Source organism: Amphibalanus amphitrite, unplaced genomic scaffold (genome assembly GCF_019059575.1).
Source record: "Amphibalanus amphitrite isolate SeventyFive unplaced genomic scaffold, NRLGWU_Aamphi_draft 000079F_arrow, whole genome shotgun sequence".
Classification (NCBI taxonomy): Eukaryota; Metazoa; Arthropoda; class Thecostraca; order Balanomorpha; family Balanidae; genus Amphibalanus; species Amphibalanus amphitrite.
The window spans coordinates 744,892-888,294 of NW_024881575.1; the positions used below are offsets into that span (position 1 = coordinate 744,892).

General features: G+C 48.0%; 6 protein-coding genes across 12 annotated transcripts; 3 read left to right on the forward strand and 3 right to left on the reverse strand.

Annotated features, from left to right (window-relative positions):
* The first annotated feature begins 23,175 nt into the window (after nt 1–23,175).
* LOC122379524 (trafficking protein particle complex subunit 13-like) lies at nt 23,176–54,581 on the forward strand. 4 transcript variants are annotated; one of them, XM_043361800.1, is made up of 10 exons: nt 23,185–23,224; nt 37,670–37,757; nt 45,547–45,709; nt 46,849–47,070; nt 47,418–47,535; nt 49,258–49,278; nt 52,436–52,532; nt 52,796–53,028; nt 53,467–53,567; nt 54,020–54,403. In XM_043361800.1, the coding sequence occupies exons 2-10, from the start codon at nt 37,721–37,723 to the stop codon at nt 54,294–54,296; spliced, it is 1,269 nt and encodes a 422-aa protein (XP_043217735.1). In that variant the 5' UTR covers nt 23,185–23,224; nt 37,670–37,720; the 3' UTR covers nt 54,297–54,403. The 4 variants fall into 4 exon arrangements, with proteins under 4 accessions (XP_043217738.1, XP_043217735.1, XP_043217736.1 ...); XM_043361801.1 differs by having other exon boundaries at nt 23,196–23,303; XM_043361803.1 differs by lacking the exon at nt 49,258–49,278 and having other exon boundaries at nt 23,176–23,224; nt 54,020–54,581.
* LOC122379523 (katanin p60 ATPase-containing subunit A-like 2) lies at nt 42,594–44,469 on the reverse strand. Its single transcript, XM_043361799.1, has one exon. The coding sequence runs from the start codon at nt 44,293–44,295 to the stop codon at nt 42,850–42,852; it is 1,446 nt and encodes a 481-aa protein (XP_043217734.1). The 5' UTR covers nt 44,296–44,469; the 3' UTR covers nt 42,594–42,849.
* A 546-nt stretch (nt 54,582–55,127) lies between the features above and the next one.
* LOC122379485 (guanine nucleotide-binding protein subunit gamma-1-like) lies at nt 55,128–75,224 on the reverse strand. Of its 2 annotated transcripts, XM_043361721.1 has the most exons (5): nt 75,174–75,224; nt 58,191–58,221; nt 57,045–57,143; nt 55,849–55,955; nt 55,128–55,480 (listed from the first exon to the last, which is right to left on the reverse strand). In XM_043361721.1, the coding sequence occupies exons 2-4, from the start codon at nt 58,215–58,217 to the stop codon at nt 55,854–55,856; spliced, it is 228 nt and encodes a 75-aa protein (XP_043217656.1). In that variant the 5' UTR covers nt 58,218–58,221; nt 75,174–75,224; the 3' UTR covers nt 55,128–55,480; nt 55,849–55,853. The 2 variants fall into 2 exon arrangements, with proteins under 2 accessions (XP_043217656.1, XP_043217657.1); XM_043361722.1 differs by lacking the exon at nt 75,174–75,224 and having other exon boundaries at nt 55,128–55,428.
* A 4,516-nt stretch (nt 75,225–79,740) lies between these two features.
* On the forward strand, nt 79,741–89,710 carry LOC122379486 (fatty acid-binding protein-like). The gene is made up of 4 exons (XM_043361723.1): nt 79,741–79,999; nt 87,731–87,906; nt 88,374–88,475; nt 88,973–89,710. Exons 1-4 carry the CDS (start codon nt 79,933–79,935, stop codon nt 89,036–89,038), a joined length of 411 nt encoding a protein of 136 aa, XP_043217658.1. The 5' UTR covers nt 79,741–79,932; the 3' UTR covers nt 89,039–89,710.
* Nucleotides 89,711–117,810: 28,100 nt separating this feature from the next.
* On the reverse strand, nt 117,811–123,642 carry LOC122379487 (galactoside alpha-(1,2)-fucosyltransferase 2-like). Of its 3 annotated transcripts, none has more exons than XM_043361725.1 (2): nt 123,583–123,642; nt 117,811–119,338 (listed from the first exon to the last, which is right to left on the reverse strand). In XM_043361725.1, the coding sequence occupies exon 2, from the start codon at nt 119,287–119,289 to the stop codon at nt 118,078–118,080; it is 1,212 nt and encodes a 403-aa protein (XP_043217660.1). In that variant the 5' UTR covers nt 119,290–119,338; nt 123,583–123,642; the 3' UTR covers nt 117,811–118,077. The 3 variants fall into 3 exon arrangements, with proteins under 3 accessions (XP_043217660.1, XP_043217661.1, XP_043217659.1); XM_043361726.1 differs by having other exon boundaries at nt 123,575–123,642; XM_043361724.1 differs by having other exon boundaries at nt 123,458–123,630.
* Nucleotides 123,643–129,033: 5,391 nt separating this feature from the next.
* On the forward strand, nt 129,034–132,691 carry LOC122379504 (lectin BRA-3-like). Its single transcript, XM_043361770.1, has 2 exons — nt 129,034–129,114; nt 132,209–132,691. Exons 1-2 carry the CDS (start codon nt 129,034–129,036, stop codon nt 132,689–132,691), a joined length of 564 nt encoding a protein of 187 aa, XP_043217705.1.
* Nucleotides 132,692–143,403: the final 10,712 nt, after the last annotated feature.

The following is a 143,403-nucleotide window of genomic DNA, read 5'->3' on the forward strand; positions in this document are numbered from 1 at the left end:
TTCGACAATTCCTCTACCATTTTTCACGAAACCCAGCCGATCTTCTACGGCGTACAGGGTAAAGATTTCTCTGCACGCCGGCACCCGCGATCCGCCTCTCCGAACATGGACGCGCGGTCCTCGGTAGCGCAGTCGGTAGCGTATCGGGTTACGGATCCCAGGGTCGTGGGTTCGAATCCCGGGAGCGCTGCGTGATTTTGGCTAGAATTGAATGATGTAGATTCTTGAATGTTTGCATAATCAAACATTTTGCTAATGTTTTGCTAAACAAACACATGTTTGCTAATTGAATGTATCCGCCCACTAATCGGCCCCTAAAACCTGTTATTTAAGAAATTTAAGAAATGAATGTCACGTGCGCGTCATGACTACCAACCATAAGCGCTACCATATTCTAGTTTGAACTAACTTTTTGCTAGTCCCGACCACATATAGAAGGTTTTCTAGTAGTTATACTAGAAATTCCTAGCAAAGTTCGTCCTGCCCTTCACTCAATATACCCTGCTTGAGACAGCCTATAAAACGATGCAACGGATGCAAATATGAGGCTCGAAAGCAGCAAAACCAAGACCAACCAAGCAAACATGATGAAGATGATGTTTATTTGGGGGTTGACTTTGCAGCCATTGACCTATAATAAGTACCTTGTGCACTTGTGCACGGTACCCTGCTAAACGGTCCCTTACGGTGTACCAAATTTGAACGCAATCTGCCTAGCCGTTCTCGAGATGTGGAAGCGACCCCTGCACGTGCCCGTGCGCACGTGCAGCAGCACCCCAACCGTAACACATGGAAAAGCATAATCCTTTGCATGTCCACCCACTTGCCAAGTTTCAGCTCAATCAACCCAGTCGTTAAGATATTGTAGATCGAACAAATCGTCACCACTTATTTGGCACTTGGCGCGTGCCTTGTCCCTCGACCCCTACGACTTTGTGCTATGTTCACGTGCTTAAGCTTGGACGTTTCTACATTGTAGATGTGGTTCTAATTCCTGATGTGGTCTTGTTCCGTTTCGTCGTGTCATTAACGAGAACGAAGTGGATAAACTTTCGCTTTTTCCCATAGACAAAGGATTGTGTCATTAGTTCGTTCCCCTACGCGTACGGTGGCGCTAGTGTCGTTCAGCGGGAACGGCTTCCAGGCGGCTTCCAGTGTAGTCTGTCTATACTTATAGGTCAATGAATGCAACGCTTGGCTAACGCGCTTTCCGCTTTCCAAATGCCGCCCAGGACGCTTGTTTTGAATGTGGAGGGCAAACCGCGCGCCTGTCGGTGGTGTGCGGTTTTGCTATGGAGAGACGGAAACGCAACCATCGTGAAGAAATCCGTGTATCTTGGCTGTCCCCAAGATTCTAACAGATAAGGTTGGGACGCTAGTCACGTGATCCTTTTCCCTGCTTTTCCCAACCCTACTCACGATTTTCATAAGCCTTGATTTATTCTTGAAACACTGCACAGAGGCGTTTGTAGTTAATTCATCTAAAAAAACTAATTCAATGATATTTGAAATTAACAAACACATTTTTACTCGCAATATCAAACAAAAGTTGAATTTATTCGCGTTTCATTAATTTAATCAGCTGGCAGCCATCACCCATCGTCCTTTATGTAGTCGAACTTGACGCACTCCAATAGTGTTCGAAATTTGTGACGTTTACTTGTGGCTATGGCGACCGGGCAGTACCTACGCTTTTCATTCAACAAGTGCCTGCGGAGCTGCCGCTCACACTTTTGAACACAGTCTTTATGCGTCAGTTTCTGTGACGCGTCATATCTGAAACATGTTTCGTGAGGCTCCAGAACCATTCAAATCATCTCCTTCAAATTTCAAAAGGAGTGTTTGGTAGCATTTTCATGTGTCTTTTGGGCTTAATTGCTAGCTCCATTCATCCTATCTTGTGTGAGGATAGCCATCACTCGGGGACCAGTCGTTGAAAGCAAGAAACAACGATGAGGAGAAGGTCATGTAAAAAGTCGCAACGATTGCATTGAGCATTAAATGACGTAAATATTTTAACCCCCCCCCCACCGCCTCAGGCGATCACGTGCCGTCACCCACCTGAACAGATAGCTGTCCCCACGGTTTCCGCGCCTGTGGAATTGAAAGACGTTATCCTATCTGATCAAACAACTAATTCGCCATGCGTCTTCTTACCTGGTGGACCCCAGCCGACCTCTAACCTCCCGGAGACGGTGTCGCTCGCCGGAGAGTGGTGTTGCCCGCCGATCCCGCAGCACAGTGACCCCCGTATCACGGCCCACCGGGCCACTCACACAGCCGGTCCGCCAAAGGTACAGTGACGTCATGTCGCCACTGTTGGTCTTGAACGCCGACGCCCCAGCGCAGATGTGAAAGGAGTCTTGCCATTCCAGGGTCTGACAGGCGGCCGGTGAACGGTAAAACAGCACCTCGGCCGTTTCGATTTCAAAAAGTGGCATGTCCCTGTGCCTGAAAGAATCCAAGGCTATAGAACTCCAAAGTACCACTGTTTCGTAGAGATTGTGACTTGTGAGTCGAGACGTAACCATTGCCTTTCGCGCTCCTAGTAAATCAAAACGTTTCTGTGTGCTAACGCGCAAGGCTGGTTCGATTGTGCCGCACTTTGGAGCTAAAAGGTATCCGGTGTCTGCCCATGTTCCCATAGGACCCCATCCTTAGTCTTAAAGGGACCCTCCCACCTTCAAAAAAGTTAATGAATTGGCATGAAAGTGATGTCGCTCGGTTCAGAAAGAGCAAAAACGAATATCTACCAAATTTCATCGAAAAATATTCACCGGTTTTCAAGATATTAGACTTTTACTTTTGTTTATTTTTTGGGATCTCCGCTGTTCCTAGCGACTTTATTTGAAAGTGCGGCATTTGTTGCGCGCAAAGCAGCATATACCACCGCGTGCTACAAAACGTTTTAGTCAAACATTTAACGGACGTTCGAAAGCCTGATGACGTCATCAGATTCCCGTAATGGTTAAGAGATAGGGACCACGCTGGTCCCACCCTGCAAGTAAAGGGAAGAAATTTCTTGAACACCATAAAGCTGCGGGGGTTGCGACCAGGATAAATGGTGGTTTCTGAGCCTGGCCGCAAACTTGGCTATCTCAACTCAAAACTAATGTTAAGGTGGGAGGGTCCCTTTAACATTACCGACTCAGTAGATCCACAGGCGAGAATGGGTAGAGAATGGCAAGGCCATATATAGGAGAATGGGTACAATCCGACCTCTCCTTGTACCGGGTAGCTATCCTTTTTGTTCATTATCATAGGCAAATCGAGGGCCAAATCAAGGCCCTATATACCAAATTACATCTGCGTCTGGCATTCATCATACTTGTGCAACTGTATGTTCATGTACCTACCCGCTGCGCAGCACACTCACTGCTCTTCCTATGGCCGCTGATTTGACCTGGCGGCTTGTCCAGGGCGCTGAAGAGTCGGCATGCCGTAGATCTATGTCACAGATCAGAAAGGGAGAGTAAAGCGGACGGTGGGGCACTCGACAGTGCCGTCGGTTTTTACCAAGGCTATGTAACAGTTTTTACGCGGCGATTTGCTAACAGCACAGACCAGCGCAGACCAAAACATCTGTCCAGTCTTCAATAGGAAATGCTGCTGCCTGCTGATCGGCGTCTCAGCTTGACGTTTCAGACGGGTGACGGATCGCGGATTTTCTCAGACCGGTGTGTAGCCCCACACGGACTACACACTTACACAGAGGGCCTTATCGGGCCCTGCGGCATCGGTGAGATCGGCAATCCTTTCGTGGGCTATTGTGCTGCTGCAAGCTGGATCGCTTCAGACTGAGAGGGTGTACAAAAAAAAAAAATGCAGGGAGACGACGGCTGCCAACTATACATACTACACTGCCTACTATACAGTTTATTTGCAGTATATACTATGGATACACGCATGGTATTGGTTACGCCGGTGACGTTCACTGCCAGCTGAGCTGGCTGTGTTCCCATGGACAGTCGGGGGCCAGGGGTGCCTTATCCCGGCCCGTCGCTCACGTCCCTTGGCCAGTCGCTCTGCGAGTGTGCCGTATCGTCATCGGCCAGTCGGTGCCGCGTGCTATCACGAACCAATTGACCACGGCCATCCTCCGGGCAAAGGGAGATGACGCAACTAAATCGGACCATCAATCTGATGCGTACTGTGCGGCTCTTCGGCCGTTGAAAGTTACATGCATGCTTGGCAAAATGTGTGAATAAAGACATTCATTTCATAATATTATTTTTTTTCTCTTCGCGAGGACTGGAAAGGTTAAAGAGAGATTGAAATGTGAAAAGTTTGTTTTTGCAACGTGAGTCCACAACTTTTTGACTAGAAGAAAACGTTAGTTCATGACTATTAACCCGCGCCCCAGTGGCGGTCTCAGCCAACCTCGCCCTAGTGGGGGGGGGGGGGGGGGCATATGTTACCACCCACCTCTAACTAAAAAACTAAGAGGGCTAGAAAGACGCGGTAAAATGCAGTCAATAGCTCTTAATGCGTACGTTTGAAAGTATTTCGGTTATTTTTCATCTTAGAGCAATATTGGGGTCACTGGGGGTCATCAAAGGTCAAAATTTGCCAAATGTCATTTTATTTCTCAGAAAACATGCATTTATCTCAGGAACTATGATAGCTAGAAAAACGCATGGAAAAGCAATCAATAGCTTTTGAACTCTTCTTTTGATAAGGTTATAATCAAAATTGACCTTAGGTCAACGGTTAAGCCTCCAGAGGGCAAAAACTCCAAAAATAGCTGTTTTTACGAAATGTGTTTTTTGACAATAACTTTTGACTAAAAAGTGTTTTTTGACAATAACTTTTGACTAAAAAAAGCCACAACATTTATATTGCCAGAATCGTGTTCCTCTCGCCGAGACGCGTCGAATGAACTATAATTTGACTTTGAAAAGTCAACTTGAAAATTTGACCTCAGGTCAAGGTCATGACCTGACCGGAAAAGGTCATGTTGCATATCATACGATGCGTCGCAACAAGACAAACACAATGAGACCATCCCCAGCGTCCTATCTCTTTCCAATCGAGAGTTATTGGCAAAAATCCGTTTGTAGCCTCAAATGACCTCGGATGACCTTTCTAGAGGCTATCAGAAAAAAGACACCTCAGTCGTTACGGGTGGTCCAAATCATTGTGATTCTGAAATACTTGGACTGTTCCTATGCGTACACACGGATCTAGAAGCATTTTCGTTTTTCTCCATTGACTTATAAAGATAAGGTCACGCCACTGTCCTGACCTTAGGTCACGGATATAAAAAATCCGAGATATACAAATTGTAGGCGCCCATAACATCATGCAATCCACCAAGTTTAAAACCTTTCTGACAAACATTGCAGGCTAGACATGATTGCAAACTTTTTTAGGCTTGGTCAGTTAACTTGACCTGGTGACCTGACCTGACATGACCTGGGGTCAAAAATTTCACAAATTGTCCAAAATTGATGTACAAAAAGTTACCTTAAGCAGCGCGGCGCTACGCGCCGCGGTTTTTTATTCACACGCAAAAAACGCGACAGGGTGGTAACACATGCCCCCCACTGCACTGGGGCGAAGGTTAACCCGCGCGGGGCTGGGGGGGGGGTAAATTTTACCCCCCCTCGCGAATTTTTGCGATATCTCAAAAACGGCGGCGCGCAGCGCCGCCAAACTTTCAGTACCTTTTCTTACATCAATTTGACACGTTCCCTGAAAATTTGAGCGAAATCCGTCGGCAAATTTTTGAGAAATTGACGTTTTAGTGACGTCATGTTCGCCATTTTCGCCTCAAAAACGGCAAAAGTTCAAACGCCGCTAACATCTTCATTTTTAAAGGAATCAAGACGTAACAAAAAAGGTTATACGTAATTTTACTTTGTCTATCAAATGGCTATCTCGGTTTTTTGAAAATTTTGGATTTTGGCCTAAATTTTTTCAAAAAACTAACTTTTTTGGGAAAATCATTATAAAATCCAAAATTTTGAGTCTATCGAAAAAACCGGAATATATGTCATAGAAGTGGTCTATGTGCACCTACATACCAAATTTTAGAAGAATCGGTTCAAAAATGTGGGAGTTATTCAAAATTTTATGACGTCACGACACACAAAATTTTTGAAAATGACTTTTTTGGAAGTTCTAGACCTCATACGGAAACAAAAATAGCACCATTCGATTCGCTGTGAAAAACAGCATCAGATAGACACCTTTTTAGGCCTTAAAAACCAACTTCAAAATTTGACCTCACTTGACCTGACCTTGACCTGACCTCGACCTGAAATTCATCCAGAGGTGGTCCATATCACTTATTGAGTGTGCCTATTGAATTCTATGAGTAAAATGACCCATAAAACATGTGTCGCACATGCCCTTTTCTATATTTTGTTTTTTGGTGACCTGACCTGACCTGACCTGACCTTGACCTTGACCTCTGAATGATATTGTATGCAACGAATATTGTCTTGGTAGCCTAAGAACACGTTTTGGGCGATCAGTCTCAGTCCATGACTCCATTCTTCGGTAACTACGGTGCAAGGCCGATACCGTAGAAACTTGCAATTTGTACCCTTGACCTGACCTTGACCTTGACCTCAAACTTTAAATTAAGTACATGTTTTTAGTAGTTCGTGATGAGAGCTTTCGATTGGCGTTTGAATTTTCCAAATCGGACCATTAGTTCGGGAGATAACAGGGGGGGTAAAATTTACCCCCCCCCCCCCAGCCCCGCGCGTTCGGCTGGAGACCCCAGCCCCGCGCGGGTTAAGATAGCGTGATGGTGATTCGAATACCGTTTAGGATAGTTACGAATGTCAGCATTACCGTGCTGAACATACTTTTGTTAATATAGTCTTAAATTTTCATGTGCCGGGGCCCAACCAAAATTTGCAATTAAGCTCACAATTAACCTTCGCCCCGTTCGGGGGGGGGGGGAGAGTATTCTGGCCCCCTTGTGGTTTTTCCTGAATAGCAAGAAAACGGTGGCGCGCAGCCTCGCCAAATTTTCGTTACCTCCCTGGGCATCAGTTTGACACCTTTACACTAAATTTCAAGTCTTAGCTCACCTTATGTCAGGAGTTATTGAGGTCAAACTGAGGTCATGTTCCAGCGAAAATGAGCAAAAAACATTAAGTCTTGAAACGCTTACAAAAGCTACAGTTGGCAAGCAATTTCAAAGTTTTTTTGTGTGTGGTCGTGTAGAGAAAAGACGGCGCTACAAAACTGCTATCCCAGATTTTCCAATGTTGTGATTTGAACCTCCAAATTAAAAAATGATTTTTTTATATGAAAAAGGAAAAAATTCTCAAGTTTTTTTTTTAAAATATCAAAACCCGTACTATATAAGATATTCCCTGTGCTCTTCTATCTACATGTCAAATTTTAGATCGATACCTCCTTGTTTGGCGAAGTTGTAGCAAAAAAAAAAAAAAAACAACTCGAAATGATGACATCAAATTTTTAACTCAATTTTAAGATAGCAATTCTAGACCACGTAGCGCAAAACAAAGACCAACATTAGCCTCCCCGTGACGAGCTGCATCGAATCGATACTCATTTTATGAAAAATATCAAGTTTGAAATTTGACCTAATTTGACCTGACCTTCACCTGACCTTCACCGGAACATAATCTGAACTGACCCCAAAGGCTATCAGACCCACATAATCGTATTTGGCACATAAAATGGACCATAAAACATGCATCACATGATATTTTCATATTGTGACCCTCAGTCCCAGCCAGCAATTTTGCTCCGGGCCCAAGCAGGCTCAAGTGCGGATTGCCCGAGATTTTTAGTCGGGCTAAAGTCGGCTAGGGCTTGGGCTAAAGTCGGCGTATGACACAAATACGCCGACTAAAGCCCATGCTCTGCCGGAGGTATGCCCGCTCTGCGAGCTCCGGACAGCCGTAGTTTAGCCCTAGTTGAGCGACGATTGGCGTTAGCCCGATTTAAGCCCGAGCAGTGAATCCATTTATATAATGGAGATTACTCTGGGCCCGAGCGGGCTGAACTCCGGCAAGCCCACTCTGTGTGCCCTGTCTATCCCGACTTAAGCCATAGAAGTGAATGGGGTTTATACATTGCAAACTGCTGTGGCTTTGCTCGGGTTCGGTTCGAGTGATGGCTCCTGTTTTCTCTAGTCTCGACTTGACTTCATCTTGCTTTTGCTTCACACTGGATCAAGTAGCAAGGAGCAACCAATGCACTTTCAGCAGGTTGTGCGGTTTCAATGCATATTTAAAATTGTTACGGTCACTCATATGCTCTGTTAACCGGTCATCGAGGCTCGAGCATTGCAAAAGGAAAGTAGTGGTTGACTTTGATTGAATGTATATTTCAAACGACTACAGGCACGTCAAATGAAACACAAATACATGAAACAGTGGACTGCAAACTGCAGCAGTAATATGGCATGAGTCATGAAAAAACGCCATCAAAACTATAAAACAATCACAAGGCCCGCTAGCCTCCCTCCCCGTTCATAATACTTGGTTAAACACTCAACTGAAAGCATAAAGTAAGGACAGCAAGTAATCGCTCATAAGACATAAAGCAATAAGCAAACAATCGTTTATAAGGAACTTCACTCTGGTGAATGGGAGCTTTGGAGGCGTCTGGCTCCTCCACACACACACACATCTGCAGTAGGTGATCGGCCAGCTTTCGGCGCAGTTTCCGTATATGTAGGTATACCTACTTAATTATAAGCAGGCAGTTTCCGCTAAACCACTTGGCGAGGGCGACTGCGGCGTCCACCCGGTCCTGGTTTGTATAATTATTCCATTTTTTGGAACCATTTGCTCTAATGGTACGTACCTGAAAAAGAAATTAATTGGTTTAATTTACATTGCATGTTTGCTTGAAAAATAGCTTATTGATGCATTAATACTGTAAAAACACTTCTCATTGATCCGTATAAAATGTTCATTTTATTTTAAATGCGGACAGAGAATGAGCGTGCTCGGTGATAAGTAGATAAATACTTGTGTTTTGTATTCCATTTTCCTTGGTCAGAAGTACTGGTATTTTATAAAGATATAAAGGCACGGAATGCAGCTTTTCTGAGCGAGGGTATAAGTCGCCAGGCTGAACAGATATTCAGCTTCATGTTTGATGGCGTCAAACTCAGTCAAAATCATGACGTTTACATACGATCAAGCGCACCATTCAATACACTTACCTACCGTAAAACTCCATGCCAGTCCACTTGATAAGAGCAGTGAGCACTATCCCTTCTTCGCGCTGTCACACGCGCCCAAACATCAACCACCAAATGCCCCAACACCGGTGTGTCGTTTCGTCGCACAGCGCACAGACTGTCACAAACGCTGCACATGATTGGCGCAGAACTGCGCATGCGCGAACAGCCGAACAAGTATGGCTAAGCTCCGGCTTTACTCCAGTTAGCCGAAGGACACAGCCAGCTTGATCAGCCCGCGCTGCGGGCAGATGTCGGGCTGAGCTACTGCTATCCGCACGTGGGCATAGCTGAGGCATGCCCCAGCTCAGCCCTAGTAAAAAATGCATTGGTTTTGATCAAAGTGGGCAAACCCAAGCTAAGCCCAAGCTGCCCGACGCTTGCCACAGGTCAGCCCAAGCGAATTGCTGGCTGGGGTGACCTGACCTATGTGACCTGACCTGGTATCAGTGACCTCAAATGGCAAAATATGTGTTTGACGAACATTTACCCATCAATGATTTTCAATGAAATGCATTTTACTCGATTTTACAACGCATTTCTTGAAATGCCTGTAAACGGTGAAAATTCGACATTTGACCTGACCTGTGACGTCATCGGTTTGACCTAGGTCAACGAAATTGGGTCACAAGGTAGTTCCCTGATGGGGCTATCCAACACCGCTTGCCACTTGTAGCTATGTTGCGTGGTTCTCGAGATCTTAGGTGGGGGGGCAAATTGCCCCCCCCCCCAGCAGGGCGCGCTGCTCGGCAGACCCCAGCGGGGCGCGGGTCCCTTAAATAAAACATCGGATAAATGACCCATCTGCATTTTAAGACGTCTTTCATTTGCGACCATTTGCAACGCCGTGCTATGCACCGTTTTTCCGAAAAAAAAAATACACTGTGAATTTTGAGGGTTTTTGATTTTTTAAAGGGACAAGGGTCCCTTAAATAAAAAATCGAAAAATGACCCACCAGCATTTTAAGGCGTTCTTTCATTTGGGACCATTTGCAACGCCGTGCAATGCACCGTTTTTCCGGAGAAAGGTAGGTACACTGTCATTTTTTAGTTTTTTTTTAATTTTTGGGGTTTCCGTTCCTTTGATGGAATTTTAAGAGTCGTGACCAGCGTGGTCGAGTTGACCTATAACCCAGTTTTTATGGCTATAGCTCAACGTTGCAAATTCTGTTGTGTTGGATGTCGGCTAACTTCACGGACATACCGAATCGAAAGATCCATTGACCAAAACACTAGGATAAATCGTAGTAAACCGTTCGTGGCAAGAACAGCTGATCTTTTCCCGGCCGAGAAAAGATCACTTGATCTTTTCCCGACCGGGACAAGATCAACCGTTTTTGAATATATGGAAGTAAAGAATTAAAGAATTTATGGCAACTAATAGTGTCCATGGTGTGTCAAAAGTGGAAATTAGCCGGTGCTCCGTCTGGCAATCCGGCAGCCCGCCGCCATAGGGAAATTCATGTTTTTTGTCGCTTTTTCGCTCCCTATGAGTCACTTGATTAATTAGAGCTTAACTAGGAACGAGGCGGGTCACTTGGACGTATTCGGGAGCCGAATACGGTGTTTTGGAGCCAATGCATGGGAAACCCTACCCGCCCAGTGCGAGTTTTAAAGAGTCTGCATGCCCAAATTAACACGCTCACTGCGGGTTAATTTGCGGGGGGTTGTTTTCAACCCCCCTCTGGTTTTTTCGCTATAACTCAAAAACCAGTGAAGCTACGACTTTGAAACTTGGTATAGCTGTTCATCAAACAATTTTACATCACCTCTTAAAAAAATTAGTGTTAGGTCATGCAAGGTCAGGTCACCAGGTCACGATAAGTGACCTCACCTCATAAAAAGTTTGACGCTGTGCTACATCCACACCATTTGACTGAATGCTATGAAACTTACAGAAACATATTAGGCGACCATAAGGAACATTTTGTTTATTTCGAAATTTGTATTTCTGTAACCTTAGGTCAGGTCACTTTTTGGGACCCGGTATGCAATTCAACGGTCACCAACGGTTTTTCTTCAATAACTTTTAATTGAATAGAGATAAAGACTCCGTTCGACGTTTATCGTGTTTGTCTCGTCAATGCGGATCGAATGATATGCAACATGACCTATTTCGGTCAGGTCATGACCTTGACCTGAGGTCAACTTTTGAACTTGACCTTTCGAGGTCATATTATATACCATTCGATGCGCCTTGACGAGCTAAGAACGATGGTGTGTGAATTATTTCTCTATCTCTTTGGGAAGAAAAGTTATTGCAGAAAAAAAAAACATTTCCGGAAAATTTGCAATATTGATCTGACATTACATGACCTCAGGCTGAACAGTTGACCTCAGGTCAAATCTGAGGACAGCTTAGCGAAAGAGCGTTTCAACAGCTATCGAATGCTTTTTTCGCAACTTTCTAGCTCATCTAGTTCCCGAGATAAAGCGGGAAATATGGAGGGATGTCGAGATCGCTAAAAATTGCAACATTTTGAGTTTGGTGACCTCTGCTGACCTCGTTTTTGACCTGACCCAAAAATGATCTTTGGATTTCTTGTAGATCTCATCTCAACCTATCCAACACCGTTTACCGCTTGTCGCTACGTTGCGCCGTTTTCGAGATCTCAGGGGGGGGGGGGTATTTTCACCCCCCCCCCCCTCCTGCAGTTCGTGTTCGGCTCAGACCCGCTGCAGTGCGCGTGTTAACGTTGAGCGCGGCCGTTTTCGGTCGGTTTTCCCCGACCTTGTGGCGAAATCGCCTTATTTATTCAACCAGGGTGGGCTAATTCGCTTAACCCTTTTAGTGGCAGGCTCCTGGCTACCCCTATTAGTGGCAGGGGGGGGGGGCTGTTTACGACCCCCTTGATATCTCGAGATCTAACGGGCCGATTTTCAAAATTCAAACGTCATTCGATTTCGCTCAACGTGATCTACATTTCTAAAAAATAAAAATTAAAAAATGTCAATAGGGGGTAGAGGGGGGTAAAAACGGGCAAAGTGCAGATACATTTTAGACTGTTTATCACGGCCAGGTTCCTGAACCAATCTTAACCCGCGCGGGGCTGGGGTCTCCAGCCGAACGCGCGGGGCTGGGGGGGGGGGGGGGTAAATTTTACCCCCCTGTTATCTCCCGAACTAATGGTCCGATTTGGAAAATTCAAACGCCAATCGAAAGCTCTCATCACGAACTACTAAAAACATGTACTTAATTTAAAGTTTGAGGTCAAGGTCAAGGTCAGGTCAAGGGTACAAATTGCAAGTTTCTACAGTATCGGCCTTGCACCGTAGTTGCCGAAGAATGGAGTCATGGACTGAGACTGATCGCCCAAAACGTGTTCTTAGGCTATCAAGACAATATTCGTTGCATACAATATCATTCAGAGGTCAAGGTCAAGGTCAGGTCAGGTCAGGTCAGGTCACCAAAAAACAAAATATAGAAAAGGGCATGTGCGACACATGTTTTATGGGTCATTTTACTCATAGAATTCAATAGGCACACTCAATAAGTGATATGGACCACCTCTGGATGAATTTCAGGTCAAGGTCAGGTCAAGGTCAGGTCAAGTGAGGTCAAATTTTGAAGTTGGTTGTTAAGGCCTAAAAAGGTGTCTATCTGATGCAGTTTTTCACGGCAAATCGAATGGTGCTATTTTTGTTTCCGTACGAGGTCTAGAACTTCCAAAAAAGTCATTTTTCAAAAAATTTGTGTGTCGTGACGTCATAAAATTTTGAATAACTCCCACATTTTTGAACCGATTCTTCTAAAATTTGGTATGTAGGTGCACAAAGACCACTACTCTGACATATATTCCGGTTTTTTCGATAGACTCAAAATTTTGGATTTTATAATGATTTTCCCAAAAAAGTCAGTTTTTTGAAAAAATTTAGGCCAAAATCCAAAATTTTCAAAAAACCGAGATAGCCATTTGATAGACAAAGTAAAATAACGTATAACCTTTTTTGTTACGTCTTGATTCCTTTAAAAATGAAGATGTTAGCGGCGTTTGAACTTTTGCCGTTTTTGAGGCGAAAATGGCGAACATGACGTCACTAAAACGTCAATTTCTCAAAAATTTTCCGACGGATTTCGCTCAAATTTTCAGGGAACGTGTCAAATTGATGTAAGAAAAGGTACTGAAAGTTTGGCGGCGCTGCGCGCCGCCGTTTTTGAGATATCGCAAAAATTCGCGAGGGGGGGTAAAATTTACCCCCCCAGCCCCGCGCGGGTTAACGCAACTCTTGCCGATCGATAGAGAATGAACCAGGAATTCACATGGATCCTAAAAATATGCATTTTCAAAAATCATAGGCGGATACAGATCATTGAGATTGGGGGTACACAAAAAGTGTAGTAAATAAGGTTTTTGTTGGTACTGTTTCTAAAAAGGGTGGTAATGGTCTTGTTATGTTACAATTTTCTTATGAGAGAACGACTAAAATTGTATTGGTCATGCATAGGCGGTGTCAGGGCACCTATGTTGGGAGGTAAAACATAACCCCCTTTTTGGACGCCTGGATCCGCCTACCTATTATAGCAAAAACGTGTCAAAAGAGGATGCACAATAACTTTGTATATGTTATCACATGATACATTTCATTCACTGTTCGTAAAACTGGTACATACAGTTATAATAAATCAGCATCGTGATCTTCGCCCAAATGACTCGCTTCACGAATATAGGACCCCCCAATTCCCAGTGCTCTGGAGCCGCCCCTGGTAAAGTTATGAACTTGAAATTTTCAGGGAATGTGCCCAATTTAGTTTTAGGAAAAGTCAGAAAATTTCAGCATCGTAGCTTCAGCGGTTTCGGAGATATTCCCGAAAAACCTGAGGGGTGGATGAAAACTGCCACTAATAGGGTTAACTAGGAATGAGGCGTTGAAGAGAATTATTCAAGGAATAGAGCTGTGCAAAAATATTTTTTGTATTGTTAAAACTGTATCCGCCCTCGAACGATAAATATTGTTGACCCATCAGAAACGCATCACCTGGAATGCGTTTGGACTTGGCTGGATCTAATATTAGCGAGTATCTGCTAATGCAGTTTCTTGGCTTACATAATACGCACACAAGCATACATACTTCCTGCCCTTGGTTATTCCTCACTTGAATGAAAATTTTGCTATAATAACTATTCCAAGCAGTTAACAGGTTTTAGTGCAGTGCCAATTCGGAACCGTTCAGCGCCGCCAGTCTCCCAGGCGGCGCGTAACCAGGGTATATTGAGTGAATTGAGTGAAGGGTAGGACGAACTTTGGTAGGAATTTCTAGTATAACTACTAGAAAACCTACTATATGTGGTCGGGACTAGCAAACAGTTAGTTCAAACTAGAATATGGTAGCGCTTATGGTTCGCAGTCGTGACGCGCACGTGACATTTATTTCTTAAATTTCTTAAATAACAGGTTTTAGGGGCCGATTAGTGCGCAGATACTTTCAATTAGCTATCAATAATTGATTACGCAAACATTCAAGATTCTACATCATTCAATTCTCGCCGAAATCACACGGCGCTCCCAGGATTCGAACTCACGACCCTCGGATCCGTAGCCCGATACGCTACCGACTGCGCTACCGAGGACCGCGCGCTGACGATCGGAGAGGCGGATCGCGGGTGCTGGCTAGTGGTGTCAATCGGAACTTGAATCTTCGGAATTCCGATTTTGTCCAATGTCCGATTCGGAATTCGGTTGGACAATGGCAGCAGGCTTTGGACAACTTTGGACAATCGCTTGCTACACCTCAACATTTTTAAAAAGTAGTCGTGTTTAACATTGATTGGCTATGAGAAAGCTCAGCTTTCGATATGATTAACACTTTTGAGCTTGTAACGGTACATGAAAAGCAAATTAAATAACAGTGTTGAGTGTAAACTATTGCGTAGGTGTCGGACATCTTTGGACAAATGGCTGGCTTGGACATTTTTGGACGGACAATCGACGTAAGCATTGGACATTGGACGGACTTTGGACAAACGTTTTCTGAAATTGACACCTCTAGTGCTGGCGTGCAGAGAAATCTTTACCCTGTACGCCGTAGAAGATCGGCTGGGTTTCGTGAAAAATGGTAGAGGAATTGTCGAAAGAAAATTCATCAATCTATCATTTGAGACTAAGAACCATTGATTCCTTCGAAGGTTGACCGAGATATCGCTCGCCGAAAACAGGCCATTTAACATGTAAACCCTATGGGCTGGTAGGAAATGTACGCCGTGGAGCAGCAGTGCTACCAACTAACTTCGGCGGGGGCCGAGCGCGTAACGGCTGCCGCCGGCCGCCGCGCCGCCGCTCTGGCACGGTGTTTGACTTCATATCTCTGTTGCTAGAAAAGTTGTGGACCGATTTACTTGATTCTTGCATGAAAAGATCCGCCATTCAATTCTTAGCAGATAACGAAAATTTGACGTCAATTGCGCAATCCGCTGCCCATATTGTGGTACTGCCATCTATTGACAAGGCTGGCGAACTAAAGCCGGGCGGCTATTTCCACTTTTGATACAATACACCATGCCAAGAAATATGCATGGGTCTGCCGGGAAGATGAAAATTATCAGCACTCGTGCCATCTTTTCACTCGGGTCAACGGTCATCCATTTCGCCGTTGAAAATTAGCTCCCAATCTAATAACGGATTGCAAAACTCGATAAAGGGTAGGTACGGTAATTTCTTGCCGCCGATGGGATTCGAACCCGCGATCTCAATCTTGTTAGAGAGGTCAAAAGTCATGTTCACGTGCGATCTTCCCGCTTTGCAAATCAAAGTTCTCATATCGATAGAAAACCCTGCATCGATAGTACCAGGGCACTAAAGATATGTAGTACATTTAGATCGAGCGGTTTAGGGGAAAGTGGGTGTATTGCGCCCTCCTAACCAATTGCGCCCACCCACATTCCCACGAATTCAATGGCATGTTCAGCATTTTGTTTTCGAAAACATTATTTTCACCACTGGATAGTTCCTTTTATGGCCCAAGCTTCCCGATAAAGCCAATCAGCAAGGTTCATTACGCCATCGAAGATATTAGCGCGTTTTCTTAACTTTTTTGCATCATTTTGAACCGTTGGCTATAAAAATAGGCGATACATGTGTGATTTTGAGAGTGATATTTGGAAAGAAAAATCCTTTTTTCATTATATTTCACTGAAACAGTAAACATCCTTTAGCATCTTTATGGTAACTTCTACGCTTTTATTAAAAAGTACCTCAATTTTAATTGCGCCCATGGCAATTGCGCCAGGGGGGCGCAAATAGAATAATGGTGTAGCTATTGTATCACGACAGTATGAATGCATCATTAACTGATTGCAATAAAGAAGGAGTTTGATGTCAGGCAGGGGAGCAACCCGCCATCGTCAGTCCAAAAATTATTTCTCTCATCGAACTTATAATGTAGCTGCCATTTGGGCTATGAACTTGCGGTGTAATTGACAAAATACGGCATTTTTAACATGGACACAGGCGTGAGAGGTGACAGCTATGATACAAAGTAAAAACTGATGTCAAAAAAGTTGTAAAAGCAATAAAAAATATTAATTTTGAGAGAAACGATTGAAAATATAACCGTCTAGGCGCATACGTTCATATATATCTAGTCGGTTACATCAAACGTTTTCGTTCCACTTCACAAGCATACCGGACACAAGTAAAGTTATTTACCTGCGCAAAAAAACATCGCAATTTATATCTACATTTATTATGTATCGAGTTTGATTCACATAATACATGTTCAAGTAAGCCACAATGACATAGAATGCCGGAGTGTATGCATTCCGTCTCCTTTGCTTAGCCATGTTAAAGGATAGGGCACAATTGGATTCTAATTGCGCCATCCCCCTGGCGCAATTTACAGCAGTTGTTGGCAAATGCGCCCTTTTGCATGTTTCTGAAAAAGCAGCTGTCAGAAGCAAACGAAACATTCTTAATTGATCGGGAGGCCCTTAAATCGTAGCCAATGAGTTCCTCTCTAAAATGGTTACCAGTGCATGCTTACATCTCCAGTGGTTTTCTTACAATTAGCGTTTTTCCTTAAGGTGGCGCAATTCACCCTCCTTCCCCTACATAGCCTTGGATCGAGCATATCAAATATTTAAGCCACCAGTGACGTCATCAACGTGTCCGAGCATTGTGGGTAATCTCACGTAAATGTTATATGCATTCGGGCCCTAATAATGCATGAACCTTGTTTGTTTACAACAGAAAGCGACAGAAAGCAACGGCTCCATGACTGGGACACGCCTAAGAGCTGGACTTTTTGATGACGTCTTCGGGTGACGTCATGTCGTGTGTGACGTTTCGTGAGCAGGTAAGGAAAAGTCACCACCGCTGGCGAACATTGGTGCGGTAAATGGCAAACACAAATGCTGCGCAGAAAAGACAAATGTGTAACTTCAGACAACGTCCGAGGAGAATCATAAAAAAAATTATATGTTTTCTCTGTATTATTAACATATTCATCATATATACCATATAAGGGCCACATGTTGTTTACAGGGAGACATGTCAGACAGCCCAGTAGGATGAGGCTTCGTCAAGCGTCATTTTTAGCAAAGCTTTTCTTGCTTAAAAGTTAAAATGACAACACTCACTGGGAAAATGGTGATATGATATTATTTTAATGGCCATTGAAAATTCTGTATGTCAGATTTGATATTCCGAACAGCTGTTTGGCAAGATATTTTCAGTACCTAAGTAATCCACTTTGCTAGAGTACTTTTGTGCGCTTTTACGTGAATGCATCCATTTCCCCCTGATATAAACTTTTATAGTGATATCAAGCACCTTTTTTCTTTGTGTTCAAACTTTGAATTTCAGCGCCAAATGCTGGCTCTGTTCAACTTTGGACCCCCATTTACAACAGCCAGAATCAAGATTCTTTGTCTTCTTTTAAGAACTGCCGGAATAACTTTCCTATCTTACTTCCCGTAACCTGAAACTTGTGTTTTCTCCACCAGGGTGCAAAATTGGTATAATGGTGGTCAAATTTGATTACCATGACATCATCACCGTAGTCATAGCTAGCAAAGCTGTAGTCGAAAACAGTATTGCTAAAAATGACCACTCTTGACCAACCAAACCTCACCCCACTGAGTTCAAACACCATTGTCAAAAGTCCTTACGCTTGACTCCCAGCTGTTGTGTCTTTGCTATGCGATGTTAAACATATAAAACATCTTACTATTCATGTATGCGCCATGACTCATGTAGTCTTTTCACAGCCAAGACGCTCCTAAGGTGCTGGGAATGTGGGGAGTGCAGCAGCATCAGTGCAGCACCGATGGTCGGATGCGACGGCTGCGATAAATGGTACCACTTCCGTTGTGCGGGACTGACTAAGGAGCCAGGTAAGCGCAAATGTTTTCTGTCTCAGTATTTTTGTTGCAGCTATGGTGATCAAAGAAATATTTTCCGCACTGTTCAGCCAAACATGTATTTCAAACAATCAGAATCTGCTTCCCAACCAAGGGCGTCACCACAGGGGGGGGGGGGACGGAGGGGATCTCGTCCCATCCACTTTTTAAAATTTTAATATTACGCCTATGGCGTTGCATGGAAAGAATCGACTTGAAATGGTCCTCGTCCCCTCCAAAATGGTCAATGTCCCCTCCAGTCGTCGCACCGTGGCGTCGCCCCTGTTCCCAACTACACAAATTTAGTCAAACAATGTTCCAATATGGAATTTTCAGGTTCAGTTGAATGAAATAGGAACAATGATAATTGTAGATTACGTATACCTGCAAGAGAGGAAAACAGAATACATTGTATTGCTTGTCCTTCACCGATACTGTTATTTTTCCATTTCTAGAAACACCGACATGGCGATGCAGGTGGCGCTGCCTGGTGAGGCCGCGGTCTCCGGAATCGCCTGCAGACGAAGTCACCTGGCGTCCATCTGCACATCACTTGCAGCAGTGAGGCCTGCTGACAGCGTCTGGCAGTGTCGGCAACGTGCCAGACAGCTATCTGGAGTCCTGCTCACCGCAGGTCGCCGACAGGAGGGGCGACGCATCGTCTCCGAGGTCGCCTCAGCAGCAGTGAGACCCCACTGGCCGTCTTCTTAGGCTTCAACTAGATTGCGAACAACCTATGCTGAGACAACGCCCATGACGTGTGATCCGGTACCGCTACCGCACTGCGTGCCTGTGCCCGCCGTGAGCCGCTAGTGCATGGGTTCGACCATGAGAATATGTGTTTATGTTGCTTTTACTATTGTTTATACGTTGAAGTGACGAGTTGTTTATTTTTCGCAAGCCTCCGCTGTCCGGTTGCCTGCAGCTCCATGCAACGCCAGCTGTACTGTTGTTTTAATGTTGTCTCTCCGCTCAGCTGTGCTGTTGCCTCTCCGCTCATAACAACCTATGCTGAGACAACGCCCATGACGTGTGATCCGGTACCGCTACCGCACTGCGCGCCTGTGCCCGCCGTGAGCCGCTAGTGCATGGGTTCGACCATGAGAATATGTGTTTATGTTGCTTTTACTATTGTTTATACGTTGAAGTGACGAATTGTTTATTTTTCGCAAGCTTCCGCTGTCCGGTTGCCTGCAGCTCCATGCAACGCCAGTTGTACTGTTGTTTTAATGTTGTCTCCGCTCAGCTGTACTGTTGCCTCTCCGCTCATATACGACACCCTCTATATGAATGGCACCACTGATTGTCACACCCACTGTCCGTATTGTCCGTAGTGGTGTCTGAGCAGTAATCGCCACGCACTTTCAGAATGTGGATCGCTCATGATTGTTCAATACAATACAATACAATACACCCATGTTCATACAGCGTGCAGAATCCAGATTCTATTGAGGAGAGTTGAACCAAGTCACCATAGGCTCGGGAAGAGAGCAACGTGGAGGCCCACTGCCCCTTCCCCGGCCCCCACTGGGGGCGCCAGCCACTAACTTTTGACTGGATGTCAAGAGCGTCGCCACGAGGGGAACGAGTCGCCGGCCAGCCAAGGTAGCCAACGGCGTGTGAAGGTAACCTGACCTCGAGGAAACTGAGATGGCACCAACGGAGGTTTTGTTAAGTAGGCGACCAAAATTCGAGCGGCAGCAGCCTGGGCACCTTCACAGATAGCAGTGCCGCGTATCAGGGCGCCTTCGACGTTGAGCTGGGCGCCGATCATCAGGACGCCGGGGGAATATGACCCAATATCCCTCGTAAATATGTGCCTCGGAAGGGAGACCCAACCATAAAACTGAAAGCTCGCCGTATTTTATCCACTATTTTTCGAGCAGGTCCATAGATTTCCGTCCTCAAAAGTGCGGGGATATTCCCCAGTGTTTGAGTTGGATGGGACTATAGTAGCGTTTACACCGACAGGAGATTCCCATTGCCGGCTGTGGGAAACTACTGTCGGTGTAAACGCCATTCATATTTCCTGCGTCACCCCTGTGGGGACGCCCTTACTCCATGGTGCCGAGCTTATCAATTTGGATATCAATGGAATCAAAATCTCTTATCGATCGATGAAGAACTAAATTACCCCGACCCGGAGAGCGTCTTTGGAATCAAAGCAGTAGCACATGACGCAAGACTTCAGGCAAATAAATCCTTCTTGTCTGAAATAAAACATTTGTGTATTGATAAGCACGTTTTATAAGCAATGGTAGCAAGATTCTCCATGTATTTAGTTAAAGTGATAATTTAGTAGCAGATACTTACCGTCGCATTTCGTTTTTTTATCTAATAATTTATATTGTCAGAACTAGCAACATGTCTCTTCACTCAACAATAATTACAAAAGTGAAAAGGAAATGATAAATTGCTTATATTTTGGTGAAACTAAAAATTAATTCAGCACACATTTTTTTTTACAGCGTTGAAGTCCAGCTCCAAAGGACAGCTGACGATCGTAGCCGAGCAGGCTGTTTGGTACTTCTTCACTATTTCTTAGAAGTACCCGTTAGTACCGATCATGTCTCACATAATAAGCTATTGGAACAAAAATATGCATGTTCTTCTAATTATTCTCCTTCCACACTTTAAATAAATACTTTTGAAATGCATTTACTAATTAATTTCACAAAAACGGCTTGAAATTTTACAACGTCAAAATACTTATTCCAATTTCCATCATGAAACCACCACTATAGTACTTGCTTACAGAGCCGTGCGCACAGCGCGCGGCGTATTTACAAATTGCAACCGAGCTCCGCCGTGGGGTAAGGTGGGCAGGGGTTTTCGCACTACGGCTGCGGTTGAACTACCGTCTGTGGTAGAAACTTCAGGACGATGGCGCGTTTCATACGAAATCTGGCGCAATGTTTGTTTGCTTCTGAACTTGTACTGAGCGCTGTTCGGCAGCCGGCTATTTTGTGTGCAGGGTATGACGTATTTCGCGAGCTGACGTCACAGGCGGTGACGTCGGCTCGCGCGCGAGCCGAGCGCCAACGACAAACTAACGGGAACCCTCGGACACCCTCGGGGCATAAACCGCGGAGTAGCATATTGAGCGAGTCTTATAAGGAAAATTCATATATTTTCGTTTCACAAATGATAATCAGGGCGTCTCTTACCTTTTTACATATCATTTATGCTTACCTAACACTTCAGTTGCCAAATATCTGCAATTTATTCAAGCGAAGGTATTTTCAGTAAATATCAATGGTATAGACCGAAATCTTTTGAATAACAACTCCAACCAACAGAAATAAAAATAACTTAATTTATTCCAACCATTTCCTCCAAATAAACAACCCAAAAACTCACTTTTACACACATCATTCATAATAAAGCATACTAACACGCCGCTTTTGACAATTGCGGCGTCGAGTGGCGCGCTGCTAGCGCTCTTTTTCGATCGCAGAGACCCTGCACGCGCGCGAGCACACTACGTCACGTCCGGGGGGCACAGGTACATACATGAAAAATCGCAGTGACGTAACACTTTTCTCGCTTCTCATTGGTCAATAGCCCGTTGCCGGGGTAACGTGCACGTATGTGAGCGCGGGCAAGAGTACTAGCCGGCCGCCGATCAGGGCTCAGGTGATGCCGATAGAACCTTCAATCATTCTGGGCTGACGCTTATGACTTGGAAAAAGTCCGAAAACCTGTCGGCTCTTGTTCAGCAGGAGGTGTATGAAGGGCCACCCGCCATAAGCACTGCTCAACCGCAGGCACAGGTTTAGACGATGTTGGTCCGCATCAAAGCCAGTGTGCTGGAGAATCCATTGGCTGAAATGCTCCAGAACATTCATCACTGTGTTTTTATGAAAGGTGGCTACAAGCTCAGTTAAAAGAAAAAGTACCAATACCAGATTGTTTTGCTTTTTAATTATGCAGCGGGAAGAAAGGTGTCCGGATAATTTCGTTACACCCCCTGTAATGTTCAAATGGTTGCTAAATTCGAAATCAGCTCCAAAAACTAGCCTAGAAACATGTAAAACTCGAAAAAGGAACCGAGGTCATCAAAGGTCATTGAGCTGACCTGACCTTCAGGTGACCTTGACACCCACCCTAATGCATGGGACCAGCATCATATCACATGTTTCAACGCTTGAAACCACGTGAAAACTGCAACCGCGCGGCTAATGCGAGCCGACATACGCCGAATCGCGATTCGGGCCAAACATGGTCTCGAAAAATAGGTCACATGTCAAAAGTCAATTGGGTCAGGGTCATGAAATTTTCAGGGTAGGTGTAAAATTGATAAAATCGGGGGCATTGAAAGTTTCGTCGCGATCGGACCGTTTTTACGCGAGTTACTCACGAAAAACCGATAAAGCGCACCCAAAAAGGCAGAAATATGCACATGCGATATCCCATACTGCGAAAAAAGGTGCATCATTTTTTAACGTCGCCGACAAATTGTAATTACCCTAAGCTCAGGCAGATGTATGGTAGAAAATCCCCCAAGTGAAATACAGTACGGCGGAAATAAAATACCCTACGGCGGAGCTCGGTTGCAATTTGTAAATACGCCAGTGCGCGCAGTTTTATCGTGACGTCAGAGGGTGCTTCCTCAGTGGCGCCCCCTGGCGGGGAACGCGTGCAAAAAGTCCAGCTCTTAGGCATGTCCCATGACTGTTGCCGCTTGAGTTTCCTGAAAATTGGCATAGTAGGTACCTTGTAAATGTGGCGCCAAGGATTTTTTCCCAACAGGTTCTTCATTTTATTCAGTATTCCGTTTCTCGATGGTGAGGGTGTGAAGGGACATCTATATTCCAAGAAATGGTCATCCAATGCCCACTGGACACTGACACCCCACAATCCAATCACCAATGTTGATGTGGATGGGGTGTTAAAGGGCACACAATCTATTTTTTGAAATGTTTTGCATATTCTGTCACAAAATATGTGAGGTTCATTCACCATTAATGGCCTTTTTAGCCAGTTATATGAAGTCAGGTTCCCGCTTCCTTGCCGATCGGTTGTCCTCCCTCTGGTCCTCCAAACTTGGGTGATTTTGTGCATAATCTGCAAGATTTTTGCTGTTGTTTGCTTTGGAAAGTAACAGAGCATTGGATATTCATGCCTGAAGCAAAAGCGGGAGATAAAGTGCCAGGTAAACTCAAACTGGCCCCTTCCAAGACTGCGCCAGGTTCGTCAAAGAAGGTAACCTTCATGTTGCGTGGAAGTAAACAAGGTGGAGATGGAGCCAGAAGTGATCAGGGAGGTAGAGATGGACAGATGGGGGAGGAGGAGGATGAATATATTTGCCGTGGTAGTTCAGGGAAGGCTTGCAATAAGGAGATTAAGGAGGACACATGCATATGTTGTGATGTCTGCAACAGGTGGTACCACATGATGTGTCAGCTTCAGTCAGCCGAGGAGTTTGATGCTCTCCGCAGGTTCAAGATATTTTGGGTCTGTTCATTCTGCCAGGCGCTCATCCCATCCCTTGTTACACGGGCAGGACTGGACCTCTCAGAGCAGGTTGGGAGATCCCTGACCGAGTTCAAGGAGCTGCTGGTGGACCAGGCACGAGCAGTTGCGGGTGTAGCAAGTAGCAGCAGGGACCTATGTAGAGTGCAGGAAGAAATGTATAATGATCTCAAGACGCAGTTTGAAGAACAGGCAAGCGTGATCAAAGCATGCCACCTGTCTTGTGAGGAGCAGACAAAGCAAGTATCAGACACTGTGCTCCGCATTGAGGAAAAGATCAAGTGCCAGGAAGATCAAGCTGAAGTAGTTGTTTCTACAGAACAAGAGCAGAGGAGAACCTATGCAGAGGCAATCAAGTCACTGGGAGCCAAGATAGAGGCCATATCAGCAAGAGAAGTGAGAACTACTGCAGAGTCTGGATCAGGCGAGACTCTGGTCAAATCTGTTGGTGACTTCTTTGACAAGGAAAGGCGGAAGCAAAATATTGTGGTGCATAACCTTCCAGAGAGTGTGGACGAGGACCCAAAAAGAAGAACTGAGAAGGACATTGAGGCATTTAAGAATATGATCCGGGAAGAGCTGCACATCTCAACCAACATCAAGCAGGTCTTCAGGGCAGGGAAAAGGCAGCAGGATCGACCACGACCACTGATAGTTTCACTGGTCGAAGAAGGGACAAAGTGGGACATACTGAGGATGGCTCCACAGCTGCGAGACAGTGAGAGGTACCGAGGGGTGTTCCTCTCTCCAGACAGGACCCCTGAGGAGAGGGAGAAGGACCGCAAGCTGCGACTTGAGGCGAAGAGGCTCCGAGAGGAAGGAAAAACTGTCCGTATACAGAGAGGAAGGGTCGTTATTCTGCAGCCAAACCCTGAGGCAGGACAGAGTGATCGAGCTGATCACGGGAGTACAGTCTGACTAAATGAGAGAGTAAAAGACATATTGCTAGGATATCTTCGCATGAAAGGTGTGGATGGGGCCCAGCTTGCCCATGCTGCCTGCAAATCGCTTTTACAAACTGCATGCTGGAGTGATAATGTGAATGTGACCTGTCCCATGCTGCATGACAACAATTTCACAGCACCTATGCAGAATGTGTGTGCAAATGGCACGAACCTGGGTGACGTGTTGCATGCTGAGGTACCTAAGGTTTTAAAAGTTATGTACACTAACATTGATGGGCTCCCAAACAAGATGGATGAACTGTTGGTGAGAATTGAAGATGATAAGCCGGATATAGTGGTCCTCACTGAGTGTGTACCTAAAGCGCAACGAAGACCACTGTCACTGTCATTCTTTTCAGTTGGAGAAGACTACACAACATATCTCAACTTTGATCCGGAACTAGAGAATTTGGGACTGCTAAGCATAAGAGGTGTCGGAATCATGGTACGGTGTGAGCTAAGGCCAGCAGAGGTCAAGTTTGGCAGTCTCTTTCAAGAAGCTGTGTTTGTTAAGCTTAAGTTGAGGAACAGCGACATGTTAGTGCTTGGTGCTGTGTACAGGAGCCCCAGCGGCGACGGCCATAGATCCACAGAGGCCCTGTGTACCCTGTTGGAGGAGGTGTGTGACAGTCAGCCAAGTCACCTTGTACTAGTTGGCGATTTCAACTACAGAGAAATTGACTGGAGTCTGGGAATGTTGACTGCAGGAGACCAGCACTACACGCACAAGTTCATCCAAACCATCCAGCACTGCTTCTTGAGTCAACATGTGTGTTCACCAACCCACTTCATGCCCAACCAAACACCAAGTCTCTTGGACCTGGTCTTGACGTCAGAAGAGAGCATGATACAGGACCTGAACCACCGGCCACCTATTGGAAACAGCCACCATGACTGCTTGATTTTCAAGATAAGATGTTATGCTGATGTATGTCCGAAGCGTGCTCTTGTGAAGGATATGAGAAATGCGGATTTTGAAAGCATGGCCCATGATATTGAAACATCAGATATAAGTCACAGGGTGCAGAACCTAGGAGTTGAAGAGGGTTGGAACTGTCTAAAGGAATTGATAAAGTGTCTCGAAGCAAGGTACATACCAATGAAGACTGTAAGGAACAAGCGACAACCATACAGTAACAACAAGCTGATACGAGCCAAGAGGAAGAAGGACCATCTGTATGGACTCTACCGCCGCTCTGGAGATGGAAGATCGTTGGCGGATTTCAAACGGGCAAAGAATGACTTAAGGAAGCTGTCAAGAAAACTTAGAAGACAACATGAGAACAACCTGGCGAAGAATGTCACAAGGAACCCTAAATGCTTTTGGAAGTATGTCAGGGCTAAACTCAAGACGAAGGCAAGAGTAGAAGAGTTGAAGAGAGAGGACAACTCAAGAGCCCACAGCGGTAGAGAGAAGGCAGAGACACTCAGTCACTTCTTCAGTGGTGTGTTTACTGTTGAAGATCAACATACTCCACAGGCTACTTCCAGGTTCAACGGTACCAGACTAACTGAGGTTGAGATATCTGCACGAGAAGTGAAGAAGAGATTAGAGGCACTGAACATAAACAAGTCCCCAGGACCAGACGAGCTCCACCCACGGATCTTGAAGGAACTGGCGAGCCCACTAAGCCACCTCCTGAAGACAATCTTCCAGAAATCGCTGGACTCCGCAGAGCTCCCGGCGGATTGGAGAGCTGCAAATATCGCGCCCATCTTTAAGGCTGGTGACCGGAGTCTGCCTGGAAACTACCGCCCAGTGAGCTTGACCTCCATCTGCTGCAAGGTGCTGGAGTCTTTTGTAAGGGACGCTCTGCTGGATCACCTGATAACGGAGAACGTACTGTCTGAGCACCAGTTTGGGTTTCTACCTGGACGATCCTGTGCACTGCAGCTGCTGGTGGTAATTGAAGACTGGCTGAGAACTGTTGACGAGCGCAGTGCTGTGGATGTCATTTATCTTGATTTTCGCAAAGCCTTCGACAGCGTGCCGCACAGGAGGCTCCTGCTGAAGCTGAAGGCTTGCGGAGTTGATGGGCCCTTGTTACACTGGTTTCAGGCCTTTCTCGGTAACAGGAGACAGCGTGTTGCTGTTGAGGGACACTTCTCAGAGTGGACTGATGTCATCAGCGGGATCCCGCAGGGGTCTGTCCTGGGACCTGTCTTATTCCTGTTATTTATCAATGACCTACCGGACGCCATCAGCAGCACCGTCAAGCTGTTCGCAGATGACGCCAAGGTGTACAGGAGGGTGTCCAGTGACATTGACAGAGGTCTTCTCCAGGACGACATATCAGCACTGGAGGCTTGGTCAGCTGTGTGGCAGCTCCCCTTTAATAGGAGTAAGTGCAAAGTCATGCACTTGGGGAGCACAAACCCTGGTTTCGAGTACCGGATGGCCGAGACTGAGCTGACCGTTGTCAAGAAGGAGAAGGACCTCGGGGTGCTCGTTGATGATACCCTCAAGTTCCATGAGCAGACAGCAGCAGCAGTGGGACGCGCCAACAGGATTCTTGGACTCATCAAGCGCACATTCCTGTCACTGGACAAGACTACACTGCCCATCCTCTTCAAGACCATGGTGAGGCCCCATCTAGAATACGCCAACTCAGTCTGGGGACCGACGTCCAGAGGTGATCAAGACGCCGTGGAGAGGGTGCAGAGGAGAGCGACAAGGTTCGTCCACTCCGTGCGACATCTCGAGTACCAGGACAGGCTCAGGGAACTGAAGCTCCCCAGCATGTACTACAGGAGGCTGAGGGGTGATGTCATCACAGTGTATCTGATGTTGACGGGACGCCTGAAGGTGACAGCTGGTGACCTGCTGGAACGAGAACCGTCCCAGAGAACGAGGAACCACGGTCTGAAACTGAGACAGCCCAGAGTCAACACCCAGCTGCGTCAGGTCTCCTTCTGTTCGCGCGTCATCTCGGCCTGGAATGGACTCCCAGCGGACGTTGTATCTGCCCCAAGCGTCAACGCCTTCAAGAATCGACTTGACAAGTTCTGGGCGCACCGAGTCTACGAACTGAGACCAAGGCAGTGAAGAAGACGCCTGACGAGTAGGAAACGAAGTCACCGAGAACAAGACGGAACTAAGAAGACATTGAAATGCCACTGATCGGAAATCACCCAGGTCCCTCAGGACCTTTCTTTTCCGTATATACCTAACCTAACCTAAATACTGATACAGTCTACGCTTCTGGAAAATGTGCTAATTTGAATTATGGTATTTCATTTGTCTTGAATTGTCAAGATAAGGGACACTGGTGAAAACAGGGCGCTGGAGGGCATATTAGTCACGTGACATTTGGAGCTTCTCCTCCTTCGGGGGCCTTCTACAATCTACATGATAAACGTCACGTGTAAATTTCACGAACCTTGATCAAATCGCCCCAGGCGCCCTGTTTTCACCGTTATCTTGAGTTAAAAAATTTGACATCAATTTTGAACAGTTTTTTCGCTATACCTTGGCCAAAAAAAGAGGTATCGATCTGAAAATATGTATGTAGATAGAATAGCGCAGGGCCTACCTATCATATATATTCTGGTTTTTCCGAAATTTAAAAACCTTTGGGATGTTTTTGCGTTTTTCTTAAAAAATTAACATTTTTAATTTTTAGGAGTCAAAATCAAAAAAAAAAAAATGAAAATCTGAGATAACAGTTTTGTAGTGCCGTCTTTTCTCTACATGGCCATACAAAGAACTTTGACATTGCTCAGTAATTGTAGCTTAAGTGAGCGTTTCAAGGTTTCATGTTTTTTGCTCATTTTTGCTCGAACATGACCTCAGTTTGACCTCAATAGCTCCTGACCTAAGGTGACCTAAGACTTGAAATTTTCTGTGCAGGTGTCAAATTGATGCCCGGTAAGGTACTGAAAATTTGTCGGCGCTGCCTCCGCCGTTTTCTTGCTATTCAGGAAAAACCACAGGGGGGGGGGGGCAAATTGGCTTCCCAGCGGGGGCGAGGGTTAACCCGCGCCCCACTGGGGTCTGCGTATAACACGCCCTACGGGGGGCTCTCCACAGCCCCCCCCCCCTCCTAACTCCGAAACTACTGGGCCGATCGTCAAAATGCAAACGGCGTCTGATAGCCCCGGAAAAACTGTCGAGCGAAACCTAATTTCATTGACCTCGAGGTCACCGATGACGTCACAGGTCAGGTTAAAGTAAAAATTATTAGCATTTTGGCTTGTTCACATTTTGGGCTCTGGCCGCCGTCTTACAAGTCAGATCAGGCTCATTTTTGGTTTACACACTCATTTTTGGTAACAGATGCTCTAGATACCTTGAGGGTACAGGGACCCGCAGTTGCTACTGTACACATATATTACCAATTTAGAATTGCGCTATTATTTGCTAAGTGCTGGCCATTGGAGAAAGGAAATGTAGCGCAAAGTATGGAGGAATAACACATGTTTGCTCCTAGCACGTATGTTTTGTATAATTCCTCTTACCGCAACAGATATTCTTCCAAAACTACAATTGTGCTATTTTTCCGCGCCGGTTGCCTCCCCAGAGCCCGTCCTTGGTATCGCCTATAGCTTCCGTTCCCGCTACGTGAATGAAAGTCACGTGACTACTACAGGTTTGCGCTCAGTACTAACACACCTAGCCCGAGGGCCGGTCCGTAGCGGGGAGGGGTAGAACGCCTGAGCTCCAGCGCAGTGGAGGTGGTGGTGGCCCGTATCATAAAGAGGCAACCGTAAGCAGAACTACAATTGCCGCAGTATAAGATTATGGTCAAGTTTTCTTTAAATGTATTGATTGACAAGAAAGTGCAATGTTTATCGGATATAATAAAACGGTGTCCAAGGCCTTGGAAGAACTATAAAACATATTCAGCAACGTATAAATTTCTGATACAGGCCATGACCTTTCACCTTGCCTCCGGGGAGGACCGCTCAGGAAGCCACATACCGAACGAATCGAGGCCTCGCAGCGCGGCGGCAGAGGAGCTGGATAAACCATCGCCAGATCTTTCGATTACTTATGTTTCCAGAAGAAGGAGGGGGTGGGGGGGGGGGGGTGGAGGGGGGGCTATTTTCAACCCACTCACCAATCCTTTCCTTATTAACTTATAGCTTACCGAAAAATGCGACACAATGGTGGCCGTCACGAGATGTAGCGAAGAGTGCCTCAGCCACACCCGTTTTGAGTAAACTTTAAGCATTCGAATTCAGGCCAGGATCCTGAAGCATTATTTTATTTTTGTCGTGCATAAGCTGGGATGACGTGGTCCAAGTTAATTGCCAAGAAACGGTTTTAGTTTCAGAACATTTATGAGGCTAGTCGCGCCAAATAGTATACGTTTGTTGTAAAATGTCAAATAGAATGTTGACGTGCTATCCAGATGATGGAATTTATTTGACACAAGAAGTCAAAAAGTGGCATCGTTAGTCATCCTGCATACCTATAAATCGATTCGTCACCTTGGTTCGAGCTCAATAGTTCTTTTCGCGGATGATCGGTTTCGTTTTCTTTTATTTGGGGGGGGGGACAGTGTATGAGCCAGTAACCACCCTCCCCAGCCCCCCAAACAACAATTGTTGACAAATACTGTGATGGTCTAAAAAATGCCCTCAATTGTGTAACGTAGGGATGAATGAGGTAAGTTGAGCCGCTTTTGTTTTTCGTAAGCTACAGGCTACCTTACTGATCATTTTTCTGCGTTTACGGGTTGGACGGACAGAGTGGTCATTGCGCATGTAATGGTGGCCAGAAATGTTTCATACCGCTTATTTTTGTACTGAAAGGCTACGTCAAAAATCATCTTGCACGTTGCTCATCTTACCCCATGGGCGGGGTAAGTTGAGACACGTCGTGGGGAAAGTTGAGCATGGATGGAAAAAGCGAATCTCTTCTTTTCCCGGGCGCGGCGAAGAGTGGGCTCTTTTATTTACTCCATGGCATACATACTTATGGCAAAGTTTTTTTCCTCCATCAAAAAGTAACTGTTTTAAGCCTTCCAATAACTCGTCAAGTTTTCTATCACGGAAGAAATCATTTTATCCTTCAGATAATCTGCAAATCACTTACAACTTGTGTAATCAACAAAGAAAAACAATTTCCTACCATTTTTATTCAGCAGAAACAAGCGCAGCTCAGTTTGGTTTTCGACAGCGGAGACATCAATGGCTTATCCGGCTCATCTTCCCCCAGGTGAAAATGGCTCATCTTGCCCCACCCGTGGCCATTTTCGATTAATGACACCCGCTAAGGAAAATAACCATGCACCGCAGATAACAACAATCTCATGTTAAAGCCAAACATGTCTTAGTTATCAGGGGCGATACCACATGTTACCGGGTGCTGAGCGTGAGAACGTTGCCGTCTCACGTGAAAGACTGCAGCATCGTAAGCGAACGGCATATGGAAGCTCAAGTCAATCAGCGCCATAGGACCGGTAGGAGCTGAGAAACATGGGGTGGCTAAACTTGCGCCTTGGCTCATCTATACCTCACTCTCCCCTATTTGGGGCTCGCAACCTTGATTCGTTAAAGTTATTTGTCTGTTCATTATAAAAGCTGTCAAATTTGCCGTATCATTAAACTTTTATTGAGTTTGTATTTCACACTTATCTAAAATGAACAATTTTGTCACTGGCTTCTTTTATGAATGGAATTGGATGGTCGCATGAATGAACGAATGAATAGCTCCATTTGAGCATCAGCTGAAATCAATCCTAAAATTTGATCTACCAGTCTGCAACGAAAAGGTTTAAAAACCAGTGCAAGTTAGGTGCAGTTTCTAATCTATGCCGTTTTTTATTAAGTGTCTCATAGTTCCTTAATCTTGAGCCGCTTCTCTCACGATTCATTTTATGTGGTGCTTACATTGTTCAAGAAGTTATATTATTCGAGCTCGTTGGTCTTAAAAACTGCTATCGAAGTAAATTAAAGTGTTTCGGGCTTCGGCACTTAAAAAGCAATCGATATTTAAACCTCACCTATTTAGGCATTTCTTTTCAGCGTCTTACATGTAGCGGAGGGGCGTAGAAACCCTCAGCCATTCGGCCCTTGATAAAAAGAGCCAGAGCTTCGCTGAAAAATAAAAAAGAGCGTGTTGCTCGTGACGAGAGAAATCCGATGATTTGAGGGTCCTGGTCATCGCTGACGAGAAGAAGCCAATTATTTTTATGTACTGGTCAATGCTGAGATCCTAGGTCACTGGTTGACCTCCCAGATCAGGTTAATAACCCAAAAGCACGGAAAATTGGGTCCTGCTAGAATTTCTACAAGTGAAGTTTGCTGGGACTTGGCTTGCTTCTGACTCCGAATTTGCACTTGCTTTGATCAAAGATGATGTATCAAAGCATTTGGGGTAGGACGGGTCACGCCAGATCACCCATTAGGCGTTCTGCCGGCTATATAGAATGTTAACCAGCATTTACAGCCTTGCATCATATTGCATAGGCATTATAACTGATACCTAAGTATGCCTAGTTTTCAAATGCTAAAATGGGTGCTAAATTTCAAACCAACACTTCCTAAAAACCACAGTAAAAAGGTGTAAATTTAAGGAAGTTAACCAAGATCATTTCAAGTAAATGACCTTAACCTGAGTTTCACGTGACCTTGGCACCCACAACAATTAATGAGACAAACATTAGATAATATATTTCACATGTTGTGACGTTGCTAATCACGAAACGACTATGGAAACACACAGAAGATGTGCGCTGACTTTCAATTGCTATTCTGGCCTGACATGATCTTGAGAAAAATAATCACAGGTTAAAGGTTATTTGGTTCAGGGATTTAAAATTCTCAGACAAGACGCAAAAATGATAAGGGCTATTTAATTTTCCGGGAAGTTGTAAAATTGATTAACTCCAGGGCACCAAAGAATCGTCGCAATCCTTCGCTTTGCCGCGATTTATTGGTGTAAAACAGCGGGCGCGGTCTACTTACCTCTAACTTATATGTGTGGTGAGGGCTAATATTCATTTTATCTGTGTTGATGAATGTGCAACAATTTCTATATGAACTGAGACCAGTCCATATGAGTATGTTTTTCTCACGGACAATGACAATATAAAAACAATGCGAATAAAACCAAACGTTTCGGACAACAACGTGCCTTCGTCAGTGGAGAAAAATGAGTGTATAGGTTTAACATCGATGAGAACTAAATGCGGCACCGTCTCGGTCTGGCCAGCCGGGTTGCCGATAAAATACATAAATGTTTATAAGCTTCCATGATGTGCTTAAAAAACTGTTGAAAATATATCTTTAAAAAAATAAAGATAACTACTTGATCGATGTTATCGAAAGAAAACATGTATGCCTAATTACTTATTTCTTGCCACTGACGGAGGCACTTTTTTGTGCGAAACGTCTGGTTTTATTCGTATTGTTATTGTATTGTCATTCCCTGTGAGAAAAAAGGATAACTAGATTCAGTTAGTAACCATAACAGCGAAACGGCTTATTGTAACACAATTCACTGTGTATACGAAACCTATAAGTCCCTAAAATAATTATATTTACAACTTTTAAAAAGATACAGCTTATACAGCTTGGGCATACAATTTTTTCTGCATTAAGATAATATTAATTTATCTCCACAGAATATGGTAAATTAGTGCTGCTGAAGTTCGCTTTCGAAGCGTCTCCTCCAGGCATTCCACAGCTCTCGTGCCATTTTGGATCACGGAACATGGCTGGGCGCAGGACAGGTCAGGTCGTCTGCGAGCTTGGACGGACCACGTGACCACCTCCTCCACTCCCCCTCACTCCCGTCCCCTTCCCCAGCAGGGCGTCCGATCTAACCGCGCCCCAGGCAGTCGGCTCGGTCCGACCCTCCCCATGGTCGAGCCACGGCCCGGTGCCGCCTGAGTTTGTGCCGGGTGCAAAACTGGAGCAGTAACTAGTGCCGGAACTAGTAGTCAGCACGACCATCGTCAGATGGCAGGAGTAAATGGAATAAGCGGTTCCAGGTTTCAGAAGGAATGGGGCAGGAAAAACCGCTGGAAACATTGTTTTGCTGATATAGCCATACAAAGTTCACTGAATTAGGAGAGCAGCACATCAGTTTAAAGCCCTTCAGATGGTGGTTTTAATAAGCACACAATCATTTCCCAATTCGCCTCCAACGGTGTCACAGGCAAAGAATACGCTGAAATACTAGTGTGTACAGAAGCAACTGCGGGTCCCTGTACCAAACTTGTACTTTGATTTTCAGGTCAGGGTCAGGTCATCACAGGTCACGGAAATATTATATCATGCGTTGGTCACGTGTCACATGTTTTATGGTCCATTTAGGCCATAGATTTCGAATTTGATGTCGTCTGTGTCGTTCGAGGTCATTTTGAGTCGAATTTAGCTTTAGTCAGGTCACTTTCAGGTCAAAAAAGGTCAAATTTTGAACTTTAAAAAGGTGTCTATTGGATGCAGTTTGAGCTCAGGAACACGATGGTGCTATTTATATTGGTGTACGATGTCAAATACGTACTGAAAAATTGATTTGAAAAAATAGTAATGGTGAAATTTTGCAATAATGCGTATAACTTGGCCATTTTTGAAGATATTTAGCTAACACTTGCTAGAGTTAGTCATAAGCATGCGTTCCGTCACATGAATTCCGTTTTTTTTTCGAAAAATCATTTTTTTTTTTTGAAAAAATATAAAAATATACCTAAATTTTGAATATTATTATATTTTTTTCGAAATTTTCAAAATTTTGAAAATCCGAGATAGCAGTTTGATGGCGCAGTCAAATCTGAGTCCTTTCATGTAAAGAAATTGGATCTAGCTTAAAAACTGAGCTCTTGGGAGCGATTGCCGTGGTTCAATGTTTTGCGTCGAAATCGGCCGAACATGACGTCACTCTGACGTCATTTCCGGCCGACCTATGGTAGCTACGAAGTTCAAATTTTGACACAAGGTGTCAAATTGATGCAGCCAAAGGTACTCAAAGTTTGGCGTCGATACGTCAAGTGGTTTGGAAGTTATTGCAGAAAAACGGGAGGGGGCTACGAATAGCCCCCCCCCCCCCAGTGCACACTGGGCCGATCGCCAGGTCTAGCACGACATGGGTAAAAAAATCGAACTTTGTGGATGTGCAATGAAACCTATACTAATTTGTTCAAAAATGATCATACTACATTGCTGTGGTCTTTGTTTTCCAACACAATTGCTATTTCATGGCGAAAACTCAGCTTAAACACGAACTTCGGAATCGTTTGGACCGAACTCGTCCCCCGCACTCTTCGACAACGTATTTGATCCACGAAAACAATCACAATTTGAGGAGGAATTCCACATTTATATACATCAAACGATAGCTCCGGGTCTGTAAAACACACTTAACCACATGAAAATGGCGAACTCTTACTTGGTTATGATGTATTGGCACCGGAAAGATTTAAAGACGAAAATATAATTTCACATGATTGATGTCACACACAAATAGACCTTAAAAAAAGTACCGCAGAGTACCGCTTCGAAAATCTCGCTACATGTCAATGATTCATTGCACTACAAGATCCAACAGTCATTTTTTGCGACTTTTTGCGACTTTGGATGTAGCAGCCAAACATCAACCCGCGCCGGACCGGTGCTCGGCGTCAAACGCGCCGGGCCGGGAGGTGTTGATTGAACACTCCCCTTCTAACTCGGCTCTTGGGCCACATAGCGACACGTAGTAAGTGGCATTCGAAAGAGCGCCCGAAATTCCAGATGGAGTAATTAGTCATTTCTAGGTCAGGTCAAAGGTCACGTCACCAGAGGTCATCAAAGGTAAAATGTTGCATATATCAACATTTCTCGAAAACCGGCCCTTACCTCGGGGACCAATAGAGCTACATCGTCGCGGAAAAGTGCATTCACTTGCTCTTTTAGCGGTCTTTCTGAAATAAGCCCTCAGATTTGGCTTAACCCTCGCCCCTAGTGGTGTTTTTCCAGCCGCGAACGTATAGAAGGGGTCCGTTGGACCCCCCCGCTGTTTCGCCCCTAATCGAGCTAGAGCTTCGCGGAAAAGACGAGCGTGTTGCCCGTGACAAGAGGAAGCCGATGATACCCAATTGTAAGGTCCTAGGTCATCGGTTGACCTTCCAGGTCAGGTCAATGACCCAAAAGTCGGGAAAATCAGGACCTGTTAGAACGTCGTAAAGGGTGGCTGCTATGTTTTTTTTTTTTTTGGGTGCTGATCACGAATATAATGTTATTTACGATCATAGATGATGTCTTCATACATTTAGGCCAGGTCGGGTCAGGTCAGGTCAGGTTAACCAGTAAGGGTTTTGCCGGGTATTTGCAGTAGGTGGCAACCGCCTCTGACAGCTTTGTAACATGTTACGAAGGCACCAAAGCTACATAGTAAATGTTCAAATGGTTGCTAGATTCGAATTCAGCTCCAAAAACTAGCCTAGAAACATGTGAAACTCGAAAAAGTGAACCAAGGTCATCAAAGGACAATGACCTTACCTGACCTTCTGGTGACCTTGACACCCACCCGTATGCATGGGAGCAACATAATATTCCATGTTTGAACGCTCCAAACCAAGAAAGACTGCAAACCCGCGGCTAATGCGAGGCGACATATGCTGAATCGCGATTCCGGCCAAACATGGTCTCGAAAGAAGGTCACAGGTCAAAGATCATTAAGGTCAGGGTCATGAAATTTTTAGGTTAGCTGTAAAAGTAGTTATCGCGAGGGTACTGAAAGTTTCGTTGCGATCGGCCGCTTTTTACGCGAATTACTCGCGAAAAACCAAGGGTTCCGTTCGAAGATTCAGGCCCTGTCGCGCTAGAATGGCATATCGGCCCACTGTGCAGTGTGGCGCGGGTTAAGGGAGTTTTGAGATGTTTTGTTATATAACTTTAGATGTGTTAGAGATAAAAGCATGAGCTTGCCAACATTTTATGTTGAATTTAGTGCTTTCCATGCCTACGGAAAGAAAACTTAATAAATTATATTTAGATATTATTTTCTATTTTTTCTTCTCTGTCACTAAGACACCACTTCTACCCCAAAATATGCATGTAGGTATCTGGTAAAAAAGAAAGAGGATTATGAATTAATTGTCTGATATTTATAACATTTTCAGGAAATATGTGCGTTACATGTGACATTACACCGCCTCTTTAGTGCCCTCACTGCCCTCATTACACCTATGCATTTATTTTCCCTGGACACCTATTAGTTTGTCACAATGTTTTGGAGATGTTTCAATTGTGTGAAAATGTAGCATGATTTTCAAAACCATTTTTCAACAAAATCACTTGCATGAAAAGCTGTGCCATTTTGTCCTGTAGCCAAGAACAAAACAGTGTCAAGCACCACATTCAAGTTTTTATTTAACCTCAAATTAGGAATTTAATTTGACTCAAAGTTTTTCCAATGCAACTGTCCCACTCCCTTCCCCTTGTCACCCCGCTGTCCCTTAACATTTCGTTTTACCATCAATCATCATATCTTCATGCACTTCTCTATACCAATACATTTCATCTAGATGTTAGCATTTAGGCATGGATGTAGATGTTTGTATGCATGTGTGTTTGAATGGGCATGTGATTGTGTTTGTGTTTGCATGGGAACTATTGACTCTTGCGGTTAGTGGGCCCTGCCCTGTCCTTGTTTTCTGATGAATCAATAAATAAGCAATTGCTGACTGTCATTCGAATAATAAGTTGTAAATAGGTTAAAAGCAATGTCCTTGAGTTTTGTCACTTGCTGGTCACTGTCAAAAAACCTGAAATTATATGACTATTCTCCTGTCTGCCTCCAGATTAATGAGTCAAAGCTTCCAGAATTGTGACTCAACCTGACAGAGCAGAAGATGGACAACAAGGAAGAACATATTGTTGCTTTAAAAGGTAGGAATGCATTTCATTATATGCCATTTCTGTTGGGTATCTGTGACAGTTATTTTCCAATGCATAATTTTTCACATGTTACCCATTGTATTTTTTTTCTTCAAAATTTACCCATTCATATTATTTTAATCCTTCTCGGCTGAGGGCCTGCCTCCCCATGTATTGGTAAACCCCTTGGTACTATTAGTCTCAAGATAAGGGCCCAGGCGACCTGTAGTTTTGATGCGGTGAATACCCTTACCCTCGCCCCAGGTCGGGCCGAGTGCACCCCTCCTCCCACCCAGTGCCACTTCCACTCGAGTGGTGGCGAGGGTAAGGGTATTCACCGCATCCGAACTACAGGTCGCCTGGGCCCTTATATCGAGACCAATAGTACCATCCAATCTGTTCATTTTTAGATTTGTCCATTCTTTTTTAAACTTGTCACAGTTGTTGATGAGCTATGGTGAAGATTACACAGGCAGTCCAAATGGCAGCGCTGAAGCAGACTGGTCACAGCTTCCGAGGCGATTACGAACAGCTCGGCGTTGCCGTGAAAACTGTTTACAATGTAATTCACCCTTGCCCGTACTGAGCGCTGTTCGGCAGCCGGCTATTTTGTGTGCAGGGTATGACGTATTTCGCGAGCCGACGTCACAGGCGGTGACGTCGGCTCGCGCGCGAGCCGAGCGCCAACGACAAACTAACGGGAACCCTCGGGGCATAAACCGCGGAGTAGCATATGGAGCGAGTCTTATAGGGAAAATTCATATATTTTCGTTTCTCAAATGATAATCAGGGTGTCTCTTACCTTTTTACATATCATTTAGGCTTACCTAACACTTCAGTTGCCAAATATCTGCAATTTATTCAAGCGAAGGTATTTTCAGTAAATATCAATGGTATAGACCGAAATCTTTTGAATAAAAACTCCAACCAACAGAAATAAAAATAACTTAATTTATTCCAACCATTTCTTCCAAATAAACAACATTAAAACTCACTTTTACACACATCATTCATAATAAAGCATACTAACACGCCGCTTTTGACAATTGCGGCGTGGAGTGGCGCGCTGCTAGCGCTCTTTTTCGATCGCAGAGACCCTGCACGCGCGCGAGCACACTACGTCACGTCCGGGGGGCACAGGTATATGAAAAATCGCAGTGACGTAACACTTTTCTCGCTTCTCATTGGTCAATAGCCCGTTGCCGGGGTAACGTGCACGTATGTGAGCGCCGGCAAGAGTACTAGCCGGCCGCCGATCAGGGCTCTGGTGTTTTGCTACCCGCGAACGTATGGGGGGGGGGGGGAGGGGCAGGTCCGTTTGACCCCCACCTTGCCGCTCGGCCCGTGATCGAGCTAGAGCTTCGCGGAAAAAAAAACGAGCGTGTTGCCCGTGACGAGAGATACAGGGTGGACCAAAAAGGATGGAAACATTTTGAACTCGCATAAAATATGTGTTATTGCCTGCAGGTAACTGAAAATGATACCAAACGAGAGTACATTTCGTGGAAATTCATAATGACGTCTCTCTCAGCTGCTTTCTCTCGTTTTCAGTCTCCCACAGCAAATGTTCGAAGAGGCCACTTTTGCGAGACAGGCAAAGAGCGGCCCGCCTGCCGGCTGACGCGATAGCCCGACGACACATGTCCGCTGATTTGACTCACACAGCCTTGGTGATCGCTCTCTTCAGATAAAAGAGGCCTACATAACCTTCCTTGTAGACCTGGCCCTGAGATAACTCCACAGGAAAGGAATCCATAGGTCAGATGAGAAGACAGACAGGCCAGTTCCACTTCGGTTCGAGGATGGGAGCGACAACACCGTGGCTGACGACCAAAAGCGCTACCAAGCGACGCTAAAGAAGTTGTTGAAGTAGCCCAAACGAAGTATGGCAGTCTCATGGACCTCATGTGATTCCACCCAGACGGTGCGCCTCCTCACATCGCGAAACAACGCTCAAGTGGATCGAGAACCACTTTGGTGACCGGCTGATATCCCGCAGTGCCTGTCGGAACTGGCCTGTCTGCTCACCTGACCTGACCCCGATGGATTTTTTCCTGTGGGGTCGCCTCAGGCCAGGTCTACAAGGAAGGTTCTAAAGGCATCTGTTACCTGAAGAGAGTGATCACCAAGGCTGTGCGAGCCAAACCAACGGACATGTGTTATCAGGCTATCGCGTCAGCAGCCAGGCTGGTCGCTCTGTGCCTGTCTCGCAAAAGTGGCCTCTTCGAACATTTGCTGTGGGAGACTGAAAGCGAGAGAAAGCAGATGAGAGAGATGTCATTATGAATTTCCACGAAATGTGCTCTCGCTTGGTATCATTTTCAGTTACCTGCATGCAATAACACATATTTTATGCGAGTTCAAAATGTTTCCATCCTTTTTGGTCCACCCTGTAGCTGCTGATGCCTAATTTTAAGGTCCTAGGTTCATTGGTTGACCTTCCAGGTCAGGTCAATGATCCAAAAGTCGGGAAAATCGGGACCTGTCAGAATTTCGTAAAGTGAGACTGTTATGTTTTTCGGAGTGCTGATCACGAATTTCATGTTAGTGTTGATCACAGATGATGTTTTAATGCATTTAAGCCAGATTGGGTAAGGTCATTTCAGGTCAACCAGTAGAGGTCCTACCGGATATTCATTCATAGTAGGTGTCAACCACCACTGATAGCTCCTTGCCATCTTACGAAGTCACCTGTTCAGTTGTCACTTTGATCTGAGATGATTCGGTTAGCAAGACTCATTTAGTTAGTTCATTGTCTACCAAAAACAGTGCGAAATGACTGTTCCGTGTTTGCTGGATTCATCAGATATGTCGCCACACAGAGGCATTGTAAAATTCGCAAAACGCATCGGCTCCTGGTTTCCAAAACGCCCATACCACTTTCACACGAAAAATGTCCTACATTCCAAAAGTGGCGATGCATTGTTGCTGTCGGGTAAAGAGGTGACAAAAATATTGGAAAGTGATTTTTTTTGCAATTGGTCAGTTTATTGAGCGAGATAACTTTGCTTGCAAATGCTGAAGCATCGTTTGTTTTCGAAACGGTACTTCATCTAACTCTGTTCTCCGAAGGCCATGCTACTGACTTTAATACGCTTTTACTTACCGAAACATTAGATTAGAAGAATAGTTCGGTTGAAAACGAAATATTAAATGCAGTATTTAGGTATGCAAACAAAACTCATCAACAGGTGACAACCAAAGTGGGAAGTTTTACAACACCCGTAATGTAAAACGCCCCGTTTGCAGAGGTCTTGCAAAAGCTCATTCTTGCTAAATGCATCATCCAAGTGCCTTGCGTATTATTTTCTTCAATTGTCGGAAGATAAGACTTAAACAAAATATCTAATGACGCATGGTGAAATAACCAGTTTAGCGGTGACACACCGTTTTTCCTAAGGGGGGGGGGGGCGGCGTTTTGGACGGTGCTTCCCTACCTACATGTTACTGAATATAGGAACCAAAAATCAATTCCATATCTTCGCTCAGGACCGAAATATTAAAAAAAAGAGGTAAATCTTTCTACGCCCCATCTGTAGCTTATAGAGTAGCTTCGAGAGGAAACTGATGACCCAGAGTCAAGTGCAGAGCTGGGCAAGTGCGTTCCTTTAGTGCGTTCCTGCGTTCTTCCGTACGTACGCACCGCCCTTTTTAGGAACGCAAGAACGCAGGAACGCAAAGTTTTTCAAAGGAACGCAAGTAAGAGGAACGCACCACCCGAAATTTTAAAGCGTTCCTGCGTTCTTGTGGAACCACCCGAAAAATTATATTGCTGCCAATGAACTCGGTGTCAAATGTTTGAATCTCGAGTACGTGTGTTTGCCGGGAGGCGCCACTTGTCGGTCGAATCGAGGAAGGCTTGCTTAGATTTAGTGGTGATGTTTACTATTCGATTCGGTTTCAGGCATTAAATGTGTAAATATTTTTAGTGGTGATGTTTACTATTCGATTCAGTTTCAGGCATTAAATGTGTAAAGTAAATATGATAACTTTTACTATGATACATCTTTTAACTTAACTATTGTTTTTAAGCAGGTCGTATTTTTGTTGAAAACCCTATGGATGATATTGGTAAAAGATATTCGATTCGGAAAAGAGATGTCGAGTTGCTTTTCGGCCCCACGTCGCCATTCTGGGTATTCTGTGATCGATTCGCCCCGTGTTTGGTTGGGCCCGCGCCGCGTGGTTCGGCGGTATTTTTGAGGGAGGAACGCAGGAACGCAGGAACGCTAACGCACCGAACGAAAAAAAATTGAGGAACGCTATTCCAGGAACGCACTAACCGCGGCCGGAGGAACGCAGGAACGCTAACGCACTACCGAAAATCGAGGAACGCGCCCAGCTCTGGTCAAGTGCCAAATTAAACGATATGCAGCATGACTCAATCGGCCAACTTTTTGACCTGAGGCCAGTTTTATCAACAGAAAAATAGCCGCCTGCCCGAATTTTTTGCCTTAAGACCGCTTCACATGGGGAGCGTAAGCGCGCTGGGCACGTAAGCGGATAGGGCTTTACCGTTTACGCTCCGTATGTAAAGCAGTCTGTAGGCAAAAAAAAAAAAAAAAAAAATCCGGCAATAGGCTACTTTTCTGTTGGTGAAACTGGCCTCTGAAGTAACGGCTGCCCGTTTTGAGATACTTCACATGTTTTGGAAGGCTGTGCCTGTGCCGGTTTAGAGAGTGCGTAATTAGTATTCACTGTGAAATCGGTGCATGTGTCTTGATTTTGTGAATGGCGTTTTTGAATTGGCTAGAAGTTTGGCGGAGATGAACTAAAACTTAACCTTTTTTAAAAGGCATTTGGCAAAATGTGATACCACTTAAGCATTACCGGTCACATGAACAATCCTTTGTTGCGTTTCTTTGTATCAGCACAATTATAGCTGAACAATGCACTCGTTATTGCAGTCGTGGCACTGCGATGGATACATTGCAGTTGTGTTGTGTAACATCCACACATTCCACAGTCTAATGCGGCCCGTCGTGAAGCTGGCAGTGAACGGCGATCGCTGTGTGGGTCGCTCAGCCAGGTCTGAGGAGCGTCGCACAGGGCTGGTCGGGTGTGCCTCCGCAGGTCGGCGCTGCTCGCGGGCCGGCTCACGGTGTCACTCGGCGCCGAACGTCTCTCTCCAGTGGAGGTGGCGCTGCCAGTGGGCGGCGCCGGCCGGCCGGCACCGGCTCACCGCCGTCAGCAGGTCCTGCTCGGTGAGCAGCTCTGAGCGGGCCAGCTGGGCGCCGTCGGCCGCGCCGGCCGGACCCGCGCGCCCCTCCAGCCGCCGCAGCAGGGCGCGCAGCGACGCCATGGCTGCCTCGCGACACACCAGACGAATGTCTGCCGCCGAGTAGCCGTCGGTGGCGGCGGCCGCGCCCGTAAACGACAGGCCTGGCGCCAGCGGCCAGTCGGCCAGGCAGCGCTCGAACACGGCCGCCCGCTCGCGCTCCGACGGCAGCCCGACCAGGACGCGCTTTTCGAGCCGGCGCAGCAGCGCCTGGTCCAGCTGCCAGGGCAGGTTGGAGGCGGCCAGCACGAACACGGCCGGCGGCGCGGCGCCGTGGCTGCCGGCCGACAGACCGTCCAGCTGCACCAGCAGCTCCGACTTGAGCCGACGCGACGCCTCGTGCTCGGTGGCCGCGCCGCGCTGACCCATCAATGCGTCCAGCTCGTCCAGAAAGATGGTGGACGGTGCGTGGGCGCGCGCCAGCTCGAACAGCACCCGGACCATTTTCTCAGAGTCGCCGTGCCACTTGCTGACCAGCGTGGCCGCCGACACGTTGAAGAAGGTGGTGCGGCACTCGGAAGCCACCGCCTTGGCCAGCAGCGTTTTGCCGTTACCGGGCGGGCCGAACAGAAGCAGGGCGCGCCACGGGGCCACCAGCGGGCCGGCGAACAGGCGCGGGTAGCGCAGCGGGTACACTACCGCCTCGCGCACCACTCGCTTGGCCGACTCGAGGCCGACGATGTGCTCCCAGCGCACGCCCGGCTCGTCGAGGAACAGGTCGCGCGACACCATAGCGGCCATGGCCTGCAGCTCGGGCCCTGCCGGCGGCGGCAGCTGTAGCGTTCGTCGCCGGCCCGGCAGGGCGGCTGTGTCCGTCTCGTCACGCTCCTCGCCCTCCCCGCGGCCGGCTGCGTGCCCGTGCAGTGCGAACTCTGCAGGCGCCGGTGCCGGGGTCGGGTCGCCGGCACGCCCCAGCGCGGCGGCGCGAGGCCGGGTGCGCGGCTTCACTCGGCGCGGCTCGCCGGACGCGCCGTTCGGCTCGCCGCCGCCATCGCGCCTGGTCACTTTTGGTAGCCGACCGTAGCGCAGCTGGTAGTACGCCTCATAATCCTGAAACACTACGTCGAGGTCGGTGTTGTCGCAGACGCGGTGTTCTCTTATGCCAGGCGGGGCCTCGGTGACTAGTGCGTCGGCTGCCTCGGCGTAGCCTTCGCTGCGCAGGTAGTCCAAAACTAGCACCAGAAGGGCGCGACGCCGCTGCTGCAGCCGCTTCTCGGCTGTTTCCCGTGACAGCGTATCACAGCGGATGGAGCTGAGTGTTAGCTCTGACATGATCAATCGCTCCTCACTCACTCCTCACTCCTCACTATGTAATGCAATGCACCAGAGCCCGTACGGATCTTGAGAATCAAAATGGCTTGGTAATCCTTAGGAGAATCCTTGTATCCGGACTACGTGACGTGCGTCCGTTACGTCGCCAAACTCGTTCAATACTGCCCCACTGTACCCAACGTTTACTCATTTAGGCATGGAATCCACAATCCACCCCAACCTGCCTTGTGTTGCCATAGCAACCAGCCGTATTAATTCGATAGGGTGCTGCGCATTCCTGATCCTTCCGTTTATGGGTGACACGCCAAGGTATACAGAATTGGAGTGGAATGAGCAGATTGGCAATCAATGTGCATTGCCTAAGTTAACTTGCAATCATCACTCATGAATATATTAAAATGGCACTCACATCGTACCGTGCTATTATTTGCTATAGTATCTTAGCAAGGACTGGCTCCGTCATTTGAAAATAATTTTTATTCTGCGTTTTGTTATGCTTTCACCCATGAGCTGTTCTTTGCTTGAACATGTCATCCAGTATTACTCCCAAAGTCAAATTTAGCCACCCCTGGCACATAATTGAAATGGTTTATGACAACCCGTGTTTTAGTGTCAAATTAAGTGCACTTAGAAAGCAAACATGAAAATGGGGGGACATGAAAATGGATAAGAGAAAATGGATCTGGGATCTGATCCCACGGATCCTGATCTCGGATCCAACGGGATCATATATCCAACTCATAAATTTATCGAGAAATCCGTAGGGATCATGGATCAGAGTCTAATTTTTGGGTTGAGATCCAGTGAGATCAAAGATCCTCGTTTACTTTTTCAACACAAATAAAAAAAATCACTGCCACTCAAAACGTTCTGTGTTAATTATTTTATGTGCTTGCACGTCCCAATCCATAGTTTTATGGCAGTTAGACATAGAAACACTTGGAAGCCTTGTTTCAAATGTTTTGCATGGTGGGATCCACTCAGATCAAAGATCCATTTTCTTGGTTTATCGTCAGATCCTTCGAGAACAAAGATTCAGGATAAATTTTTCACGTCGGATCCGGTGGGATCATAGATCCTAACTTGCAGTTTGCTTCGGGATCCATTGAGATCATGGATCCATCACTCGGATCCATGCACATGTCTGTTAAGAAGTGATGTCACCCAATAATATTAGTGACCGCTGTCTGTCAGCTGTGTTGCTGTGATCGCTGTGCGCCCGCTGACGTGTTTGTCCCCCGGTGGTTGCAGTGATGCGGCTGACGCGTCCGACGCTCTACAGTAACCCGGTGGTGTCGTGCGACCCGCGCGACCTGCCAGGCACCACGCTGTCGGCGGCGCCGGACGTGACGCGCCTGCCGCACCTGCCGCACCTGCAGCTCGGCGAGATGCTCCTCCTGCCGCAGAGCTTCGGGTGAGCGCCGCCTGCCAATCGGCGCAGACACCTCCCTCCACCAAACACAAGACTAGCGAACCATTACGGAAAAGTTGCCTAAACGTCAGCTCCTCTGTGTCGACACCCGTCTTGCCGGCGGCGTGCTGGGCCTTTCCGGCTCTGCCCGGTTTCCGCCTCCGGCAGGAAGCTGGTCTAATGGACGCCGGTCAGCGGGGGCAGGGCTCGCCACCCCGGAAATCCTGCAGATACGCGGCCTGGCTCGCGTGCTCGGGGAGGCGGCGGGCTGGGGCGATTCACGTGGTGGTGACGTCTTTGGCCTGGGCAGGGAAAACCTCTGGGGTCGGGCACTGGGTGGGACGTGTGAAAAGAATATGCTGAGTGAACTCTGAATGGGCTCCCTTCAGTCTAATTTTGTATATTTTGTTTCATTGAAAATATCGAATGGTTGAGGGTGCAGAGGTTGACATTGGCTGCAAACTCAGATTGGACCGCGCGAATATGGCAGTGCACTGGAGCCTTTCGGCACTGTATCTGTACACAATGCGTGCAGTCACCCCGCGCTTTGTGTCGAGGAGGGGAGTCCGAGAGCCGCGCATTAGCGGTTTCCTGCCCGTGCCGGTCGATAGGGGTGCCGTGGCCGGGGGCGCTCCGCCCGCTCCGCCCACCCCGCGCGCCGCCGCTCCTCGTTCCGGCGGCCCGCTGGCTGCTCCTGCCGGCCACCCCGCTGGTCTCACCCCACCCCCTGAGGGTCGGCGCGGCTCGGAGCGAGCGGCCGACAGATTACCACAGAGACATTATTGTACTTTTTTTCAATCTGTGCGGCGCTCTAACTACTCTATACGGAATGCTCACGCACATACAAATGCGTCATTGCTAGAGCATATTACATATGATAACGCAAAAGCACCAAATTGGTTTATAACGCACAATTACTTAATAGTTAATCATATTATCTGTTTTGTTTTTATGTTTTGTCCTATAATATATTTTATATTTTTATGTTTTGTTTTATGTTTTGTCCTATAACTATTTTATAGTTATTCCTTTCACATATGTTCCCTTTGTTTTATTCCATTACTTTTTTCCGATGATCTACAGCGGCTTATCACGCGGACAAATCTCGTCTGACGCCTGTCGCTCCACGTTTTCTCCCGCAGGAGTATCTACCTGGGCGAGACGTTCTCGTGCTACCTGTCGGTGCACAACCACAGCACGGGCGCCACGGCGTGCGAGCTGACGGTGCGCGCCGAACTGCAGACGGGCTCCCAGCGGCTGACTCTGACACCCACGGCCGGCGCCGACCGGCCGGCCAGCCTGGCGCCGGCCGCCAGCCGCGACCACCTCATCCAACATGAGGTCAAGGACACCGGCGCACACATGTGAGTCACCCGAGCTCAGCGGAGCGCGCCGTTCAAGAATGACGCCTGGTATGGATTGCGCGCGGTGTACGAAGGATTGATCTTTTACAGAGCCCGCTGAGGTTGTTCTGACGTTCTGTTGGGCTACATCATGATCCCTATTTGTTTTTGTTTCGTTAAGTCGGCAGGGTAGCTAAACCGCCTATCTTAAAGGGTTGTTGACATGATATTCCGACTTGCCGTTACCTAACACCAAGTCAATGTTGACCGCGACCGGCAGACTCTCCAACAGAGGACGGTAACCTGTGTCCCTGTGCAGTCACCACTAGCACGACCTGACCCTCACTGCTGCCAAAAACCGTCCCCAGACTCGTGTGCGCCATCAACTACACCACCGAGGCGGGTGTCAACATGTTCTTCCGCAAGTTCTTCAAGTTCGAGGTCCTCAAGCCCCTCGACGTCAAGACAAAGTTATACAACGGGGAGGTGAGCTGTTAACCCTCGCCCGCACATGGGGGGGGGGGGGTGCCACCCCTTCCCCGGAAGTTTTTTCTGCTCTGCACTAAGCATTTTTAAAGCTAGAAGCCTGGTTTTTTCGTATACCCTTATCAGCGTCCACTGAGAATTTCAAGTTTCTGTGGTTGATGGTTTCGGAGATATGACCCTGTTCTTCAGGTCATGTCATGACCCAAATAATGACCAGGAGGTACCCAATATCTTGCGTTGGCTTTGGGTCTTGTGAGCTTTTGACACCTTGATTTCGGTTTTTTGCCAGTCTTACCTCCCAGTTCCCACCTATCATGGAATATGTTGTTCGACGATGTACGGATGTCAAGGTCAGGGTCAAGGTGAACCTGGGTCATCTAAAAACATTGCGTTTTTGGCCAGCTGAATTAACTTTTCGTGAAGTTTCTTTGACTGCATTTTTTTTTTTGTAAAAGCTTCTCAGTTCATGATATCATGTAATAGGGACACACAACCTATCGGTGTACACATCAGTATACACACAGACACAAACATACAAACACATATCAGTGACCTTGACCTAACTTGACCTGAAATGACCACAGTCAGCAAAAAAATCAATCGGATAGTGTAACAAAGAGCTGTTCTAGCTGGCTTGGCACCACAAACGGCAGCGCCATCGGTATATGATAGGCACCGCACGTGATATTCCAACGGTGACCCCAAACAGCAATTTTTTTTAGTTTGACCTGACCTGGAAGGTCACTGACTGACATAATGAGGAAAAATTGGGCACCATTGGATTCTTCTCTTCTTAAAGAATCTGTTCGCGGAAAGAGCTTCGCGGTCTTTACCGCGAAGCTCTATCTGCAGCAGGAACGAAATGACTCGGGATGTGGCAACCCCCCCCCCCCCCGCCATGTGCGTTCTAGGATGGGAAAATGGCATGTGCGAGCGAGGTATAAGCTTCGTTTTTTTACCTCCTATGTATATTGTTGTTTATATTTCTGCTGGAATTAGGCCTTCCTTTCCCTCTTATCTTAACGAAATATAAGTCTAATGAGCTCACGAAAATAGCCATTACACGAGGCGTGGATAAACGCGTCCCTACGTCGACTGTGCGACTTTTCAATCATGAATCACAAATGTTATTAGTCTCAGCTCTGCAGTCGGACATCATTGATTGTCGTCATTTGCCTCAGTCGGCACAGTCAATGTCCTGTCTCATATCTAAGTCATGTCCCTCTTCTGTGCGCACGTGCACGCACCTGGGTCCGTTCCCGACCAGCTGTAAGCGCACCGACCCCCCCCCCCCCCCCCGGAGCTCGATCGCCCGATCATTTAGGTCGCATGGTGGGCGCACCTGTTCATATGGATCATAGGGAGCAGTGGGGGTGCGCGTAATGTCAAATAGACAGCATGCTTAGGAAGGGCAAAGTTAGGCGGTATGCATATAAGCGGTGGGATATGAGCCCGTTTTTCTATTACAAGTTTCGTGCGCTTAAGAATCGGGCCTGATACAGCAGAAGAGGCACTCGAGCACGTAATGGTGTGCTCAAAGCCTCGACCATGTGCCCACTTAACCACGTTCGGTTGGTGTGAGTGCGGTGGCGCCTTGGCAGTCCTGCCCGAGCCCGGTGGAACCGTGCGACTGCAAATCACGCTGTTCTCTTTGGAGGCTCTACCCTGTACAATGGCTTTCTCTTCAAGGCCACTGATTGACCACATTGATCTCTATTTCAGTATGATGAAAACGCTGTCTTTGTAAGTGATGCACGTGTTTGACTGCATTACTGGGACGTTGGGTATGGATATGTTAGCTTCTGTACTCCAACGTGGAGGCTCGGGTGCCGGTATGCGATTGTTGTATGTGTGGCTATTCAAAACGGTGCGAGCACTGCTTTTTCTGCCTTATTTCAGCATCAGTTACTACACCTTGGCGGTGCATGAACGGGACAGGACCGATTGCTGGGTGTAATTATTACGGAGCGAGCGAAGCGAACGTAGTCTCTCAGATTAACCCGCGCCGGGCCGGGGTTAATATGCCGGGGGGCCGGGGGGGGGGGTGTTTGAACACCCCCCCCCCTGCGGTTTTTCGCACGCCGCCGTTTTTGGCACACCTGTTCGTGCATCTTTTCCGCACAAGTTGTGAAAATTTCAGACCCATGTCACCTTAGGTCAGGTCACCAGGTCACGCCAAGTGACCTCACCTCAGAAAAAATAAGAATGCTCGTCATAGCTACACCGATTGATCGATTGCCTTGAAACTTTCAGCGATTAATAAGAGCAACATTATCTATAAAATGTTTATCTCGGAATTTTGATGTCGGTGACCTAAGGTCAGGTCAATTTTGCGACCTCTCCATTATAAGTCAATGGGAGAAAATTGAAAAGCGTCTGTTTTGCACGAACGCTATTCTAGACACTCTCAAACATCGAGATGTAGGTAAAATGGACACACTGAACCGGAAAATGGCAACTGTGACCCCTCGTTATGTCCCCGAGGTCATCTCAGGTCACGAACAGAATCTAACAGTTTTTCGCTAATAACTTCTGATAGAGACGTGCTAGAGCGCTGAAAACGCCTTAGATGTGTTCGGCTCGACGTTGCGGATCGACTGATATGCAACATGACCTTTTCCGGTCAGGTCATGACCTTGACCTGAGGTCAAATTTTGAAGTTGACCTTTCAAGGTCAAATTATAGTTCATTCGACGCGTCTTGACGAGAGGAACACGATGGTGACAAAAGTAATGTCATGGCTCTTTTGTGTCAAAAGTTATTGCCGAAAAACGTCTTTCGTAAAAACGGCTATTTTTTGAGTTTTTGCCCTCTGGAGGCTAAACCGTTGACCTGAGGTCAAATCTGAGAACATTACTCAGAAAGGTCTGTAAAAGGGCTATCGAATGCGCTTTTCTGCGGCGCTGTAGCTCTATCGGTTCCCGAGATAGCCGTTGGCAGTTTCCAAATTGTTGAAATAGTGAACATTTGACCTTTGGTGACCTCTGGTGACCTGACCTTTGACCTGACCCAAAAATTGACCGAAGTGTTTTCGTCCTTATTTTGGACGTTCTTTCGATTGCCGCTTACCGCGTGTCGCTACGTGGCCCAGGAGCCGAGTTAGAAGGGGGGGGGGTGTTCAGACACCCCCCCCGGCCCGGCGCGGAATCTCAGAGCATCGGCCCGGCGCGGGTTAACGGAAATTTCTGAGTATGAGCGGCCGGCCGGCCGTGGTCACGATTCTGCGACGCTTATATCTCAGCAACCACTTGACTGATTTACACGCGGTAATTTTTGTAGGGTAGCTTCATTCCTTCTACCATGTATTGGACTATTGCCGATGCATGTGGGTGACCCCTTATGCACGTGCCACGTGCAAAACGAAGAGGTGTCACTTTTGTAATTGTTGCAATATCTCGGGTAACTACTTGGCCGATTGCGCTGAAAGTTGGCATGTAGGTAGGCACCCACTAGGCAATGCATATCCATGTGCCAGAATTGGGGTGCTGCTGCACGTGCGCACGTGCAGGGGTCGATTCCAGATCTCGAGAACGGCTGGACCGATGGCGCTCAAATTTGGCACATGGTTAGGGACCGGTTAGTAGGGTGCCGTGCAAAACTCAGTTGGGACCCATTTTGCACGTGCGCACGTGCAGGGTGCCGCTTCCAGATCTCGAGAATGACTGGGCCGATTGTGCTCAAATTTGGCACATCGCTAGAGACCGGTTAGTAGGGTGCCGTGCACAAGTCAGCTGGAGGTACCTCGTCGAAATTTCGCACGTGCAAGGTTCACCCTCTCGCTCGCTCCGTTAGTCGCCCCAAAAGGCGTTATACTGGTAGTTATTTCGGCCTCCGAGACGTGACTTGTTTGATATGAGCTTTCCTGGGAGATAGAGCCATGGCCCGTATTTCAGCAGAATCAGCTGCGCTTTCGCTCGCGGCTGATGTGCCTAGTATGGCTTCGCTGCTGCTGTGGTGTGGTTGAGACGTGTCTGACTGCCATAGTCCAACTCTGTTGGTACAACTGAACTCGCGGCTGTTCGATCCACAGTCGGACGATGTGTGCTAGTGGGACTGAGTCGCGGCTGTCCGTTCCATCTGGTGTGACTGAGCCGCGGCTGTCCGTTCCATCTGGTGCGACTGAGCCGCGGCTGTCCGTTCCATCTGGTGTGACTGAGCCGCGGCTGTCCGTTCCATCTGGTGTGACTGAGCCGCGGCTGTCCGTTCCATCTAGTGTGACTGAGCCGCGGCTGTCCGTTCCTACTAGTGCGACTGAGCCGCGGATGTCCGTTCCATCTGGTGCGACTGAGCCGCGGCTGTCCGTTCCATCTGGTGCGACTGAGCCGCGGCTGTCCGTTCCTACTAGTGTGACTGAGCCGCGGCTGTCCGTTCCATCTGGTGTGACTGAGCCGCGGCTGTCCGTTCCATCTGGTGCGACTGAGCCGCGGCTGTCCGTTCCATCTGGTGTGACTGAGCCGCGGCTGTCCGTTCCTACTAGTGTGACTGAGCCGCGGCTGTCCGTTTCATCTGGTGTAACTGAGCCGCGGCTGTCCGTTCCATCTGGTGTGACTGAGCCGCGGCTGTCCGTTCCTACTAGTGTGACTGAGCCGCGGCTGTGCGTTCTATCTGGTGTAACTGAGCCGCGGCTGTCCGTTCTTCTAGTGTGACTGAGCCGCGGCTGTCCGTTCCGTCTGGTGTGACTGAGCCGCGGCTGTCCGTTCCATCTAGTGTGACTGAGCCGCGGCTGTCCGTTCCGTCTGGTGTGACTGAGCCGCGGCTGTCCGTTCCATCTAGTGTGACTGAGCCGCGGCTGTCCGTTCCATCTGTGTGACTGAGCCGCGGCTGTCCGTTCCATCTGGTGTGACTGAGCCGCGGCTGTCCGTTCCTACTAGTGAGACTGAGCTGCTGCTGTCTTTTCCAGTCGGACGAGGTGTGTCTGGAGGCGCAGATTCAGAACGTCACGCCATCCGCCATCTGTATGGAGACAGTCACTCTGGAGCCGTCGCCGCTCTTTGACGGTGAGATGCCGCCGACAGTAGGATCACTTTCTTGGCACTGTGGAACGAATTCAGTCAAGGGAGAAAAGTAATAGCGTTAGAACCAAATTCACTTCGAATGTGTTGTTTTTCCTTGCGTTTATGTAGTCAGTATAACTTTTTGCCCTATCCCCTATAACAATTTTGCCGCCTTACTCTTTGTTTACATACGTAGTTACTTTTTAAGAAATAAGTTTTCAAGTAACTGATTGTCCGTTTATCTATTTCTATCGTTGCACCGGCAGCTGTGGACCTGAACACGAGCGCGGAGGGCGACGGCTCTGTGTTCGGCGCCAGCGGCTGGCTGGGACCCCAGGACAGCCGGCAGTACCTGTTCTGTCTGCGGCCGCGGCCCGAGCTGCGACTCGCCTCCGCCAAACAGCTCAAGGGCGTCACCAACATGGGCAAACTGGACATCACGTGGCGCACCAACCTGGGCGAGCGCGGCCGGCTGCAGACGAGTCAGCTGCAGCGCATGGTACGCCTCCTCTGCGGGGAGCGGCGGGGATGCTTGCGCCTTGCAGTGGCTGATATGAGAGAGAAGGGAGAGTTTTGAGCTTTGAATGAGGGGATGCGTTGACAGTTGTAATGTGCAGGAACTAAGTTTGAATGAGCCATGAGGAGTCATGGACCGAGGTTCTCTCCATTAGTCAGGTCACATAGTTACCCTTACGGGAATGCCACGATGTCGAGCGTGTTTGAGACGAAGCCACTGTGGTTGGACGCCTTCCGTTAGCTGCATTTAGTGGGTAGCAGTGACGAATATTGTCGCTGTTATGCTAAGAAAAATTCCAGTTGCAAACCCCGCAATAATTAGGGTGTTTAGTTCAGCTGCTGAAGACTGCAGGTGCGTGTGAGGCGTGAACTGTGATTGAGACCGCTGCCCAGTGCCCACTCTAGTCGTGCTGTGTTCCAGGCGCCGACCTACGGGGACCTGCGTCTCACCATTGAAGACATCCCCAGTGTGGTGGCTCTCGACCAGACGTTCACGTTCACGTGCCGCGTGCACAACGCCAGGTCAGTCAGCGGCGCACTACCCTCCCACTGATTGCCGTATCGCTGCCAGAGGAGAGCATGTTATGTAGCGAAATAGGAAACACTGCGACTCGTGCACTGTGGGATGGTGAATGTGATGGGCATTTTCCGAGCAACCGGACAATTTGCCCAGGTCTCAGGTTAAAAGTACGATGCTTGCGTGCTTAATAGCCGATCCATCATACCACGTCACGATGATTGATTTGACATGAATTTGGGAGACGTTGGGTGGTCATCGGCTGGGTCGTTAGCGGTCGGTGTGTCGGTCTGACAGGCCGGGCCGTGACTGCGCCCGGCAGTACCGGTCGGTCAGTCCGCCGTTCGGCCCGGTACGTCTGACCGCGACCGATGTCCGCCTGTAGTGACCGTGTGCTTGCCGATAGTGATTGACTGTATCCGGCGGCCGCGACTGACAGTACGGTCTCCGCCGGCAGTGACCGCACGCTGGCACTGGCGCTGCGTCTGGAGACTCCGTCGGCCGGTCTCGTATGGCGCGGGGTCAGCGGCCGGCCGCTGGGTCGGCTGGCGGCCGGCGCCAGCGCCACAGTACCTCTCACGCTCACGGCGCGCCGGCTCGGTCTGCAGCCGGTCACCGGCGTGCGGCTGCTGGACGCCGCGCTCAACCGGCCCTACGACTACGACAACCTGGCACAGGTGTTTGTGGCGGCTCCGGCGCCGGCCGAGCGGCAGCCGGAGACCGCCGCCTGCTGAGGGAGCGTGTCCGGCAGCCGGAGACCGCCGCCTGCTGAGGGAGCGTGTCCGGCAGCCGGGGACCGCGGCCCGCTGAGGGAGCGTGTCCGGCAGCCGGAGACCGGAGTTTGCTGGGGGGGGGGGGGGGGGGGCAGCCTTAGTCTGCTGAGGGAGAGTGCCCTGGCAGCTGTAGACCGTGGTCTGCTGAGGGGAGCGTGCTGCCCGCACCGGTGCGTGGTCAAAGATCTATATCCGATATCTATATATGTTGATGGAAGATGAATACATTCCCTATATACTGTGTGATTAGCAGCGTTTGCGTATCCCATCAGCATTAGCTGATTCCAGTCCAACTAGCGAATCATTGATCTTTTGAACCCAGAGGGGTGTTCACGGGCACCGCACACTGCTGCGTGCGGTGTGTGCGGTGCGTCCAGCAGGCGTGGGGGTAGGGGATGGGTAGGCGGCTCTGACGTCACGGCTGCGTGCGGTGGACGGTCCGCTGTGGCCAGTCCCGACCGGCCACAGCGATCGCTGTGTGCGGTGACGGAAGGCTGACGTAGGGACGCAGTGGGCGGAGCTTGGAGGCTGTGTGCGGTCCTACCGCACACAGGGCCCGTGAACAGCCCTCAGCATTCACTGTGGGGGAAGAGGCGTGGATGTCGGTTTTCAACGATTTGCCATCGGTCGAATCCGATGAAAAATCGTTCCTTGGGCTTTAAATAAATAAATGTTTTGAATGTTAAACTGACATTTGGTGCTGTTAAAATTGTCGTACTGAAAGTTTCCCTTTCAATTACCACGGTTTACAGAAAGGTGTCCAATTCCTCTGCTACTGACAAAGGCTCTGGCTGGTTTGTAATTCGTGTTGACCAATAACACCATCATCATCGTTACACGTCTACAGTTTTCGGTTTATTCGTCAACGATCGTTTTTGTGCCGGTGGGCAGAGTCAATCACGTCCTAAAACAGTTCAGCGCCGGCGTTGACACGACAAAAGCGTGCGGGGCGCTCCGACGTCCGGCGGACACCAACACGTACAGAGAGGAGACACGGGCGCGCGGCGGGACGGCCAGCAGTGGGTGGCCGGCCAGTCGGCCTCCCCCGCCGGCCCGGCTCCTGGAGAAGCGAAGCATAGCGCGCGGCAGTCGGCTGTGCCACAATGAAAGCGCCAATAGGCGCGAAAATCAGTAGAAAGTAATACCTGGAAACAGAACAGCAGTATCCAATTAGTTACGGATCCATGAAAATCACAACGGGCAAAACATGGAAAGGGTTCTTCGGCCGATGCTGCATTTAGAGACAATGCATTTCGTCAACGAATAACAAATTCGTCTGATAGTAAGCAAAAAGTGATATTCGACAACCAGCTGCAACCAAAATTCACCAGTCAAAATTACATAATTAGCGTCTACTGATTTTCCTGTGTCTTTTTGACAACGATCAAAGTATCAATAAAACCGAGGAAACAGCAGTCAAAACAAATCGCGATGGAATAGAAACTGACTGCCTACATTTCCAATTGGCCTGTTCGGGTTGAATTACACTCGTTAGGCAGGTAGAGATAGATACCTTTGTTAAAGCACACTGCATGACGACTTTTCGCGGAAGGGGTTGGCCTTCTGAGACGAGAAGCCCACCAGTAGGTAGTCATCCTGCTCGTGGTCGGTGATGTATTTCTGAAAACAGACCGACGTCGGGGTTGAAGAATGGCCAGTTTATCACCAACTTTTCGACGGCGTCAGCCAATCACCGACTATTAACAGTTCCTTAAGTCGCATTTCTGATGGAAGATGGCATTCTTCTGCATAAACCATCATTTTGCAGCCTCAAATGAAGTTACGAAGCGACGAGCTTATGAACCTTTGATCTAGACTGAAAAAGCATTCTAGCAGGAGGCGATAACAATAAACAATTAACTTAGCTTTGCAGATGCACTTCAAACGGAATCGTTCCAAACAAGTTTCGAGCTTGACAATTATTTGTTCATAGCATGAAACAAGTCCAATTTCAAGCCAAATAGTCATTGTCTTGTAGGAAGTATCATTAGAATATATGACCTTCTCCTCGGAAAATGACCAAATGAGTGAAAATGATTATTTATTGATGAATTGATGATGCCAGCAAGCATGTATTTAGATGAATATGCTTTTGCCAATCTGGTTGTACCAAACTTCTGCTCATGTGTAAGTACCTTTTAGGGTGTAGCTATATTTTTGCTTTTTAATGTGCATGCTTTTTAAGTGCATAGGGTGTATGATCAGATGTTTTGTTGATGTTTTGTTGTTCGATATTGTTGTATACGATTTGATACGTTTATACGATTGAAAGCGATGCGAACCTCGAAATGTGATGTTAGCCCTGCATGACGACCACGAGACAAACGAATTTTGAATTTTTCACTTTCTACAGGCAGTCGACAATTGTTGCGCATTTCACTCACTACTTTTGCCTTGTACGATTTAACGAATTCGATTTAGACGAAGGTCTGAGACCGAAATATCATCAATTCATCATTAAATAATCATTTTCACTCATTTGGTCATTTTCCGAGGAGAAGGTCATATATTCTAATGATACTTCCTACATTTATCATGCTCCTCGCAGCAGCTCTCAACCGTCAACGATATAGTCATTGTCTTATGACTCTTATCTAATGCTAGCGCGAGGCGGAAAGGAAGGCATCTCCCAGACCAACGGCATCACGGGCCGCGGGGGATTTGCGCCCGGCGGCGCCGTTCGGCCCGAGCGGCTGGCGCCGTACAGACCTTGATGTCCTCCACGGCGATGGAGACGTTGATGCGCCGAATGTTGGCCTCGCGACGCAGCTGGTCCACCAGGATACGCTGCTGCTGTACGTTCGACATCTGCCACCAAACAGGACGGTAAGCGGGCGGGTGCAACACGGACAGACGGGGCAACGCACAATGCATCGGGTTCCCGGCAGCTACCAATGCTCAGAGTCGTAACTTTCCCGGACACTCACACCTACACACGGCGAAAACGAACACTTTTTTGAAGGGACATGATTAATCGCCTTTGCAATTTGGGCAGTGATGTTGGGACATCGCACGTCTTTAAACGAAATTTGTTAACATAATTTCAGTGATGAGAGAGAACTTTGTCGATTAAGCTACTCATGATTAGTAGTTTCAAGGGAAGATCAGCCCTCCGTTGTGGAATTCAGACATAAAACAGAAAACTGAGCTTCGTTAAACAACTGACTCCACCGATACTACCTAGGACCAGGAACGGTGTCAGCGGCGAGGCGTTGGCCACCGCCATTCGCCGTCAGAACCTGAGGGACGCTGCCTGTGCAACACACCAACACACGCAGGTGGGCCCACACCGGTGCCTCTTTGTCCCGGCGACCCGTCCAGGTCCCCAAGGTGGCTGTGAAGAGTGTCCCGGCTGTGGCGGTGTGCGCACTTCGTCCCGGTAGCGGCGCACGGTGCGTGGGGAGGCGTGGGTGCCGAGCAAAGTGGCCAAGAAAGCCGCAGCTCGGCTGGTGTAACTGTGCTCGGAGGCGCGGCGACCACATCCACGTCCCACCGACCACCACTGGCACAAATCACACGGGAGATAAAAATCCAGCGCCGTGTGCATTGTGTGCTATACTAGTGTCACTAAAAGCAGATATAATGATACAACACGGCTGAAGACCGGAGACGCCAGACAAAGCATTTTCTGTACCTATTACTGGTTGACAAATGCCTTAATGTTCGCGCATCAGCATCGCGTAATAATTGGTGGGAAAAGCGGTGTCATTCGCCTGATCTTGCAATATGTGACTCGTGTTCGATGAAATACGCTGAACGTTCCTTAGGTGCTTTTACGAGAGAGAGGGAGGCAGTGCGACCGTGCCAATTCAGCCATGCTTGTGGCGATATGGTGCATTTCGGCAAACTGTTTACCTGCATACTTGGGAGTACTACAGCCATGATCCTGGAATAGTCCTATAACATCAACACATGATAGACAGAAAGATAGTGAAGCTGTTGTAAAGTGACACATGTATGCACATAAAAGGGTAAGTCACAACAGTAACTACCTCTCTTGCTTGCAGGGGATACAACAGTGAGAAAGAAACACATAAAGCTAACAGTAGATAACAATCAATTACATGAATAACCACAAGACAAAAGCCCACAAATACAACATTATGACACTATTGTCAAGTATTCCATCAATATGAGAAGATCATGCAATAGCTGACACCCCACACTGGTAAGTGGTACAGCTACACATTGGCACACCTTTCAGTGATTAGTGCTCCAGTTTAAGTCCTTGGACATACAATAATGCATACACAGCCTACTCTTGGCTATGGTATGAGTGGGGATATAATGTGTGTGTGTGGGGGGGGGAGGGGGTACTGGGTAGCAATGTTTAATGGCAAATGTGACATACCAAACTTCACCGATAGACAATGCAATGTACCTATCTGTTTTTGTCACTTCTAATTCCTATGGAAGAAATAAATGGGGAGGAGCTTGGATGAGTATTGACTATTGAGTACTGTTTTCAGACCTCAAGAACATTTCTGAGAGAACATTTCTAAGGTCGAAAAAGCGCATGAATTATTAAAAGTTATCTTGAGACAAAATAGTGGATTCCAAATGCTCAATACCAAGCACACTTTACAGGCGAAAGGCTATTCCACGTGTACAGAGGGGAAAACCAGGCCTAGCCACTGCCCACTGGAAGAAAATTGCCTTTTCACAAAACTGGCCCATACCTCCCGGGTCTCCCCTATCAAAAAAGGGAAGAATTTTAACTTGGGGAATTTGTTAAAGGTCCAGCCTCTTGAGCCATTTCACAGCAATCTTCTAGTGGTTACTAATTTGTAAAGTGTCAATGGAAGCCTCAACAAACTGCATTGCTTGCTATGAAATTTGCTGATGATTCCTTGGACACCAAAAGTGCTCATAGCCACTTTTAGCAGCCAGTAGTGTGGTATGAAACAGTATTTCAGGGGGAATATATATAACATAAGTAAGGCAAAAGTTTGAGCTAAGGGAAGCTGAGGAAAGCTGAGGAAGGAATGAAGTCCAAAGGAAGCTGAAAAAAGCAATGAGAACAGCATTTTCATGGGGAAGGTCATGGCTAGAAGGGCTTATAAAGGTTTTGAGAAACAACAGAACAAACTAGCCTGCTTTCATGGAAAGTACCTCAGCATTTTGAGGTCAGTTGGGCAAACTAGACCTTTGGAATCAAAATATGGAGGCATCAAAAGATTGATTCCTTATGACCATATTTGGGCATAAATGCAGACCATTTGTAACTTACCAATCACATAAAAATAAGAGAGTGTTTCAAGAAGGAGCATGCCTGATCTTGAACAGAAATGCTGGAACTATCTCCTAAGCAAAATAATATTGCTCCTATCATAACAATTTGAATTCTATAGGTAGTGAAAGACAATCAAGGAATTGATTCACTTTAAACAGATAATCATAATATTGATTCCCCATCAGCTGGCTAATCATTATTTTGATTCACAGGTAATGTTAACAGATAGGCAACAATGACTTGCAAGAATACAGCATTTATCTTGCTATTATTCTCATTTAGTGGTATCCTCAGCACCACAACAGATACCTATAGCATTGTTGTACTTTACCTTCACTACATTTGATAACAATTCACAATTTTTAAATGTCAAGAATACAAAAACTGAAGCAACAGGTAAAAACCATATAAATAATATAAAAGCACTACAACAATGATAATTAGGGGTTTAAAAATTTCATTTTGCCATTTTTCACAAATACTGATTGTGTAGTATGTGATTCATGATACAAAAATAACATACAGCGTGATTTCCTCATAACAGCTTTTACGTGATGGACAGTGGCTCTGTCTTTTTCCCATTCACAAGGCCAAAGGGACAATTTCTTAGCTTTGAGGTAACACTTTTTGCAAACCTACCACATTTTTCTACCTTTTTAAAGAAAAATCTCACCGTCATGGGCCTTTTTTCAACCGTAACAGTACATTTGAAGTCAAAAGTGTACCCAAATGAATCAAAAAATTGATTCCATGCCCATATTTGGTCATGGCTCCTCCCACCAGAATCAAATTATTGATGCCTCCATATTTTGATTCCAAAAGTCTAGTTTGCCCAACTGAGGTGAGAGGTGGGATAAGAGCTGTTTTCATATTGCTCATACTAAAAGCCGTTTTCCTATCGCCATTTTCAAATCAATTCACCAAATTTAATCAAATCACGCTAATTCCTAGTGGATCATTCTCATTGGATTGGTAGAGCATTGGAGCGCTAATCCAAAGGCCAGGGGTTCGAATCCCATCCCCGTACAGCCCAAATCTTTAACGAGCTTGCAAAAGATGACTGATGTCATCACTGTCAACCGTGGAAGCCGTATGGCTACCCATCTACGGCCTACGCTGGAGTACGAAAAACATCATCTCATAGTTCCTAGTGGAAAATGGAACTTTTTTCTCTCCGATAAGTGAACGTGATACCACAAAAGAACCGGCTTGTTATACCGTTTTTCACCCTTAGTAGCGGGAGCTGCATTTATGCCCATACATGGTCATCAAAAGTCCATTTATTGACCAATCAATTTTTGGACCTTCGCCTCATAGTTTCCCAAACTGAAATGAGAAAACAGGCAGTGCGCCGATGTACAATACGACAATGCCGCAGCCCCCATTACACAGCAAAGAATGAGGGTGTGATGTTGCTTGACAAAATTGAGCATTTTGGCATTCAAAACTGCTTCCATCCAACAATAAACATTCAAAGTCCTCCTATATCCCATCACCCACACATCAAAATAATCCATCATTCCATAATCCATCTTTGACCACGCCCTGACCCAAAACAAACTTCCTCCAGCAAAAGAGCTTGGAGCATCGGCACTGGTGATCAAATACACACATGTGACTGAGGAAAAATTACATGGAATTTATCAAAAAACATTCCTACCTTTGACGGCCTCTCCTTTTTCTCAATTGACCGAATTGAGTTTTTTTTATTTCCTTCAGTAAACAAGCCAAAGCGATGCGACGAACTGCGCCAATTTCGTCCTATTTTACAGGGCGCAAGGTTTCAATAATTACAAGCAAACTTTTGATTAAAATGCAGCGATTTCGGTGGGCGTCTAAAAAACAGACAGCCACAAGGCTAACAAACGAGAACATACCGATACCCGGCAACTGTAAGGCCATTTTCAACATTTCACGGGCCATTCGACAGGAGAGGATAAGCCAAGGGATAAGCCACCATGAAAGCGTTTTTTGCCATTGCTTTCCTCTAAGTAGACCAATCGGGCCAAGTCAACCCAAAACCATCGGATCCCGATCCCTGCGTCCTTCCTTACTTGAATTGAAGACGGGCTCTATCCCACCCACGGCCATGTAAACAGTAGGCGTATAAAGGGCCCATAGTCCATACAGCCAATCTTAAAAATTTATAAGTATTCGAAGCAGGCACGTACCCAGGATTTCGCCCAGGAGGGGGCCACCTGCTTCCGAAGGGGCCCTTAGGTCACCCGGGGGCCTCCCGCCCAGGCGACCAGGGGCCCCCAGGCAACCAGGGGTCCCAGGCAACCAGGGGCCCCATGCGACCAGGCCCCGCTACCAGGGGCCCCCTTGGCGACTAGGGGCCCCAGGCGATCAGGGGCCCTATGCGACCAGAGGCCCCCATGCGACCAGGCCCCCCGGCTACCAGGGCCCCTAGGCGACTAGGGACTCCAGGCAATCAGGAGGGCCCCATGTGACCAGGCCTCGGCTACCAGGGGCCCCCTAGGCGACCAGGGGCCCAGGAAACCGGGGGCCCTCGGATGGTAAACCTGCGCTCCGTTGGGCTATTGCCGGACCCCGACACCCGTTGAGGGCGGATGAGTGTTTTGGGCCCCTAACGTCTCGGAAAGTTACCGACCGATTTTCTAAATATTCAAACGGCATTCGAAATTGGTGAAAGCCCCACCAAGGAACTACTAGGTAACCAAATTTTATTGACCTAGGTGCAACTGAGGACGTCACAGATCAGGCCGATCAGGCCAAAGCTCGCACTTTCCACCGTTTACAGGACCTTCTAAGGAATGCGTTCCTATAACCTGTAAGAATCTTGCCTACAACATCGAGTCTAAGACATTTTATCAAAAGGCATCGATAGATAGGGCGTTAATTACCTAATAAGTATTTAAATGAGGTGAATGATAGGTAGGGGAGAGAGGTCATATTGCGCCACCTTAAGGATATCGGCCTATTGCGGCTAAAGTTGACCAGCTGTCATGCTTGATGATATCTCAAATTGTAGCTCAGTTATTTTGGCATCAAATTACAACTCCTAATTTGTATCACACCCATAAAAATTAACAAGAGAAAAGTTTTCCGACACACCTGCAAAGGGCGCATTTACGGACTACCCCATCAAAAAGCGCCCATGTCTCTCATGTAAAAGCGCCCTATTAAAAACAACGGTTTGCCACCTAACTAAGTAGCCTATTTGAACGTGTCAGCCCATTAACCATTTATGCTGTGAAGGCTAAGGTAATGGTAAGGTGAGCGCTCTAATAATCAAAGTATTCAATGAAATGTGTCCCAACCACCAGATGCTGTTTCTCTGGGTTGAAGAATAGGGCGCAAATAGGGTGGGCGCAATTACGAATGGAACACATTTTTCATGAGCTTCAAATATGGCGACGACAGCGAAGCCACGGTGGTGATAAACTTTCAAAACTACCATTAAACGAGCAAATAACAATGATTATTAGTTGAATCACTATCTCTAAGATAAACCATGACACTAGCAAGGGTCGAAATAGACTGTTTCGCGTAAGAAAATAGAGGAAATCACAAAAAATAGTCTGCGAGAAAGCTGAGACACCTCACCTGCCCCCGTGGACCGGAATAAGAGCGAGTTATTGGTGGTGAAGTAAATGCACACATTCGAGCATTCATTCGAATCGAATTTTGGACAGGAGGAAGGTGTGGCGCATTTAAGAACATGGCGCAATATGACCTCTCTCCCCTACCTATCAGGTCAAGTCACAGAGGTCAAGTCTCTAACCCTCGCCGGCACAGGCCATTTTGAGTCCTTCGACGGCACAAGGGGGGGGGGGGGGGTACGACCCCCCCCTCGCGTTTGGCCCCTGATGGAGCTAGAGCTTCGCGGAAAAAACGAGCGTGTTGCCCGTCGCGAGAGGAAGCCAATGATCGGTACCCCATTTTAAGGTCCTAGGTCATCGGTTGACCTTCCAGGTTAGGTCAATGACCCAAAAATCGGGAATATCGGGACCTGTTAGAAAGTCGTAAAGTGTGGCTGCTAAGGGGTTTTCCGGGGTGCTGATCAGTTGATCACGAATATCGTGTTAGTTTTGATCACAGATGATGTTGTGAAGCGTTTACACCAGGTCGGGTCAGGTCAGGTCAGGTCAACCGGTAGGGGCAGTGGCGCAGCCAGAACTCTGGCGACGGGGGTGAGAGACGTTCGCGATGGGCCCCCCAGCAAAGTGGGCCCCCCTCAACCTAATGGGGGCCCCTTACCAACAACGAAAGGTCAGGTCATTGTCCTGATCATTACCAGCCAAATCGGGAAAAAGGACAAATATCTCTTGATCTGAAGAGGCACGTAAAAAACAACAGCATACTCGTATTTATAGAAACACGACCATTCTGCCCATATTTGATGGACAGCGTGCAATTGATGGCCAGCGGTCACTCAAATGGTCGGGCTGGGTCAAAAAGCTTTTAAAAAAGCTCAACATCAGTTTTTCGACTATTACTTTTGATATAGGAGACGAGGTAGAGTAATGAAATTGTCTTGAATGTGTTGATCATCCATACGGATCAGTTGATGACCATCATGAACTTCTCAAGTAAGGGCATGACCTTGATCTGCGGTCACATTTGAAGTTGAACTTGTTATGTGAACTTATAGGTGTTAACGTAAAATGCGACTATTTAGATGGTTTTGCCCTCTGCTGTTGCCAAACCATTGACATGAGGCATTGAGGTCAAATCTTAAAAGCGAAAGCGTTTTGAAAGGTCTATCGAATGAGTTGTTCCGCGAAGCTCTAGCTCTTTGGTTCACGAGTTATACGGTTATTTGTGAAAATATAAAAACAAGAATTTTTTCGTCGTAATCTTGTCTTTGTGTTTATCATAATTTTATCATACCTAATTTCAGCTTCAATGACCTCAGCGATGACCTAATCGAAAAATGACCTCTACGATTCTGAAGCATCCTACAGCTATCTGTTGCTTTTCTCGTCTTTCTAGCCTTCTTAAATTATGATCGGGTTTGGCCGATACGCCCCCCCCCCCCCCCATGGCTGATTGCACTCGTTAGAGAGCTATCGAACCCACTTTCAGCGCACTATAGCTTTATATGTCCTCGAGTGTCGAAATAGGCGAAACTTTTCCTTCGATGAACATGATGACGTGGGCTTTGGTCTCAAGTGCAACATGACTGAAGTAATTTCTCCATGATTTTCGACGCTCTTTAGAAAGCCGCCTACCGCCCATCTTGTCGCTACGTGACCCTGGAGTCAGGTTAGAAGGGAATATTCAAACACCCCTCAGGGGCGTAAAACTGGAAAGCCTGGGGCCCTGCTCTGCGGGGCGCGGTCGAGCTAGGCTAGAGCCAGTTCGGGATGTTTACAAGCCCACGTAAAGCACTCAAGAATCTGCATAGAGCACAGGCCTTCCAAGACAAGGGGGTTTAGATATCAACAATCGACATGGTCTTTTGAGACCTGCGTGGTGGCTATCAGAGGTCGGTGGGCCCCTCAAAAGCCGGTGCAGGAGCCTCAGGTGTCAGTTTGGAGCCATCATGGACCGGTGCGGAGTCCTGATGAATACCTAGGCGTCAAACTCCTAGACGTCAGGGCGGGGCCGGGCGGTGAGGCAGGCACAGGCCTGAAGAGAAGAGGAATTTTCAGATGTCGGCTTGGCATCTTAGGGCCCTGCATGGCTTTCTCAGAGGCTGACATATCGTACTGCGGGACCTCCATGAGCCTCAAAAACCTCTATGGGCCCCCTCGGCCCTCACGCTTGGGGTAGGCTTCCTGAAGCATAAAATCTCTGAGTCTTGAGATGGGCCCATTAGACATGAACTGGGCCATCAATATACATGTGGTGAGTTGACCTATATCAAACATGATATCGGCTCAATCAGGATTGGGATAGGCCCTCTCAGACCCAGAACAGGCACGGAGTACGGACCCTCCCACACATAGGATGATCCTTTCATTCCTGGGATGAGTCTTCTCAGGCCTGAACTGGGCCCTCTCAGACCTGAAATGGGCCCCTCTCAGGCCTCAAATAGGTCCTCTAGGGCCTGAAATGGGCCCTCTCAGGCCTCAAATAGGACCTCAAGGGCCTGAAATGGGCCCTCCCAGTCCTGACATTAGCCCTCTCAGACCTGAAATGGGCCCTCTTAGACCTGAAATGGGCCCCTCAGCCCGGAAATGGTCCCTATCATGTCGAAAAGGGGCCCCCCTCATACCGTAACTGGCACCTCTCAGGTCTAAAATGGTGCCTCTTATGCCTGAAATGGGCCCCTCTCAGGCCTCAAACGGGCCCTCTCTGGCCTCAAACAGGCCCTCTAGGGCATGAAATATGGGCCCTCTCAAGCTTGAAATGGGCCCCCTCAGGCCTGAAATGGGCCCTATCAGGCCTCAAACATACCCTCTAGGGCCTGAAATGGACCCTCTCAAGCTTCAACTGGGCCCCTTCAGGCCTGAAATGGGCCCTCACAGACCTGAAATGGGCCCTCTCAGGCCTGAAATGGGCCCTCTCAGGCCTGAAATGGCCCTCTCATGCCATGGAACGGGCCCTCCTAGGCCTTGGATTAGTTCAATCGGGCCTTGGATGTACCCTCTTAAATCATAAAAAGGGACTATAAATCCTAAAGGGGGGCTATCAAGACTGAAAACTGTTTTTCAGTCCAATGACGGACCTTGACATTAGTGATAAAAAATTGTCAGGCTGCATAACGTTACAGTTCGAATCGACGGTGGGCCCCTAGGATAAGAGACGGGGTGAGATCTCACCCCTTTCACCCCCCCTGGCTGCGCCACTGGGTAGGGGTCGTGACGGGTATTCGTAGTACCTGTCATTCGCCTCTGACAGCTTCGTTACATGTTTGAAGGCACCAAAACTGCTTCGTAAATGTTCAAATTGCTGCTAAATTCGAATTCAGCTCCAAAAACTAGCCTTGAAACATGTAAAACTCGAAAAAGTGAACCGAGGTCACCAAAGGTCAATGACCTGACCTGACCTTCAGGTGACCTTGACACCCACCCTAACCCTCGCGGGCCCGGGGGGCGTTTTTCGCCCCCCCTGGCGAATATTTGCGATAGCTCCCGAACGCTTAGGGATAGGAAAGCGAAACTTTCAGTACCTTTTCTTCCATCAATTTGACATCTTCTGAAGTAAAAAATTTGGACCTAGCCCCCTTGATGACGTCACAAGGTCCATTTTTCTAGACCCCTGCACGGCAAACTTCGGCGTCACAGACGCAAACTTCAAATAGCTGCTAAAAATAGAGTTTTAGAGATAAAGACAAATTACGAGCACGGTTGTGTAGCGTTTGACCTAGAGAAAAATAGAAAAATAGTTTTGGTGACCTGAGGTCAGAGGTCAGGTCAACGACCCCGAAATGTCGTTTTAGTTTTTCGCAAATAACTTCGACAAAAATGGTCCTAGAGCTACGGCAGTGGTACCATCGCATTCGCCTTGTCAAGCCGCGTCGAATGGTATATATTTTGTTCGGAAAAGGTCAAGTTTTATGTTGACCTCATGTGACCTCGAATGACCTCTGGTTGACCTTGACACATGAAAGGTCGTTTATGATGGCTTTGTACCCGCTGATCACGAATCTGGCATCTATTTTCCTCTAAGCCTTCATTTAGAGCTTCCGGATGGCAAAATTGTCTTATTTATTATTACTAACTTGAATTAGTGAAATAGCCTCTAGCAGGGATACTCTTCAGTGACCTTGACCTTTGAGCAGCCTTGTATCGTAAGATGAACCACATATAGGGAACTCATAAGCCTCAAAACATTTCAAAACATCTTGGAAGTTAGCACGCAAGATGTGCGAAAAAGTGCCAAGTTTGAGGTCAATTTTGAGCGTGACCTTGACCTTGACCTTTCACTTTGAGCACATTTTCAGAATCCTCAGATTCTCTTCTTTCGTTTGACACCCAATTTCGCCGGTTTGATGCCGCCTGCCGTCTTCTAGAAGGCTTACTTTGAGATCACTACACATGTGCCGGTTTTTGCCTTTGACCTTGATCTCTGACCTTGAAAATTGACCTGAGGTCAAAAATTTTAGGTGCTTTAGAATCGTCTCGTAAGGACCTTTCGTTTGGTATCGCTTTTGTTTCCGTAGCTCCCTTATTTACGGAGTTAGACGGGGGGGGGGGCGAAAAACGCCCCCCCCCCCCGGGCTGCGGTGGTTGGGATTACCCCCCGGGCCCGGCCGGGCTAATGCATGGGAGCAACATCAAATCACATGTTTGAACGATTGAAACCACGAAAAGCTTGCAAACGCGTGGCTAATGCGAGCCGACATACGCCGAATCGCGATTCCGGCTAAACATGGTCTCGGAAAAGAGGCAGTGGCGCAGCCAGGGGGGGTCAGAGGGTCAGCTGACCCCCCCGAAATTTCTGTCAGGGGCCCGCTCGAGAGAGAGAGAGAGAGAGAGAGAGAGAGAGAGAGAGAGAGAGAGAGAGAGAGAGAGAGAGAGAGAGAGAGAGAGAGAGAGAGAGAGAGAGAGAGAGAGAGAGAGAGAGAGAGAGAGAGAGAGGAGAGAGGTCCTAATCTAACCGGACGAGAGAACTGGCCCGGGCCCCCTGGGTGGATGGGGCCCGGGCCCCCCGTGGATGGGTCCGGCCCCCGGGAGAACGGGCCCCGGGTGGCGGGTGGACGGGGCCCGGACCCCCGGTTGGATGGGGCCCAGTCTCCCGGGAGAAAGGGCCCGGGCCTCCCGGAGAACGGGTCCGGGCCCCCGGGAGAACTGGCCCGGGTCCCTGGGAGAACGGGCCCGGGCCCCCGTGGATGGGTCCGGGACCCCGGGAGAACGCGCCCCGGATGGACGGGGCCCGGACCCCCCGTTGGATGGGGCCCGGGTCCCCGGGAGAACTGGCTCGGGCCCCTGGGAGAATGGGCCCGGGCCCCCTGGGTGGATGGGGCCCGGGCCCCGTGGATGGGTCCGGGCCCCCGGAAGAACAGGCCCGGGCCCCTGGGAGAAGAGGCCCGGGCCCCCTTTGTGGATAGGGCCCGGCCCCCGTGGATGGGTCCGGGGCCCGGGAGAACAGGGCCCGGAACCCCGGTTGGATGGGGCCCGGGCCCCCGGGAGAACGGGCCCGGGCCTCCCGGAGAACGGGCAAGGGCTCCCGGGAGAACGGGCCCCGGGCCCCGGGTGGACGGGGCCCGGACCCCCGGGTGGCCCCCGGGAGAACGGGGCCCGGGCCCCCGGATTGATGGACCCGGGTCCCCTGGTAGACGGGGCCCGGAGCCCCGGGTGGACGGGACCCGGAGCCCAAGGTGAACGTGGCCCGGGCCCCCATATGGATAGGGCCCGCGCCCCCTTGTGGATAGGGCCCGGGTCCGCGGTTGAATGGGGCCCGCTAGGGTGACCCGCTTGCTCCGCAACGCGAATAAGGTGTATTTTCGATCGGTGGGCGTTTGGTTGGTCTTGTGTCCGTGGGCTATGTATCCATTTCGGTCGATTGCTTTTTGACGGCTATGCATTTTGGTTTGGGAAAAAATATCCATCGCATCGAGGTGCTGGTGTCTGATGAGCATGCGTTCTACTATAGAACATGTCATATTGTCATGTGTAGTTTATAACAAAGGCTGACGAAGGTTATTGAAAAATGAAAGCCATCGATGAGTTACTATGTAGAGGTTTGAAACATTTATATTTTTAAGAATACTGCTGCTCGTCATGCAAAAGCGATGGTTGGATTTTGGACAAAATTGAATGCTCTTTCCAACTATGCCATTTTCATTTGTCAAACGTACCAGGTTATGCAGTAAAACCCGTGTAATTAAGAAAGTCATTAACAAATACCATTTTCTCCAGCGATTTGTTCCACCTTGTTTTTGATCAATAAGCTTTTCACAATTTTTCCATGCGAGGCTGTGCATTTCTTTTGCCAACAGGCGTTGTTAGAACCCGCTCCGTCAAACAGTCACCCGAAAATAGCATTAAGTCCCAAATCTGTCCGAAACGTCAATTTTCCAGCATAAGTGCCCTCACGGGTGCACGTGGCGCGTGCCATCCCTGCACCGCACACCATTCGATAGCCCGTTCGATTCTCTACACGATACGTGTTCCCCGTGCCGATCGGACCCAGGCCACGGTTACCGAGATACTGCACGGGGACCGGACCAGTGTCGGGCAAATTTAGCCATTTTCGCACGATTTTGCAAGCCGATTTATACATGTACTGTAAAGTCTATGACGCGAATTTGCACTTTTTAAGCACGCGCCATGTGCTCGCTATCGATCCGATCGAGCTGAGACCCTCAAAGGCACGTTGCCCATCCTTGATCTATAAATCGTGAAAATTTCAGCGCACTAGGCGCAACGGTCTGGCCTGTACCCCGCGCTAAGTAACACCATGCCGGGACCTTGATAGCAGACAGAATCTACGTCACCACATCACCACACCACAACAAACCCGGCCCAAGGCAATACATGTCCCATATGAGCGCGTTAATCCTCGTCGGCACAGACCATTCCAGCCATTTTGCGTCCTTCGACGGCACAAGGGGGAGGTTGGTACGACCCCCGCGTTTGGCCCATGATCGAGCTAGAGCTTCGCGGAAAAAACGAACGTGTTGCCCGTGACGAGAGTAAGCCGATGATACTCAATTTTAAGGTTCTTGGTCATTGGTTGACCTTCCAGGTCAGGTCAATGACCCAAAAATCGGGAAAATCGGGACCTGTTAGAACGTCGTAAAGTGTGGCTGCTATAGGGTTTTTCGGGGTGCTGATCACGAATAGTTATCATGTTAGTTTTGATCACAGATGATGTCTTTATGCATTTAGGTCAGGTCGGGTCAGGTCAGGTCAGGTCAACCAGTAGGGGTCCTGCCGGGTATTTGTAGTACCTACGTGTCAGCCGCCTCTAGCAGCTTCGTAACATGTTACGAAGGCACCAAAACTACTTCGTGAATATTCAAATGGTTGCTAAATTCGAATTCAGCTCCAAAAACTAGCCTAGAAACATGTATAATTCGAAAAAGTACCGAGGTCATCATAGGTCAATGATCTGACCTGACCTTCAGGTGACCTTGACACCCACTCTAATGCATGGGAGCAGCATTAACTCACATGTTTGAACGCTTGAAACCACGAAAAGACTGCAAACGCGCGGCTAATGCGAGCCGACATACGCCGAATCGTGATTCTGGCCAAACATGGTCTCAGTAGGTCACAGGTGAAAGGTCATTTGAGTCAGGGTCATGCAATTTCTAGGGTAGGTGTAAAACTGATCAACGCGAGGGTACTGAAAGTGTTGTCGCGACCGGCCGCTTTTTACGCGAGTTATTCACGAAAACCCTTAAGGGGTTGCATCATACCCTCCCCCTGTGCCGGCGAGGGTTTAAAACTTCTTGTGATCGAATTTACGTAATGAAGAAGGATAAAGTTACAATCTTCTACAGCAGCCAATAGATGACTTAGACAGGCACATGGGACTACTTAAATATTGTCTGATAGAAGCAGGCAACAGCTTCGTTAGCATATATGCTATGCATATTGCGGAAGGGGCACATTTCGGCCTCGAAAGATACGAATTCGTACCTCATAGTAACATATTTCTGTCATGGTCAATTCGCGTAGAAATTGAACACCGGGTGATTACCGAGCTATTGTTCTATCAAAATTTTCCGATTCAAACTCGCTCAGGGTTATCGTATAGGTAAAGGGGGCCCGCTCAGCAGAATGCGTATGAAATATGGAAAGATTCTGAAAAATGGTTGGGGGCCCGCACACTAGGGGGCCCGCTTTGGAGGCGATGACCCCCCCGAAACCAAATCCTGGCTGCGCCACTGAAAAGAGGTCATAGGCATAGACCCGGGAACAGGGGGGCAGCGGGGGCGCTTGCCCCCGAACTTGGGAGTCGAGGGGGCAGCGCCCCCTCAACATTGAGGCAGCGAGAAAAGGTCTTTCCACCCTTTTCCGGAGGGCGGACTTCTTTCCTTCTTGTTTCCTTTATATATCTAAACATCGACACACGGCATTTTCCTTGCCATCTTAATGGTTTCTGCTGATACAGTATCGATTTGACAACATCTGCTATTGTCATCCCGCTTTGATTTGGGCCTGACCTTGGCCATAAGCTTGGCAGGCCAGTTTTATACTGGATCATTTTGAGTCAACTTTGAGAAATGCATAACGTACAACGGTGGTAAAATCGTTGCTCTAGGTATAACACAGTTTACCCACTCCGGGTGTGAGGGAGGGGTGTGGGGCAATGAGTGCACTGACGTGGCGCCCTCGGTATGGGATGGGATGTATGGGATACATTGAGGGCCGGTATGGGATTAAAGCTCAGCGACACTAAGGGCTTATGTGGTGCCTTCGGTTATCGGTAGCACCCTCAGAATCACCGGCGTGGGGCCCTCAGAGCCGCCGGTAAGGGCCTTTATAGGCACCGGTGTGGGGCCGTCATGCAGGTGCCGGTGTGGGCGCTCAGAGGTGCTAGTGTGATTCTCTCAGAGGCGCCGATGAGGGTCCTTACAGGCCGTTGCTGTGGGCCCTCATAGACGCTGGTGTGGAGCCGTTACAGACGGGTACGAGGCCTTTAGAGCTGCTGACGCGAACTCTCTACAAGCCGGCAGGGGGTCTCATTGACCGGCGAGGGGTCCTTAGGCCGGCAGAAGAAGTCCTGTGGGGTCCTTAGGGACCGGCATGGTACTGTCACACGCCGGTGGGGCCCTCAGACTCACCGGTGTGGGACCCTCAAAAGTCACCAGTGGGTGGCCTTTAGATGCGCAGGTGTTGGTTGGGTCCTCAGAGCCGCCGATATAGGGCCCTTAATTTTAACCCGCGCACCGACGGGGGGGGGCGGATATCCGCCCCCCCCTGAGGTTTTTCGCGGATAGCGGGAAAACCGCGGCGCGTAGCGCCGCGAAATTTGGTATGACTATTCTCTCATCAATTTTACACATGGTGTGCAAGTTTGAACCTCCTAACTTTTAAGGTCAGGTCACCAGGTCACTTTGAATGACCCAACCTCAAGTCACTTTTTTGCAACTTTGTCACCGTGCCAGAGCTACAGTAGATGTCGGAGGCCTTTGAAAGTCGCAGGATGTTATTAGGTCATTAGTAGCTACAATTTGTATATCTCGGAATTTTGATGTCGGTGACCTAAGGTCAGGTCAATTTCGCGACCTCCCCATTATAAGTCAATGGGGGAAAAATCAACTCCCTGTTTTTACCACTAAAACGGGTCGGAATGGCCCCATATACCATACATGACTTCACATACGATCAACCTTCACTACCTTGAGGTCTGTTTTGCTGTTGGGCAGCTGTAAGGTCATGTGACGTCATCAAAGGTCACCAGAGGTTTTTTGCCAATAACTCCTTACAGGAACAAGATACAGCCGCGCGGATGGTGGTCTCATTGTGTTCAGCTCGTCAAGACGCATCGAATGATATACATGATGACCTCGAGGTCACGTGACCTGAGGTCAACCTTTGACCTTGACCTTTCGAGGTCAACATATATATCATTCGATGCGGATTGACAAGAGGATCACGATGATGCCCTTAGTTTGTTCCTATCTTGAATACTTCGAAAGTTATTCGAGAAAAACCCTCTCCATATCTAGCGCCGCCATTTTGACTTTTTCGACCCCTGTGACGTCATCTTTGACCTGACCTGAAAATGACCTTAGTAAAAATTGTAGACCTTGTCCGTGCGTATCCGATGCCGTTTACCACTTGTCGCTATCTTGCTTCGTTCTCGAGATCTCAGGGGGGGGCGGTCATCCGCCCCCCCCCCCCCCGTCGGTACTAAGTTGGCGCAGACCCCCGTCGGTGCGCGGGTTAATAGGCACTGGTGTAAGCACTCAGAGTTGTGGGTGTGAAGCCCTCAGAGACACCGGTGTGGGCAATCATAGGCGCCGATGAGGGCCCCACAGTTGCCGTTATGGGGCCCTCAGAAAAATAAGTGTGGGACCATCACAGGCGAGAAATGCCCCTATAACTGGCCCCTCATAGGCCGGTAAGAACTCTCAGAGGCCAACAACGGACCTTTGGAGACCACCGAGGTGCTCTGAAAAGCCGCAAGAGGCCTTCAGAAGCCGGCGTGAGGCCCTTATGGAGATCTTAGTGTGGCTATTTAGGGCCCATTAGGTGCTCTAACGAGCCCCATGGGGCCCTTTTGAGTAGAACTATGGCCACCGTTAACCTTCAGCGGTCAACTGGCGCCGCATGGCCCCTCGGACCCGAGGGTCCCTTTGAACCCGATGGGGGGTGGGGGGACTACGTGTCCGCTTAGACCCCTAGCTACGCCACTGTTTCATATGCATCATGTCAGGTATTTTAGGCTCGCCCCCCCAACTTGAAAATCGTTCCCGGGCCCCTGGACTCACAGGTCAAAGGTCCTCAAAGGGTCAGGGTCATGAAATTTTCAGGGTAGGCCTAAAATTGATCAATGCGAGAGTACTGAAAGTTCTTCGCGATCGGCCGCTTTTTACGCGAGTTATTCGCGAAAAACCTTAGGGGGGGGTTGCATCAACCCCCCCCCCTGTGCCGGCGAGGGCTAAGGGTCATATACCTAGCTGATAGCGTTGTCATTTTTGGCACATTTTTGACAATTTTTTTTTTTACGTGAAACTCTAGCTCCATTAGGGGCGAAACGCCGAGAATACCAACTCCCCCCCCCCCCTCGGCCGGCCCGTATGTAGAAAACCAAGAGGTTCGAAAGCATTAAGTCCAACCGTAGAGCCCCGGATCTAGTCTGAGTCCGGCTTGAAAATATGAGTAGAAAATCGGATGCTGACGGACATAACCAATAAGCATTTTCCGTGGCCGTGTTTTACGTTTTCAAGCGGCCTCGACTCCAAATTGCAGTGCTTACGATATAATGTCAAACGAAGACCCATCTACCCAGATCATCATTTTATGTGGGGTAGAAACCAGACATGTGCATGGATCCGAGTGATGGATCAATGATCTCAGTGGATCTCGAAGTAAAGTAGAGGTTGGGATCTATGATCCCACCGGATCCGGCGCTAAAAATTCATCTCGGATCTACATCTCGGATGTATGATAAAAATTCACCTCGGATGTATGATCTCATATGATCTGACGATAAATTAAGAACACGGATCTATGATCTCAGATCTGAGTGGATCCCACCATGCACCACATTTGAAACCATGTTTTAAAGGGTTTCTATGCTAATATGTGCCACAAAACTATGGATTATGACGTGCGATCACATAAAATCGCTAAAACAGAACGTTTGTGAGCTGAAACAAGTGTTTTTTGGGGATGCATGTGTTGACAAAAAATAAGTGAGGATCTATGATCTCACTGGATCTCAAGCAAAAAATGAGACTCGGATCTGTGATCCCTACGAATCTCTCGATAAATTACAGAGCTGGATCTATGATCCCGTCGGATCCGAGATCAGGATCCGTGAGATCAGATCCCAGATCCATTTTCTCGGATTCATGCACATGTCTGGTAGAAACACCCTTGTCCGTTGTTGTTCGCTCGTCGCTGCGCACAGCAGGATGGCAGGTTCGGTTCACAATTTGACTGCTTGTGCAAGGTTACGCCAGATCCTCGACCGAAAGACAGTAGACACAGCACAGGCACTTTTTGCATAAGGCGCCACATGCTTCCGCGTTTAACTCCGCCAACATGTGGTAGAATCAGACTTACCCCGCCGTGGACGATACCCAGCCGTTGCGAGTCGGCCGTACTCGCCCGCGTCCCACAATCGATGGCTGCACCGAGTCGACGGGCGCGACGCGGCGCCCCGCCATCGACCCGCGTCGGCGCGCCTCGTTCCAGCCCCCCCCCCCTCCCCCGCCTCCCCGTCCCCCGCGGCGTCACACCAGCCGGGGTGGGTGATTCACGGGTGCCAATATTTTCGGCTGATATTTTGGCAACTGCCAACTGGTATTGTTATGACGTAGTGTTAACCATATCATACGAATATGATAGGAAGAACATCTCACGAAGTTACATCGGCCACACTCGCAGGTGCAAGCAGTTAGGATTGACTGTTACCGGGAGTTCCGGAAAAAACCATAGGATACAGATTCCGTCTATTTTGAATACCATACCCCCCCCAAAAAAAGCCGTTGCACCCAACAATATGCAGCTTGTTTTATTCGATTGTATTTTGTGGTGTGGTACTAACGTTTTTGTTGCAGGCACGCTGCCGTCCGCACAGCATCTTCGATTGGACTAACGCTCCATGAGATATGACACGTGTTGCCTCTTTACGAACGAACTTGCTACTGACATGTAAGAAGTTATAGCAGTAAACGTATCTAAACAAACAGAAAAAGCGAAACTTCCGGTTCCACTCTTCCAGTTCCGGCGAGTCCCGACGTAACCCGGTGAACACGTGTGTTACTGTGGGCCCTCCCTGTTCGCTCTTCTCGAGGTGCCTATGCGGCTGTGACTGGGGTCGCCACTGCTCCGCCGCAGGCGGTTCAGGTCAGACGAAAACACAGTCGGTAACTGGCTACGGTCGTGTTCGGACCTCCCTATCGGTAGTGCGTGCACGGAGGCGTTTCAACGTTACATGGTGGCAGCGGTGGGATGAGATATGGAGACTGTGGTGTCCGTCTCCGTGAGTGATTTCCCGACTTACGACAGATCGGGCCGGCCGGAGGACTTTCTCCAACAGTGCTCTAGACTGGCAGAATTGGGAGGCCTGCCGGACTCCAAGCTTGAAACTATCATCGCGGCCAGGTGTCATGGACGGGCCCTGTCGGTCGTCAACAGCATTAAAGACACTGGAGGTCAGCTGTCGCTAGCACCAGTGACGGAACAACTCAAGGCACACTTCGGTGGTGCGAACGGCTCTGTAGGGCATGCGTCACAGGACCTGGCGACACTGAATAAAGGAAGTCTTCCCGCCCAAAGCTACCGTCTTCAGGTTCGTCAGCTGGTCCATCAGGCGTGTCCCGAGATATTCGGAGAGGACGGCCAAGCGAAGAAAATATGTGTGCCGTCTTATAACGCGGCCCTATATCGACACTTTCTGGTGACCTGGTCGGACCATCGGACTGTCCCATCTACGTTTGAGCAGTGCCTCTCACAGAGCTGACACGAGAGGAGGGCCTGGAAGTAGCAGAGGTGGCCAGCGCGGTGTCCGGCCGCCGCGTCCGCTGGGATGAACTTGACCGGGACGGCCGCTACTCTGCACCCCGCCCGCCGATGATCCCCGGCCGCGGCCGGCCGCGGTGGCTGGTCGGGTTCGGCATCGCCGGGTTCACCTGTGCGAGATCGGCACGGGTGGGAGGAGCCGGAAGACGAGGATGACAGAGGACGACAATCTGGAACCCCTGCGCGGAGGAGGGTGGAATCTGAAAACGGGCCAGAGGACGTATTAGTCAAGTGATTACTTAGAAGTTCTCTTCTCTAGTCCATCAAACAGGCGATTGTCACGTGACAATTTCAAGATCCTTGATCAAATCGCAAATGTTTTCAGAATCTACGCGGAGGAGCCGGTGGAACTCCCCGGTGGCTAGCACTGCAGGTCACCCAGCGATGCCCGGACCTGGCAGAGCCGGTCCGCTTGCGTTGCGGGGCCGCCGGGTCAGTGGGCGCGGGACGCTGTTCCCCTTCACCGCGGGGCAGCCGGGGCTGGACCGACACTGGACGCGTCTGGACCCGGTCGTCCTCGTCAGGGGAGGGACGCGGCAGCTCTCCGCGCCGCGGACGGGGCGGGACCCAGCGGCCGCGCACCGGCCGCCGCACGTCGCCCCAATCGGGAGCCGGAGCCCGGAGGAGGGGTGGCGCGTGATCCGTTCTTATGTAACTGTGACAACGTTGTAAGTGTGATAACGTTGATGTTGATGTGTGATGAGGGGAGAAAACAGGGGAGGCTCACATTTCCTCCTCTCACATTTCCTCCCCCGCGAGAAAAAAAAAATACATGAACCGGAACATGTCCTTATCCAGTCACATCAGTCCAATATACACAAACACACACACATGCAGGTGCTAATTCACACATCCCGCCTCACGACGCAATGCCTATGTAAAGTCTCCTGAAAGTATCGCGTGATGGGCTGCGGCGGCTCGGCAAACTTTTCCATTCAGTTTGAGGACCCCAGTAGTGTGGTCATGGCCTGTATCATAAAAAGTACGCTGTAACACGATTCTACGCCAGCGGTAGGAGGAAAACTGCTATATGACGCAGGCACCAGCGGCTGACAACTGGGTCAAAACAGGCCGCAGGCGGAGGCCAGCCAACGGTCATGCTGGTATCGCTCTTCCTTGACCCCGGCCGTCCCCGCCCCAGGCGGATACCGGCGTCGCTTGGGCTCCCAGCCGTGCGCTCATTGGTCTGCCTTAGTGGGGGCCAATCACTCAGTGTGCGTGACGCGTAAACGAGAGGAAGTCGATGCTACCCAATTTTGAGGTCCTAGGTCATTGATTGGCCTTTCCGGTCAGGTCAATGACCCCACAATTCGGGAAAATCGGGACCTATTGGAACGTCGCAAACGTAAAGTGTGGCTACTAAGTAGTTTTTCGAGGTGCTGATCACGAATATCATGTTAGTTTTGGTCACAAATGATGTCTTCATGCATTTAGGTCAGGTCGCGTCAGGTCAGGCCAGGTCAACCAATAGTCAGGTCAACCTGACCAGTATTCGTAGAAGGTGTCAACCGCCTCTAACAGTTTCGTAACATGCTACGAAGACTGAAGACACCAAAACTACTTCGAAAATGTTCAAATGGTTACTAAATTCGAATTCAGCTCCAGCCTCCAAAAACTAGCCTAGAAACATGCAAAACTCGAAAAGTGAGCCAAAGTCATCAAAGATCAATGACCTAACCTGACCTTCAGGTGACCTTGACACCCACCCTAATGCGTGGGAGCAATATATCATATCACATGCTTGAAACCACGAAAAACTGCAACGCCGACATGTGCCGAGTCGCGATTCCGGCCAAACATGGTCTCGAAAAGTAGGTCAGAGGTTAGTAGTAATATGTGAGAACGGCACCTTTTTTTTTGTCTGATTTATCACGTAGAATCAGTAAATCATCAACGCTCTTTCTGAGCATTGTTCTCAGATTTGATCTAGCTCAACGGTTTCCGTTTTGCCTGCAGGGAGCAAATGAACTGCCAAAATATCAGTTTTTTTTTCGAAAACAGTTTTTTTCTGCAATAACTTGTGACTCAAGCCCTGCACGAGCTTGCTTTTACCGGCATCGTGATCCTCTCGCCAAGGCACATCGAACTATAATTTGACCTTGAAAGGTCAACTTGAAAATTTGACCTCAGGTCAAGGTTATGACCTGAGGCTGACCCGAAACGGTCATGTTGCGTAAAAGTCGATCAGTATCGTCGAACTGAACACATGAAAGGCGTTTTCATCGCTGTAGCGTGCCTCCATCAAAAGTTATTCGCGAAAAACTGCTGGAAACCATTGGTGACTTGAGATGACCTCAGGGGCGTAAACAGGAGTCACGGATAACATTTTCATTTTCAGTGTGTCAAAGTTAGGTAGGTACCTACTTGTATTGCAGTGTTTAAAGTGTTTATAACGGCTTTCGTCCAAAAGAGACGCCTTTCAATTTTCTCCCATTGACTTATAATGGGAAGGTCGCGAAATTGACCTGACCCTAGGGTAACCGTTATAAAAATTCCGTGATATATATTTTGGACACAAGTTATTGCTTTGATCAATCGCTGAAAATTTCAAATCAATTGCTCACTCGGTGTAGCTATGGCAGACATTGAAGCTTTTTACGAGGTGAGGTCACTTGAAGTGACCCAGTGACCTGACCTTAAAGACCTTGGTCTGAAATTTTCACCGAACATGTGTAGAATTGATGCATGATAAGATGTGTCAAAAATCACAGGGGGGGGGGGGTTCAAACACACCCCTCCCAGCAGCTGGCGCGGATTAATACCAATTGACGTTTAACGCTAGTTCTTAAAGATATCAATTATCAACGCTTTTAGTTTTTCATATCCAGCTTTCGCACAGTTTTCCGACAAATCCATGGTTTGGACAGATTTCGGACAGAAATGGCCACCGGCCACGACTTGGGTCATAGGAGGGGTATTGGAGAAAACCCTTTTCTGAAACTGACGCTAGACTGTGTATCAGCTTTACCGACACGCTAAAGTTAATGTAAAGCACGCACCTCATTTCAACCATCCGTACGCACTACGCCCCCCCCCCCCCCCGACTCTCCGCCCGACCGGAACAGTCGAGGCGCGCCCCTCCAGGCGGTTGCGTCATGTAGCCGCCAGGGGCGCTCGCATCGAGAAGCGCCCAGGGCCTTCTGGCTCAGCTGCCGGAGCTCAAGGTCGCGCCGCGGCGTAGAGTGTTTGGCAGGGGAAGGGGTAGGGCGTAGTAGGCGTCGGGTGTTGCGCGTGTTTTAGTGTCTGGGTGCCTCCAGTCTGGTGATCGTACTGTGTGAGGTTGTGCCAGGCCGCCGGTATGACCATCCCGGGCGTGTATCGGCATGAGAGCAGCGAGAACTTGGACGCCTTCTTCTCGGCTGTCGGTAGGTCTGCCTAAAGACATAGCATGTGGGTCTACCTAATCATTGTATGACTATCTAATCTAAACCCTGTGTGTTGGCCTGCCTATGCACTATGGGACTGCTTACCTACACTGCGGGTCTGCCTCTACACTGTGGACCTGCCTATGCACTGGGTCTCCCTACAGACTGTGGCGTCTGTGGCACATTATGTAGGGCCTTGGACTGTGGGTCTACAAATGCACTGTGGGTCTGCTCTCGACGATCAGCTGTGCCGGCAACAACCGGCTGCATCTGGTACTATGTGAGGCGAACTGTAAGCGCGGGCCCCCTAAGTAACCGCGCCCCGCTGGGGCTCGGGTGGCCGGCGGGGGGGGGGGGTGGAGTGGGGGCGAGGGCATGGGTGGAGCTTTTCCAGGAAAGTTGGTGGGGCAAAAAGTTGTCAAACCTACAATGTCCGATTGTTAAGTTAGATAAAATTCAACAATGAATCAATTCTTTTCATTACAGAGATAATATTTTGCATTACACAGACATTTCAAAGCTCCTCAATGCGAAAAACATAGGTTTGCTAAGCAGTTAAGTCCTGCAAATCGGCTTAAGTTGGTGGGGCAAAACGCTTATTGGTGGGGCAAAATGGCAAGTTGGTGGGGCAGGCGCCCCACTAAGTGAATAGGAAGCTCCACCCCTGGGCGAGGAACCGCTCATTCTAATTAACTAGTCTCCTGAGCCACGTAGCGGCACGGCCACGCCGTCGCCGTAGGCGGCGTTCGAGAGAGCGTTGAAATTAGGGCATTGTTCCGGTTACTTTTTTTAGGTGAGGTCAAAGATCAGCTCACAGAGGTCATCAGAGGTCGACAATTTTCGACAATTTTCGATAAACCGGCGCATCACTCGGAAATGAATAGAGCTACAGCGCCGCGGAAAAGCGCATTCGATAGCTCTTTTAATCCGCTCTTTTAACTGTGGTTTTTCGCAAATGTCTAAAAAACGCGGCGCCGTTTTTGGCACACCTTATCATGCATTCATTTTACACATGTTGTAAAAATTTCAGACCAAGGTCGTTCAAGGTCAGGTCACCAGGTCACTTGAAGTGACCTGACCTCATAAAAAGTTTCAATGTCTGCCATAGCTACACCGAGTGTCCGATCGCTTTGAATCTTTCAGCGATTGCTAAGTGCAATAGTAGGTATGTACAATATATAATGTGTATATATATATATATATATATATATATATATATATATATATATATATATATATATATATATATATATATATATATATATATATATATATCAGAATTTTGATATCAATGACCTAAGGTCACGTATATTTGCGATCTTATTAGTCAATGGGAGAAAATTGAAAGGCGCCGCTTTTGGACGAAAGTCATTATTAACACTCCCAAACATTGGATTAAAAGTAACTAAGACACACTGAACATGAAAATGGTATCCGTGACCCCTGCTTATGCCCCTGAGGTCATCTCAGGTCACAAATGGTAGGTACCTAACAGTTTTTCCCGAATAACTTTTGATAAAGGTACGCTAGAGCGATGAAAACGCCTTGGATGTGTTCAACTCGACGATACGGATCGACTGATATGCAGCATGACACTTTCCGGTCAGGTCATGACCTTGACCTGAGGTCAAATTTTCAAGTTGACCTTGTCAAGGTCAAATTATAGTTCATTCGATACGTCTTGACGAGAGAAACACGATGTTGGTAAGAGTAACCTCGTGCAAGGCTTGGGTCAAAAGTTGTTGCAGAAAAACTGTCTCCGAAATAATCGGCTATTTTGGCAGTTTTTGCCACATGAAGGCAAAACCGCTGACTCTAGGTCAAATCTGAGAGAATTGCTCAGAAAGTGCGTTGATAGGGCTATCAAATGCGCTTTTCCGCGGCGCTGTAGCTCGATTGGTTCCCGAGTTATGCGTTGGCGTCGGAAATTGTCGACATTTGACCTGAAAATCGGCGAAATTTTGCCTTTAACCCGCGAGTTGCTGGGGGGGGGGGGGCGTTAAACGCCCCCACTTTTTTCGCCGGGCCATAGCATTAAAACGGCGCGCCGCAGGCGCGCCAAATTTTGGGTACCTATAGGGAATTGATTGAAGTTTATTGTGACAAAGTTTCAAAAAAATCGGTCGGAAATTTTTTTAGATATCGAGGTTTTAGTGACGTCATGATTTCTGAGTTTTCGACCAAAAACGGCATATGTTCAAAAAATCATATAAAATCACAGAATAGACATACAGACATGCCGTAAACGCCATTAGACTGCCAATACCATGATCAATCAAATGGCTATCTTCGATTATTGATTATCGTTCCGCATTTTCCATAATCTTGAACTGAATCTTGGCAATTTTTCGTGACTACTTCACGACCATGATACATGCATTTCTTAAATTGAACTTTTTGAGCCAAACACGTACACATATGATAAAATGAATGTCACCATCGTGTTCTACGCCCCAAATTACCTATAAAACATGTGTCACAGGCTGCGAATATCAGTTTTGATTTTCGGGGATATGTGCCTACCCGGTTGACCTGACCTTGACCCTGACCTATGCTTGACTGACCCCTACATGGAGCTGACACTCTTGTAGGCCTTATATGATGGATTTTGCACCGTTTGGACAGAGTTTATGACGAGAGGCGCCCATAGCGAAGTCCTGAAGTCCATGCTACTGAAATCCCGATTTCAGGTGTTTGACCTGACCTTGACCCGACCTGTGACCTCAAAATTCAACTTTAAAGTACTCATCTGAAGCGTCTCGTCGCGCTCTTTCGTTTGCCGCCTCGTGCGTTTCGCTGCGCCTATTGGTTCTCGAGTTATCGGCTGGGGGCGTTTAACGCCCCCCCCCCCCCAGCAAACGGTGGGTGGCGAAATACCCCAGCAACTGCCGGGTTAATGACCTCTGGTGGCCTGACCTTTGACCTGACCCAAAAAGTGAATGAAGTAATTTCGTTATTTTTGGCGCTCTTTCGAACGCTGCCTTCCGCGTATCGCTACGTGGCCCAGGAGCCGAGTTAGACAGAGGGGGTGGGGTGGGGTGGGGGGTTATAACCCCCCAGCAGGGCGTGGAAATCCAGTACCCCTAGTGGGGCGCGGGCTAACGTTCTTCTCATAGTGCATCCTCATATTTGACCTAAGGCCAACGGTTTAACCTGCAGAGTGCAGATGGCAATAAATCTAAAATAACCGTTTCACGAAAAATGTTTTTTTCTGCAATAATTTTTGAATCAAGAGAGTCACCTCATTTATACCAGCCGTAGTGTAATGTTCCTCTCGTCGAGACGCGCACTCTGTAGTCCTGTTAACGCACTTTCTGAGTAATTCTCAGATTTGACCCAACACGGTCAGCGGTTTAGCCTGCAGGGGGCAAAAACCGCCAAAACAGATTATTTTTAAGCGAACGTTTTTCTGCAATAACTTATGACTGAAACCTTGCGTGTGAGCTTACTTTGACCGGCATCACGCTTCTCTCGTCGAGACGCGTTAAATGAACAATATTTTGACCTTCAAAGGTCAATTCGAAAATTTGACGTAAGGTCAAGGTCATGACCTGACCGGAAAAGGTGGTGTCAACATTGATCTGTATCCTTGAGCTGAACTCAGACGAACGCTCGGGGCAGTTTAGGCATCCGCCCCCTGATAGCTCGAGAACGAAGCAAGATATCGACAAGCATTAGACGGCATGGGGTACATACGGATAAGGTCTACAATTTTTACTCAGGTCATTTTCAGGTCAGGTCAAAGATAACGTCACAGGGGTCAAAATAGTCCAAATAGCGGCGCTAGAAATTCGAGTTTTTCTCGAATAACTTTAGAAGTAACACTAAGCTAGGAACAAAGTAGCACCATCGTGATTCTCTCGTCGATCCGCATCGAAACATATAGTATTTATATGTTGACCTCGAAAGGTCAAGGTCAAAGGTTGACTTCAGAGCACGTGACCTCCAGGTCATCATGCATATCATTCGATGCGCCTTGACGAGCTGAACACAATGAGAACTTCAGCGCGGCATTATCTCGTTCCTGTAAGGAGCTATTAGCAAAAAACCTTTGGTAACCCCTGGTGACGCCACATGACCTTACAGTTGCTCAAGAGCAAAACAGGCCTCGAGGTAGTCATTAGTCAAGGTTGATCGTGTATGAAGTCATTCAAGGTATATTAGGCCATTTCGACGCGTTTTAGTGAAAAAATCAGACAGTAGGGTTTTCCCCTATTGACTTAGGTATGGGTATAATAGGAGGTCAAGAACTTCACCTGACCTTAGGTCATCGATATCAAAATTACGAGGTATACAACTTGTAGCTACTAATGACCTCATTACATCCTGCAACGTGTTTCAAAGGACTTTGACATCTACTGCGGGCAAAGTTGCAAAAAGTGATTTCAGGTCGGGTCATTCGAAGTGACTTGGGCCTCGTTTCATAAAGCGAGTCCGTAACTTACGCCGGTTTTTGGTCTTGTATTGCAAGTGCATGTAAAGCGATAAATGTATTCCCCCTTCTCCCTTCTGTTTTTGCTTGCAAGATAAATAAATTCAACGATTCAAACTATCGTCATCGCTTCACATCCACTCGCAATACAAGACCAAAAACCGGCATAAGTTACGGACTCGCTTTATGAAACGAGGCCCTGGTGACTTGACCTTGAAAGGTAGGAGGTTCAAACTTGCACATAATATGTAAAGTTGACGGGGGAGTAGTCATGCAAAATTTCGCGGCGCTACGTGCCGCGGTGTTTCCGCTATTCATGAAAAACTTCAGTGGGGGGGGGGGGGGAGTGGATATCCGCCCTCCGCGGTCGGTGCGCTGGCTATAAATATTGTCTTGTCATGCTGCCATTACCTGGTTACAGTCATTGACCTATAGGCTATAATGGAACTCCTGGAGAGATTCTGAATCTGAGTTTGTATTTGTTGATGCTGTCGACGCCAACTTCACTGACAAAATAAAAATCATATTCAACATCGAAAAATGTGGAGGGGGTTGACACCCCCGGTTTTCAAGAGTGGGGGTCGTGACCCCCTCCCCCTCCCCGACCCCCCCACCGTCGGTGACTATACCATACCACATGGTGACACGTTTCTTATATAAAAAAGTGTGGGTACACATATGCGCTGACTTACACCGAATCGCCGTTCTGGCCTGCATTGCATGGTCTTGAGAAACAAGGCCATTTGGTTCAGGATCATGGTGGTGGTGGGGGTGGGGGTCCGTTTACCCCCCCCCTCCCAGCCAGCAATTCGTCCGGGATGCGGTTGGGGACGGTCGGGATAGGCTCCGGATGTCCCGACTTGTCCCTACCGGGTTGGGCAGGCTTGGGTTGTCCCAATCGATACTGGACCTCGATGGCCGGCGGTAGGGGCGACTCGGGATTTCCGGACCGCATTCTTATCGGTTGGGACGCGGTACAGATAACCCAATCGAATCCCATGTTTAGACAGGCTTGTGATTTACGTTGTTATCCTAACCGAATCTGAGAAGGCGCTTCGGGCACCGTATCCGGTGGCCCAGAAAACCTGGAAAAGCAATCAGATGGGCCGCGTGCAGGCAGGCGCGTCCTCTGAGCGCAGCGGCCAGTCTAGCTGCCACGTTGGTCAAGTGTCGATCCCTCCTTTGAGCTGCTGCATCAGGATGTTGCTTTTGAGCTGGTTCTAGCAAGCGGTCGGTTCAACTGTTGTCGTTGCAGGGAAATCAGTCCGTCTTTGACGACAGGGTGAGTATAGTGCACACTTCATCCGTGATGTAGGAAGCGGGAAAGTTATAGGTAATAGAAATTGTTTTGTTCGTTGTGGTTGTACGGCACGTGAATTACACTCGTGCTGTCGCATGTTTGATCAGTTATCATGGACAGAAGATGTTTGGTCTCATTGTCAAGTGTCGTTAATGGTTGCATTGCAGGTTTGAAACCTGAATTACCAGGCATACCATGTGAAATGTCAGATGTGGGTATGTCTTAGTGATTTTTAGTGTGTCCCAGACTTTGATTAATTACATCTTGGTCATTTTCAGATGCTCTCTTCGCACAGTGCAGTGGTGAACCGCCCGACCAGATGCCAGCCGTCTAGTTTCGCGGTGGCTCTGAAGCCCGTGACGGCAGACGGACACACTGTCCGCAGAGGAGCCGACACGAACAAGGCGCAGGCCTGCTATTATGACTATTGATTGACTGTGAACCCCGGAAGTGAGTCCGCTGTGCCAGCGCCTTTCAGTGGCGCTAAGATGATGGCCGACGCCACGAATATGCTGGCCAGGCTGTGAATTTGTAAAAATTTGACCTGTGTGCAACCAGTAAATTTGTGAATATATTTCAGTGTCCAATGTAATTCATTTTGTCGTGCAGGCATTATGAAGGTTCAATTGGAGAATAATGAAGAGGCGAGGGGGTTGCAGTGGCGCATGGAAAGTGGTCGCATCTGCATAACAGCAATCTTCAGTTATAAGACTGCGGTTAATATACCAGATGCCTGCGGTATTCCCGAACCGGCCGTGCGGGCCGAGTTGGGACATCCCGATCGGGATCGGAGTTTCGGAGTTCTTCGCTTGTTAAAATGCCATAAGGCGGTTCGGATGCGTGCGGGATTTCCGAACCGGCTGTGCGGGGCGATTTGGGGAATCCCGATCGGGATCGGAGTTCAGCGCCTGTTAAAACGTCATAAGGCGGTCCGGAGACGTGCGGGATCTCCCAACCGGCCGTGCGGGGTAGGTTGGGATATCCGGACCGTTCCAGCCCGTACAAAGTGTCTCATTTCCCAATCCCGTCCCACTCCGGTCCCGATCGGGGTGGTGCGGGCTGGGTCCGAAAATCCCGATCGGGAACGGAGTGGGATTGCTGGCTGGGCTCCCCTCCACCCTACAACTGCGAGGGCTAAACGGTCTTTCAAATGCGTTTTGTGCGACGTTGTAGGTGATCGATTAGTTTAGCAGCTGCAAGCCAGTTCGCCAATGAACGTCAGATACAGCGTAATTCTACGTTTGATGACCACTGGAGACCGAAACTTTTTACTTTTGCCTCGCATAAAAATGATCGAGTAATGCTTCATGATACATATGTTAAGCCCTTTCGAGCGCAGCTTATCGCTGGTCGCCATGTGAAATAGGAGCCGAGATAGAGGGGAGGTGTAACAACGCCCATCCCGCCTCGATGAATTGCGACCGGACCCCCGCGACCGGACCCCTCGCCGGCACGAGTGGGGCTACCTTCGTATTACGCTTAGTGTTTCCTCCTCTATCGCCACTGTCCCGTGCTCCCATTCCCATTTGGCTGTTGTTGGCCGTACTCACCCACTTTTCGGTTGCGCTCCTCATCTTCCACAACCCTGGGTGAGACGACGGTAGTTATTACTGAGGACGACTAACAAAGACAACGAAGCAGAAAGAGTGGAGTTAAAAAAAAACGAGAGAAAGAGAGAAAAAGAAGGGAAGAGGGGGCCGCCGTGTGGGGATGGTGGGCGGGGGACGCGCTGTCCGCGGTCCATCTCCACTCCCCGACGGCCTCTGCCGCAGACTAACGGCTGTCTCCTCCATCCCGTTTCTCCCTCCCTACCCGTCCTCGCCCCCTCCCCACAGATCGTGTTTCCCGACCCTGCCTCGGACCAGGCGGCTCGCTGTTCCAATCGCGCCCCGTCGGGCCACTAAACTTCATTAGCGTACCTAATGTCGATTTATGGAGCATGACAGATCGGCGCAGGTGACACGTTTCTCAAACATGTGAAAACATTGTTCTGTTGCAGGCGTGCCATGGGTTCCTCGGAAAATCATGTGCAACTCGCATCCTTGCGTGGAAGTGACCGATGAAGGCGAGGATTCGTTCCGCATCAAGACGGTCACTATGCTTAAGACGCTCGACAGGAAGTTCAAACTTGGTGAAAAGTTTGAAGATTCTCTGATGTCTGGAGATAAAACTGAGGTGAGAAGCATTACATAGTAGCGATGTTGTTGAGAAGGCGCTCAGACTGGACTCGGTTGCTTCTGTCTGTCAGGGCTTAAAATCTAAGCCCACTGTGCATTGCGCACTGACCAGGTGCAGCATTAAGCAGCATTGCGATGAGCCACGAAAACGGTTTCATGCAAACTTGATATATCGGTGCCTCCTTGGGACTCTCCTGACGTGAACCGATCTAACCTGGAACCTGGATCTAACCTGGTTTTTGAGGTGAAACCAAAAATCCAGTTAGCGACCATTGTTGACAGCTTCATGTTTAAAACTACGACTGTCATACTTCATGTTTAAAACTATACACCTTTTCACAGCAAATTTCCAAACAAATATGCATACATTACTTCTGTGAATTCGGTATGTGTCAGTGTCGTACAAAGTATGCCGCTAGTTGCACTGTCTGACCTGCGGCGACTGGTTTGCACGCCGTACCGCAGAACGTGATCCGCAGAGAGGGCGACTCGCTGATTCAGGAGCAAGATAGTGTCAAGGGCAAGATTGTCATCACGCGGGCCTTCACCGAGGCCGGCATGGACATGGTGAGGGCGACGACTGAACGTGCCGGCTCGTCCGGCCGCCCACGGCCGCCCACAGCCGAGTCCGCAATGCCCCGATGTACCAGAGCATCTTGGTGATGCTGGAATTCATATGGTGCTGTTGTGCTATTGATCGTATTGATTATTAAGTTCTTAAAACACTTTGCAGATCTTGTTTCGGAGGTTTGAATGTTTATTCCGTGTTAAGAAATGTGTTAAATCCCATTCGTGTTCTATGTCGTTAGTTGTTTTACTTGGAAAGAAGGCAAAAATTATGTTCTTTTTCTCTAGCAAAATATTATATTATTTTGTTAAAATTAAGGACTTAATCTGATCAATTACATTGAATTACATTATCGCTAGCTAAATAATGCACGGTAAATGTCAAAGTTAGCAGCAAAATAAAAGACGAGTGAAGTACCCTTCAGTTGTCCCGCCTGCCTTTTTGTGCGTAGATCGGTGTACCGCTGTTTCTGTAAGCTTACCGTTGCTGTTCTCAGACGCTGGAGCACAAGGACTCGGGTGTGAAGGCGACCCGACACTTCCGGCGCCGGACCACCGCTTGATTGGGTGGATGGGGCGCGATTCGACGGCCCGGTCGGCGGCTTGCGGCGGGCGCCGCCGGACCGTCACACTCGCCCTGACACGGACCATGCGCCGCGAGAGAGCTGCACGGCCCAACAGCTGCTACCTAACACAGACCCCGCACATTGGCGCACTATTTTTACAGGGTGTGAGGGACGATTTCTTGTATTCGTTTTTGTCGATTTGTAAACTCTAATGGGAGTCCTCGTCCCTGCACAAAGGCTGTTGAGGGTAAACCGTTGCAATGCGAATCTATATGATGTAACCGTCAAGGCCAAAGTCCATATACTCTTTCTCAGTCTCCAAATGTTCATAGTCCGGTGTAGTGGGGTTTGGTCTTTGCTACGGAGCAAGCTGTTATTCACTGAGCTGTCATAAAAAACACGTATTAGTGGCATAGCCTACCCGGCCAAGCTCCGTACTAACTAGATCGGGCTCCTGTCTCTGTCATCTGAAGCCTTTGTGTTTTCAATGAAAAGGGAGGCCGAATATGAAAATGCTTATAAGATGCTATGAAGCGACGCTTCGTGAACATGTCATGCTCTGTCCTATAATATAATGGTATGTATAGGCTGGTATACGCTCGCACGTAGGTTTCATACTTTGTTAAATACAATGGGTCAAGTTACGCACAATATATCTATATGTACGTGGCTTATAATTTTGTATATTTGCAGCTTGAGGGTGAGCGCCAAAGGTGTTGGGAGAGGGAAAACCATTCAATCGACGAACATCTTTTCGGCGCGGCTCATGTGGATATGCAGTGTATGTGTGCTACTCTCTAATATCATGCAACCCAACGCAATTAGCGATGAAGCCGTAATAGGTATTTGCAGTGGCGTAGACAGGGGGGGCCATGGGGGCCATGGCACCCCCTTTCCGCCCAGCCGCCCAAATGGCGCCCCAATTAGCGCCGACTAAGCTGATGCCGTTTTACAGAGAGAACATGAATTAAAAAGTGATGTGCAGGCAGGGATCGAACTCAATATCTCTTTGGGGGTGCCTGGACACCTAAATAATATCCAGGGCACCCCCAAATACGACCTGAGCCCCCAAATGTTGAAGGGCGCCCCTCCGGAAACCAGAAAATTCCGAACCCCCAGGGTCGATGGCGCCCCTGAAGAGCCACTGGCACCCACCTAAACGGAACAGTCGCCCCATTAAAGCTTGATGGCGCCCCTCTAGAGCACCCGGCGCCCCTCTGAAGTTCACAGCTGCCCCAATCGACCCATCCAAGATCGATCCCTGAAACCACTGGCGCCCCTCTAAAGCACCCGCATTCTTCTCAAGATCACAGTCGCCCTATCCGAGATCAATAGCGCCCTCAAGAGCCACTAGCGCCCCACCCCCTTGAGACTGAAGTCGTCCCGCTTGAGACTAAAGTCGCACCATTCAAGCCCAATGTCGCCCCTCCAGAGCGTCCGGCGCGCAGTGAAGAGCACGCCCATCTAAACGAAGGTTACAGCTGCCCCATCTTAAGATCGATGGCAGCCCTCTGAAACCAATGGCGCCCTTCTAGACTACCCGGCACCCCTCTGAAAATTACGTTCGCCCCATCCGAGACAACGCCCCTGGAGACTACAGTCGGCCCACCCAAGCTCAAGCCCCTCCAGAGCCTCCCTGCGGCGCCCTGCTGAAGGCAACAGTGGCCCCATCCATGCCCAATGGCGCCCCTCAACGCCGTTCTAAAGATCACAGTCGCCCCATCAATCCGAGGTCGCTGGCGCCCCTCAAGAGCCACTGGCGCCCACCTGAACCGGGGCTTCAGTCGGCCCATCCTTGATCAATGGCGCCCCTCTGAAACCACTGATGCTCCTCTGAAAATCCCAGTCGGACCATCCGAGATCAATGGCGCCCCTCCAGAGCGTCCGACGCCCTACTGAAGGCAGCAGTGACCCCATCCAAGCATTGCACCCCTCTAGAGCACCCGGTGCCCTTCTGAAGATCACATTCGCCCTATCCGAGGTCGTTGACGCCCTCCAGTAGTCACTGACGCGAAACTGAATGGATACTTCGGTCGTCCCGCCCCATTCAGGATTGATAGCGCCCCCCCCCCCCGAAACCACTGACGCTAGGCAATTATTTGACAATGGGACTTTCTCATCGACACCAAGTGCCCTTTTCAAGATGCAGCAGCTAGGCGGCGCCGAGCTGGGCTTGGATGTGCCAAGCGTTCCTTATTAGGCAGCCTTGTAAGTGCCACCCTTGTTGCGATACCGCCCCTCAACGCGACGCTGCCCCTTCACCGTACAATGCCACCCGTCAATGCAAGTGGCGACCCTCAGCGCTGTGCCGCCCATTATTGCGATGCCGACAGCGCCTAGCAGTGCGGTGCCGCCCCCAGCGTAAGCGTTTTTTATTGAACCTGCTGGGGGTGTTTGAACACCCACTTCTAACTCAGCTTGTGGGCCACGTCGAGACACGCAGTAGGCGGCGTTCGAAAGAGCGTCAAAAACTATTACAAAACTACTTAGATCATTTTAAGGTTAGGTCGAAGTGGTCGAAGGTCAGGTCACCAGGGACAACCGAAAATCAAATTTCACCGATGTTGACATTTTTCGACAAAGCGGCGCATAAGTCAGGATTCAGAAAGAGATTGAGCTACAGCGCCGCAGCAAAGCGCATATTCGATAGCTCTTTTTATGCTCTCTCTTATTGATTATCTCAGATTTGACCTAAGGTAAACGTTTTAGCCTCAAAATATACGTTTTCACGGAGGGCGTTTATCTGTAATACCTTTTGGCTCAGATCTGCACGAGATTAGTTCAACCAGCATCGTGTTCCATTTTTCGAGACAGACGAGTCAAATGAACTAGAATTTGATATTAAAAGTGCATTTGAGAATTTGACCTAAGGTAAAGGTCATAACCTAACCGATAAAGGTCATATTGCATATTAGTCGATCCATATTTTCGAGAAGGAAAATAATTATATAGGGTGTTTCATTGCTCTACCATATTTCTATTAAAGTTATTGTCCAAAATCTACTGGAGACCTTTCATGACCTGAGATGACCTCAGTAACATAGGTAAAAGTGGTCACATCACGAGTGACATTTACCGATTAAATGTGTCATATTTACCTGCATCCCGATGGTTGAGGTTGTTTTCGTTCAGAAGAAGAGCATTTCAATTGTCTCCCATTAATCTGCGCCGTGCTGGAGGGGGGGGAGGGGTACGCCCCCCTTAGGTTTTTTCTCGCGAATATCTCAAAAAACGGCGTCGCGCAGTGCCTGCGCTGTATTTGGTACACCTGTACATACATCTTTTCTACACAGCTTGTTAAATATCAGATGAGGGTCGTTCAAGGTCAGGTCACTAGGGCACGTCAAGTGACCTTACCTAAAAAAGTTAAAAGACCCGCTATAGCTACACCGACTGAACGATCAATTTTGAAACTTTTAGAGATTGATAAGACTAACAATATGCATAAAATGTTCATCTTGGACTTTTTATTTCTGTGATCTAAGGTCAGGTCAATTTTGGGACCTCAAGTCAGTGGGAGAAAAGTGAAATGCGCCTCTGTTGGACGAATGTCGTTTAACCCGCGCGGGGCTGGGGGGGGGGGAGGGGTAAAAACTTTCAGTACCTTTTCTTACATCAATTTGACACGTTCCCTGAAAATTTGAGCGAAATCCGTCGGAATTTTTTTTGAGAAATTGACGTTTTAGTGACGTCATGTTCGCCATTTTCGCCTCAAAAACGGCAAAAGTTCAAACGCCGCTAACATCTTCATTTTTAAAGGAATCAAGACGTAACAAAAAAGGATATACGTAATTTTACTTTGTCTATCAAATTGCTATCTCGGTTTTTGAAAATTATGGATTTTGGCCCAATTTTTTTTTCTCAAAAAACTGACTTTTTTGGGAAAATAACTATAAAATCCAAAATTTTGAGTGTATCGAAAAAACCGGAATATATGTCAGAGAAGTGGTCTATGTGCACCTACATACCAAGTTTTAGAAGAATCAGTTCAAAAATGTGGGAGTTATTCAAAATTGTATGACGTCACGACGCACAATTTTTTTGAAAAAATGACTTTTTTGGAAGTTCTAGACCTCGTACGGAAACAAAAGTAGCACCATTCGATTCGCCGTGAAAAACTGCATCAGATAGACACCTTTTTAGACCTTAACAACCAACTTCAAAATTTGACCTCACTTGACCTGACCTTGACTTGACCTCGACCTGAAATTCATCCAGAGGTGGTCCATATCACTTATTGAGTGTGCCTATTGAATTCTATGAGTAAAATGACCCATAAAACATGTGTCGCACATGCCTTTTTCTATATTTTGTTTTTGGTGACCTGACCTGACCTGACCTGACCTTGACCTTGACCTCTGAATGATATTGTATGCAACGAATATTGTCTTGGTAGCCTAAGAACACGTTTTGGGCGATCAGTCTCAGTCCATGACTCCATTCTTCGGCAACTACGGTGCAAGGCCGATACTGTAGGAACTTGCAATTTGTACCCTTGACCTGAACTTGACCTTGACCTCAAACTTAAAATTAAGTACATGTTTTTAGTTGTTCGTGATGAGATCTTTCGATTGGCGTTTGAATTTTCCAAATCGGACCATTAGTTAGGGAGATAACAGGGGGGGGGGGGGTAAAATTTACCCCCCCCCCCCAGCCCCGCGCGTTCGGCTGGAGACCCCAGCCCCGCGCGGGTTAAAACCCCCTTAAACATCGGTTCATAGGTAAACATAACACAATGAATCGTAAAAATCCAACTGTGTCCTTTTATGTGCCCTTGAGGTCATCTCAGGTCATAAACGGTCACCTATTTTATCACGATAAACGGTTTTTTGGCTTAAACTTTTGATAGAGACGTGCTAGAGCGGTGAAAACACGTCAGATGTGGTCAGCTCGACGATACGGATCGACTGATCTGCAGAATGACCCTTTCCGGTCAGGTCATGACCTTGACCTGCGGTCAAATTTTTAAAATAACCTTTCAAGGTCAACGTATAGTTCATTCGACAAGTCTCGACGAGAGGAAAACGAGGCAGGCAAAATAAATGTCGTCACTGTCTTGAACCAAATGTTATTGCAGAAAAACGCTTTTCAGAAAAACTGTTATTTTTGGAATTTTTGCCCTCTGGAGGCTAAACCATTGACCTGAGATCAAATCCGAGAGCAATATTAAGAAAAGCCTGTAAAAGGGCTATCGAATGCGCTTTCCCGCGGCGCTGTACCTCTATTGGTTCCCGAGTTAGCCGTTGGCAGTTTCCAAAATTGTTGAAATGGACTAAATTTTACCTTTGATGACCTCTGGTGACCTGACCTTTGACACCTGACCTAAAAATTGAAACGAAGTCTTTCCGTCATTATTTTGACGCTCTTTCGAATTCCCCTTACCGCGTGTCGCTACGTGGCCCAGGAGCCGAGTTAGAGGGGGGACGTGAACCCCCCCCCCCCCAGCACGACACGGAAAGCACAGGCCACCAGCACGGCGCGGGTTAACTTATAGGTAATCGGTAACTTATAGGTACTTATAGAGAGGTCGCAAAATTGACCTGGCCCTCAATGGAGATATTTGGTCTGGGGATTACGCAAGGCGAATGTTCGGTGAGATCAGCAGGTTTCTATGGCACTTATTCAAAGTCGACCATGCACAGTGCACACTCACATCATCAAAAGTCGTCTTTTATACTACGCCGGCCGAAGACATTCTTAACCTTCGTGCCACTATATGGGACAGTCTCACGCCTCACCCATCTGGCACTCATGCAGTCATGAGTGTCTGAGATTCTAAGCACGGCCACCCCGGTCGACCAGAGGCTGCAGTCCACAGGTCACTTTGGTTCAGTGAGTGAACCTGTATGTTTTTTTTTTTGCAAAGAATAAAGATTATGCCTATCGATCAACGCATATTTTACCGTTTTGAATTCGAATGGGAATAACATGTCCGTAGCCTGAGCTCGTTTCCTATATCGTGCTAAATATGCATAAAGATAAAGGCTTTTGATAAAAAACACTGGGCTGAAAATTGCATTAATTGGATTTTATGAAAAATCAGCGAAACCTGGTTCTGATACTCGTGCCGGTTCCGTAGTAACACCTAGTAAATCATGCATGAATATATGACGTTACATTTTAGACTGACCCCCTGTCACTAGCTCACAATGGCGCCCCTCTCAAGGGAAAAAGTCGCCCCCTCGAGCACCATGGCCCCCCTTTCGCTTATTTCTGGCTACGCCACTGGGTATTTGCGCAGCGTTGTGCCCCTGCAGAGGGCGTTGTTTGATATGGTTTGACGAAATTCGGTGCCTTACCAGGACGGCCCACCTCTACATCTCAGTGCGGCTTTACCAATTGTTTTGGTCGGCCGGACCGATTTGGTTTTTGCTTCATTGTAGGGGACCAATTGGATGGCATTCGGCCATCGAAGTTAGCGAATTCAAATATTTAAAAAAGTTCGTTTTTCTAAGTTCAACCCTCACTGTAAACGTCTCTTTGAACACAGCACGAGAATTTGATTTCGCAGACGATTAACTGTATCAAAATTGCTCTCTCTCCCCATACTCGCAGCTCGGTGCAACATATGTCCGAATAATTCCGCAAAATCTTTGAATTCGAGTAACAGCTGCAGTCCTAATTTGCTTCACTGAGGAAACGTCACACCGTTCTGCTTTGTATCGGACATCGAAACTGCCATAAAATCCGTTAACCCGCGCCCCGTAGGGCTATCGGCGGACCCTACCACCCGTAGGGGGGGGGGAGGGGGGCGTTTCGGCCCCCTGAGATCTCGGAAATTTACCGGCCGATTTTCAAAATTCAAACGGCGTTCGATAACCCCACAGGGGAACTACCTTGTGACCAAATTTCATTGACCTGGGTCAAACCGATGACGTCACAGGTCAGGTCAAAGGTCGGATTTTCACCGTTCACACGCATTTCAAGAAATGTGTTGTGAAATCGAGTAAATTGGTAATTTATTGAAAACCATCGCTGGTTAACTGTTCGTCAAACACATACTTTGCTATTCGAGGTCAATGATACCAGGTCAGGTCACAGCGAGGTCAGGTCACCGGTGCAGCGTATGCGTTTTTTAATTGAACCCGCTGGGGGTGTTTGAACACCCACTTCTAACTCAGCTTGTGGGCCACGTCGAGACACGCAGTAGGCGGCGTTCGAAAGAGCGTCAAAAACTATTATAAAACTACTTAGGTCATTTTTAAGGTTAGGTCACGTCACCAGAGACAGCCAAAAATCAAATTTCGCCGATTTAGGCATTTTTCGACAAAGCGGCGCATAAGTCAGGATTCAGAAAGAGATTGAGCTACAGCGCCGCAGCAAAGCACAATCGATACCTCTTTTTATGCTCTTTCTTATTAACTATCACAGATTTGACCTAAGGTAGGTAAACGTTTTAGCCGTAAAATATACGTATTTGCAGTGGACGTTTACCTATAATACCTTTTGGTTCAGACCTGCACGAGATTAGTTTAACCGGCATCGTGTTCCATTTTTCGAGACTAGTCAAATGAACTAGAATTTAACATTAACCCGGCACCGCCTGGGCTATTTCCGTACCCACATCAGCCTGGGGGGGGGGGTCGGATCCGACCCCCCCCTGTTATCTCGTGAACCAATGGTCGTATCGAGCCCCGCGAGGCGGCGTTCGAAAGGTCTCTACGAGACCTTCACAAAGCACTCTTAAGATTTTAACCCGCGCACCGACGGGGGTCTGCGACAACTTCGCACCGACGGGGGGGGGGGGGGGGCGGATGACCGCCCCCCCCTGAGATCTCGAGAACGAAGCAAGATAGCGACAAGCGGTAAACGGCATCGGATACGCACGGCCAAGATCTACAATTTTTACTAAGGTCATTTTCAGGTCAGGTCAAAGATGACGTCACAGGGGTCGAAAAAGTCAAAATGGCGGCGCTAGATATGGAGAGAGTTTTTCTCGAATAACTTTCGAATTAGTCAAGATAGGAACAAACTAAGGGCATCATCGTGATCCTCTCGTCAATCCGCATCGAATGATATATATGTTGACCTCGAAAGGTCAAGGTCAAAGGTTGACCTCTAGTCACGTGACCTCGAGGTCATCATGTATATCATTCGATGCGTCTTGACGAGCTGAACACAATGAGACCATCCACGCGTCTGTATCTTGTTCCTGTACGGAGTTATTGGCCAAAAACCTTTGGTGACCTTTGATGACGTCACATGACCTCACAGCTGCCCAACAGCAAAACAGACCTCAAGGTAGTGAAGGTTGATCGTATATGAAGTCATGTATGGTATATGGGGCCATTCCGACCCGTTTTAGTGGTAAAAACAGGGAGTTGATTTTTCCCCCATTGACTTATAATGGGGAGGTCGCGAAATTGACCTGACCTTAGGTCACCGATATCAAAATTCCGAGATATACAAATTGTAGCTACTAATGACCTAATAATATCCTGCGACTTTCAAAGGCCTCCGACATCTACTGTAGCTCTGGCACGGTGACAAAGTTGCAAAAAAGTGACTTGAGGTTGGGTCATTCAAAGTGACTTGGTGACCTGACCTTGAAACGTAGGAGGTTCAAACTTGCACACCATGTGTAAACTTGATGAGGTTATAGTCATACAAAATTTCGCGGCGCTACGCGCCGCGCAGAGGTGAACAAACCCTGCTACTCGCCTGCGTGCGTAGGCGACAGCCATAGGAATAAACAGACAGATTCGAGCATCTCAGTTGATGCATTTAACCCGCGCCCGGCTGGGGGTCCTGGATTTCCACGCCCTGCTGGGGGGGGGGGGTGTTTGAATACCCCCCCCCCTTCTAACTCGGCTCCTGGGCCACGTAGCGATACGCGGAAGGCGGCGTTCGAAAGAGCGTCAAAAATAATGACGAAATCACTTCGGTCAATTTTTTGGTCAGGTCAAAGGTCAGGTCACCAGAGGTCATTGAAGGCAAAATTTCGCCGATTTCCAGGTCGAATGTCGAAAATTTCCAAGAAGCCAACGCATAACTCGGGAACCAATAAAGCTACAGCGCCGCGGAAAAGCGCATTCGATAGCCCTATTAACGCCCTTTCTGAGTAATCCTCTCAGATTTGGCCTAACGTCAACGGTTTTGCCTGCAGGGGGCAAAAACTGCAAAAATAGCCGATTTTTTCGGAAACAGTTTTTCTGCAATAACTTTTGACCCAAGCCTTGTACGAGCTTACTTTTACCGGCATCGTGTTCCTCTCGTCAAGACGCATCGAATGAACTATAACTTGACCTTGAAAGGTCAACTTGAAAATTTGACCTCAGGTCAAGGTCATGACCTGACCGGAAAGGGTCATGTTGCATATCAGTCGATCCGTATCGTCGAGCTGAACACATCTAAGGCGTTTTCATCGCTCTAGAATGCCTCTATCAAAAGTTATTTGCGAAAAACTGTTAGATACCATTCGTGACCTGAGATGACCTCAGGGCATAAACAAGGGTCACGGACACCATTTTCATGTTCAGTGTGTCTAAACCACTTGTAATTCGGTGTTTGGGAGTGTTTATAATGTCTTTCGTCCAAAAGAGGCGCATTTCAATTTTCTCCCATTGACTTATAATGGGGAGGTCGTAAAATTGACCTGACCTTAGGTCATCGATATCAAAATTCTGAGATATACATTTTGTACATGCTATTGCTCTTAGCAATCGCTGAAAGTTTCAAAGCGATCGGTCACTCGGTGTAGCTATGACAGACATTGAAACTTTTTATGAGGTGAGGTCACTTCAAGTGACCTGGTGACCTGACCTTGAATGACCTTGGTCTGAAATTTTTACAACATGTGTAGAATTGATGTATGATAAGGTGTACCAAAAACGGCGGCGCTCCGCGCCGCCGTTTTTGAGATATTCGCGAAAAACCACAAGGGGGGTGTTCAAACACCCCCCCCAGCAGGGCGCGGGTTAAAGTAGATAACTAGGCCGTTTCCGCTACAATCAGAGCTGTCTTCCCATAGAAGACCACTATGAACCACGGCACAAAAATTTAACAGCGTCGTCTCTTTGTAGACAGCTGGGGCTGAAAAATCCCGCCGGTGCGACAGCCGGTGCGTTGTGAAGCGCCATAGACAACGCAGGAAAAACGGCGACAGCGCGACAGCTCGTCCCCGCTCGTCGCCGGTTGAGCGGAGGCGGGGACCGACGCGGCCTTGGCCGCCGACGGAGTAGGGAGGGATCGGGCGACTGGGGACGGGGGACGTCACATCTGGGCCACAACTGGTGCGAGGTCCATGACCATCGGTCCTAGAAATTTGGTAGGAGCGTTGATAATTGGTCTTGACTACTGAAGCAAAGACAAGTGAATCAGTGACAACTGACAATCCTTTCGTGAGTTCTGATTGAACTGGATCAGGAAGCCAGGACGAGCTATAGGAAGTCGATCAGACCTATAGGTAAGTTTAGTGATAGTGATTTATTTTTTGTTGTGTAACTAGGTATTGAAATATGGTGATGCGTTGTGATGCCCAGAGTCTGAAATTTGAAAGATCAATTTATTTCATTATTCTAGCCTCATTTTCAAATTTACTTTTTGGGCCTCAAAGGTGATGAGAAAACGGCAAAAAATGGTACCTTCTGTTTCAAGATGACTTGTGAAAAATTGCCGACAGCTAGACATCGTGTAGGTGACAGCTTTTGAGTTTTATTCACCTCTGGCGCCGCGGTTTTCCCGCTATTCGCGAAAAACCTCAGGGGGGCGGATATCCGCCCCCCCCGTCGGTGCGCGGGTTAAGATTGAGGTCAACTTTCGGGTCAAGGTCAGGTCAAAGGTCAAATTCAGGGGTTTTGCATGATTAGGCTTACGGACAGCGGAATCGATAGCTGCTGCTCGAAACTCACCACAAATGACCTCAAAGACATAGTGAAGGTACCATGTGCGTATAGGGGTCATACTAAGTACGGGTCAAGGTCAGGTCAGGTCACGAAAGGTCAAGGTTTTCACTTTCTGCTACATGGGCGTGCGACACATGTTTTATGGCTTATTTTTCACGCCAAATCCGATGGTATTGGTTATATGTGACCCCAAGTCACTGTGCTGGTGATAAGTGTGCATTGAAAGCATAAAAAATCGTTTATACCATACATAACTAAACGAGGGCTAAGAAAAAAAAGTCAATTTTTCAACTTTTTATTTTTGACATAAAATGCTCTTTTCTAGACGAGCTTTGTCCCAGGAATCTAGTGGTGCCATTTGTTTTCACATGCGATGTTCAGAAGTGCCTCTAATTCGCGAAAATGCTTATGACGTCATCACGCCCTATGCATGTTAGAGCTATTTTTTACAATTTGGGGGTCAAAAATCAAGATAGAAAGTTGAAATTTGGGACATCTAATGTTCTAATAGAGCTCTATAACATATATTTCGTTTTTTTTTTGAAATTCTCAAAATTTTGGATTTTATTAGCTGTTTTCCAAAAAATATAGTTTTTTGAATTTTTAGGGGTGAAAAACGCATTTTATGGAAAATCCGAGATACCCATTTTAAAGAGCTCGTTGAGTTGCGTTTTTCATGTCCTTAATTTGCAATTTGCTTAAAACCTCGATTTTTGGCGATTTTTTAAACATTTACCATTTTTTGACTGAAAACGCCATGTAGTTACATCACTAAAATCTATATATCTCAGAAATTTTTGAAATTTTTTCTTAAAAATTGCACAGGAGACGTCAAATTGATGGGGGAGAAGGTATGCGAAGTTTCAAGTTGATAGCGCAAGCGGTTCATGAGTTATTCAAGAAAAACGGAGGGGGGGGGGTCGGATCCGACCCCCCCAGGCGGTCGCGGGTTAAAGGGCATTTTGAGAATTTGACTTAAGGTGAAGGTCATTACCTAGCCGGGAAAGGTCATATTGCATATTAGTCGATCCATATTTTCGAGAAGGAAAATAATTATATAGGGTGTTTCATTGCTCTACTATATCTCTATTAACCCTCGCCGGACCTATTGGTTTTCTACATACGCGCCGGCCGAGGGGGGGGGGGGGCGGGTACGACCCCCCCTCGCCGTTTCGCCCCTGGTGGAGCTAGCGCGTCGCGGAAAAAACGAGCGTGTGCGCCGTTACGAGACGCAGAGATTGGTACCCGATTTTAAGGTCCTAGGTCAACCGGTGACCTCTGAGGTCAGGTCAAGTGCCCCAAGGTAGGGTTCAGTTTTTGGTGAATAACTTCGCAAAAAACGGCCGCAGAGCGCCGATTTCGGCAGCATCGTGTTCGTCTTGCTCAGGCGCGTCGAATGATATACTTTTTGTCCGGGTCAGGTCAACTTCGGGTGTTGACCTCAGGTCAAGGTCAGGTCAGCACCCCCAGGTCACGAAGTTGGTCGAAAGAGGTCATGTCGCATATCATTCGATTCGGCAGGTCTTCCTGAGTCCATTGGTGGCTTTCCCGACTCGCTAGCTCAATTTGATCAAGAGTTATTGACGAAAAACTAATATGACCTTGATGACGTCATAAATGACGTCACGCAAGGTCAACATTGCAAAAGTGACGCATCTAACCTTGCAAGGAGTGCATCAAATCACGATTCTGTGTGCTTGAGATAGTTGGAGATCGTTCCCGGCGCCAGAATAGCAGTTTGAATTTTTCCCCATTGACTTATAATGGTGAGGTCACGAAAATGACCTGACCTCATATGACCTTTAGGAAAAATCCGAGATATACAAGTTGTGGGACTCATAATGGATACTAGATCCTGCAAGTTTCATTTCCCTGTGACATCTCCTCTGGCAGTGAGGGCGTTGCGAAGTTGCGACATCTGAAGACCGTGCAGAGGTTCACTTATGACGTCATAGGTCAGTGACCTGACCTGACCCAAAAATGCGGTTGGTGTCAAAAGATCCGGCTTGAATCAAAGGTCAGGTATGCCAAGTTTCAGCTCTCTATCGCCAGCGTGTTCGGAGCTATCGCGAAAAAAACCCTATGGGGGGGGGGGCGGCACCCGCCCCCCCCTCGGCCGGCGAGGGTTAAAGTTATTGTCCAAAATCTACTGGAGACCTTTCATGACCTGAGATGACCTCAGTAACATAGGTAAAAGTGGTCACATCACGAGTGACATTTACCGATTAAATGTGTCATATTTACCTGCATCCCGATGGTTGAGGTTGTTTTCGTTCAGAAGAAGAGCATTTCAATTGTCTCCCATTAATCCGCGCCGTGCTGGAGGGGGGGGGGGGTACGCCCCCCTTAGGTTTTTTCTCTCGAATATCTCAAAACAGCGTCGCCAAGCGCTTTTGTTTTTGGTACACATGTTTATGCATCTTTTCCAAACAATTTGAGAAAATTTCAGACCCATGGTTCGTTCAAGGTCAGGTCACCAGGTCACGTCAAGTGACCTTACCTCAGAAAAAGTTTAAAGACTCGCGATAGCTACACCGACTGAACGATCAGTTTGGAAACTTTCAGAGATTGATGAGACTAACAATATGTATAACATGTGTATCTCGGACTTTTGGTATCTGTGACCTAAGGTCAGTTCAATTTTACGACCTCTCCATTAGGTACAAGTCAATGGGAGAAACTAGGTATGAAATGCGCCTCTTGGACGAATGTTGTTCAATGCCCTCTCAAACATCGCTTCATAGGTAAACAAAACACACTGAACACTGAAAACCAAAACGATTCTCTATTCCCTTTGATCATGGTGTGTCATGCTCCTATAACTCTGCCGTTTTCCTGGCGGAATTCCCTTAAGATACTCAAATGATTCCTCAAATGATTCCTTTTAAGCATATCAGGGGTTTTGGTCTAAAACAACACCCTGATCATTTTCTTCGAACATACCCAAACTATACCCTCATTCTTTAAATTCTTCCCTTGAATTCTTCTAATATACCCTAGTGTACAGTCTCTGCCGCTACTGTCAGATACCGTACCTGTGCCGCTCGGCGCCTCCGGCGGTGACCGGTCGGCGGGCCGGGACTGGCCGGCCGGGCGGGCGAGGAGGACGGGCAGTCGCTCCCTGGACGTGTTGCTGACCACTAACCCGCGCCCCGCTGGGCTATTCAGCCATACGCGCCCTGCTGGGGATAGAACCTTAACCCTCGTTTTGGATGTGTTACGATATATAAAGGGAAATCGGACGAGGGAGCTGAGAGTAATGAGACAGTTTCTGGGCAAGTTCTACGACGAATATACCTAGGGCATTATTATTTTCCCTTCTGGGTTTATGTGGGGTCTAATGCAAGAATACATTGAGATCAGTGATGGAAATCACAGAATAATACGGGAGTGTTACGTGGTATAATGCGAGTATAGTTTGCAAAATATTCCCCTTATACGCTTAGAAGGAATACTAGAGGTTTCGATGTAAGGGTATTTTGGTAGGTAAAAAGAAGTGTACTGTGGGTATCGCAGGGAATAGGACAGGAATCATATTCCTTTCCTCTTCGGTACTTACTAGGGTATATTAGAAGAATTCAAGGGAGCTATTTAAAGAACAAGGGTATAGTTTGGGTATATTCGAAGAAATGATCAGGGTGTTGTTTTAGACCAAAACCCCTGATATGCTCAAAAGGAATCAAAAAGGTTCTCAGTGTAGGGTATATTAGAAGAATTTCAGAGTGATATTCAAAGAAAGTGTATTTGGGGTATATTCGGAGAAATGATCAGGGTGTTGTTTTAGACCAATTCCCCTAATATGCTTAAAAGGAATCAAAACAGCTCTCAGTGAATAGGAAAAATGCACCTGTGAGTTGTGACTCGTCTGTATGCTCCTGAGGTCATCTCAGGCCATGAACGGTCACCAGCAGTTTTTTTGCTATAAATTTTGATAGGTAAAAATATGCTAGAGCGGTGAAACTACGTCAGGTGTGTTCAGCTCGACGATACGGATCGACTGATATGCAGCATGACCCTTTCCGGTCAGGTCATGACCTTGACCTGAGGTCAAATTTTTAAAATGACATTTCAATGTCAACGTATAGTTCTTTCGACGCGTCTCGAAGGGAGGAACACGATGCTGGCAAAATAAAGCTCGTCAATGTCTTGAGGCAAAAGGTATTGCTGAAAACGTTTTTCTTAAAAACAGATATTTTTGGAGTTTTGCCATCTTGAGCTAAACCGTGGACCCGGCGTCAATTTTGAGGGCAATAATCAGAAAGGTCTGTAAAATGGCTATCGAATGTGCTTTTCCGTGGCGCTGTAGCTCTATTGGTTTCCGATTTATCCGTTGGCAGTTTCCAAAATTGTTTAAATGGACTAAATTTGACCTTTGATGACCTCTGGCGACCTGATCTTTGACATGACCTGAAAACTAAACAAAGTGTTTCCGTCATTATTTTGACGCTCTTTCGATTGCCGCATACCGCGTGTCGCTACATGGCCCAGGAGCCAAGTTAGAGTGTGTCGCGTGAAAACGCCAAGCATGACACGGAAATCAGAAAACTGTTAGTTTTGTGATGTCATTTGTATAAATATATTTGTGCATTTTAGGCGATAGGCGCTATCACAAGTGTATTCGCGGCCATTGGGGCGACGTAAGAAAAGAAGAAAACAACTGGCCCCAAGAACTTTAAATTATCAGTTAGCCCTACACCTTTTCCTTGATATGTAGAGAATTTACCATTAATTGTTAGAGAAAATTGCATTTAAAATCTTCCATTTATGCTTTTTTTCATCGTTTGCACAGTATGTTCTTTTACTAAGCTAGAAACACTAAATAGAAATAGTTCCCGCATCATCAAGAACAATAGGGAAGACTTGAAGTGAATACAATAATCTAAACGGTTTTGTAATCCATGTGAAGACACTTCTAAAATTGCCTGTAGAAATATTAAATGCAAAAGTTCAACTTTTTCACAAGACGGATGGCTATAAACCTATTCAACGTGTGACAACTCAGCCGGTATTTCGTCGCCTACAGCCCAGCTTTCCCTAGTGACCGATAGAGGCGCTGCTATCGATGTCCGCCCGTGCCGCCTAACGGACAATAAACAACCCTAAAAACCTTGAAACCTGGGCTGCAGAGTTGAGGTCGGGAGTCTGTCTGGGTCGATATCTCTAACTGAAGTCGGAGTCAGAGTCGGAGTCGATTGTGGAAGCCGGAGCCGGAGTTCGAGTCGCCGAAACTCCCGCGACTCCAGACATGCCAGGGCTGGGGAGATGGAGTAGAAGTTAGAGTTGGTCGGAGTCGACAATCATGCCTGGAGTCGGAGTCGAAGCCGGAGTTGATATGTAAAAGTCTGAATTGGAGTCAGAATCATGGTCACTGAAAATCCATCGAATCCGCAGCCTTGCTTGAAACACTAAACAGTACAGTTCTTTACTAGACCGACCCAACACCAGGTGAATAATAGCATTGACCTTTATGGCAGTTAGGCATAGCATGCAGTAATGACGTCGTAATCTGACAACTTGAAAAACATAAGCGGCGAGCCTTTGCCGTAATGTTGCCGATGAGTACGTCGTCTAATATTCTAATTTTCACGAATGAGCTGCAAAGTCTTGTTGGCAAACATATCTTGTATGCTGCTAAAATGCATGCTTTTGCGAAAAAAAAAATGATGTCATTAACGTCCATTGGTACCAAAAGGTACCACTTCAAAAAAGTATATTTCTGGATTTCGCACATTTACCAAACTCACATGGTACCCTTAGAGGTCCATTAGTCATTACCTCTAAATCGGCAAATGGGCATTCGTGTGCGTTCGCTGGGGAATTACGGGCGTTTATGGGTTAAATTTTAACTTAGGTCAACAGTTTAGCCTTCGAGGCTGTACGATGAACAAACTAATGTAAAAACATGGCTCGGATGGCCCATGTTTTTTCAGCTTTCTTAAGTTTTCAAAAAAAAAGTCGGGCGTTCATTAGTCTGCCTTAGTGGGGGCCAAGCACTCAGAGTGCCTGACGCGTAAAATCACAACGGAGCAAAGTTCCGCCATAGCCCTACTGTGAAGAGGCCTTCTGAACGACGCAAACAGGTCTTGAGGTGGGCGAGGGGCAGCCTGACATCAATTAGGGCTTTTAAAAGAAGACGGCTGAACGTTTTTTTTTTGTCGCCGCTCACTTAACGGCCCATTAAAAAGAGAGAACTTCAAATATAGAACTACTTGGCTAGACAGCGAATATGTGAATTGGCTAGAGAGAAAATATTTGTGATTTGGATCCTCTCGGGGTTGCATCTGCAACCACAGATCCATTCTGTTAGCGGTGCAACTGATGATTTTTTTTTCGTATTCGGGCACGGGTTTCCGGATTTAACAAAAAATCTGTAACAGTCGTGCCGATGACGGGCCAAACTGTTAATTTTGCAATGAAACAAATCTCAACAAATCCTGTGCGAGTAGGGTGGCTTCCGTTGACCACATGCTTACTGCCATCATGAGTTACTGGACGGCGACTGCCACCTCCCCCTATCCCTCCGCAGTCCGCAACCACTCCCTTCGCCCCGCCGCACAGTGGGGATTTTTCCGATCTAGCGCCTCTTAATTCCAAAAATCTTTTTTTGGATTTTTGTTTATTTTTTGTGTCAGTGGGGCTAAGATATGTCTGAATTTTTCATATATGGCATTGTTTTATCTGTATGTCCACAGCAAAACTAGGAAAAATGCGCCCAAAGTTCACACTCATGCGTGATTACTCAATTGGCTCAGCAAGGCCCGAAAGTATAGCTCAATTTTATTGTCCTGTCCTGTTGGTTTTAATCTTGCGAGGTCTTAAAGTTGCATATCTTCTGTAAGGCACCTTTATTAGGAATAGAATGGCAGACAGAAAGTATGCTACAACCTTACTAAGGTCACAAAAATGCCATTTACAAAAAAACTCTTACAGACACCATATTGAAGAAATGGTATTCTAAATAAATGTAGGAAATCAACAATGTTCTCCACACTTATCCACTCCGAAATATATCCTATCGAATTCGCCACTACCTCCTTCACAATACAACGCCTAGTTTGGCTGCCGAAGCTTGCCTGAACACGGAATATTCACATTAGAGTATCTTAACACCCCACTCGAGGAGCGCTAGGGCAAACAGCACGATATAGGTATGTTCCGGACATAGGCGAATAATTTTACTTCGTGATTTATATGATGCATATTTTCTGAGACACATTCATTAGGAATAGGATGACAAGCGTAAATTATACATACCGTAACCTTATTAACCATCGCACTTGTGGGGAGGGGGAGGGGGAAGGGGTCGGATAAAACCCCATGGTTTTCCGCAAATTACTCGCGCAAAAAGCGGCCGATCGCGACGAAACTTTCGGTGCCCTCGAGATCATCAATTTTACATCTAACCTGAAAATTTGATGACTCTGACCCAAATGACCTTTGACCTGTGGCATATTTCTCGAGACCATGTTTGACCGGAATCGCGATTCGGCGTATGCCAGCTCACATTATCCGCGGTTTCCAGTCTATTTGTGGTTTAAACGTTCAAATATGTGAAATGATGTTGGTGCCATGCATTATGGTGGGTGTCAAGGTCACGTGAAGGTCAAGTCAAGGTCATTGACCTTTTGATGACCTTGTTTCACTTTTTCGAGTTTTCCTTGTTTCTATAGGGTAGTTTTTGGTGCTGATTTCGAATTTAGCAGCCATTTGAATATTTACTAAGTAGTTCTGGTGCCTTCGCACCATGTTACGAAGCTATCAGAACAGAACAGAACAGAACAGATTTGTTTGAATAAGATCCACGATTACATGGCTTTTCACTTACTCGCGTCTGAATGGTAATACAATGGGAAGTTGGAACAGACACACGGAAATGACTACAAACATTCGCATACCATGCATACACTCGCACCAGAAACGATATCGTGAATCAGAGAGATCCAGCGAACAGCCTGGCATCTGCCCGGAAAGACAAAGTGCCAGGCTCAATGCCGCTGTCGTTCAGCAGCGACACACCGCGGTAACAGAGTCGCCGCCTGCCGGCCTCCACACGGATGGCCGGAAGGGTAAACGAGTCCGCTCGCCTGGTGTTATGATCATGCCGCTGGTGGGCTCGCTGTCTGAAAGTCTTAAGAAGAAAGTCAGGATGACCTGACTTCATCGTCCGCTCGACTGCACACAAGGTATGGTAAGCCACCAACTGTTCGGCCGTGAGCCAGCCGAGGCTCGATATGGCACCCGAGATGTGATCACATCGCCTTTTCCCGGTCACGACACGTGCGCAGAAATTGATGGTCTTCTGTACACGGTGCAGCTGTGTGCTAGTACAAGACCCATACACCGACATGCAGTAGCGCACAATGGATAACACTAGAGCTTCCGTGATGCCTTAACCCTCGCCCGTATAGGGGGGGGGGGGGGGTCGAACGGACCCCCCCCATGGTTTTTCGCGAATAACTCGCGTAAAAAGCGGCCGATCGCGACGAAACTTTCAGTACCCTCGCGTTAATCAATTTTACACCTACCCTGAAAATTTCATGACCCTGACCCCAATTACCTTTGACCTGTGACCTACTTTTCGAGACCATGTTTGGCCAGAATCGCGATTCGGCGTATGTCGGCTCGCATTAGCCGCGCGTTTGCTGTCTTTTCGTGGTTTCAAGCGTTCAAACATGTGATATGATGTTGCCCCCATGCATTAGGGTGGGTGTTAAGGTCACCTGAAGGTCAGGTCAGGTCATTGACCTTTGGTGACCTCGGTTCACTTTTTCAAGTTTTACATGTTTCTAGGCCAGTTTTTGGAGCTGAATTCGAATTTAGCAACCATATGAACATTTACGAAGTAGTTTTGGTGCCTTCGTAACATGTTACGAAGCTGTCAGAGGTGGTTGACACCTACTAGGAATACCCGGCAGGACCCCTACTGGTTGACCTGACCTGACCTGACCCGACCTGGACTAAATGCATAAAGACATTATCTGTGATCAAAACTAACATGATATTCGTGATCAGCGCCCCGAAAAACCCCATAACAGCCACACTTTACGACCTTCTAACAGGTCCCGATTTTCCCGACTTTTGGGTCATTGACCTGACCTGCAAGGTCAACCAATGACCTAGGACCTTAAAATTAGGTATCATCGGCTTCCTCTCGTCACGGGCAACACGCTCGTTTTTACCGCGAAGCTCTAGCTCGATCAGGGGCGAAATGGCAAGGGGGGGGGGTCCAACGGACCCCCCCCCCCCCTTATACGTTCGCGGCTGGAAAAACACCAATACGGGCGAGGGTTAACACAGGTCTAGGTATGACGTGACGTGCGTGACTTAGGGCTATCAGAATACCGGCGCACTTATGGGACATATTGTCTATCTGAGCCTCAAAATTTAGATACCTGTCAAGTTGAACACCGAGGTTTTTAACTACTCCTGAGTCTGGAATGACATCTCCATTGAAGGTCAACGTCACAGGCAAGGCCGTATAAGAGAGGTAGAATCATCCCGCGATTTCCAATGGACCGGTCGCTAAGCATTAGCGTGACGTCACTGGTGGAGACCGGGCGGCGCCCGGCTCCAAGCTGTACATACGTCGGGTACATTTGGCACCGTATAGTTGTTATTACTGAATGTAACGACAACTAATGACTCTTACTAACTTTTTTACTCGCCTAGAGCTGATTTCCTTGCCGGCACATTGCCGACCGGAGCCCCAGGGTTGACAATCATGGGATATGGGTCGGATGGGCGACCTCGCGACGGGAGGAGGAACGATTGCAATTGTGTCCCGCACCGCCGAATGCTTTCTCATCTGCACCCGGGGGGAGGGGAAGCAGGGGGAACGTGCCCTCATCGGATCAGGGGCCTCTCGGGCCAGAGGGGCCTTGCGACGCCAATTGGCGGCTGAGGGTCCACGCTGGCATCTTTCGACTCAGAAGGACCCCACAGGGCTCGCAAGAACACCTTATGTGCTCCGAAGAGCCACACTTCTCTCCATAAGAGCCCCACACCGGCTTTTTAGTGTCCCTTGTCGGCCTTTGAGGGCCCCTTGCCGGCTTCTCAGGGCCTATTGGCGACCTCTGAGGGCTACTTGCCGGCCTCTGAGGGCCCTACCGGCCTACCAGGGACCAGCAGCTCTAAGGGTTCCACACACGCCTGCGATGACCCCCTAAACCAATGGTTGAAGGCCCCCACAACGGCGCCTGCGAGGGCCCTCACCGGCGGCTGTGAATGCCCCACACCGGTGCTTAGCTGAGGGCCCCACACTTACACCTCTGAGTGCAACCGGCACCCCTGAATGAGGTCACAAAACCAGTGCTTCTTAAGGCCATATATCGGCGGCTCTGGGGGCTCAACGCCGGAGCCTCTGACGGCCTCAGACGGGACCTGCGCATCGGACGGCCACTCACCGGTGACTTTTGAAGGCCCCACACCGGTGACTCTGAGGGCCCCACTGGCGTCTGAGTGTACCTTGCTGGTCTCTAAGGACTCCACAGGCCTCCCGAAGGCACCGCAGACCTCTTTGAGAGCCCCCTTGTCGGTCTCTGAGAGCCCCTGTCGGCCTGTAAAGGGTTCGAGCCAGCAGCTCTAAGGGTCCCACACCCGACTGTGACAACCCCACACTGCACTGTCTCTGAGGGCCCACAACGGCAACTGTGAGGACCCTCACCGGCGCCTCTGAGGGCCCACAGCGGCACCTCGGGGGCCCCGCACCAATGCCTCTGAGAGCATCACACCGGTACCTGTGAGGGCCCACACCAGTGCCTCCAAAGGCTTCATAACCGGCGGCCCTGAGGGCCCTACACGGGTGATTTTGAGGGGCCTACCGAAGGCACCACACAATCCCTTAGTCTCGCTGAGCTTCTATCCCAATCCCATACCGGCTTCTATCCCAATTCCGGCTCAACTAATTAGCAGCCCCCCCCCTCCATGGGTCAGTAGCGCCGCGCCGGTGCCGGGGGCCAGCGCCATCGGGGCGGCAGTCGGCCACGCGCACTCATTGGTTAGCGCTTAGCACCGGCGGCTGGCGCACGCCCGGTGTGTTATCGGCCGTGAGCCGCTCCAAAACGGCTGCAGTTGCTGGTCGATATAGGTAGTAAGCAGATGCAGAGATGCAGGTGGATTGATGACCGGCAAGCTTTTGTGCTTTATGAGGGTGAAGGGTCGAAGTCGGCTGCTAAGTGGTGAGCTGATTTTATCAGATGCCGGTTCACTATGACCTTTGTCCGGGTCCTGGTATCCTGACGCACTCTTGGAGAGCCGAATCACAGCAAAACTCCATCCACGACTGTATCTATACGGCAGAGGTGGAGAATGGAGATCTGTCAAAATGTCAGGGGGGGGGGGGGGGTCCAGGCCGGGCAGATGGAGGCGGGCCGGATGCAGTACCTACCATTAACTTCCATAGCAGTAATTCCTTTTCAGGGGGGGGGTCCTGACCCCCCGACCCCCCCTCCCCGAGATCTCCACCTCTGCTATACGGCTTGCGCTTTTCTGAAAACGTCTGCGTTTGGCCTTCTACGGGCCGGGCCGGCCGGCCGGCCGGCCCCGATTGGTGGTCCTCCAGTGACGTCACCGGTAGTGTTAAGCTGATTGGCGAATAATACATGGGAAGAACCGGGACGACATCCCCCTGTATAAGAGGTCACAGGTGTTACATTGCGCAGCATTGAGAGGGTACCTAGCACTAACATCTGCGTCTTCTTGGAGTTGAGCTTCATCCGGTTGAAGCAAAACCACTGGTACAACATGTCGAGTGCGTGCTCCATACGGGCGACGAGCTGCGGTAAGTCACACTTTCTGCCTGGCACTATCAGTTGTGTGTCGTCAGCATACTGGACGACACTAACACCGTCCGGCACATGCAAGCTAAGGTCGTTCGCAAACAGCATGTACAGAATACAACTGAGGGCGCCGCCCTGGTATACACCGATCACATTGCTCTTTTCATCGGAAAGTACAAGGCTATAGAACTCCAGGTAAGGACACCAGCCGTTTGACCTTGAACGCCGCCGGCCGGCCGATGACGTCATTGGAGGCAAGCCGGCTCGGCGGACGCATCGAGCGAGCGTATAACGGAGGAGCGTTGGACGTTGCGGGAGCCGGGGAGAGATTATGTTTGCATACCACCATTGTTATGTTGATTGATCTAGACTGCATTCTTATAAAGCTCGACGCATCTTAGGCCTGGATGGTGCGTACATTCGTAGAACGGTCCGACGTCCGTGGTCGAAGCTGTCTACTCTACATGTACCAAAAGACGCTAAGACCGGTGCAATAACGGCGACCCGATCCCGTCCCTGGCGATTCTAGGACTCGTTAGGACCCAGGCCGAGTCTGACCCGTCTATTTTTAGGGAAACGGGGTGGGTGAATTGACAACCGAGTACCGATGGTTAGAATTGATCCCGTCGTCGAGCGAAAGTTGATTGACAGACAACACATGTTGTAGTGGGCGGATAAGCATCAGGGATAATACCTGAACGTAGGCAAGCATAATTGGTCAACCATATTGTTTAGGAATATAAAATCGTAACGGAGGTCATTGAGGATATTATCTCTACATTACGAGGATTCACCACCAGTGAAAATTACTTCTGTTAAACCCTCGGTCCCGGGCAACTCCGGGGAGCTGCAGTATCCGGCGGCCACCTCGTCGACTCGCAGGTCCTGTGGGCTTCCGTGATGCTTCAGTGCTTCACCCAGAGGCACGGGTAGAGCAGTAGGATGTGGGATGAGGTGTCTGTACGCCTCTTCATTGTAGGTACGACGCATACAGCGCCCAGTCCCGTCGAAGCTCGATAATCGACCGTGACATATTCTTAATTGGCGGATCCAGGAAGCGGTCTTGAACACATCGGGGGGCATATACCCTAAAAAGTTTCTGTGCATTAAAAAAACATCGGATTTCGATTCCTTGCGCACTACTGTGCACTTCGATCAATACACTTTTCCTCATAAAAGTTGTGAAGTTTTCGTTTTATTCTTGAAAAACGATTTCGGACGCTGCCCCGGATGTGGGCCTGTGGGGGATAACATTTGTCCCAAATGCCTTCCCTTGCATCCGCCAGCGGGTTGCCCCGCCCTGAGCTTAACTAAAAACGTCTTAAAATCCCACCAGAGAGCCGAATCCGATAACTCATCTAGCTGTCTGCCCGTCTAAATTACTACGCACCGTACGGCGCCCAGCCCCGTCGGAGCACTGAACCGACCGTGATATTTTTGGTTTTCCCCCATCCCCAGCTCCATTAGAAACGTTCTCTCTCCCCATCCAATTGCTCATGATGTCATTTCAAATTCAATACCTACCTCATCTCTGTCTGCCCGCCCATTCATTGCACACATTACGGCGCCCGGCCCCGCCAGAAGGATCCTAGCGCGCTGAGTGGTTGCCTCCAGCCGCGTCATCGCGAGGCCCCGCGGGGCCCGCAAATGAATACATTGCGTGAATAGCCGTGTCGCCCCCTGGGAAAGTAGCATCTGTATTTAGGGCCTTGGTAGCATCCTTCCGTCTGCGCACCGTACCTGCACCTGCTGCGCGTGGTCGGCCAAATAATCACGGAACCATTTGGTAGTGAAGTGATGCCGTAGAGAGACAGCTTTTCTAGCAGCTTGTCATGCGGAACAACGTCAAAACATTTAGATAAATCGAGAAGTACCAGAATACTTATCTCGCCGTTGTCCATAGCGTGAAGCGCCAGATCGGTGATCACGTGCAGTGCGGTTTCAGTGGAACGGAATTTACGGTACCCGTGTTCAGGGGGCGTCGAAGTCTAGTAGGAAAATCTGGAAATCCCCGGCGTGACGTCACGTCGGGGATGACCTACGGCACCTTGCACTGAAAGATACGGCAGAACGGCTATTTTTGAAAAATGATTAAAAATACTTTTGTGCTGTTATGACACATAAAAAGCTTATCAGCATGTTCCTCATCATGTGATAAAGGCATATCCGTGGTCGAAAATAGCCGAGACCCTCCCAGTTTCCAACCATCAACCTGATAAGCAAAGGATGTAAGCGTAATCCTTAAGGGTGACTTTCCGTTACATATCCGTACATATGCGTCCTTATGGAAATCGGTAGTTTGGCGATTGGCGACGCGCGCGACATCTGTGCTGCGACTGTAGCGACACCTGGTTGCTGCTTTTCTGCTGTATGTAGGTATTGGGGTTTTGCCAGATATGGTTCCTACTGCTACACCACTATGTTGACCCAATACTAGAAAAGTTATTTTGCTAGTAAAAGGCAAGCAAATTGAAAGTTGATTTATAAAATTGCTTATAAATGATTACAAGATAATAATAAAGAAATTTTGATTGAATAATTAATTAAATAATCAACCGTGAAACTATATTTTGGTAGATTTAGTAGAAATAGGTCCGTGCAACCTTGTATTTAGGGCCTTGCCCGTGTTGACAATCGGAGAGCAGGCAATTGTCCTCGAGATAAGCAATGAGCTGCGCCTGTACAACGCGCTCGACAATTTTCATTATTGCTGGCAGAATCGAGATGGGTCGAGTATCGGACGGTTCGGTGGCAATTCCGGCTTTAGGAATGGGTGTGACTAGCGCATGCTGCCAGGCGTGCGGCACTGTACCGGTGACAAGGCTCGAGTTTACAACGTCAAGCAGAGCATGTCTCACACCCAAGAAAAACTTTTGCAGCATCATCACGCTAATGCCGTCAATTCCTGTTGAATTGGACGGTTTCATCACCGCGAGCGTGGCACACAAAGTATCCAGGTCGATTGTGCTGACATCGAAACCACTAGTTGACACACGTGGGACGCGCGTGGGGACAGCCAAAGCGGCGACCGGCACACTAGCAGCAGTGTTGAGCCCCACTGCGACATAGTAGTTGTTCGACAGTAGTAGGTGACACCTACTATGGATGATCGGCAGGACGCCTACTGGTTGATCTAACCTGACCTGACCCGACCTGGCCTAAATGCATAAAGACATCGTCTGTGATCAAAACTAACATGAAATTCGTGATCAGCACCCCAAAATACCCCGTAACGCCCTAACTTTGCGAAGTTTCAAGAGGTCTCGATTTCCCAACTTTAGTTGGGTCATTAAACTGACTTGGAAAGTCAACTAATGACCTTGGACTTTGAAATTGGATATATCCGGCCTCATTTCGTCATAGGCAGCACGCTTGATTTTTCCGCGAAGCTCTAGCTTGATCAGGGGCCAAACGGCTGAGCCGGGGGTTCAATTGAACCCCCTATACTATGTTGATTATGCAAATTTACAGGTAAAATTGCCAACATCTGTGCACGATCTGGATACAATGCTACCTATGGTTTGCCCTCTACGAATAAAGACGTGCTAGATCGGAAAAATCCCTACTGTGCGCCGCGCTGGCTGTCTCCTCGTGTCAGACTTCGGTCAGTGCTCCCAGCGGCTCTCAAACTTTTCCGCTCAACCGCGGCTGGGACAGGTGGCGCCTTCCCTCGGAGTTGCGATACTTTCAAGAGAGACTACACATTGCATATGTACTCGTATGTACATAGTATGGTAGGCGTCATATATTGCATATCACCCATGTTAAGTTCAAAATAGGGGAGAGTGGGGTAAGATGCCCAGGGTGGGAAAGACGCCCACCCCTCTAACGGCGAAGCAAAAAATCAAACCTGGAAATTATTATTCTTAGCGTAAAGCGGAAACCTTCCTTGTTTACTACACAAAAATTTGCCAAGCTCACTTGGGCAGTGGTGGGCTGGTGGCTGCTTCTTTTATATGTGCAGCTTTCAAGCAATGTTTTAGTGTCAAAGCATTGTGAATATCAAAGAAAATACATATATAATTTTTAAGTCCCTTGCTAATGTCGTGATACATCCATATGCGTGTATGTACTTTACTTTGTCCCAACTAGTTTGTTTCAGGTTGTAGTTTTAATGCTAACAAATTGTACTGATTAAATGTTAATTCGATACCTTATGGAAAGATGCCCCCTGACTTGATGGGGAAAGACGCCCCCCCCTAAATCCATGGGCTGCCCTTCAAGGGACTCGTCGAATCATTTAGCATATACTTGTGAAGAGAGACAAAAGCCGATTTGGGACTATTGAGAGTCCAATACGGTCAGGTGTTCGCCATGTCGGTCGCTGTGAGAGCACTCACGATGGCCTCTGTGGGCCCCATTATTGATTCCGAGGCCCCTCACGACACTTTTTGAGAGCTCCCACGCTGGCCCCACGGGCCGCGTTGGCATCTGAGGTCTCAACGATGGTCTTGAGGGCCTTCAAGTCTCATGAAGACCTATAAGGGCCCCACAACGGTCTCTGAACGTCACCACGGAGGCTTGTTTGGCCGCGCTGGACTATGATGGCCTTCACGATGACCTCTGCAGCCCCTTACGACAACTCTTTAGGGCCCTTATGATGGCGTTTAAGTGTCTACCGTAGGCTCGGATGGAACCGATTCCCTCAGGCAATTCACGTGACACGTGCCCATTTATGTCACTTATCCCGCGCCCTGATGGGGTCTGCCGAGCAACGCGGTCTGATGGGGGGGGGGGGGCATTTTGGCCCCCCTAAGATCTCGAGAACCACGCAACATGGCGACAAGCAGTAAACGGCGTTGGATAGCCCCAACGGGGAACTACCTTGTGACCCAATTTCATTGACTTCGGTCAAACCGATGACGTCACAGGTCAGGTCATAGGTCGAATTTTCACCGTTTACAGGCATTTCAAGAAATGCGTTGTAAAATCGAGTAAAATGCATTTCATTGAAAATCATCGATGGGAAAATGTTCTTCAAACACATATTTTGCTATTTGAGGTCACTGATACCAGGTCAGGTCACAGAGGTCAGGTCACTGGGGGGTCACAATATGAAAGTGTCGTGTGATGCATGTTTTATGGTCCATTTTACATGACAAATGCGATTATGTGGGTCAGGCAGACTTTTGGGCCAGCTTAGGTCACGTTTTGGTCAAGGTCAGGTCAAGGTCAGGTCAAATAAGGCCAAATTTCAAAGTTGATATTTTTGCATAAAATGGGTATCGATTCGATGCAGCTCGTCACGGGGAGTTCAATGGTGGTCTCTGTTTTGCGCTACGAGGTCTAGAATTGCTAAAAATTGAGTTCAAATATTTGACGTCATCAATTTTTAACAGTTTTTTTTTCGCCAAAAAAGAGGTATCGATCTAACATTTGGTATGTATATCGAAGAGCGCAGGGACTATCACATATCTTCCGGTTTTTCCAAATTCGGAATTTTTTTGGATTTCTTTAGTTTTTCTTAAAAAAATCATTTTTTTATTTTTTTTGGGTCAAAATCCCAAAATTTCGAAAATCTGAGATAGCAGTTTTGTTGCGCCGTCTTTTCTCTACACAACCACATAAAGTACTTTAAAATTGCTTGTTAACTGTAGAATTGGTGAGCGTTTCAAGATGTCATGTATTTTGCTCATTTTTACTCGAACATGACCTCAGTTTGACCTCAATAACTCCTGACCTGAGGTGACCTGTGACTTGAAATTTTGTGTGAAGGTGCCGAATTGATGCCCGTTAAGGTACCCAAAATTTGGCGGCGCTGCGCGCCGCCGTTTTTTTCACTATTTAAGAAAAACCACAGGGGGGGCCAAAATGCCCCCCCCCCATCAGGGCGCGGGTTATAGTGCGGACGGGCACCTTACTCAACCCCAGGGGGCGTCTTTCCCACCCTGTGGGGTAAGATGCCCCCTTGCACTTCTTCAGGAAAATGATTTATAGCAAAAAAGTTATCATATTTCAAGGACAAAGGTGTTCTACTTTGTGAAGAAAAATGATGTTGGCTTCCGTTGAAACTCCAAGTTTTTGCTTTCCGATTGTCATTTTCGAATAAATTATGACATAACAAACCCCTGGCATCTTTCCCCACTCTCCCCTACAAATAAGAAACATCGCACTTTCAGCATGCTCCACCCCGCGCAGATATAGGTAATGTAAGCATCCTTTATATTGAAGCTGTTCGAACATAAAAGTGCATAGCACCAATATTCTTGGAGCTTAAATAATGACGATTTCCCTGCCGTTTCATCCAACGTAACATAGCGTCGTATTTACGTGCAAAAAGCACATTGTCTGTGTAAGATCCGAGTTCCCTCCACTACACTCTATAGAGAGAGAGAGAGTTCCCATGGAAAAACGGACACTGTTTTGTGTGGGCGAATCACTGAGCTCGGAAATTGCGAACGCGCCTCACTTTATCTCACAGCACCGATATTTCCGTCCACTGGGCGGGCCAGAAGTCCTTTTGTCGCTCGTACGAGTTCCAGGTGATGCCGAGGTCCTTGGGCACCACCACGTCGCCGCCGGTCATGATGGCCGCCGAGAGGGCGAACGTGCCGAACGTGATGATGGTGTGGTTACAGTGGCCCAGCAGCGCCAGGTCCAGCATCGGCGGGTTGCCCGCGTCGCCGGGGAACAGGATCACGGCGTCGAGCGCCGCCAGCTGCTCGCGGCACCACTGCATGTCGTCACTCACCACCACGAACACGGTGTTGGGGTAGCGGCGCTGGTAGTGGCGCACGGCGCGCTCAAAGTACGCCGCACCGGGCATGTTCATCCACACGCCGTCCAGGTTGTAGGTGGCCTGGTAGTAGTCGGTGCGTCGCACGTGCACACCGATGAACGTGACGGGCTCGTCGTCGGGGCCGAGCGCGCGCCGCACCCGCCGCAGGTACTCGTGCACGATGGACGAGATGGGTGCGCTGAAGCGCAGCTCGGCGCGCATCTGGGCCTCGTGCGCGTGCCAGAGCCGGTAGATGGGTCGCGTCATGTTGGTGGGGAAGCCGACCAGCTCCAGCCAGCCGGTGATGGGCGCCAGGTCCTCCCAGACATCCTGGATGGTGGCCACGCTGATGTTGCGCCGGCCGTGCCACAGGTGGGCGCAGTCCATCAGCAGCAGGTCTAGGTCGCCGCGCTGAGCCGTCATCCCCGCGAACACGCCCTCGAACGTCTCGATCATCACGTCCGGGACGAGGAAGGGCACGTCGTGTCGCAGCGCCACCGCCCACGCGGTCAGGTACTCGAACAGCATGTTGCCGGCGCGTCCGCCCGCCCATGGGATGACGGCGCGCTCCGGGCATGAGGCCGGCCGCGGCAGCCGGCCCGCGCGCACCAGCTCCATGTCCGTGCTGCCGTGCAGGTCGCGCATCACCTGCGCGAGGTGCAGGTGGAGCAGGGGCGCGGCGCGTCTCCGGCGCTCCGCAGTGGACGCCGGCCGCCGGACGGGGGGCGGCCGGACAGCGAGCGGCCGGCTGGGGGACGGCCGCCGGTCCACCATCAGCAGCACGGCGCCGAGCTGCAGCACCGCCACCGCGGTCATCAGCAGCACCACGGCCACCAGCCGCGCCGGCACCAGTCGGCCCCACTGGCGACACACGGCCGGGCCGCCCGGCTGTGTCAGCGGGCACCACATCGGGCGCCGCGCCGGGCCGCAGCGTCAGCAGTCAGCTGCCCCCATCCACCTGCCGGCCACAGCGAGACGGGTGCGCAGTGCGCACACGCAGCGGTCAGGGCTCAGCGCGGTCACGGGTGGCAGCATCCACGGACCTTTGTCGTATTTACTATGCATTTCAGACCCTATGAGACCCTGTTTTTCGGCGATAATTTCTTTAATATTTATCCAATTGGCTTCAAATTTTCGCAAAGCACATTTCAGCTCAAGCGCCAATTTTCGTCAATATGGTCGTTTAACAAATTATCAAAATTTAGGGTACTTGTCATTGCCTCGTAATGTTAAAATCAGCTCCGTCAATCCGTCAGTGGAGTAGAGGCTATCCGTGAGTAGGTGTGACGTCACAAACACGTGACCATTAAGCTCCGCCCTCCCGGCCGACGGGGCGGTGACCTTGGCCGGTCAGTCGGCTGCGTAGAGCGGGCGAGGCGGTAGCTGCCGCACCGGGGCGGATCGCATGGAACGTAGCTGTCGTGTATTATGCATTTCAGACCCTGTGGAACAGTCCTTTTCGGCTATTTCTCGCTGTATATGCGTTTGATTTTAACCAAACTTTGGCAGTGGTAGTTTGAGATCCCTACCTAATTTTTATTAATATGGTCTATTAACAAAAAAATAAAAAATAAAGGCACTTGTCATTGACTGATAATGTTAAGGTCGTCAGAGCCCTGCTTAGAGGCTGGCACAGGCTGGGCGCTACCTCCCCTCTGATTGGTCGTGACGTACTAGCACACTGCGGCTTGGCTCCGCCCAGTTGCGGTCCTGCCTCGGGTCATGCCAGCCGCAGTCGCAGTCTGACCGGCCGGCGTGCGGGTGGTGCGCGCGCGGAGCGGTAGAGTGGCGCACTTGTTCGTATGTCATTAACTTTTGATAAGTTGTTCTGCAACAAATACTGGACGGAGGAAGGAAGAAAAAGGAAGAAGAGACAAAGTGACAATGACACGAACGGTAGACTGTGGCTAGTGGACAGCAAACAATGTACGTAAACGCTAGAAGAGACAGGAGACAAAGACGGTAGACGAAAGACAGACAAAGAGGGCAGACCAGAGACAAGTGACGGAGATATAGATTGTAGACGACAGACTGACAAGGGGAGTGAAGGATGGGAGATCATGAACTCTCGATGTTGCATATCTACATTATCATATCCTATCTTTCCTTGTTAATTGCTTTTCGGCCTTAAGCTCTATCAACCATATCCTTAAAGCATTGTGGAAATATTATGGAAAGATTGAATATTGTTACCCCCAAAAATCTTAAAAAGTAAAACAAAAACGAAATACAAGCACATATGTGGATACCCTTAATTAAATAAGGCCGTTGAATGTCACATATGTACCTAAAGACAATGCGGTAGATTCTGTCTCGTTACTCATTAAATGCACCATAGCCTGTAGGAAAACGGTCAGCGGAGAAGCTTGCTATAAATTATTGAAAATAAGATGCTTTAAATTTTGTAGGGAAAACATTCTGCAGGATCTTAATTTGTAGCTAGAAGGAGTGCTTATCGTTTTATACATACACCGATCTGCATTGCATTCTTTCCGTCCTTATTCTCTCCGCGCGAGACACGACACATATTCATGTAAGGGAAGGTGCGTTAGCGTGTGTCTTCTTCCAGTCCTTTGCAGAGCTCCGCGCCCCTCTGAGCCCGAGCGGCGAATGACCGGTCCCGGTGTCGCGGCGCGGTGGGCGGAGCTTAGCTGCGGCGCAACAGCTGACGCTGCTACGCCGTGCTAGCCTCTACCACGGCGCAGAGTTTTCCGATCACTTTTTACCATTACAAGTCAATGACAAGTGCCCTTCATTTTGACATTTTGCTAAAAGACCATATTAGTAAAAATTAGGTAGGGCCTTGAAACTCATTGTGTCAAAGTTTAGTTGAAATCAAGCGTTTAGGTAACGAGAAAGAGCCAAAAAGGACTGTTCCAGGTGGTCTGAAATGCATAGTAGTTGTCGTTGCAGCCGTAACCTAACCGAATGAGCAAAAATAGCACTCATAAGTAAAGCACTAGCTGAAGCCCTCGCCTTTGCATTTATATTTGCAAAGGCGTACCTACATCCTGTTCAAGTTCAATTACAATCACCTTCTGTCCCGCCCGGCGCCCCGCACCGCTTCAATCACGAATACAGTCGTCTCGCTGGAGCAATGCGCCAGGCAATCGGCCGTGCCCGCGACTCTTGATCCCACTTTGTTGCTTTCTGCGCCTTCCTCAGAAACATTTATTGACGCTGCAAAATATATATAAATATTTTGGGGTAACGCAGAGGCTTACGCATGATCTTATAGGTGATAGGGTGTGACTTGACCCAGCCTGACGATGAGATAGGTGCAACTCTGGCTTAAATAAATGCTCGGAGTCCAAGAGTTCGTCATCTTTCCTTTTACGGCCGGTTCTGGATTCATCCTACCCTGATTCTGATCATTCTGAATATCCTGAGCTGGTTCGACGTTTAGATACCAAAATAGGAGAAGAGGACACCAATGCCCTCGAACGGAGATTTTTTGCTTTCGTCCCGAAACAACTTTGCCAACTCCATTTGTCTCCAGCATGCGGCCCCGCCGCGAACCCTCCGTGGTGCTGACTGACGCCGACTGAAGCGCCATAGAACCAGCGCGGTCACGGCCAGTGGGCGGAGTCAAGTTGAGCACGGCGTAACGTGATTGGCCAGCACTCCTATCCAATCCGGTGCGGCAGCGAGCGAGCCTCTATTCGGGTGAAAATTATGATTAACATTACGAGCCAACGACAAGTGCTCTAAATTTTGATATTTTGTTAAGAGACCATATTGACGAAAATTGGCGCTTGAGCTGAAATATGATGTGTCAAATTTTTAAGCCATTTGGACAAAAAATGAAGAAATTATCGCCGAAAAACAGGGTCTCATGGGGTCTGAAATGCATAGTAGTAGACACGACAGTGATGCACACGACTGGTGAGCGCAAGAGTCAAGACAGGCGGGAAGTCTTCTTTCGGAAAAAACGTTCTAGTGTAGCCTTTGGGTTTAGTCTTTTATAATACCTAAAGCCGATATCAAAATCACATGTTTGCTTAGGTAAAACATAACCCAAAACAGGCACAAGCCCGGCCGGCCCCTGCTCTGCCGACTCTCTCGTCTGGTCTGTCTGGTCAGCTGTCGCTGCCCAAGCGGGGCGGCGGTTTACACGGAATATAAAAACGGAACATTACGCTCGTGACCTCTCTTTACGCCCCAGAGATCACCTTATGTCATGAAAGGTTCCCAGCAGTTTTTGACAACAACTTTTGATAGAGGCATGTAGAGTGAGGTAATATCTTAGATGTGCCCCGAGTCCGCTATACGATATGGGTCGACTAATATGCAATATGACCTTTTCCGGTCAAATCATGACCTCGACCTTTGGTTGTATTTTCGTGTGTTAAGGTCATAACCTTTTTAATAGGTATAGGTAGTAAATTGGGTAGGTAATGTTATCTTTACATACATACATACATACATACATACAGTTTATTAGGTCAAATTTATAGGTCAAGTTAAAGGTTACTCGGCGCGGTAGACGAGCGGAACACAATGCCGGTAATATCAGGCACTGTCGTGCGAGTTTTGCGTAGTGTCATAGCAGGAAAAAAGTTTTCGGCGAAAAAGTCAGTTTTGACTTTTTGAGCTTTTACCATACGGCCATTCAGGAGGCTGAACCGTTGACCTTCGGTCATATCTGAGAACAAAGCTCAGAAAAGGCGCTGTAGCTCTATTCGTCCCCGAGTTATGCAGATTTATTGGAAACTTCGAAATAGGTAGACGAAATTTGTCATTGGATGATCTATGACGACCTGACCTTTGACTTGACCTTAAAATTTTTTAATGATTTTATGGTTTTTGAGGCTCTTACGAACGTCGCCTACCGCGCGTCGCTACGTGATCCAGAGCCGAGTTACTAAGGGGTTGTTCACCCTCCCCTCGCGTCTAGCAGGGCGTGGAAACCAATTAGCCCAGGCTAATTGGTAGGCCAGCCTGCTCGGGTGACCAAAAGTAACGAACAGCAGTGGAAGGGGGAGCGGCGTGAATTATACCGTATGAACGGCCCACAAAGGTAACGAAAGTTACTTGATCCGTTACCAAGTTAAATTGTATCGAGCCCGCTCCTCACCTCCTAAAATCGTTCCGACGATCGGGAAGGGTGATGCGGACCGCGCCACGTTACGTAAGACACATCAAAAATAGCACACCAAAACGGAGAAAATTATGAAGATAAGTTTACGCTGACCTACTCGCCTGTCCTGGCGACTGACGCGGCACTGACGCCGGACACACTCCCTCTCCGATCACCTGTTGGGCTACTGACCGCGGTCGTCGTCCGTACGGCTCGCGCGGCGACCTCCTTTCCGCCGCCCTAACGGGACGGAGCGGCGGCAGCGCGGCGCGACGGCCCGCTCTCCGCGGCAGCTGCCGCCGCAGGCTCACGGGCGCGGGCGCGCCGCGAGCGGCCCGTAGTGGGTGTCAGTCGTCCGCTGTAGCGCAGCGCACGATCATCATATCCTGCAGTAGCTCACAAAGACAACCTGCTTCTTTTATGCATCGGGTAGACTTCCGAGGGATTCTAGTGTATAAATATATCAGAGGTAGACCGCAGACATTTTGCATCGTTATACCGATATGTACGACTACGTTATTAACCAGAATGGACTGCTTCGCAGCCTTACCATAATCGTTCACCTCGCATAAAAATATTGCTTCACGTAACGAGTCGAGTATATAACACTTATTTCCATATGTACACATGTACCAACTTATGCGTACATATTTACATTGAATGTATTGAAAAATAGGTATAGCTCGTTTTTCTTAAGTTCGACCCTCACTGTAAACATCTTTTTGAACACAGCACGAGAATTGCTAGCTGAATTACTGAGAAAGCTGGTCAGCGCACATTGTAGGTATTGGCGATGAAATAATATTTTCAAAATAAGTTTTTAAGACCGATGATGTACTGTTATGTTGAACGTCGTGCGATTTATTAATAAGTTCAGTTATAATTACTGACAAATCCTCCATCCTTGTGGGGTTTCAAATAAACACCGAGCCAAGGCCACATAACCAGGTATGGACATCCGTTTTTTTTACCGTCCCCCTACCGGGCCCGAATGACGTCACTGGGATGGTAACTCGCCGGCCGCCGTCCCTAGCCATTACGGAGGACGGATGTTCAAAAACGTTTTTAACCCGCGCACCGTAGGGGGGGGGGGCGAAACGGCCCCCTGTCCTTTTCCGTCGATATCTCCTAAACGGCTGGAGATATCGCCACCAAACTTTCAGGATCCCTCCGGGCATCAATTTTACACATTATGATCACAATTTCTTTCCAGAGGCTATGATAGGTTGGCCATAAATGACGTCAGAATGACGTCATGTTCTGTCATTTTCGACCGAAAAAAGACCTTCGCGAGAAGACCTGTCAGGCCTACAGCTTTGAAGGTAGAGAAAAATAGTCTGACTTATAAGGTCTAGAATTGACAGGGCTACAAAACTGCTATCTCGGATTTTTAAAAGTTTTGAGTTATGACCCCCAAAAATAAAAAAGCACTTTTTTGGATATATTAACCAAAAAATCCAAATAGTTTTTTGAGTTTCGAAAAAAACCGGAAGATATGTGATAGTAGGTACCTACCGTCTTCTATCTACATATCAACTTTCAGATCGATACCTCGTTTTTTGGCCAAGTTATAGTGAAAAAACTGTTCAAAAATGATGACGTCCAATTTTCAAACTCAATTTTTGGCAATTCTAGACCTCGTAGGGCAAAAGAAAGACCACCATTAGACTCCCCGTGACGAGCTGCATCGAATCGATACCCATTGTATGCAAAAATATCAACTTTGAAATTTGACCTAATTTGACCTGACCTTGAACTGACCTTCACCAAAACGTAACCTAGGCTGGCCCCAAAGGCTGCCTAACCCACATAATCGCATTTGTCATGTAAAATGGACCATAAAACATGTATCACACGACACTTCCATATTGTGACCCCCGCGGGGGTTCGGCTCAGCGGAGGCAGCGCCCACTGGTGCGGGGGACTTTTTTAATAGACCTACTGTATGTAACATATGCCCCCCCCCCACTGGGGCGAAGGTTAAGGTCCTAACCTCACCTGACCTCAGTGACCTCTGAGGTCAGGTCAAGTGCCCCAAGGTACGGTTCAGTTTTCGGTGAATAACTTCGCAAAAAAACGGCCGCAGACCCGCGACTTTGGCAGCATCGTGTTCGCCTCGCTCAGGCGCGTCGAATGATATACTTTTTTGTTTGGGTCAGGTCAACTTAGGGTGTTGACCTCAGGTCACGGTAAGGTCAGCACCCCCAAGTCACGAAGTTGGTCGAAAGAAATCATGTCGCATATCATTCGATTCGACAGGTCTTCCTGAGTCCATTTGTGGCTTTCCCGACTCGCTAGCTCAATTTGATCGGGAGTTATTGACGAAAAACTCATATGACCTTGATGACGTCATAAATGACGTCACGCAAGGTCAACATTGCAAAAGTAACGCATCAAACCTTGCAAGGAGTGCATCAATTTACGATTCTGTATGCTTGAGATAGTTTGAGATCGTTCCCGGCGCCAGAATAGCAGTGTTCATTTTTCCCCATATAATGGTGAGGTCACGAAAATGACCTGATCTCATATGATCTTTAGGAAAAATCCGAGATATGCAAGTTGTGAGACTCATAATGGCTACTAGATCCAGTAAGTTTCATTTCCCTGTGACATCTCCTCTGGCAGTGAGGGCGTTGCGAAGTTGCGGCATCTGAAGACCGTGCAGAGGTTCACTTATGACGTCATAGGTCAGTGACCTGACCTGACCCAAAAATGCGGTTGATGTCACAAGATCCGGCTTGAATCAAAGGTCAGGTATGCCAAGTTTCAGCTCTCTATCGCCAGCGTGTTCGGAGCTATCGTGGAAAAACCCTATGGGGGGGGGGCGGCACCCGCCCCCCCTCGGCCGGTGAGGCTTAACCCTCGCCCCGCTGGGTGGGGGGGGCAATTTGGCCCCCCCCCTGTGGTTTTTCCTAAATAGCAAGAAAACGCGCGCCAAATTTTCAGTACCTTCCCGGGCATCAATTTGACACCTTCACACAAAATTTCAAGTCTTAGGTCACCTTAGGTCAGGAGTTATTGAGGTCAAACTAAGGTCATGTTCGAGCAAAAATGAGCAAAAAACATGAAATCTTGAAACGCTCACAAAAGCAACAGTTATCAAGCAATTTCAAAGTTCTTTATATGGTCATGTAGACAAAAGGCGGCGCTACAAAACTGCAATCTCGGATTTTCAAAGTTATATCCTCTTCTATCTACATACCAAATTTTAGATTGATACCTCCTTTTTTGCGCAAGTTATAGCAAAAACTGTTCAAAATTGATGACGTCAATTTTTTTAACTCAATTTTTAGCAATTCTAGGCCACGTAGCGCAAAACAAAGACTACCATTGAACTCCCCGTGACGAGCTGCATCGAATCGATACCCATTTTATGCAAAATATCAACTTTGAAATTTGACCTTATTTGACCTGACCTTGACCTGACCTTGACCTGACCTTCACCAGAACATAATCTAACCTGACCCGAAAGGCTGCCTGACCCACATAATCGTAATTGGGATACAAAATGGACCATAAAACATGCATTACATGATATTTTCATATTGTGATCCTCAGTGACCTGACCTCTGTGACCTGACCTGGTATCAGTGACCTCAAATAGCAGAATATGTGTTTGACGAACATTTTCCCACCGATGATTTTCAATGAAATGCATTTTACTCGATTTTACAACGCATTTCCTGAAATGCCTGTAAACGGTGAAAATTCGACATTTGACTTGATCTGTGACGTCATCGGTTTGACCTAGGTCAATGAAATTGGGTCACAAGGTAGTTCCCTGGTAGGGCTATCCAACACCGTTTGCCGCTTGTCGCTATGTTGCGTGGTTTTCGAGACCTTAGGGGGGGGGGCAAATTGCCCCCCCCCCCTCCAGCAGGGCGCGTTGCTCGGCAGACCCCAGCGGGGCGCGGGTTAATATAGCCTCGGTTGTCTGGGTAAATGCCTTTGAGTATGTAATGTAAGCATGATTTTATAATTGGACCTCTTTAATCCTCGCCGGCACCTATAGTGAATAAAGAAAGTGACAAGGAAGGCATTTGCCACCAAAATTGCACAAAATCTCGGACATGACACGCAAAATTACCAACATCACCTTGCACAGCCTATCTACCGCCATGTCACCAATTAATTACACAGTAATCTGATCATCGAGGATGTTTGTTTTACGAAATAAGAGGGTGGGTGGTATTACCCGATGGGAAGCGTTCCCCCGTTTTCCCTGCATAGATTCAAGTGATGGATCTATGATCTCAGTGGATCTCGAAGCAAACTGCAGGTTAGGATCTATGATCCCACCGAATCCTGCGCGAAAATTTTATCTCGGATGTACATGTATGATCTCATAGGATCTAACAATAAACCAAGAACATGTGTCTGTCTATATGATCTGAGTGGATCCCGCCATGCACAACTTTTGAAACCAGGTTTTTAAGTGTTTCTATGACAATAAGTGCCACAAAACTATGGATTAGGACGTGCAGTCACGTCATGTGTCTTCACGATGTGTCTCACAATGTCTTCGTCATCGTGTGGACTGTGGACCTCACGCTCACCAGGGTGACAAAGCGCCATGTCGTCGTTGTGCAGCGCCGCGTCAGCAAAGGTGCTGTGTTAAGTATAGTATCAACACTGAACTGGCAGGCCCCCAGCTCACAACTACGTTTGGCAGCACATGCACAAACTTTCTTAGCTGTACAAACACCCGAAAGCGACGCCGCCCAAGGTGACCCCGAGCAAAATGGTAGGTAAAGCGATCGATGAACCCCTCCACTAACAGCGTCAAAGGTGACCTCGATTGTCCTCATTTTTTGTGCCACATCTACTTCCCTCGCTTGACTGTGTTTAAGCAGGTGGGAATTATTCGACCAAGTGTGAAAACACTTCACACCGCAAAACCTCCCTACCTGGAGCTGACGGCGAAAGGCATAAAACGGCGTGCTGGCGGCTCGCCACTTGTCCATCGTCCTGGTCCTTCGGAAGTCGTCCGTCGGAACAGGAAGTCGTAATTACTTCGTCGGAAGTCGGTAAGTATTTCGTCGGAAGTCGTAAGCCGTTGGTTATTGGCGGAGGCTGGTCGTCGCTGGTTGTTGATGTTTCTGATTACTTATCATTGATCGCTGTTATCACCAATCATTGGTAACCACTGGTCGTTGATCATTAACCACTAGCCGTTGGTCTTTGACCACTGGTCTTTGGTCATTGATCACTGGGCACTGATCGTTACCGGTCATTGGTCGTCAGTGGCGCAAGAATTACTTTCAGACTGGGGGGGGGGGGGGGCATATCATATGTAGAGCACCCCCAAATCTATAGTTTTCTCATCGGTTTTAGGCCACTTATTTTTCATCCCTTGGCTTATTGAATGAAAAAAGAAAACATTTGCAAAAAAGAGCGGTATTCGGTCTCAAAGGTTATGGGGCACCGCCCCCACGATCCCAGAGTTGGAGGGGGGGGCATGATGCTCCCCCCCCCCCGGTTCCCGCGCATATGTTGGTCGTAACCACTGGACGCTGCTCACCGGTCGCTGGCGGCCGTTATTGGCAGGTCGCAGGTCGTTCTGTCCCGCCACAATGCAGGTCGATTATGGCTACCCGGTGCGGGTCGCCGTGACGCTCATCTGCCTCCAGCTGATGGCCCCCGTCAGCAGCTCTGTGAGTCCCAGCCGGATACTCCGGGCAACCAATACCACATGGAAGCCCCTTGGTGGTGGGAAAATCGGTCCCTTGTCATCCTCCCTTCTTCCAACAATATTACCTACAAATGTGACGCGTTCATGCATGACGATCATTAGGGTGTGTCATTTTGGGCACTTTTTTCGCAAAACATGGTGCTCCACTGATTTTATCGTGCCCCAGACACGTAGAAACCGTGTGACATTTTTTATTTCCCCCAAATATTAAAACCCATGCGGCGCCGACCGCCGACACTTTGGCCTATCTCTCAGCATTAGCGACCTCAGCGCCCCTAGCGGCAATGTTTTGAACTAACACGCTCGCTATGCTTTGTGAGCTTACGATCATCATTAAATGCATTTTACCGAAATGACGCCTTGCTGTTGGCTTGTCTGGCACTCAGAATGTTGGTGAAAATGTGATGTTATGCATCTTAAAGCACGAAATAGTTCTGTGTTAATGTATATTGCATAGTACTACCCCCGATCCCCGTCCTGGTCTGACGGGATACGTACGAGCGCATGTTTATAGTGCCTGCTATTAGGTGTCACATGTTTTTTTTTTGTAGCGTCGTTCACTGCATAGACCCCGGGGAACAGGGGGGGGCAGTGGGGGCGCTTACCCCTACCCCCCCCCTCCAACTTGAGAGCCGAGTGGGCGCCGCCCCCTCAACATTGATGCAACGATGAAGGATCTCTGCTCCCTTTTATGGACCTACATGTCTGTTTTTATATAAACATCAGCACAAGGTATTTCTCTTGCATGTGAATGGTTTCTGCTGATTCGGCATCGATTTAAGAACACCTGCTATTGTCATCCCACTTTGATTTTATCTGAACTTGATCATAACTTTGGTAGGTCAGATTTTATACTGGACCATTTTGGTGCCGGATGGTATTTGATTTGTCGTGATGAGAACATTATGACGTACAACGGTGGTAAAGTCGTTGATTGATACAGGTTTACTCGCTCCGGTGGGAGGCAGTAGCGGCGGAACACCTTCAATTAAGTGGGGGGGGGGGGGGGACACTGCCGACTTTTGGTCCCATTCTTTCCATGCAACGCCCATAGGGCTAATGTTAAAATGCCCAAATCAGAGGGGGCACGGTGCCCGGTGCCCTCCCCGTTCCGCCGCCTATGGTGGGAGGGCGGCGTGTGGGACTCAGAAGGAGACTAATGGCTTGTGTTGTGCCTTTGGTAGGACCCTCAGTATCACCGATGCAGGGCCTTCAGAGCCTCCAATTAAGGGCCTTTAGAGGCACTGGTGTGGGGTCCTCACAGACGCCCGTGTGGCCCCTCAGAGGTGCTAGTGTGAATCCCTCATAAGCGCCGGTGAGGGTCCTCACAGAATACAGACGCCGTTGTGGACCCTCAGAGACACTGGTGTGGGTCCGTTACATGTGGGTGTGTGCCGTGTGGCCCTTAGAGCTGCTGGTGCGAACCCTTTAAAAGTCGGCAGGGGCCCTCAACGACCGGGGAGGGGGACCTCAGACCGGCAAGGGGCCCACCGAGGCCGGCGGCATTGTCAGAAGCCCTGTGGGGTCCTTAGATACCGACAAGGTACTCTGAGACGCCAGTGTGGCCCTCAGTCTCTGGTGTAGGGCCCTCAGAGTTGCAGGTAGGTGGCCGTCAGATATGCTTTTGCCGAACCCTCACAGGCGCAGGTGTGGGTACCTCAGAGCCACCAATATAGGGTTGCATAAATGGTGTGGCACTGGCTTGGGGGACCCTCAGTGGTGTCCTTATGGGCCCTTAGAACCACTGGTGTGGGTCTCTCAGAGGTGCTGGTTGTGAACCCTCAGAGGCCCTGCTGAGGGCCCTCACGGTCTCCGTTATGGAATCCTCAGAAGCCGGCGTAGACCCTGACGGAGATCTTAGTGTGGCTACTTAGGGGCTCATGAGGTGCTCTTACGAGACCTGTGAGGTCTTTCTCAGCTGAAATATAGTCAGCGTGGACCCTCAGAGGTCAGTTGGTACCGCAGGGGTCTTTATGGCCGGGTGGGCTCTCAGAAGCACCAGTGAGGGCCCTCAGTCTCACAGTCGTCGTAATGGGGCCGTCAGAGACATTGGTGTGAGGCCATTACTGATTACAGGTTGGCGTAAGGCCCTAGATATGGCCCCTCTTGGGCCGGCTAGGACTCTCAGAGGCACGCTAGCAGCCATAAGAGGCCGGTAAAGGGCCCTCAGAGGCCGCCAGTAGCCTTCGGAAGCCGGCGTGTAACCCTCATGGACAATTTAGTGAGGCTTCTTTGGACTCACGAGGTGCTGTTACGAGCCCTATTCTTTCTGAATCGAAATATGGCCAGCATAGACCCTGAGCGGTAAACTGGTGCCACAGAGCCCCTCCGACCCGAGGGGTCCTCTGAATGCGATATGGGGGGGGGGAGTAGATGGCACGTGCCTCCTGGGACCCCCTGACTACGCTACTATTTCATATGCGTCATGTCAGGTATTTTGGGCTTGCACCCCAACTTGAAGAATGTTCCTGGGCCCCTGTGACAATATATTGTATTCATTATAGGTATTCGTCATTAGCTTGCACTCTCTGCAATCTGCCCATACTATTATTTGTCCCTAGACGCGCTTACAGAGAGCAGGGATAAGCCCATACAGTCAACGGCCTGTTAGTTTCGCAAACAGCCGCCAGGGGCGCTAGGGTCGCCTATGTTGTGAGATAGGGCAAACTTCTCTCGCTCGGCGCCGCCTGGGGGTTAAAATTTGCGGGAAATTAACAATGCCACGCCCTTTCCACATGAGTGGAGCACAATAAAATCGATGGAGCACCTTGCATTGCGATTAGTGACACACCCTAACGATCATAAAGTGATGCTGAATATATGACAATTATAGCAGTAACTAATTGTAGCGATAAAGATAGAGTAACACCATAAAAAATACCTATCCGATCCTTGGTCGACATAAAAGATTCATGCCGTCGCTGAGATAAGAACTTCATTGTGAAAATCAGCCGTTATGAATTGTAAAATCTAGTCATGTGTTATCAGTGTCCAATAATGGACTGCTCACTGAGCTGTGCCCGTGTTGACCCAGCTGCAACGTCTGTCTCTCACAGGACTGTCCCTGGGGCTGGGTGGGGCCGTTCTTCGACATGTGCTACCGACTGAGCAGCTATGAGGCCACCTGGACGGAGGCCAGCTCCACCGGCTGTCGGGCGCTACACGAGTACGCCCACCTGGCCTCGGTGAGGGACCTCAACAGCGTCTTCCTGTCCAAGCAGAAGTCCATCATTGACACCGACTACTACTGGGTGGGCCTGCGCTCCGGGGACGACATGTGGAACTATGACACGGGGGACGCCCAGATGGTGGACTTCACCAACTGGGAGGTGGTGCGTCACCAGGAGCCCAGCGGCTCCAGCGTCACCAACGACGACTGCGTCAAGGTGGTCGGTCCCGGCGCGCCGCCCGAGTTCCTGCCCGCCGGCCGCTGGCTCGACTGGGACTGCCAGGCGCGCAACGCCTTCATCTGCTCACGGAAACGGGTGAGCGGGCGCTTCGCAAGCGAGTGGGATTCGCATTGCTCTAGCTGTATGTAGCGAGGTGAAAGTAATCACATACCACTTAGGGCTTCGTTAGCTGAATGTGGTACCATTTCCGAAGCCTCCTCAAATTGTCAATACCTTCTTTCGACTAAAGACCAAAGTTGTGATGCCTAAATGTTTTATCGTATTTTTTTTCAAAATCCAGAACTTCAATGGAATTCAATCTAAACACTTTTTAGAGAGTTGACCAAAAGTAAGTGCTCTCACATTTGGCTTAATTAATCAAATATGAAGCTGACATCTAGCCCATCTAACCCAGGAGTCTGCAACGCTTGTCCGTAGTCTCTGATTAGCATTGGAGTTGAGTTGGTTTCACGACGCACGTGCCAGTGGCGGCGGAAGCGGGGGGGGGGCAGCGGGGGCACAGCGCCCCCATGTTTCAGGGTGGGGGCACAGGGGCGGTCGGAGACTTGACGTTTGGGGGGCCAACTTGGCAATGGGGCCCCAGCGCTGACCCGGGGGGCCCGGTGCTAGCTTAACCCTCGCCCGCACGGCGCACATGCCATTTTTCCATCCTAGAACGCACATGGGGGGGGGGGGGAGGTGCCACCGCCCCGCGCCATTGCGTTCCTGTTGGAGATGGAGCTTCGCGGTAGGACCAAAAAGATTATTTGGGAAGAGAGTACGAATCTAATGATACCCAGTTTTACCTTCTCAGGTCAGTCATTGACCTTCCAGGTCAGGTCAAACTAAAAAAAAATGTTGCTGTTTTGGGTCACCGTTGGATATCAAGTGCGCTGCTCACCATATACCGACGACGATGCCGTTTTATGGTGCCAAGCAAGCTAGAACCTCTTTGTCACAATATCCGACCAGGTTCTTGCTGCTGAGGTCATTTCAGGTCAAGTTAGGTCAAGGTCAATGATATGTGTTTGTAATTGTATGTCTGTGTGTGTCTGTGTGTATACTGATGTGTTCACAGATTGTTTATGTGTCCATGTTTACATGAAATCATGATCTGAGAAGCTTTTACCAAAAATGCAGTCAAAAAACTTCACGAAAAGTAAATTCAGGTTGCCTAAAACGCAATTATGTCAGATGACCTAGGTTGACCTTGACCCTGACCTTGACCTCTGTACATTGTCGAACAACATGTTCCATGATAGGTGGGAGGTAAGACTGGCTAAAAAAGGCCGAAATCAAGGTGTCAAAAGCTCACAAGGCCCATAGCCAACGCAAGATGTTGAGAATTGGTCATTTGGGTCATGACATGACCTGAAAAACAAGGTTATATCTCCGAAACCAAAAACCACAGAAACTTGAAATTTTCAGTGGACATCAAGAAAGGATAGAAGAATTCAATTTTACAACACATTTCTTAAAATGCCTGTAATCGGTGAAAATTCGACATTTGACCTGGCCTGTGACGTCATCGGTTTGACCAAGGTTTGGGTTAAAATGCCCCCTCCCCCAACAGGGCGCGTTGCTCGGCAGACCCCAACGGGGCGCGGGTTAACACGCGCACCGACGGGGGGCGGATATCCGCCCCCCTGAGGTTTTTCGCGAATAGCGGGAAAACCGTGGCGCTAGCGCCGCGAAATTTGGTACGACTATTCTCTCATCAATTTAACACATGGTGTGCAAGTTTGAACCTCCTAACTTTTAAGGTCAGGTCACCAGGTCACTTTGAATGACCCAACCTCAAGTCACTTTTTGCAACTTTATCACCGTGCCAGAGCTACAGTAGATGTCGGAGGCCTTTGAAAGTCGCAGGATGTTATAAGGTCATTAGTAGCTACAATTTGTTTATCTCGGAATTTTGATATCGATGACCTAAGGTCAGGTCAATATCTCGACCACCCCATTATAAGTCAATGGAGGGAAAATCAACTCCCTGTTTTTACCACTAAAACGGGTCGGAATAGCCCCATAAACCATACCTGACCTCATATACGATCAACCTTCACTACCTTGAGGTCTGTTTTGCTGTTGGGCAGCTGTAAGGTCATGTGACGTCATCAAAGGTCACCAGCGGTTTTTTGACAATAACTCCGTACAGGAACAAGATACAGCTGCGCGGATGGTCTCATTGTGTTCAGCTCGTCAAGACACATCGAATGATATACATGATGACCTCGAGGTCACGTGACCTGAGGTCAACCTTTGACCTTGACCTTTCGAGGTCAACATATATACCTATCATTCGATGCGGATTGACGAGAGGATCACGATACTGCCCTTAGTTTGTTCCTATCTTGACTAGTTCGAAAGTTATTCGAGAAAAATTGTATATTGTTCATTTTGACAAATGTTTACTTTAATACGTGCGGGGGGGGGGGTGTTCCAAATCTTATTTAGGCGAAACATATCGAGGAATGAAGAAGAGAATAGACGAATATAAAAGAGACGTTCGAAACCACAAAGATACCAGCATCTGCGATGCTGGGCTCCGCATCGCGGGACCGCAGGTTGTTTGAGCAAGCACCTCTGTAAGGTCACAAAAGCGCCCGCCGCCAAACGAGAGGATGAGCCTTGCACGTGCAGACCGGAATGGGTGTGCTACGAAATGACGTGCACTGCACTCTGCTAACCGGTCTCTAGCGGTGTGCCAAATTTGAGTGCAATCGACCCGGCCGTTTTCGAGATCTGGAAGCGACACCCTGCACGTGCGCACGTGCAAAATGGTCCCATCTGACTTTTGCACGGCACCCTATTCGCCGGTCTCTAGCGGTGTACCAAATTTGAGCTCAATCGGCCCGGCCGTACTGCCCCAAGTCAGGCGATGTCTCGCCTTTGGTTCACAATTTTCATTCAGGATCGCCTGGTAGGTGACTACCTGCATGCCAAGTTTCAGCGCAATTGGCCCAGTAATTACCGAGTTATTGCACTTATTACAAAACTGACACCTCTCCGTATTACACGTGTCACCTGCAGTAGGGGTCACTCGCATGCATCGTCCATAGTAAAATACTTCTAAGAAGGGTATACGCTACCCCACACAAAAAACCGCAAGTGTATTGGTCCAGTGGCTGCGGAGATATAAGTCGTACAAAAACGTCCCCACGGCGGCCGGCTGCTAATGTTTAGTATTAAATCGCATCCTTCAATGGGAGGTATCCCTGTCACCTGTTCGTATACTGTCTGAGCCAAGACCATATATAGGTCTGAGCTCAAATCTCGGTAAAGTCGTGCTTTTTTACCAAATTCCTCAAAAACGGCACAACGTGCAATAACTTTCTATATATCATTGGAAAGAGCATCAAAAGTTGTATAACTTATCAACTTTTCACTTAAATATATCTCAACTGTAAAAAGTTATTAAGCAGCAAAGACGCTCCCATTGACTTTCCATGTTAAAATTTTTCATTTTTAAACGAGACTAAAAAGAACAAACGAATTTGCACAGCTTAAAGAAGCATAACAACATGTTCTATGGTCTTTTCTCAACAAGTCCTGGAAGTTTAAACAAAATCGTATCATATAATTTTGTACAATGAGCGAATGAAAAAGTCTCTGCAAAAACGCCCATTGACTTAACATGGGGAGCGAAAAAAGTTCAACTTTGGCCTCGTGCAAAGACACGTTACGAAGTTCTGAGGGGTATACGGCGCACACTAGCGTGTACCCAAACGTGTTTGCCATAAAATGCTGGGAAGAAAACCACCTCTTCCTTGGCTCGTTTTCCCGCCATTGGCGATCGCGCAAAAAGTGTCCAAAACCCCGTTGACTTAACATGGGGAAAATGGAATCGCACGTGCCACGTGCCACGAGGTTTTAAGCGAGTAGCGACCGGTGCCATCAGGTAGATCGCCTCCGGGAGCCCATACACTGAACTTTTTACGAAGATTGTACATTTCGTCTAGGCCCCGGTCAAGATGTCTCGATTCGCGGCCAGACTTGCAAAACATAGCCCGGAGAAGGACCGCTCCGGTTGTTTTTCAATAGAAAAACACAATTCTAACGAATAGTGTTTGTCTTTTCAAACAACCTGCGGTTACCAGCATCTGCGATGCTGGGCTCCGCATCGCGGGACCGCAGGTTGTTTGAGCAAGCACCTCTTTACCCGCCGCCAATTGCAAACAAACGACGCCAAAAAATCGCCACCGCAAAAAAAGAAAAAAAAACACCGCCCGCCCGCCCGCCGCCAAACACCGCCGCCGCAAAACCGCCCGCATCGCACGCACGCCCGCCGCCAACCGCAAAACGCCGCAAAAAAAACGGCCGCCCGCCGTCAAACGCAAAAACTGCAAAAATGCGCCCGGCCGCCGCCAACCGAAAATAAACCTTATACCGAAAACGACGCAAAAACAAAATCACCCGCATCGCGGCGGACGGCCGATGGGTGAATTTTTTAAGGGCGATTTTTTTAGCCAAACTCAGACTCGGGCTCTGAGTGCAGCCTGAGTTATAGATGTCGCTGTCATTCAGCCACTGAAACTAAAGCGCCACGATTACCGTCAAATCATATTTCCTATTTAACGATATTCTGGATCCTATTCGATGGAAGGCGTGTGTGTCTGCTAGCGCAGTTCGCAAGTCGACACTCCCGAACCTGCTAATCAGTAACCATGAAAACGGAGTGCTAGTAGCCGCAAATGTTGCTGCACTGGACACGGTCAGGGTCATGATCGAGCGTTTATTGAACGGAATGGACGTACCTATTTTTACGCCAGAGTCTCGCCGCACGGTTGCGTGTCATATACTCACATCCGAGCAGCTTTAACATTGACAAGTCCTGTAGGTAATTATTTTCTTTTGAGCAAGAGGTAAGATAGATTTATTATGCATCAGATAAAAAGTAGCGCAGCAGTGGTGTGCCAGGTAGAGGTTGTTTTGCCGACATTTTGAGTTCGTGTCTGATTTCAACACGTGGCACAACTCCTTAGCGTTCACATGCAGTTGTAAGTAGTAGCTACATGCATACATTTGGAGGCATACAATCTAAGAATAATTATATTGGGGTATTCATCATTACAAGTCCAGCAGCAGCCATGAAGCATTAAAAAAACTCCCCCCAGGTATGCAAGGTGACCACATATGTCTCCATGTGCATACACATTACACACCTGGAAAGCCTGTAATGTAAGTAATGTGTCTCGTGCGTCTATCTATGGTTTCCGATTTATGTACTCCACCAGCCTGAAAATGGCGTCACGGAGCACAGCAGTCGAAAATGGATTGTATTATTTTGTATTTAATCACCTTTGGCTGACGTCAGTCATCGATGACGTCATTGCTCGCGTCTCCCGGCGCTCCGACACTAGTAATAAGCCACTGTTCATAATGTTCTCGATAAATACGTGTACTGTGAATCACGGTAAATAGATTTCTGCGACACTGGACGCGGCCGAAAAAAAATGAAGCGGGAAGTGAGTAAGTAAGACCTACCTGACACACGGGACAGTTGTTTTGAACATCACCAGTTGAACCACGAGGCATCCATATTCCATACCAACGAAAAGTTTTCCATCTCTTGGTATATTAGCCGTAGGCTAATATTCCAGGCAGCGGCACGAGGAGCCGGATGGAGGAAACATGGATGCACGCTTGGTAAGGGCAGGATAGTATATTAGGACGTGAGCTTTACCAAAAGGCATCCACGCACCGCGCTGCCCGCCCTTGACGCAATTAGCAAATAAGTTGGCTCCAAATGTGATAGCCAACTTTCAATTACGTTAATTCAAGTTCGAAAGATGATTGGTGTTACTAAAAAGACTACGTCAAGAGCCCGTTACGATGTAACGGAAGACAAACCAGCCACTGCACACCTAGGCAGTTTTTCACACGCATTCCTGCATTCACACTCGCCATTTCGTGCACCGGCCTGCCCGCTACACAACGTAATATCTATGGCAACTATACTGTCTAAGGCATGATTGTTGCTCCTAATGGTTTTCTTTTTTCACAGACTGGAGTGTGCTTTACATGAAAATATAATGTAGTAGATGATACCTGTTCATTTCATCACTAATCGTGTGAAATGTTCAAATCATGTTGGTATGTGGATAAGAACCGAGACTAGGAATTTAAAGTGTAGAAATGTCGGTGGCTGCTGGACGCATCTGCAACTGAGCTCATGGTCCTAATCATCCGCGAAAGCGACGAAACTACAGGAATGTCACGATAAAGATGCGCAGTACCCTGTATGTTCATGGCATACAGCTGCAAGCTAAGACAAAACTAGAAACGATCTTTGGGTAGAACATATAAAGTGAAGCAATACCAATGCAGAACTACTTGGAGTTACAGGAACCAATGTGTCCAACATATCAATCAGCTAGCATGTAAGGACGCATGTGTAAGGCCGCATATGCAACTGTAACCACTCTTGATAGACTACAAGAATGGAAAGAAAACGTCAACGGAGTAAAACTTCACCATGTGAATCTGCGTATAACTGGCATTCGTGATCAAGTATGCACAACAGATGTGAGGTGAGGACGCGGTGTCATTGCGATACAACATCAACTGATGCAATATTGCAATGCATTTTGCACTCATTCTTGCATATTGATAAGATCAAAAGTAAGGCGATAATGTGAACAAGTGTGTTGACAGATGTCGAAGACTGACGGTGATTACGAACTGATTAACAGGCGACCGGATTGACGGTGATGCGCCTGACCGATCGTTGGAGTGCATGTCGCATCGGATGTCTATGGAAAACGGCAAAGGAGAAAACAGGACTATGGTGAAGGCTGTTCTAACATCACATGAAACGGGAATGAGCAGTAACACCTGCCAATGAAAGCAGTGAAAAACAGCGAAACTGCCTGTTAATCTTGCCATCGTGCTAATGCCCAAAGTCAAGTTTTGTTTATGTGTGTGTGGAAAGCGGTAGGGCGCTATGCGCTAAGCTATCATCCGTTTTACTTTGGTATCACAATACAAGTATTAGGTGCTCGCACACTACTGCCAGTAGTTCAGTCGGTACTGAGTAGCCTGCAGCTAATAACAACCTGATATTTGCTTCCTGCACAAACGTAGATGGCAGATAGCATTATGGAAGTGTCTTTACATGATGAGTCTGATCGACGATGATGAATGAAATAGTCATTTGAAGTCGTTGAAAGATGACGATGTCCGGGTCACAACGAAGTGACTTAAAACTTGCAGGATGAATAACTGATGATTGGGCCGATGAATGTGGCTTGTGCTGCAGCCGAAGCCTGTGGGGACGGAAGACCGGTGAGGTACAAATGGAGCAAGGAAACGAGACGTGAATGTACACCAAGCAAAATGATATTTAGCTATCATAAGCGTTGACAATGGTGAATAGTCGAGCTGTTCGCCATATTGGACATTCACATCATAGCCATTGCAATATCAAGCTCCCCAAATTGTCATTAGCTTTCGCAGCCCAAGTCCAGTATTAAGTGCTCAAAGAACTTGCCAAGGCAATATAGGCAAGGTTGGCATTGTGTAGGAATGAGGACAGTAAATGATCACACAAAATGTAAAGCATTCTGCAACGTGTTGACAATGGACATTCAAATATGAATACATACCAGCCGTACGCAAGTGTCTTCGAAAATGCTGATCTCTTGATGGTGATGGAGAAGGTTTATCACGTCCACAGGCTTCAAGAAGTCGATCCATTGTCCGCATATTGTTAAATTTGGTCAACACGTGTCCGTTTTCAACGCATGCGTAAACCGATGGCGAGAGCATTTAAGAACGTTTGAGCATGTGACTGAAATACTCAAAGACACAAGTTGGAGGAAGGAGCAGGCGAAAAAAAAGAAAGATAACAACGCAGTGTATGAGCATCGTGTTAAAAAATGTAACTGAACAGGAAATGCAATATCATGTGTGGATCGCTCATGAGTGTGAACACATGCTTACATAGATGCAAACCTACACTATACGAAAACATGACTGCTTTTTACGAGAGATTAACTGCTACATTCAGTGGACTGCATCATGTGGTACATGTTTGCGGGCGGAGCATGTCTACCGAATTCATTGGCAATTCAATTAAAACAAACACACACATACGTAGAACTAGATGCTGAGAGCTTGTGTAAGCGGGTGCACAGGTGGCTAATGTATATCTGCAGATAACTAATAGCTAGTGACAAATAAAAAAGTGCCAGCAACGGCCAGCGCAATGGGTGCTCCCTGATCGACGGTAAAATCTTCAACGGTATCGACGGTAAAGACGACTGGTAATTCACCTGTGAAAATAGGAGAAGCAGCGGATGATTAGCTGACATGACGGCAAGTCGAAACGAATCGTCGAGAAAATATAATATGTCAAGTCCGCGGATTTCTAAGCTTATGATTTTTCAATTTCGACGACTGAGAGTGAAAATGCTGATCAGATGAGATATTATATAAATTTTACTAAAACCCTTAGAAGTCAATAGGCAGAGGGCTACAAGCCTACTTGATTCAACGTTGAATACCCACCCATATAGGTCAGTTCATCCGAGTATTACCGCCTTCAAAAAATACTAACGTTTTGTAGGCATACAATACCGTAAAAACGTTTGGAATCTTGGAGCAGAGCTGTTCGTTCAGCTAACAGCATCCTTTGATAATGAAATAGGCCGGAGGCAGAAACTGGCACTTGAGAGTGCAGAGGCAGTCATCACACAGTCCCAGAAGACGTGACTGGACAAGGCGTCCAAGCGGCGCCTGGTCATACACGGTTGCCATTGGATACTGCGAAATCAGCCTGCAGGCACATAAGGACAATGAGTTAAAGTTTTGAACACGCTTTTCGTTCCCTTGTTGCATTATGAACGTATATCTGCTGATAGGTGCCATAGTTCGTCCTAAGTTCGACTCTCACTGTAAACGTCTCTTCGAACACAGCACGAGAATTGCTAGCTGAATTACTAAGAAGAGGAAAATGGTTGTCGCACGTTGAATTTCACTGATGAAAAACTTTATCAAAGTTATTTCTTTCTGGCTCCTATTTCCCAGACCCCTCAGCTCGTATTTGCTCATATTTACAACCCCACAGGGATAGACGATTTGTCAGGAGTGATAACTGAACTAATTAATAAATCGCACCGCGTTTAACACAACGGTATCAATGGGCGCTAACCAATTTTCTCAGTAATTCTCGTGCTGTGTTCAAAAAGATGTTTACAGTCAGGGCCGAACTTTAAAAAGAAAACGAACTATAGTAACTGTCACCTAAGTGACAAATAAAAAATTACCAGCAACGGGAAGCACAATATGTGTTCCGTGGTCGACGGCAAATTCTTCTACGGTATCGACGGTAAGGATGACTTGTACTATACCTGTTGACATAAAGATGTAACGGATGATTAGTTAACATGGCGGAAGGGCGAAACGAGTCGTCGCGAAAATATCATATGTCAAGTCAGCGAATAGCTGCTTATAGCTTATAGTTGTATATAGTAGTTATAAGCTTATTGTTGTGACGTCCGATGGTGGTGAGTAAAATGAATTGCAGGCTAGACACATGATAAATATTAATAAAAAGTATGTAAAGCCAATAAACAGAAGGCTAGAAGCGTAATTGATTCAACGTTGAATGCCTGTATCTAGGAATAAAGGTCATCCTATTCGGGCATCAACGCGTCCAGCAAATATTAACGTTTTGTAGGGATAAAATACCGTAAAACGATTTGGAATCTTGGAGCAGAGCTGGTCGTTCAGTTACCAACATCCTTTGATAAAGAAATAGGCCGGAGGCAGAAACTGGCACTTGAGATTGCAGAGGCAGTCATCACACAGTCCCGGAAGACGTGGCTGGACAAGGCGTCCAAGCGGCGCCTGGTCATACACGGTTGCTATTGGATACTGCGAAAACAACCTGCAGGCACATCATGACAAGGAATAAACGTTTTGAATAGGTAGGTACGCTTTTCGTTACCTATATGATCAAACATGACATTGACACAATGACCAAATAAAACAAATCACCTCCAAACGGTAATAAACGTAATGTTTTTGTTTATAAAAAATCTGGTTGGGTAGCGTGTACCATTATGCTCCCATTCCACTTACTGGTCACAGATCCAAACTCATGAAGCTCCTAAGATGCCGTTCATGATGACGAGTGTGTTCAATGAAGCTTCTTCTGCTGCATGATGCACTGGTATGGTATGGTATGGTATTTGTGGCTTACGGGCCACCACAGCGTTCTGTATTTGGTCCCGGTTCTGTCGTCCGTCTTCGTTGTTGGTCCGTCCATTGTCTTGAAGTGTCCGTCGTCTTCTTGGCTCGTAAGGGTGGGCTGAGAGGTGGGTCAGGGTTCCTAGCTATCTCCTCCCGGGTAGCCGGATTGCCCCTTCTATTGTTTTTTTTTTCGTTTTTTTGTTTTTTTTTTTTGCCATTTTGCCATTCTGGAGTCTTTTATTTTGATTCTTATTGTTTTGAATGTTGTTTTTTTCTTTTTGGCTTCTTTTTTGGCTTTTTTTTTGGCTTTTTTGTCCTTGGCTCTAGGGGAGGAGATTTACAGGTCATTTATCAGCCCAGTGTTGTGTCTTTAGTGGATGAGTAGTGTTGTAAGCTCGGGGTGTAAGTCCCCGAGCAGTGTTGTGAGTGTTAGTGGGATGTTGGCGTCTCTGCAGTATGTTTGTATGTTTGTCCTGTGGTGTTGGTATTGTGGGCATGTGAGTAGCAGATGTTTGACAGTGATGAAAGTGTTGCAGGTGTTGCATTTCGGTCTCGGGCTTCTTGTGATGATGTAGTTGTGTGTGATAGCGGTGTGTCCAATGCGAAGTCGTGTAATAGTCCTCTCGTTTTTGCGTGAGTTCATGTTCTTGGTGTGCCAGTGTTCTATG

What these genes read in the sequence shown, in the direction of transcription:
- LOC122379486 (XM_043361723.1), top strand. Translation starts at nt 79,933, where the DNA reads ATGACCATCCCGGGCGTGTATCGGCATGAGAGCAGCGAGAACTTGGAC. An exon ending in TGTCTGGAGATAAAACTGAG is followed by an intron (nt 87,907 to 88,373) that starts GTGAGAAGCATT and finishes GCCGTACCGCAG; the next exon opens with AACGTGATCCGCAGAGAGGG. An exon ending in CCGAGGCCGGCATGGACATG is followed by an intron (nt 88,476 to 88,972) that starts GTGAGGGCGACG and finishes TGCTGTTCTCAG; the next exon opens with ACGCTGGAGCACAAGGACTC.
- LOC122379523 (XM_043361799.1), bottom strand. Translation starts at nt 44,295, where the DNA reads ATGTCAGAGCTAACACTCAGCTCCATCCGCTGTGATACGCTGTCACGG.
- LOC122379485 (XM_043361721.1), bottom strand. Translation starts at nt 58,217, where the DNA reads ATGGCTGTAGTACTCCCAAGTATGCAG. An exon ending in TAGTACTCCCAAGTATGCAG is followed by an intron (nt 57,144 to 58,190) that starts GTAAACAGTTTG and finishes GTTTGGTGGCAG; the next exon opens with ATGTCGAACGTACAGCAGCA. An exon ending in TCGCCGTGGAGGACATCAAG is followed by an intron (nt 55,956 to 57,044) that starts GTCTGTACGGCG and finishes GTCTGTTTTCAG; the next exon opens with AAATACATCACCGACCACGA.
- LOC122379487 (XM_043361725.1), bottom strand. Translation starts at nt 119,289, where the DNA reads ATGTGGTGCCCGCTGACACAGCCGGGCGGCCCGGCCGTGTGTCGCCAG.
- LOC122379504 (XM_043361770.1), top strand. Translation starts at nt 129,034, where the DNA reads ATGCAGGTCGATTATGGCTACCCGGTGCGGGTCGCCGTGACGCTCATC. An exon ending in TGGCCCCCGTCAGCAGCTCT is followed by an intron (nt 129,115 to 132,208) that starts GTGAGTCCCAGC and finishes TGTCTCTCACAG; the next exon opens with GACTGTCCCTGGGGCTGGGT.
- LOC122379524 (XM_043361800.1), top strand. Translation starts at nt 37,721, where the DNA reads ATGGACAACAAGGAAGAACATATTGTTGCTTTAAAAG. An exon ending in ACATATTGTTGCTTTAAAAG is followed by an intron (nt 37,758 to 45,546) that starts GTAGGAATGCAT and finishes CGGTGGTTGCAG; the next exon opens with TGATGCGGCTGACGCGTCCG. An exon ending in AAGGACACCGGCGCACACAT is followed by an intron (nt 47,071 to 47,417) that starts GTGAGTCACCCG and finishes AACCGTCCCCAG; the next exon opens with ACTCGTGTGCGCCATCAACT.